At 44.6% G+C, this 142,059-nt stretch overlaps 10 protein-coding genes and 2 non-coding genes across 12 annotated transcripts; 6 read left to right on the forward strand and 6 right to left on the reverse strand.

The window, feature by feature from the left end:
- The first annotated feature begins 10,334 nt into the window (after positions 1 to 10,334).
- Positions 10,335 to 10,407, forward strand: Trnaa-agc (transfer RNA alanine (anticodon AGC)). Its single transcript has one exon. It is a non-coding gene; the product is annotated as a tRNA-Ala (tRNA).
- Positions 10,408 to 26,170: 15,763 nt separating this feature from the next.
- On the forward strand, positions 26,171 to 28,043 carry LOC128715042 (protein downstream neighbor of son homolog). The gene is made up of 2 exons (XM_053809923.1): positions 26,171 to 26,442; positions 26,513 to 28,043. Exons 1-2 carry the CDS (start codon positions 26,222 to 26,224, stop codon positions 28,041 to 28,043), a joined length of 1,752 nt encoding a protein of 583 aa, XP_053665898.1. The 5' UTR covers positions 26,171 to 26,221.
- A 112-nt stretch (positions 28,044 to 28,155) lies between these two features.
- On the reverse strand, positions 28,156 to 28,617 carry LOC128711751 (DNA-directed RNA polymerases I, II, and III subunit RPABC2). The gene is made up of 2 exons (XM_053806637.1): positions 28,589 to 28,617; positions 28,156 to 28,522 (listed from the first exon to the last, which is right to left on the reverse strand). The coding sequence occupies exons 1-2, from the start codon at positions 28,615 to 28,617 to the stop codon at positions 28,156 to 28,158; spliced, it is 396 nt and encodes a 131-aa protein (XP_053662612.1).
- A 546-nt stretch (positions 28,618 to 29,163) lies between these two features.
- LOC128714452 (uncharacterized) lies at positions 29,164 to 31,888 on the reverse strand. Its single transcript, XM_053809327.1, has 6 exons — positions 31,866 to 31,888; positions 31,015 to 31,210; positions 30,682 to 30,938; positions 30,382 to 30,601; positions 30,150 to 30,305; positions 29,164 to 30,078 (listed from the first exon to the last, which is right to left on the reverse strand). Exons 1-6 carry the CDS (start codon positions 31,886 to 31,888, stop codon positions 29,164 to 29,166), a joined length of 1,767 nt encoding a protein of 588 aa, XP_053665302.1.
- A 372-nt stretch (positions 31,889 to 32,260) lies between these two features.
- LOC128714407 (ribosome biogenesis protein BMS1 homolog) lies at positions 32,261 to 35,924 on the reverse strand. The gene is made up of 3 exons (XM_053809282.1): positions 35,867 to 35,924; positions 32,552 to 35,802; positions 32,261 to 32,479 (listed from the first exon to the last, which is right to left on the reverse strand). The coding sequence occupies exons 1-3, from the start codon at positions 35,922 to 35,924 to the stop codon at positions 32,261 to 32,263; spliced, it is 3,528 nt and encodes a 1,175-aa protein (XP_053665257.1).
- A 2,359-nt stretch (positions 35,925 to 38,283) lies between these two features.
- On the forward strand, positions 38,284 to 59,770 carry LOC128716297 (nuclear transcription factor Y subunit beta). The gene is made up of 10 exons (XM_053811217.1): positions 38,284 to 38,363; positions 39,926 to 39,991; positions 55,942 to 56,050; positions 56,113 to 56,388; positions 56,764 to 56,847; positions 57,617 to 57,727; positions 58,115 to 58,204; positions 59,089 to 59,411; positions 59,494 to 59,587; positions 59,660 to 59,770. The coding sequence occupies exons 1-10, from the start codon at positions 38,284 to 38,286 to the stop codon at positions 59,768 to 59,770; spliced, it is 1,344 nt and encodes a 447-aa protein (XP_053667192.1).
- Positions 59,771 to 64,171: 4,401 nt separating this feature from the next.
- LOC128712920 (uncharacterized) lies at positions 64,172 to 68,930 on the reverse strand. Its single transcript, XM_053807784.1, has 4 exons — positions 68,925 to 68,930; positions 67,715 to 67,995; positions 66,508 to 66,635; positions 64,172 to 64,437 (listed from the first exon to the last, which is right to left on the reverse strand). The coding sequence occupies exons 1-4, from the start codon at positions 68,928 to 68,930 to the stop codon at positions 64,172 to 64,174; spliced, it is 681 nt and encodes a 226-aa protein (XP_053663759.1).
- A 5,136-nt stretch (positions 68,931 to 74,066) lies between these two features.
- Positions 74,067 to 87,913, forward strand: LOC128716053 (glutamate decarboxylase). The gene is made up of 6 exons (XM_053810975.1): positions 74,067 to 74,130; positions 79,356 to 79,595; positions 82,769 to 83,337; positions 83,405 to 83,472; positions 86,668 to 86,746; positions 87,395 to 87,913. The coding sequence occupies exons 1-6, from the start codon at positions 74,067 to 74,069 to the stop codon at positions 87,911 to 87,913; spliced, it is 1,539 nt and encodes a 512-aa protein (XP_053666950.1).
- On the forward strand, positions 79,040 to 79,112 carry Trnaa-agc (transfer RNA alanine (anticodon AGC)). Its single transcript has one exon. It is a non-coding gene; the product is annotated as a tRNA-Ala (tRNA).
- Positions 87,914 to 90,991: 3,078 nt separating the features above from the next.
- On the reverse strand, positions 90,992 to 92,530 carry LOC128711538 (fumarylacetoacetase). The gene is made up of 4 exons (XM_053806418.1): positions 92,450 to 92,530; positions 92,296 to 92,379; positions 91,479 to 92,214; positions 90,992 to 91,338 (listed from the first exon to the last, which is right to left on the reverse strand). Exons 1-4 carry the CDS (start codon positions 92,528 to 92,530, stop codon positions 90,992 to 90,994), a joined length of 1,248 nt encoding a protein of 415 aa, XP_053662393.1.
- A 588-nt stretch (positions 92,531 to 93,118) lies between these two features.
- Positions 93,119 to 97,652, reverse strand: LOC128714379 (uncharacterized). The gene is made up of 6 exons (XM_053809252.1): positions 94,978 to 97,652; positions 94,876 to 94,917; positions 93,808 to 94,807; positions 93,594 to 93,745; positions 93,360 to 93,530; positions 93,119 to 93,278 (listed from the first exon to the last, which is right to left on the reverse strand). The coding sequence occupies exons 1-6, from the start codon at positions 97,650 to 97,652 to the stop codon at positions 93,119 to 93,121; spliced, it is 4,200 nt and encodes a 1,399-aa protein (XP_053665227.1).
- A 445-nt stretch (positions 97,653 to 98,097) lies between these two features.
- On the forward strand, positions 98,098 to 101,029 carry LOC128711985 (N-alpha-acetyltransferase 35, NatC auxiliary subunit). Its single transcript, XM_053806878.1, has 11 exons — positions 98,098 to 98,135; positions 98,200 to 98,324; positions 98,392 to 98,537; positions 98,598 to 98,821; positions 98,888 to 99,122; positions 99,189 to 99,227; positions 99,309 to 99,429; positions 99,496 to 99,677; positions 99,751 to 99,945; positions 100,026 to 100,805; positions 100,886 to 101,029. The coding sequence occupies exons 1-11, from the start codon at positions 98,098 to 98,100 to the stop codon at positions 101,027 to 101,029; spliced, it is 2,229 nt and encodes a 742-aa protein (XP_053662853.1).
- Positions 101,030 to 142,059: the final 41,030 nt, after the last annotated feature.

Raw genomic sequence — 142,059 nt, forward strand, 5'->3', positions numbered from 1 at the left:
ACCCGGAGGGGTTTTCCCGGGTGGTTCCGGTATTTTTTGTATTGTTGTATGTGTTAACTTCTCCCACTCAAACATTTTTATGAATTCGACACTAGTGCATGAGTGTAGGGAAAGCAAATAAACATTCCCAATCCGAAGGGGTCATCGGTTATGAGTGTACGAAACCCATCGACCCCTGTTTATTATGTTCATTTATCTGTTTATGCTTCCCGTCATACGAAAAGGAAGCACACACAAAAAAAAAACAACCACCGGATCCCTCTTATCCCTTATCCCGGCCTTCGAATATATCCTGCCGTCCGTTGGATGTGTATTTCTTTAAAATACATGCTTCCCGTTTGAGGTTTCCCTTCCAATTTTTCCCTCTTTTTTACCATTTGGCGTATTAAGGAACAGCGTAACAATTTAAAAACACATTCCGTTTCAGCTTCCGAGCTGAACGGCTTCTCTAGGGTATTGTTAGGGATGAAAACCATTTCACTTCGCATTTCGCTTATTACGGGGTACGGGGCAACATCAAATTAGGTGAATTGAAATATATCAATAAATATCCCTTATTAAGCATTTAATTTCATTACCTTCAGCATCCAGCACAGCACATCTTCCCTTTTTTTCGAATCTCCCGCTCCAAGTAGGCTGTGAAGTATGATGACGTTCCAGCTGTTGTCAAAGTGCTGTAAGTGTATGAAAGGAAGAAACATCTAAAATCCTACCGGAACTGTGGTTTATTTTCTCTTTTTTTACCGGCAAAACGTAACTTACACTATCTCCTGTTCCGATGGACCAAAGGCTGTCCAGCGCAGCCGGTGCCGAAATTTGCTGCTTTAACGAACAAGGTAAGTAAACTGTCAAAAACAAAGCGCTTGATGAAACTGTCAACCAAACTTGCTAACCTGATCAACCAAAAGGCATATGCTAGCCATGCACAGCCGGCGGTCTTTCGCTGTAACCGCACGTAGCCAAATGTGCCAAAAGTTCTAATTTGTTGTGGCCGATGTTGTCACCGATTCGTTTCGGTTCGGTTTCACCACACCGCACTGCCGGCGACTAAATGCTATCCACTCCACATTACGGGCTGCCGAAGTTCCGGAACTCCGCAAGGCAAAAGGGTTGTCCGTGGGCTCGTTCCATCTGTGGTGGCTGTGGTTGACTTTCCCTACGAGTGGGACTTTGAATTCCTAATGAAATTGGATTCGAATGCGAAGGGGAAAACCCAGAACACGGATCGGCTCGATGACGGGTCTAGCGAGCTGCTTTGCAGCACAGCTGTGATACGGCCGTGTACGGTTTTTTGGTTGGACAAATCGGAGTCACTTGTCATTCGATAATGGACTGCTAATTGGGCGACGACGGTGTGAGTTTATTCTCGGCCCAACGGAAGGGCCGTTCCCGTCTAGTTTGCATGATCGTTTGTGGTAAGGAATATGGGCTCTTGGTAGAAACAGGGAGTGTTAAATGGTAGTTTATTGATTTGCTTCGAGAAAATTCGCTTCTTCTATGTTATAAAGCATGTGCATGTAGATAAAATGTTTCCAAAATAGTTTATTTCTTCCAAACATTATTTTCTTCATGATACTGAATATTTTTATTTGTTTCGTTGCCTAAAATTGCTTTTGATTGAGAGACTCATTTACTATTAGTAAAGCCAGAATGTTTTCTCACGCATTTCTTAAATGGGAGCTTTTCAGACAGCAAATTTGAATAAATCAGTGTATTCTTATTAAATTATATCTTATTCTCAACACCTCAGAAATGATAATGGACATATAGAAATTTGAGAAATTCTAATATCAGCTTATCTTCAATTTAAATGCATTTCATTTAATTAAATTATCCCACGGTGACGGCATGTACAATATTATCAATTCAATAGTATTTGATGAGATTTTTCGATGCTTAATGTTACGTTATTGGAAAACTAATGACCAATAAATAGTAAAGAAATCGGATTATTAAACGTTAAACGTTTGTCATTTCGTCATGAGTTAAAATATTCAAAAATCTCGATCGTGAAGCACTATTTTGATGTTTTTCTTTCCAATCGCTCCTGTTTTTGTTTCCCACATACAACATTGCTCTGAACAAAAGAACTATCATATTGTCAATTGTTCTTCAATATTAAGTTTTTTTACCTTTAAATATTGTTCTGGAAATATTTCCAATCCTGTAAATGAAGAAAATGGATACAGGAAAATGCCTTTTATTGGACTGCTGAGTGCCTTCCTCCCGAACATTATCAATCACAGCCCTTCAATCGATAAGCGTTAAACGGCCATTCGGATATAATGTGTCGCACAAACGAGCCTCTGATCATTTAAAGACAAACCATTGCTTCCAAAAAGACCTCAAACAAACACACCTCCTGAAGTGTGCGTCTGGCGCGGAAATAAAAGAACAAAACGCCACACACCAGAAGCAACAGCATCGAAACTTTCCAACTGTCACCGCTGTTGGGTGGAGAGAGCCTTGAAGGACAAAGGGAAAACAAATCTGACGAGGAAAAAAAAACGACATCCACCCAAAATGCAACATTTGCATAATTTCTTAACGCACGACTGGCGCAATTCTGTCACCATGATCCCTACCCGATCCCAATGTGTCCACCATTTCTTCTGTCCGCTTCCCCCTCGAAACAGCCAGAAGCATCCGTCACCTGCTGTTTGAGCTTATTTTTAAATCGACGACAACAGCGTCGGACAAAAAAGCAATAAATTTGTTTCCAAACCGTCCGCGGTTTTGGCCACCCCGGATGTTTGGTCCACTCGGATCGGCCGTCGGTCAACTTCCCCCGAAATAAAAAAAAACCGACGGCGAAAAGGGCGGTTGATGGAACGGCCTGCCCGGAAAGTTGCCCTCTCGTTTGGCGTCTGGCAAGAAGACAAAATTCCCCGAGGTCCCCTGCCAGAGACTATACCCTCCCGTACCAGACACAATAAGGCACAATGTTTAAAGAGCCATGGAAAACGGTTTTTTTTCCTTTCTTCTCCGCCCCATGTTGGCTTTTCCTCCTCGGGGTTTTCCCTTTTGTTTCGGGGGTTTCTCACAAAATCAATGCATTATTAGCATATTTAATTGAAATAACGAAATCCAAGACACTTTAAGGGAAAATGAAAAATTGTGCAAACACCGAAAGTCAACCATCGGAAAGGACCTCTTGCACGCGGGCGCACGGTTCCGGGCGCGTTTCTGGTCCCACAAAGGAAAGGACGTTCGATTCTTGTTTATCCGGGATTTTCGTTTAACGAAAAAAAACGAGAGAGAAAAGGGTAACCTTCTACGGTACTGGTCCTGTTTTCTGCTGAACGAAAACCTTTCAATCAACCATAGAAATCGCTGACAAAGCGGCTTGGTCGACGAACGAGCGGATTTCTATTCAAATCCATTCGCCGGAACGCGCGTCGGAAAATCGCGCTAAAGTACGAGATGAGTTCTAGCGATCGGGACAACCCGGAACCAAACATTAATAGCAGCGTTGCGGTGGCGTGGAATGAAGACCAGTAATTTTCACTCCAATTCAAACGATGGGTCGTATTTTAATTTTCATATTTGTGTCCTTTGTCCAACGGGGGTTTTTTTTGTTAAGATTGAAGCATTTGAAGTTCGGGAAAAGTATGAATCCACCCAAAGACTTGATGTGCCATTTACACTAAAAAAAGAGAGTATACTTTACAATCTATTCGAGTAATTCTAATCCTAGTTCAACAAAGGAAATTTCTTTCATATCTTTTAAAAATTCTACTGCAAAATTTGCCCATAACTCCATGCCACAAAACGTACTGCTACTTTTCCGCTTTTCTTCTAAGCTCTATTTTGATAAATAGTTTAACCTAGGCTTATAAACCAAGCCACCGTCACCGGAGGGAGAACGAATGTCTACACAATTCCTGCCACAGATTATTATCAATTTTCCGCCAATTTAAATCACTGAATATGGTCTCGTCAGAGTCGTAGCGTACAAGGTGTCAACACGGAGAACCAACCTCGAGAAAGGACACTGGAGAACGATTTTTTCTTGTCGCTCTTCTGTCTGACAAAACCCCTTTTGCATCCATTTTCTGTACCACGCGGCACAGGGGGAGAACACTTTCCACGCTTGAGGACACGCTTTGAATGCCTTTACACGAAAATCCGACATCAAGTGTACTGTGCTGTCCAGCGACCGGGTGCTGGGATGCTTACTTCGATTGAACGACGCAATTTCCACTTCATGGCCTGCCTATGGAATGGAAATTTCTACATCCGAGTGAGTATGCTTTTGAAAAATGTGTACACTACCAACCGCCGAACTGTTAGCTCGAATATTGCTGGAATTATTTACATATTCTAATCGGCATCTTCAATGTGCTTTGATGTGGTTAAACGAATCATAAACATGTGATGATTTCCATTCTAACATATTTTTTGTGTATGGAAAGCAAAACCGCCCGACCCCCATTCCGTCACACGACGCACTCACGACTCGACACCGAAACGCATCGCAAACATTCGTGGGCGGTTCTATCGAGTGCCCATCAGCGTCCACACTCATTTGTTCCCCTTTGCTAACGGTGGCGCCCAAGGGGTGATTAATTTCACTCATTATCCAACGCGTCACCCGAATCTCGCTACGGTTCGATGCTTCAGCTAAGTGCACTTCTCGTCAACGGCCATCCACAATCCGACCCCGGCACCCGGGCTCATTATTTCGCGTCGCATTCTCGTCACTCCACCATACACGATTAGAGCAAATCGTGAACGCCAGCGGAATGCAGCAATTATTCGTTTCGTCACCAGTCCGATGGCAGCAACAAAACAACAAAAAAAAACCATTATCATCGTCAGTGTCAGGTCGGTATTTCGGCGAATAGTCGAGAAGTGCACACTTCCGCTTGAGTGTCTCATTAGATGGAGCGGTGCCTCGAGTGGTGCCCGAACCATTATGATTTCTCCATCTTGATTTTCAGCTCGTTCAGCTGGCCTTTGTGTGTAAGGGGAGAGAGCAAAAAAAAATATATCTTCACCAGCAACATAAAGCTACAAAATGGTTTCCATTTCCCTTGTTGTAAGCCAAAGCTCATAAGTTTCCTTACATTTAATTTACTTTCCCGCTTCATTTAATCGGTTTTGTTTTCTTGTGTTTCTAATTGCTACGAATGATGAAATCATCTTTCACGTGAGCATGATCGCGTTTGGATCACATTTTCCCTTCGTTTAATAGAAGTAGGCGTGGATTTAATTTTGAACTCGGGAAAAATCGTTACATCGCTATGCCGTTAATTGGATGTGTGTGTGATGGACCGTAAATTACAACTCAGGCGCTTTCATGTAATTTTTCCCGACCATTTTGCTAAATTTAATTTCATAAAAAAGTATAAAATAATAATATCTTCAAAAAATAATAGCAAAAATGTATTGAAATTAGAGTTCTGATGCTAGACATCTGGAAGAAGGCGTACTTATTCCTCGTTTGACTTTATTTTGTACCCAAACCTATCTGTTTCCACCGAAAGGTGGTACGTTTTCCCATCTCGACTACATTTCCACCCCGCATAGCAATATTATTAATGAAATAAATTCATGGGAAATATATGCTCCACAGAATCCAATCAATCTCCCTTAATAGATGGATTGCGGTTTCCATTGCTGTCCCACACCTTCACGTGCTTCGTTGCGTTCTCATCGCTCCAGATGAAAAAAAAGTCCAAACACAACACTCGTGTGAAGCTGTGATCACACGTTGTACGTGTATGTGTGTGTATAGGTATAAGTATGGTTTTTTTCTTGATTTCTACCATTAAACTGCTCTAACCAGCATAAGCAGCAGGCAAGCCAAGCCAAACCGTCTGTTATATTATCCTAGAAAATGAAAAACCGATAGATAAATTGGATTCTGGCCGTTGCCAATCCTGCCCAAAAAAACCGGCAAGACAACGGCGGACGGACGGGCGGAAGATAACGAACGATTTCGGAATTGATAGCGAAGGGGAAGGGCGCACACTGGTCCTTACTACTGGTTGTGTTTCGGTTTTTTTTTTTTTGGTGTCCCTTTTTTCTTGTTGTTGTTGCCCGATAAATAACAAGATCGAACGAGATATCGAAAACGCGCGGCCAAGATAACGATGCTACCGGGAGCCGCCTCGAGTGGTGTGGGTTTATGTTGGTTTTCAATTCGTTTTTTAAATATAAATGCAGATTAGAGACCTGGCCAAAATGTGTTCCACCATTCGGGTGGTGTGATGCTCACGTGCTCAGGTTAGAACTCACTTTTCTAAAAGCACAAATTTGACTCTTCCTTAGCGTCGTGTAAGGAACGGGGAGTTTCTCCTATACCTTTTGCCTCCCATTTTCCACCAAATTATTCCACCGATCCACCGGGGGCATACGTCACAGGAAACATGCAAAATGTCTTCCGTTTTGCGTTTTTTTTTTTTTTTGTACCACCGAACGCCACGCGGTTCCAGGCGAGACAAGCCGGAATTTGAAAGTTTATTTACTCAGCTTTCGGTGCATACGAATAACTGTGCCAAAAGCAGCATCGCCGGGACCAATTTCAATACATCATTATTCCACCCGATCGGCGGCAGCATAATGAAACTTCTGATGAGCTTCTTGCTCGCCGATGCGCTTCATGGCTCCGGTCGCATCGTTTGAAGCTTGCCGGCACGACATGTGCGACCTAGCGCCGATAGCGCTATCAGGTGCGCGTTCTTTCCGTTGATCGACACGTTTTCCCACCTTTTTTTTACTGCGCTGGGTGGTCTTTATATCTTCCTGCGCGCACACACACACACACACATCGCGTTTTTTCTTGCTCATCCTTCTTGCCTATTATTATTGCTTTAGCAAGAGCAAATTGTACACCTTCGCACACTTGGTGTCGAGGGTTGCACCGTCCGGAGTGCTAGGCAACCACGTGAGGGTGGACATTTGCAATCTAAATCATTGTTTGGTCCGCCACACACGCACCCACCCGCAGCCACACACACACATCATGCAAGCTGGTAAATATTCTTTTTCTCTTTACGATTTACATATTATTGAACTATAGCGCTAAGATGACACGTCGTTCCGCCGGAGTTCTTTCCGTTCCGGTGATGGGGAGTTGCGTGTGCCTACCATACACACACACATGCACATCTCTTCACCAGGCACACGGAAGCTGCAGGAAGAGATCAAAAGAAGGTACGCAGCGCACACTATCGCGACACTGCCGGTACTGCTGCCGGGTGCTCAAAGGCAGCAAAATAACGGCAAACATCGTTTGATCATGCAATCGTAAGAAAAACAAGGCGGCAAACTTGCCCCGGTAGTTACGGTTAAGGGAGAGAAAAAAAGCAATCTCGCAATCTTTCGCTAGCAGTGGTGCTGATTATATTGTGGTCGATAACACGGGATACAGAAAGAAATTTGTACAGCTATACATTAATATCAAAAAATCGTAGTAAACAAGCATTAGATAAAGATTCATGAAACCATCCTAGATTTTTGGCACTTAAAATTATAAAAATATATATCGATCTCGGTGTTTGACGACCTATGACGATAGGTGATTCTTTTCACCTATGGTTATAATTTCCACCTACTGGCTGATGATCGCTACTGTCACGTATTGCCTTAACGAGAGCCATCTCTATGTCACGTGGTAGAATATTCCGTATTTACTACATAACACACTTCTAGATCAGATTCGATTAACGATCCACTTCGTATCATAGCTAAGGTAACTCCACATGACAAAGGGGCTTAGCAAAAAGTGTTGAATTTCCATTAAACCATGACATCACAAACTGCCAAAATGTAAATCATTGTTATCAACCTCTTTGTGATTGATAAGGTTGTTGCACCAAAACAAAAAATCAACCCCAAATTACAGTGCTTTCGCACTTCGCTCATTGAAGTTACTTTTGTCAAGGGTGGCATGAGTGGATTCAACCCCATTCACAATACTATCCTTTTCTTTATCATCTTTTTGTTTGAAGTTTTGTTTTTGTTTTGTTTTTGTTTATACATGCGAACATGTAGTAAATACTTTCTTTTTTGATTGTTTCTTTTAAATGCTTTACTGTTTTTTAATGTCCTATTTCTATACTTGCTTTTGAAATTCAACATTTAAATTATTCCTTTTTGCATTTTCAATGCCGTATAGTTATTTTATTTTGAGCGTTTGGATTGAAATTGCTTATAATGCTAATTTTTCTACGTTCCATCAGTCATTCTAGTTATTTGAGATTGCTTGTTTAATATGTTCTTTTATCATGTTAGATTTTATCTACATTTTCAATTGTAAATTATTTTCAGTTGTTCTTATTTGGTTTGTTTTCACTCTTGTTAGTACATTTGCTTATTATTGTTACTACTCTAGTTTTATACTGTTTACACTCCTTACCATAAATCGCCGCCTAAGTTATTTGATTTACCCATCCTCCTGGACCTCGAGTTTACCTAATTTGACGTATACCCTTCACAGGATAACCTCTTAAAGACTCATCCACTTTATTATCGGCCTGCTAATGATGCGCACATTTTAGCTACATTTCATTAACATAAGCCCCGACGAAAACCACTAACTTCCTCCTGAGCTACTGATCATGCTGTTGCATAACATTTCTTTACTTGTTTCGTTGTGGCTTTCCTCTGCCTACTAGCTCAAATAGCATATGGTCACCATCGTTACCGTGAGCAGGTTTTAGCCCACACCGGGACGTAGTTATCGCGCTCAGAACCGTGCTCAGAAGCTGTTTTGTATGTTTGTACCACTGGTAAGATCGTCGGCTTGGATGAAAGCAAGGCGCACATTAATTAATTCCAGATGTACGGGTTTGTCCACCTTTGGCGCTGCCGGAAGAGTGTTGGGTTTGTCGTGATGGTAAAAAATGTGTTTTCTTTCTGCAGCACGTGTGGAGTCTTGTAGGTGGTTGCGTCTAGCGCTGGTGCGATTCGAATAGAAGGAACGCAACGGAAGAACCTCTGCAGTCTTATCTCGATTTTCTAATGGACTCGTTTAGTTCCAACGCAAGAAAAACCTCTATGTAGGTGTACCGAAAAGTGTCTGCCTTGTAGACAAACATTTCTAGCAATTTGGCACTCTTTCTTGGAAGCCAATTCGACTAATATTTCATAAATGCATTTAAACTTCTTTAAAAAAAACTCCTGTGGCTCCTGACTTTCCGCTCGATAATCCCTCACATTCCTTTTGATCCCGTCCGGATCGATCCGCTTCACTGTTTGGGAACACAACAAGGATATACCGACAGGCTGTATGCATAAAACTGACTACGAATTTATTTATTTCCTAACATACGTTTGGTGAACTCCGGAACAGGAACCGGAGTACACTTCCTGCATGACTCTATTTAAAACAGTTTCCCATTTTCCACCCCCAACGGACCGGGTTCATACAAAACCTGTGAAGTCTGCTAATGACTTTAGCATCATGTCAGCTCCCATTAGCACGGCCTCTTCTCACACACACACTCGGTCCCGGTGTTTGCATAGCCGTTTGTACCATTATCTCGATGTTTCTGGTTTCCTTTCCGCTTCTTTTTTTTCTCTCCATTTCTTTGCTTTAATTTTAATTATTCCTCGATGCTCATTTGCAAATCCCTTACGCTGCATGGAGACGACAAGACGATCCAGCGGTCCCGGCTTAGTACCTGTGCTGTCTGGCCGTGGTTTATTAGTGCACCCCCGAAAGGTCGACGGCTAGCAGACGAACGGCTGCTCTCGTGTCGTGTCCGTCGGGAATTCTGCGCTGTTTTATTTATTGCACACGGCACGTCCGTACAAGGAAGTGACCGGAAATGTTTGGAAGGCCCGAAAACAAACGGTTTCGATAGCATCGTTGCCGGTTAACGTTGTTCCGATTAGTGTAAGCAAAATTTGTTACCCATTTGTTAGCTCTTGGTCAGCTGGTTGGGACGGTATGCGGAGGTGCGTAGTTTATCTTGCACAAATTAATTCAATGATAAGGCTAGTACATCGTTTAACATACTTGATTGCCTCTCTACTTTTACAGTACACACTATGCTAACCGCTGTTCGATGCTTATTAATACAACTTCTGCGTCTCATCCCCTTCTCTTGGGGCCGTTCGTTTGGTCTAAAAATAAGTTTCAAATGTCGCGTTCGTCGCGAAAATCTCTCCCTTCCACCGCGAACTGACCACGGTTGGACCGTGGCTAAACTGGGTCTCATATAAAAATAGATATCACGTTCACGCGAAGCCGCCGGGCTTTTGCGGTGCGTGCGACATTTATCGCTCGATCGTGGTGGACTTTCACCGCGGGAGTTTGCTGCTGCTGATCGAGGTAAATTATTTCGAGACTGAAGTCAAAGCAACAGTGATACGTACCACCAGGGGATGTAGCTCAGATGGTAGAGCGCTCGCTTAGCATGTGAGAGGTACCGGGATCGATACCCGGCATCTCCAAACTTTGAAATAGACAAGAAATTCTTTTTTCCAATAAAAGAACCCTCTCTGTCTAAAGCTAGTCAGTATCAAAATGTTGTTATTGTTTGGAAACTTCCTGATTAACACTACAACAGCACAAAATAAGAAACTTGAAGACAAAAAAGGACAATATTTTCCTATCATTATCATGGCTACCATCGCCATCGGTGCAGATAAACATCAAAACCAAAATCCCCATCGGTAACATCATCTTTCTCGTTCCACCGCAACGACACCCAGCGCCGGTTTTGGTGGGAGGAAAGGGCGGTGAAAAGATCATTTTGAGCAAGAAAAATAGACAGTGACACTAACAAACTTTCGCTCCCTTCCCAACACCCTCACCATCAAAGGGCATCTTGGAGGGCGGATTTCACTCCGGCAGAAGACACCCTTACCGGCGTCTTTAGCGTGCACAGGTTCGCCCGCCCAACTTCGCCCTGTCTGTCACTGATGGGAACGATAAAAAAGAAGAGTCCTTGTTGCGGTTTTGATGCGTTCTTTTCCCACCTACCACACTCGTAGTGCCGCATTTCTGGTTTTTTTTGTATTGCTTTGCTTTTTTCTGCTCATTTTGTTTCCCTACCCGAAGGACCGAGAGGCCCCGGGAGGACACGAGAAAACCTTCGCGGGGCAACATCAATTTACGCCACAAACGATTTATCTCCCACCGGGATAGCGTGGGCTAGCAAAACAGCAAACACAAAAATGCACACACCAAAAAAGAAAATCATGACACGAGTGGCAAGATTGTTTTTTTTTGCCCCCCCCCCCCCCCCCCCCCACCAACAGACTACGGCTGTGCCGTCGGACGAATGGTCTGGGCGCTTGATCTTCGCGCGCTGGGAATGATGTTCATCGGCAAACACCATATCACACCACGTCATCTTCAGCGTAATCCGAAGGGATATTTGCACACCCCTCTCCTGGCCGCGCGCGACCCGGCGGCCAAGTATGAGAGATGAGAGCTTTGATTTATTTTCCATTGACCACCAAAGCGCCATTACTGTCATAAAAATACAATTTCCCAAGTTTGCTACGTACGGTTGCTACGGTCGATGTACGGCTTATGCGATGTGTCAATGACTTGGATTTGCTCCCCGGTAAGACCACCGGAGGATCAACCGTGGAACGGTCACGATGCGATGAGACACCACTGATGTGTAATGCGAAAAGACATGTTCCTTGGCTAGAAGAAACCGACCACCGTTCTTGCGGTGAACATAAAAATCATCCTCCCGGAGAGCATGGACAACCTTCTTACGCTTACCAACCCAGAAGGGGCCAGGGCGTTGTCAGATGTGTCATCCTTCTTTATTGACACCACATATAATCGGTCATGCTCGGTTCAGTTGGCAAAACGATTTAACAGCGGGCTGAAGAGCGAGAGAGATGCGAGCCGACAAGTGGATCAACTCGGGGATGGGAAAACCGTTCGCGTGAAGTTTGAACCTTTGCCGTGTTGGGGAAATTTTCTGCCGGGGAACATTTGTACGGTTCATTAAACTTGTGGTCATTGTAAACTGTCGCTAGCAAACGAAGTTGGACGTTTGGAGTGGAGTACGTTGTGAAGGCATGATGTCTTTAAAATGTGGTCCACAGCTTCTTAATCGATGGCTTTATGGAAGTGGGTGATTTATTTTGTTGATTCTCCTGATGAAAGCTTGAATTATGTTGTAGCCTTTTAGAGCAAATATGAATGCTTAAAAATAATACTAATCACTCGGAATGTTGATGAGATAAAGTAGAAAGATAAGAGCTGGAGCTATAGCTTAACTTGCATTCTAGCTGCTTCTACAAAAGCCGATGTCCTACCAAGTAGTTAGAACCTTTTGAAATAAAGTTCAATTAAAATTAAGTGAAAACATGTTATTCGTCGTGCTCTTACACGTCAGCGGCTCTAGTATTTTGACCTCAGAATAATTGGAGAAGATCCTCTGTTAAAGGCGTTCTAAAAATTGTACGTGTAGTCCTCAGAGTCCTCAGACGAGATTTTTTGGACCAGTCACGACCAGTTCGAGTATTTTTGGATCTTTCGATCATTTGGTCTGATCTCACGGCGTAATTATGAGATAACTATTGGCTTAATCTTTATTTTCAGTTTCGGTTAAGAGCTCTTATAAGATAGGAGATCCGCTACTTGCATTCAGACAAAAAGTGTCCTACAATGTCTAATACTCAACCGTTCGTCCTTGCCATGAAACGCGGTGCTGGATTTATGGACTCGATACTCTGACAACTTGTCGTGATAGTGTGCAATATACTTTTATGAGAAAAATGATCGTAGGAGAAATCGATTCTCCGACACTACTGTGTAGTGTTAATTTCAATGTACCTGATCGTACTCTAAGATGCTGTAGGTCTTTGTAAAAAGTGACTAAAGCAGACGTGCGTATTCTAGGTTAAATAAAAAATATAAGAACCGGTGCAAAATTCCATCTGGACCAATCCTCCGTACGCAGGACTAACTATCCAGCTACGCGTAAATAAAGACGATCTTCCTTGATCCGCTTGTGGTCATTGTATCGGCAAAATAGAATAAGATGCTCCCTTGTGGAGATTAAAATTTAAAAAATGACTGTTTTAAGTTGATGGATAACACTCTCGATTTTTGTCGGTTTACAGCAATGAACGAAGCAAATAAAGATTATTTATTAACTGGAAACGTGTATGGAATATTCTCATGAACAGTCCATATCGCTAATTTCCACTTTTTTATTACAAAACATACCATTTCTATCATTGAACACATATCTTATCCCTTTCATTTAATCGAATTCATCATTCACCGTTGAAAATCATCAAAAATTCCAATTTCCCAGAAAACGCCATAGCGTTCCTGTGTTGGGGGGGGGGGGGGCGGTGTGTAGTTCCAAAAATCCGCCAGCACAAAACATTTCACGCACAACTGACGCCCGTGTACAAACACAAACATTCGCCCGCTTATCAAAATGGCACTCGATGATACGGGGAGAAAATTCATCGACCTCGCTCTGTATTCACCCCGCTGAAAAACCCTCACGGGTTGATGGATCCGTTTTCCGCTCGCTGGATAAACGAATGCACAAAATCGGATGGTATCGCAAATTTACCGCGACTAGCTCACGGTAACACAAACCAAATCATTTACGCACCGCTTAGAACCGTAAGCTACGCAGCGTGCGAAGGTGGCGAATGTTCACATTTTACAATAACTATACGGCCGAAAACGGACACCGGGCCATCGGCCTGGGAAAATGGATGAAAATTTGCCACAAACGCACACAAACATTACACAACTCACTAGGCGCGCGCGTGGATGCGTCCGTTTGGTTTGTGTTGAAAAGCAAACGCATGGAAGCACTTTTTCCCGCCACAAACCCCGGGATGCCAAAGGCTGCGCTGAGGAGGAGGGATCCCTTTACACGGAATAAAAACATATACATTTTCCACCTCATAATTCAAATCAATCTTGCAGCGACGGTTGGTGTCGGTTGGCAAATGGGTAAACATTACCGGCCGTCCGCCCGATCCATCGCTCAAAAATCGTTCGCCCCAACTCCGCTCAGTCCGCCCGCTGAGTGTTTGGATGATGTATTTGCGTTTGATATTAGCAATTCATTCGATGCAAAATGCTAAAGCAACAACATTAGAATGCTGTGCGTATGAGTACAAACACACAGCACGCTTGACAACGCTTCCCAAAATGCGTTCGGTTCAATGTTCGGCGAAGGGGTTTGTAGCATTGTGTAATCGAAACGGATGCCTCCGGTTGTAATTATTTCGACTCGATGAAGCGTGTAACATTGGCAAACAAAAACCCGAATCATTCGCCAAAAATCAACTCCCCCCTCCAGGGGGGGGAAGCGTGGAAAAATCATGCTCTATAGCGTCTGTTATCTATCCATCCATTATGAAGGAAGAGTTTTTTGCCGCCGGCTTGCGACACGTGGTTCGTGGTGATGGGGATTTCGATTCCATGTTTGTTTGGAAGAATATGCTAGAAACAAATGTACTTCGGGCTAATCTGCTGCGATGATCCATATCTACATGCTGATTTCCTGATGATTATCATATTGGATAGAAATCCTTGAAGATCGCTAGAAGAAAGTGAAGTAATCGTTCATTGCGTGTGTTGAATAATTTTCTCACATCAAATTACATTTAAAATTGAATTTATTTATTATGTTGTGTTTACTAACAATTCCGAGAAGAGCAAAATCTTGACGTTGCAGGCCTTCTTTGATGAGTTTTAATAACGGTCTGGAACATTATGTGATTTTCTACCTAGAGTAAGTGTACTAATAGTGGTGGTAGTGGAATTAAATACCATCACTACGGTAAGCTAAATGCAATAACGATATTTCTACAAAAACGAATTGGTCTCTGGTCTTCTTCGAATCGTTTAAAATTCAAACCGCCTAACTCTTAACATGATTTAAATATTTAACGTTTTCAATCGGACTGCAACATCATGCAGAATTTCCTAAGATTTTGTAAGGAAAGTCATCGGTTTTCTTAAGGCTATAACTGACAGGACGGCCTGGTTTGGTAGCGGTGCCGGTCTCCGCACGACAAGCCTCTTCCAAATTCCCACCCGAACCAAACCTCCGTACTCAGAATTTGACTATCCGACTTAGGGGGAAATAAAGTTAAAGAAAGCCAGAAATGGCAGGCCTTAGACCTCTTGCAGTTGTTGTGCCGATAAAGAGAAAAACTGACAGGAAAATCATAAAAATCGTATGAAGTCTTCACGAATATGCTAAAACAAAAAGGTTAATTTTTGCAATTAAACGGGCTTTGAGTGTAATTTCATCAGCTTTTGGTGATTTTGGCCATAAGTACCAAAAAAAAAAACAGGAATGTTCCAATAGTGATCGTAGTAGCAATTGCATAGAAAACTCCTGTCAAACAAAATGAAATGACACTGGCAGGCTACTAGGATTGAACACAATAAACAAATCAGTGGACAGGAGAAAGTTTACGGGATGTTACAGTCTTCCGTTTCTTGCCATTTGAGGGATATAGTGACCTCCAGAGTTAGGAAACTTGTGGACGCTAGTCCTACTGAAGATGAAGAACGAATCTGGTTCATTGCCTGTATTAATGATAAAGTGATGAACCAAAAAATGGCACCACTATCGGTACATAATACCACAACAATAGAAACTACACCACCAGTATTGGCACAATAGAACATGTACAAAAAAGTGTTTTTTTTCGTTAAATTCGCTATGTTTTATGGTGGATATTGTTGTTTTTTTAGAGAAAAACGTATTAACTATCATATTTCGTTAAAAAAAAAACAACGAAGTTTGCTCCTTCCAAACAACTTAAACAAACTCCAATCGTGCGTATGCTGACTAATTGCACCACTATTGGTACAATAGCAAAACTGTAATAGCAAGAAACGATCTCCAACAATTCGATTGCCACCGATCGATGCTTACAGCTCATTAGCATAATTGATCTGGAATGAGAGCGATAAAGAACCTAGCGACACTAATTTAAAGCACCGAAATAGCAGCAATAGCTTCCATGAATCGCTCTATGACAAACGTTAATTGCTCCAATCTTGCTTTCTGCCAGATAAATTAAAGATAGCTGATAACATCAACCCCCTAAAAGCGCACCCCATTAGCATGAACCTAACACTTTATTACACACATTTCAATTATTTAGAGCAAGATTGTCTCGGAAAGATAAGATCGCTCGGAAGAGTGCAGCAACTGTAGTAGAATTTGATATCGATACAGCTAACAAGCGATGCGGCTAGAAATACTTACGCTTAAGAAAATAGTCCATCCACCCCATTCCTATTAGCACAAGTTAATACGGAAAGGACACAACAAAAAAGCAAACAATTCTGCAGAGCGATTCCTATCCACTTCAAAGCCTTCCCGGTGGCCGGTTGCAATGGAAAGATTTATCTGCCCTACAAACAACACAACGCAGCGCAGTAAATTTATGTCTATGGCGATCGTAACGAAATGGTTCCCGGTACGCACCACACGCTGCGTGGTGGACAAGAGAGAGAGACGAGATTTATTTGGCCATCCACCCTAGCGCCCTTCCCCCTGAAGATGAGCTGAAAACTAACAAAACAACACAACACAACACACGAAAGAATGATATGGCATCCTGGTTTGGATGGCCGGCGGGACAAAAAGATACAAAGTTTTGCTGGTGAGTTTATTTAACAACTCGTCCAAACGAGATTAAAACCCCACGTCCACCATTTTTTCGTGGCTTGGTTTTTTTTTTCTTCTCTGCATTTGTACAAAAACTTGGCCCCAAACCTATGCGTTTGTGTGGGGTTGTTTCTTTTTTTTTGTTTGCGTGTGATAAAACCGTTGTTTTCCAACCATTGTACTCTCATCCTTTTAGGTGGAATGTTTATTTGTTTCGCTCCCATCCCTCACCCGAGTGGGGTGTGGATTTTCTTCACCCAAAAGCACTAGATAAACTGTGTCCTTCTTAAAGCATCCTAAATCCCCAAGTGCCACCCCCGGGAAGGTGGGGGTTGCCGAAAGGGGAAGGAAAATTTATACACTCAACTACAAACATAAAGCTACTTTGCAGAAGGATGGGTAAAAAATAACCCACTACGTGGCCTTCTTCACACACACACACACACACACAATCCCATATGATCCCGAAAAGTACTAGTCCCTCATATATCCTTGGTTCGCGACAGGACACCACCGGCGCGACCACTCATAAACAAACAAAGAATTTTTCTGCTGTCTTCGGGTACTTCGGGAACTGTTTCGAATCGGTTGTTTTTTTTTTTTTTTTGGTGCAAGTCTCCCTTTTGGCCAGTAAAGAAACGGGCGAGGAAATCTTCACACAGCAGGAGCTCGGTGGTCAGTGGGATCAGTGGGAGGAGACAGCCACGGGACAAAACTTGGGACCCGTTGGTTATTTTTCCACTCATCCGAAACCGAAAAAGGCTTCAGAAACGAGAAAAAAGCACACACATTGGCTGAAAGGAAGAAACCACACCGGACACAAAAAAAAGGTAACATAAAATAAACGCAAACATTCCCAAGGCGGCAGTCATGGCTGAGCTGGGTGAGGGTGGTTACGCCTGACCAGATCCGGTTGTCCGGTTTGTCCGATTTCCGATGGCCGGTATGGAAAGGAAGCTAGGCGGGCAGGAGGATTCCTAATGGGATGGAAATAAAAACTAGGAAATAATAAAATTCCCAGGACTCCCCCGGGAGGACTCGTCTTCTGCCGGGAAACGGTTGCGCCAGTATCCTTTCGAGTCCAATCAAGCGCAACCATTGCCGTAAAGGAGTGTTGTGCGTCTGGTGGTTTGGGTTAAAGGATAGCAAACAAGTAACAACAACAAAAAAAAAACCGGCCAACGATGGAAAAAAGCTATCTCATAACCGCGAAAGAAGTAGTAACCTTGCGAGACCGGTCGTCATACTAAGGATGTTGAAGGGAGACTTCCGGAGAAAACTAAAAAAAAAAAAAAACATATACCTTTGCACTGGTCTCTTGCCATGGTTCGACTGGTCATTGGTTTTCCTGTTTGGACCACACCCACCATTCGGCTTCCTTTTTTGTGTGTGTGTGTTGCACCATCACCATGGCAAAAGGTGTAGTGGAGATCCACAGTGCCAACGTGCGGCAGAAAACGGACCGGATCTAATGCTAGCTGGTTCACTCTCGCCCACCATATAATCCAACGGCTCCTTGCGCAACATCCTTGCAGACGGGCGCGCACCGAGAAGTGGCCATCGTGACCATAAATTTTCCCATTTTCATCACGCACATTATTTCGAACTATCACCGTACCGCCGTACCGGCCATCTTTCCAGCTCAGCGACTGGCGTTCGGGAGTGGGGGGGTTTTCACGAGCGTTTCCCACGGGGGAGGGGGGGAAACTCACCACTTCTTGGGAAATGGCATCCATTTCCAGCTTTTCCTTCCTGCATGGGTAGGAATGGAATTGTCCTTTGTTTTTTTTTGGGCGAGAATAAGCAGGAGCAAGAGTGTTGGAGTGTTGAAGAGGGCTATCCGAGGATCACATGTGCGTGGAATGGTGTGGAAGTAGCCATTTCTTCACCACTGGTCACAGCCAACTTGAGAATGACAATCTTGGGTTTAATCTTCGAAAAAGGTAATCAACTACAGTGCAACTACGTTCTTCCAGCAGGGTGGCAGATAAATGGTGGCAGTAGCAATACGGGCAAAAAACCCTCCAACCAAAACCACCCGAAACGGGATGAAATAGATGAGCAAAGGAAAGAAAAACAAAGAAACAGAAACAAATTCACCCGTTTGTTTATTTGCGCCGGGTTCTTGGGGAGGTTTTTTTTTTTTGTTGGTTTCCCATTAAAAACAATGGCTGCAGGAGATAAAGGGTAGCAAATGCGCATACATCTTGCGTCACCGCTTGCTGCGGTTGGAAGGATATTAAATAGCGTTCGGTTGGTCGTTCGTTCGTTCACCACTGGCAACGCGTAACAAATGCGATCGTATACTAAGTAGCCAAGAAGTAGTTTGAGAGAGTTTTTTTTGGTTTGTTTGAAATAGTAGAACGATGTGAGAAATTTAAACTAATAGCCGACCCGGTTGACATACGGTTGCTGAGGAGGGTTTTACGAGCAAACGAGACACTAATTGCACCTTGCGCTGGAATGAAATATCCCTTGGTAACAACACAGTTCCTCCGAGAATGTTTGTAAGTTTAGTATCTGATTAACATTATGAGTAAATGCATACCAAGCAAAATGAGGTACGAACGTTGCTCCCATCATTTTTTGAAGACTCCACTGTTAAATTAGAGGCAGAATTTAGTAAATTGATAGTTTAAAATTCGAAGAGTTTCATTTCATAAGGCACCAGGCACCGACGGAATAGCGGTCGAACTGATCAAAGATGGAGGTGCAGCACTAGCGAAAGAAATTCATCTTATTATTACTGAGGTATTGCATAGTGAATCGATGCTTGTTATTGGAACCTTGCTATCATCCACCCCATATTCAAGAAGGGAGATAAGCTAGAGTGCAACAATTACAGAGGTACTGAGATGTTGAATATCGCCTGCAAGATATAGTCCCTTGTACTACAAGATCGTCTTGTCCCATCCGATCTTCACCATGCGGTAGATCTTGGGGAAGATGACTCCTCTTGGAGAAGATGGAGCTTCCATGTCTTAATCGACTTCAATCGACTCATTTGGAATCCCGGGCAACCATGGTCATGAGAATGACACCGGACGACCCAACCCGTGAAGACGTTTTTGGTCGACCACACGGACAACGTTGTAGGCAGTAGTGGATCCCACGGAGAGCAGAGTAGGCAAATGCCTAGGGCCTCACCGTGGAGGGGCTCCGAAAAAAGCCGCCGGGACCGTTGCTCGATCGTGAACGGCTTAGAGGACTAATGCAGCATACCAAGACCGGTTGCGGCGCCTTTATTGTACACTCTATTGTATTACTATTATTGAATAGTACTTTAAACAATGCGTACTTTTCTTAAATAGTTTCACTGCTTCGATTTATTTTAATTACCATTTCGGTTAATTTTCATATTAGTGAAGTAATACATTGGCGAAAAGTAATGTATGATAGCAACCTACTCGCTGTCAGGTCGTTGGGATCTTTTCTAGCGACTTTTGTAAGGTTCCGCCAACCTACTTTCCAACTTTCCTTTATAATTTTGAATTAGAAAATATTGATTTATTGAGTCTAAATCTCCAAATTTGTCTCTCAATAGAGTCTTGCTCTTCACATGTTTAAGATATATTTGATATAATGGAACAGATAACTTCCTTTGACAGAAAAAGATGTTTGAACTCTGAGTTTGCATCTATCACGATGTGGAACAAAAAAGCTTCCATGTGGACTTAATCGAAAATCAAATGAATGTTTTAAAATCATAACCTTTGTGGATATAAATAAAAGAAAAACAAAGTCTCACAAGAATCTTGGTCTCTATATTTTTTTGATTAGCATCACACTAATCATCATAAAGTTTAGGCCAACTTTATGATTAGAAACCACGGTCGGTTCGTTTCGTTGCGCCAGTCCCCGCATCGAATGTCACCGGTAATCACACGTTCATCGAACGTACTAAATCAACCTGCCACACTCACTTCCGTCTCCGGCAGGATAATTGGCTAATCCACAACCACCCGCTCCGTTCGGTTCAAAACTTGGAAAATCTTGCAACCGACAATCCTTCCAACCTGACCTGGCCTCTCTTACCCTAGACCCTGTGCGTTGGTATGGCGCATATAACGCTTTAGAGCTATTGTTTTGTATTTACGATCGAAAACTATTTATTATTCATTTATTAGTGGGTTAACTTTCACAGGACACTCACCGGACGGGTTCGTTTCCACTGCCCTCCTTCCCCGATGTGTGTGTTTATTTTTCTCACACCTCACACACAGGAAGTCCCAGCAGCAGCAGCAGCAGCAGCGCAAAACGCACTTGCTGGCGATGGTACGGATAAGGTGGTAGAAAGGTGTTTCAGGGGCAGCAAGAAACCAGGGAGAGTATAAATAAATTATGTAAATTTAATTACTCTATTTCGTTGCCCTTTTTCGGCCGGTCTCCCCATCGCGATCTCCCTCCCCTCCCACGGGGTGTAGGTGTAAATGGCTTCCTTTGGTTCGAACCGAAGGAATTGAGCTATCGATAAGGAAGGAAGGAACTTTCCGGGAGTACTGAGACAGGCACGATTGTACAGAGTGAAATTTAATACAAAATTATGATCAACCTTTTCAAACACATTCTACAAAAAGCACTTTTCTGTGTGTGTGTTCTAAAAATGTTCTAACACTTTTAGTACAAACCAAAACAAGCGCAGGCTGCCCAATATAGTACCAAGGGAAAATATTCCTATTAAAACATGGCCCATACGCTCGTGTTTGGTTAGACGAGCGCTGACGATTTCCATCGAAATCCGGTCATCGAACCACTAATTCCTTCTAATTCTAGGGGCCTTCTAATTTCCTGCCCGGTGGGTTCTAATTGTCCCGCAGCGGTCCCACAGCGCTGTCGTGCGTTTTCCTTCGCTACGACGTAACGTTTATAATCATAGACCACCACCCGCAATGGTGTAAAACAAAAACACTGCCAACCATTAATCCTAATACGCTCGGTACTCACTCACGCCGGTGTACGTACGCATGTCGCTGTGCGGTTCCTTTCTCCTAAATTTTGACCCACCTTCCGTCTGAGTCGCGTGGTTACACAGCGTTTTTTTTTGGTTTTTTGGTTGAGGTTTTGTTTAATGCCGGATAGGTAACCCATAACCCATCATTAACCTCGAAATAAAGGGTGAACAACGGCGTCGGCGAAGGAAAATGGCGGATTCCCCTTCGGCGGTGGTGTAGTGCTGGTTGGTGGGTCCGTTTGGCATTAGTAGGTGGCCATTTCCCGCAATCTCATCAGCAGTGGTGTAAAGTGTTGGGTCTCTGTATGTGTGTGTGTGTAGAAAGTTAACTCTCCACTATGGCCGTCATTTTCTCACTTCCTGAGCTAATGATAGCGAACCTCGGCAGCTACTCCATTCGCTTGCCTAAAGCATGATGGTTGGCCTTCTTCCACTAACCTCCCCAAAAGAAGAAGAAGAAAAACAGACCACTAATTTTGGACTCATCCATCTTTGGCACAGACACACAGACACCCAAAAGGCCCCCCGAAAATCAGCAAGCCCACCTCATTCCCGGGGGGGTGACCCCCGTTCTGGGGTTTCGCCTCTTAAACGTGATGATTAGATTTAATTGGATAACAGATAGTGTTTGCACCGGACTTTGGGGCCAGTGTGCACGCACGGTACACTTTCTTATAAATAATTTATCACAATTTTGAAAAGGTGTTAACCGGTGCAGTGGCCCCACCTGACGACCGTACGCCATCGCAAAGCAAAAAGGTTTGGGGTTTTTTTTCTTGTTGCGGTGAGCCAAGTTTTCCTTTCGGGCTTTTCAAGGTGCCCCGAGTTCATTATGACAGGCGAGCGGATTTTTGCGGCGTGCCAAACAAACAAATGCGTATGAAAATGTTTCGTTTTTCCCCACCACCGGTGTCTAGACACACACAAAAGATTGATAACTGAATGCCTCCAAGTTGATTTTGATGGATGGTGGACTGTGTGGACGGGCTTGGGTTTGTTGGGCCGCCACTGCACTGCCGGAACGATTGCAAAAACAGAAAACGAAACAATGTTCTTCAAGTAAAAATAATAGTGTCAAAAAAAAACCCCAACATTGTAGCTCCATTTTTCTTTTTTTGATGCTAGTTCGTTGTGTTAAATCGGAACGGCGCTGTCACCATGGGTTTGTCCGCCCTTTAGTCGCTCATGTGTCGCACCATGTCGCATTTACGGTCGATTTGCGGATTGAGTGAAACATTTCGCACTTCCCGGTTGTTAGGTGGTTGTGAGAATGGGGAGTAAAAGGATTATTTAAATCAAGCCATGGAGGAGAAAGGTGGAGCAAAATACGGTTTATTGAATGTGCTGGTTAGAAATAGTTACACACAGTGGCTTAACAACATGCTGTTGAAAATATTAAATGATTGCTCATGTTCGTAAGTGTTTTCTTTGACATTTTTTTAGTAATTCCATGTTTCTAAAATACCTTTTCTAAAAAAAAATTATCTACAATCGGTTTATTTCCTAGATATTAACAGAAGAGGAACAAAAAGGCAACTTTTCATGTCTTCTCAGTTTTTCAGTCAATATTACTTGGTAAAGCTATCATATTTTAACATTTTTTATTTAAAATGCTTGATAAATGTGTTCTCGACCCATTAGCGTATGGTTAATAATAATGAATAGTGTTTGGGAGATTTTTACCGCTCTATCTACACATGTTCGGGTCAAACACATGCTATTATCGTTCAATTATCACTTCAAACCGTTTGACCTTTGTTGCGTCGAGTTGTACAATTTTTTTATTCTGTCCCTAAACTTAACGAGAACTCTTTTTAACTCACTTAAAATCAAAAGTTTTACACTATAGATCGTGTGTCCTTCATAGCCTGCAGTGTAGCTCGTGACAAGTTATTGAATAATTGACATAGAGCTACGGTATTTTCAACCAATGCGGCCCGCGAGCTTGGAAAAGTTTGAAGACTCCTGCTGTAAGTGATTGAACCTCAATAAAACGCTCAGTGTGGAGATATCTTCAGTTTCTTTACAATTTTGTAATATTGTAGTTCAATATATTGGAGAGAAATTGTTAAGTTCTCTTAAAATTGAAATACTCAACATTGTTCTGCGGAAAATTTGCAAAAAAAAAAACGAACGAATTATATTACTGTGTGGTGCAGAAGATGAACCAGAATCGAAAAATTCAATAAAGCACGGGTTAGAATTGAATCCACTCAGTCATGTTTGAAGAAATCGCTTAGAAATATGGAATATCTGTTGAAGTACCTGAATTTCCATTAGATCTGTTGAAAATATTGACTATATAAGCTTATAAAATCATGTTTATTTTATTATAAGACAACAAAAGGCGTTAAAAACCCAACAATTAAGGAAAGGAAAGGATAATTTTCGCCATTAGGCTCAAAGGCTCTAAAATACATCAAGTTCATGGTGTCCGTAACTGTTTTTCATTTACCGTAAAACATCTTAACTATATGTTTTTTTTTTATTGATAAAAAGATGTTAACCAAAACTAACAATCACTGTAAGTTGGCTTGTATCAAAATTAAAATAGTTTGCTGATGGTAAGATTGTCTACGTCCATCTCGTAGCAAAAACAATTTCCTTCTCAAAAAACAAATTTCCTCGTACCGATGGTAGATAAATCTATCTTACCATTGTCATCTACAACCATCCGATACAAAGTGGCAACATTCGCAGTCACCCGTCTGCGTGCGACGGTTTTCGCTGCCTGCCCGAAGCCACATTATCGAGGGCGTTAAAGTGACACAGATTGAAACATATTCTGTTTGCCGCGGCTCCTCGTCCGTCCGCGTGTAACATTCGAAAAAGGGGGGAAAAAAAAACCAATCCAACCAACAAACGTGCTAAATCCGGAAGATGTTACAATGGATCGTTTCGAAACGGTTTGACATGATGGTGTAAATGCCGGCGTAAGAACGACTCCGACTCCCGGCAAATGCGTTCGCGTACAGCACTAGAAATCAGACATCGAAATCAGCAGACAAATAAATAAAATTTTAAAGCTTTTTCATTCACTGTGCACTTGCTTGTTTGTTGTACTACCCCCCATCCCCCCACACCCACGTTGTCAATTCCCCGGCAAATCTGGCGTGGGCAAAATCGTTCCGGTTTCGCGACTCTGACCCCTTACACACTGACGGTGGCGTCACAAAACAGGGACGCAAAAGCAACAAACTGTCCGGCAGCAGGGGAAGATTTCGAGGTGGAGGCAACAGAAAAAAAAGCCAGGACCAAAGGACCTGTCGCGGTCTAAGATCGTGCGCACAAGACGTCACCGCACAGGTACGGGAGCAACAACGACAGCGACAAACAGAAGAGCCAAAAGGAAAAACCCGGCCAAAGAAAAACCCGAACCCGATACGCGGAAGAGCTGGAAAAACTTCCATTCCCTAAGCGTATTCAAATTTTATGCAGATCCAATACGATTTAGAAACATACTTTAAGTATTTTCTATCTTTCCCCCGCGCCACCTCGAACGACTCCCTTCCGCTGGATGGTTGGCAAGAATGTTCTCACGATTTCCGCCCCGTCCTGCAGCAGGTGGAATCCGCACGGACGGTAAGGCTTCCTACACTTTTACAGTCGGGGCACTTGCACAGCCTCATCATCAGCATCATCCTTCCTCACCTGCGATGATGAACTTTGCGCTGGGTGTTGAAGTAAAAATCAACCACTCCAGCGCGCATCCGATAGGGAACGGCTCTGTCGTCCCTTCCACAGGAAAAAAAAATACGGGGCAAAATAAACTCCAAATGAAGACATTGATGTACGTCTGTAGTTTTTTTTTTTCGGTGCGCTACTTCGCTGTGAGCATTACTACAGCCCTGTACAGCGTGTAGCTGCTTTGCGTAAGGAATGCGCACCCTTCTATATTCCACCCCCGCACTCAGGGAAGGATAAGCGGCTAAGGAAGGTTAAAAGAGAACTGACATTTTCCTAGGCGCTCGGTAGGAATTCCCTCGGTCAAGAGATGCAAAAAAATGGAGCTTAATGCCGTAATAGCTTTATCTTTCGTGCCAAAGCAATCCTGGCTTAGTGCTGTCCCTTGTTGGCTTGGTGTGCTAACTACTCCGTACGAAGCGCGATAAAGCGGCTGGCTGACTTTTGGTATCACTATCAATTCAGACAGATGGTGCATATAATTTCTTTGTTGGCTAATTGCAACTCTATTTGCATTCGAAGTCTAATGTTTGCAGTATTTGTTTTTGTTTCCACATAATGAAGAAACATTAATGGAATAAGGATCATTCCGTCACAATTTATAAAGTTTCAGAGATTTTTATTTTCTTTTGTTTTATTTTTAATTTCTTTATTTCTTTCACGGGTTATTTAATTTCTTTTTAATTTGCTACAAGCTCAAATCGGTTTTTTTGTTTTCATTATCTGTTCGCTTGCTAAAATCCACAAACACGGATAAAACAGTTACTAACGTATAAAATCCCTGTTTCAAATTCAAACCCACCGACACTAGCGCCACCTCTTGGAAATGTGAGCAAACGTTCCTAGATTTCCCGTTTTTTTTTTTTTTGTTGCGTTTGGTTTTCCCAAGCACAACTTTGACAGCTGGCTGTTGTAAACAAAGCGTCGCAACAGCATTTCCTCGCGCTTATTTCCCGAACAAACCACTAGTCTACGTTTTCGTGCGCTCGCAATGAATCCCAACACCGAAGGCATTTTATCGAACCCATCGCAATGGAAGCGTCCGGAAGATATTTTAAAAATGCAACGGCTCAAACGGAAACAGCGAGCGTTGCAGGATCGTATAAACAATCATTCGAAAGGTGCGGCCACAGTTGCGGCAAGCAGCAGCGATGCAGATCCAATTGGGAACCGCTTCGAGACCAACCCGAAACGAAAGAATCCTTTCTCGAGGTAACAAATGTGGTGGAATGGGTTAGTCGTTCATGAGTGTAGCTAATTTTGCCATTCCGTATATGTCCAGAAATGTAGATCCTGCCCCCAAACGACAGAAGGAAGGACACCCGGGTGAGTTGGATGGAGGAGAGCAAACCATCTTCGAGCTGCTCAGCAAACCGGTGCCAAACCTTGAAGTACCTTTAACAAAACCTGCCATTGAACAACGGTTTCTGCAGGAACACTGTCCCATAGAGCAGTCGCTTCCTGGCGAACCGGAGGAAGAGGCGCCCAAAACGAGTAAGCTCGCACCGATCCATTGGAGCATCAAGAGCAAGCTGCGCATCATCTGTCGTACGCCAATACCGGGCACGAATCTTAAGACCAATCAAGAAGCAAGCGGACTCACCTCGTTCGTTCGCTGCATTGACTCGAAGGAATCGTCCACCGGGTTGGATATATCGCCCGGTGCACGGTTTTATCAGGCCACCCTCTACTGGCAACATCCGTACCTGCCGTGGTTCACACTGTTCCCGAGAAATGCGCGAAACAACCACACCCAAACGCCACTGGATGAATCCGTCCGCGGTGTGCTGGCGAAAGAGTGGACCATCAGCTTCCGCAACTTGTTTCAGCTCGTCCGTGCCCGGCAGTGTCCGTACTTTTATCTGTGCGCAAACTCGTTCAGCGTCCTGTTCCGGGCGGCCGGTATCGGTGGGCGGGTCGAAACCCACGCACTGCTAACACCAACTACGAGGGGAATGCGTGCCGCGCTGAAGCAGGAAGAGATTGAATTTACGATGCCACTCAAGAAAGGGTCCCTGGCGGCACAGCAGGATAACTTGAACCGTTCCTCCGAATCGGGTATCGGGAACAGTAGCTTCTCCAACTCGTCCGAAGAACAAACGCAAACGACGTGCAACGAAGATACGGCCGATCGGTCCCTGGAAGCCGACGAGGACGACGACGATATGGATGGTGAGCAGTGGTTAGAAAGCCTCGGTGTAGATGCAGCGGAAATACGCAAGATCAGCGATAACCACAGCAAGAAGCAGCAGCAGCGAGAATGCGGTGCAGACTACAGCGATCAGTCCCTAGTCCTCATCGAAGGTCCCGAATGTCAGGCGTTCTTCAATTTCCTGCTAAACGCGAAGAGCACCATAGCGAAGGTTGGCCGATTAGCTGGCATACCACCGACCCTGCTTGCGCCGGTGTCCTTCGCCGGAGCCACACTGCGCACTCTGCAGACGCGTTCTAGCAAAATTCAAATGGATGGACAAGAGTACCACAGTACCGAGTTGCAAGGCGTTATCCTGCCACACATCTTGCCGTACGTGACCGATCTGCTGTGTGAAAGTAAGGACAACTTCAGCCTAACGCTTGCAACCGTACCCAGTACGACGGCACTGTGCGAAGCGTCTCAGAAGCTTATAAGCGATTCAGACAAGGAAAACGATGCGTCCGCATTGGCAGGGCCCGTATTCGGCAAGGAGAATCTGTCCGACTGTGGACTCAACATGCGCATCGTCGAAAACATGTGTCGCGCGACGAAGGATTCCGTATTCGACACGGAACGTTTGCTGTACAGTCAGGAGGCAGGAGGATTTACCTGGAGCTAGCACAATTTACTACCGTCCAACAATAGTTCAATAAAGCACAATTTTACACCACCCATGCCAATCCACGTGTCGGCCGTGTATTTTCACTTTACAATACCTTTACAAACTATCCTTAATGATCAATTATGATTAACTCGTCGATGCTCCAATCTTCGTACGACGAGTCGGGCAGGTAGCGCCGTATGATGATGGGAATTTTGCGCTGTTTCAACTCTTTCATCGCTATTTGCAGCGGATCGGTTTCGCCCTCCAGCTCCACCATGATCGGAGCGCACATGGCAATCTGAAGCGCCCGTGTACCGAGCACCCGCGCCCGCTCGTACTTGGTCATGTACTTTGTCGTGATGCGCTTGTTCTTCGGTACGCCACCACCGGCCTGGCCCGGATTGATGATCTCGATGTTGTCTCCGTCCTCCTCCTGGTTCAGCTCGTCCATGTTGTCATCCTCCTCGACATCGTCGAAGTCATCCCCACCGACACTGGTGAAATGAAGTATTGCTTCATTAGGCCAACATACGCCCCCGAACGCTGAACACAATACTTACTCATCGTGGTCATAATCACCATCATCCATGATGTATAAGTGTGGAAATTTCGAATAATATTTCCGACCAATTCACGACACGCTACTGCGCGGATGCTTTGTTGATGCTTTCTGTTTGACGTTTCGTTGCACGCCGAATCAAACGTCAGCTGCCCGCTGGTATAATGCTGGTATAACACTGCCATAAAGCTCTGGGCTGCAGATATTCCAGTTCAAATCTGCAATGAACTTCGTTGCTTAGCGCTTACAACACGTTTTGCACATATGGAAATGTTATTATCTGACCAAAATACCTTTTCTTGCCGAAAATATATTCAGCAAATATTAACATTTACATTCTTTTTGATGGAAAAACTAAATATGATTTGATCACCTATTGTTCTCTACTTCGTTGTTCCTTACAACGAACAAACAATAGAAAATTAGTTTCCAACTCATATGAAACTCCATTCGATGATAAGTTTTATTATAAAATAAATCTGTTCACTGTCCCTGGCGCTGCTGCCAATAAATAGGATTCATCAAATTTCATTCATTGCCTCATCTGCATTACAACCGCGAACCTTCCTACGGAGCTCATTTTTCGAAACTATCACCATCGATTGCCTTCAGCACTTCCAGCAAGTTTTGCTTCTTTTTAGGATCTATCTGCGTACGCTTCGTGTTGTCCAGCTTCGGTCGGTTCAACTGTGGCGGTGCTCTCACCGGTTCCTTCCCATTGAACTCGTCACAAAACGTGTCCAGCAGTGCCTCCTTTTTGAGTATGCTTTGATGCATTTCCTGCTTCATTGCTTCCAGATCCTTCGCTGCCGATGAACGACACGACTGCTCCCGGCTTTCGATCGAGTCCGAATCATTCGTCTCGGAGGAGTTGACCACTCGCTTCTTCATGCTGCGCACCTTTACGCTGTCCTTAGCCGTAGAATACCCATTGGTAGTAGCCGACGAGCTTACCTCCCGGAACTGCTCCTCGATTTGACTGATGTGCGCTTTATGTTCAAATATTTCGCTCAAGTGATCTACGGTCTTTTCTGGCGATTGGTCCGTTTCGTAATCGTCCTCGTAGGACGTTTCCGTCGTTGCACTGTAACGGTTGCCAGTTTGGCTTTTTGATAGTTTCGACGTGCCGGAACCCATTTCCGTCTGCAGACGAAACAGTTCCGAAGCGATTGCCTTATCAAACTCGGCCTCCTGCTCCAACGCGTACTGGTTGAACTCGGAACACATGCCCTCATCGTACTGATGAGCATCCGTCTTTTCGTTGGTGCTGGCCTCATCCGATTGGTTGTCCGCTTTCTGCTTCTTCGAGCCGTGTTTCTTCCGGGGCTTGGACGAGTTCTGCGGAACAGGAGGTGTATCCTCGTGAGGGGAAAGAGGTTGCAGCGTTCTTGGGCTAGGAACGGGAGATTTAGTATCCCCTTCACCATCGTGCACTGGGTTGATCTTTGGACTCATGTTCAGATTCGTAACGGGCGAAGGTTCGGAAAAGTTCTGCAAAACAAACCAATCGACATCGACATTTAACGCACGATAGTCCCAAAGATCTTTATCTTGGAGCTTACCGGAAAAGGTGACTTATGGGCGGTACCGTTTACATACCGAACCATTTGGTTCTGGTGCTGCTGCTGCTGCTGTTGTCCCGAAGAAGGTTTGGGCGTCGTCTTCATCAGGAAGCTGCTATTCTTCAGCAATGTTGAGGGGGTGCGTTTCTCGTATATCTGTAATGCATCAGAAAACCAGTTATTGGGCAGCTCCAACAACATCTAGCGATACTAGACTTGTACTTGTACTTACCTCAATGACCGAGTTCAAGCGAGTGATTTCATGATGAGACCGTTCAAGCTTTTGTGCCATTTCGCGTTGCTTCAGCACTTCCTGCTGCATTTGCGCTTTGAAGTTTTTCGTCTCCAGCTGCAGTCTCCTAGCGAGTAGTTTGGCATCGTTATCTTTCTCCATGAGCCTGTTTTCCAGGTACCGTACCCTGTCGGCCAGTCTTTCGCGTTCTTCCAAATGTCTGGTGATGGACAGTGGCTTGGTTAGAGAAGCATGGTGGCCAAATACCATAAAGCCCCGCCCTCATTTCGGCACACATACTTATCTTTGTTCAGCTGCACTAGGTGCTTGTTCTGATCGGTAATCGTTAATATATGCGCATCCTTTGCCTTCAGCTTTCCGTTCAGTTCCCTGTTTTGGTTCTGCAGGTTGCGATACTTCGTCTGCCAGGTACGGATCTCTTCCGCGTGCGAATTGAGCAACTTTGGAAGCTCCGCGTTCGAGTTGACGTACTTGGAGAGTGCAGAATCCTGCCGTTTCTGTACCGATTTCAGCAAACGATTATCTTTGGTCAGTTCCTGCAAGAGAAGGGCCAAAGATTACAGTTTACTGGGTCTCTGAAATTCTGAACCTAATTTAAAATCGAATTATTACCGCAATGACCATATTGGCCGCTTCAAGCTGGTTCTGCATTTGCTTCAGACGCAACATTCGCGCCGACATTACCCGGTGCCGCACATCGCTGTTGGACGTAATCACGATGGCCGGTTGCCTAGCAGCCTTGCGTCGATGAAGCGCCGAAAACTTGGAGCTGTTTGTATAAAGGCTTTCCATACTTTGCATAGAATATCTACAATGGTTTGAATACAGGTTAGTTAATTCCTTTTTAATGCAGGCATTTCTGTAATTTAAAGAATTTTCTATGAAATGTGTCAATGAGCGTTGAAAACAATACAATAAAACGGTATGATGTCCCTTTCTCAGCTTCAGTGCAGCCCATTCCAATCACGACGGCGGTGACACTGGCGACACAACTGACCAAGGCAATGTTTACTTTGATAAATAAAAAGGTCCTTGCCAGTTGCCATCCAATCGCTAACATGTTGTGCCGTTGAATATTAAGTAGCGGTTGTTTTGCCTCATCGTAAAGGTGGGTGCACGTTTGAAAGGAAATGTTTTTCGTTACTAAGGGAAAGTGATTGGGTAAAATGGGGGTGATGCGAATGAGGTAGTACAATTCCCCGCTCCGATAGAATATTCACGTGTCACTGGTTGAATGAGAAAACAATAAGAAGCAGTTCAATGGGAAATGACGAGTTGTGAACTGTTCCTGGGCATCTATCACTCACCCAATAAGTAGGCTTTACCCAAACTGGAAAATTGCGCGAGGAATACAATGCCAACCTCGCCTATCCTTTCGCTGTTACATGATGGGTCTGGGCCCCGTTTCGTTTTATCCACCACACAAACAATTTCCTTTTGCTAACGCTAAATAGAATACTCACGAAGAACGCAATGCCGTCGACATTGTTGATGATTACACGCGGAATTTTTGGACACTTCTTCACAATTCAACCCCCTGATAGAACACGCACTTTTGCTGCTAAATGAGGGCTGAGGAAAGCGGAAAACGGGAGGGAAATACACTATAGACAGGTGCCGCCGTGTTGGAAACAGCACTCGCGCACGTCTTTCACCACGGGAACTTAGCTTGAAAGTGAGAAGCATCAGGAAAAATTCAGCTGTTTGCCAATGCCTATTTGTTTTGTGGCGCTGCCATGGTAACGCGCTACCACAGTTCGAAAAGTACCACACTGTGTTTCGAACGTGTTTTCGAACAAGGGTGCAACATTTTAAATTCATTAGTAACGTTCTTTATTTTAGCTAGCAGGCAACGTTTTCACTTTTTGCCACCTTTCATTTTCTCCTCATTTTTCGCATCCATCTTGCTGATCGCTTTAAACACCTTCTTTTTCAGGTCTTTCTGGCGCTGAAGCTGTTTAAACTTTTCATTCATCAGCTGCTTCTTGTACTTCTTTGACCGTTCCCTCACCTGCCGCAGTTGTTTGCTTTGCTTGGTTTTGAAGTTGGTTTTGATCATGTTCATCATTTTGGCCACCTAGAAGAAAGGGGAGCACATTGTTGCTAAGTATTGTTGAACAATCGCTACCACTACGACGTAACTACTTACCTTCTGCTCGTGGGGTGATTGCACCACTGCCACCCGTTCGCTTTCGAACGATTTTTTCGGATTCACCGGTCCCAGCTTCGGTTTATCCTTGTACGGTAGCGCCTTCTGAAGACTCTTCGGTATAACCAACGGTCGGAAGGCAAGCTTCTCGCGCACAATCTTCTTGTACGTACTATCCTCCTTGGGCTCGAACTGTATGTTCTTCTCGCGCTTCAACTGTCCCAACGTTTTCATGCCGCTCCATTGCGTTTTCTTTTCCGGTGCTAGCAGCAGGTTTGTGACAGGGGCGTAAAACTTCGGCACATTTACCCGGAACCACGTGCGACAGAACACGATATCGCTAAGCTGTATCCGGTCCTCGAACGTGGCACGAAACGTACCTTCCGGTGGGACCGCTTTCTTTATCTGACCTCGAATGCCGGACACGGTACGTATCTTGGCCCCCTCGAACTTGGCCACCTCGAGCGTTGAATTAAACATTCCCTTTACGTAGGCCGTTTTCTGGTAAATTTTAGCCGGTGTTCCGATCAGCTTGAGCTTCTTCATAATGTCCACGTTTTTGTCGGATTCGCTTACCGCACCTGTAGCTGCGACACGGAAGCCAAGTTTGCGTACCTCCTTCTGATCGTACACCACCGACTGGATGGCCATCATACCCGTGTTTTGCGGTGTAATCGGACCCCAGAAGCTCATGCTACAGGTGACATGGTTCGGTGTGTACTTTAGGTAGCGATGCTTAAAATCATCTTCCACCTTAGCGTAGATCGGGACCGTTTGGAACCGGCGCCAACCGAGCGAAATGATCAGTGGATCGCCCGTTTTAAGCGTTTTCTTGTACCAACGGTGTTTCTTTACCTTGCAGTTCACGTATCCCACGTTCTCTTCTACCATGTTCAAACCGCCGATCAGCACGGGATAGGCAGGATCGAAATGTTCCACAAACTCAGCGGAAACGCTCTTGAAGCTCAAACGCACATACAATCCCGCCCGGTGCCCTTCGATGTTCAATCGCACGTCTTCGTCCAGATTGGCAAACTCCTTTTTGTTGAGCTCCGACTGGCGCAGGGCATCCGCTTTAAGCTTCTCGTAGTACTGATGGTCCCCCTCGATATGCTGATCGTCCTTCTCCGGATTGTCGTACTCCGAATCGAACTTTGCTTTCAGTTTCATCTTCTTTGCCATCAGCTCTGCCCGGGACATGTTTTTCTCCTCAATTCTCGTCGCCCTACGTTTGACGCCCTTTCCGTCTCCTTCCTTTGCGTCATCACCTTTCTTATCGTCTCCTTCGCTCTCGCTATCAACACCTCCGCTCTGTTGCTTCTTAGGTACTTTGGAAGCTTCATGCTTTTCGCCCGTTTCTAAATCTTCAAAATCTCCATACACATCACTGTCGCCATCGCTCATGTCGTCCAGCTTCAGCAATTCCTCAGCATCTTCCGACGCCTTCCATTTGCCCGTGACGAAGCAATCCCGTATGAGGTCCTTATTTTCTGTCGTCGTCCAATCCCGAATGCCATCGCCGTACTCCTCAAAGAAGCAACATTCATCCACGTCCTGTACGCCTTTCTTCTTCTGCAGTTCCGTCTGTTTCTGGGTGACGCTTTTGAATATTCCTCCCAGCAAATCGTCATCCTCCGAATCGGCATGTTCTTCTTCGGCCTTCTCTTGCTGACGTTTGTGGAACTTGCTGAACACTCCGTACACGATTTTCATCAGATTTTTGTTCGTAGCCAACCGGTTTAGGTAGTCTTTCCGTGCTCTTGCAGCGAGACCTTCCTTCCAGGCCATTGTGTTGCTGCCGGATGCCGTTCGCTCATCGTCCGACGAGAGATATCCGCTGGAGCGTGATTTCTTACCCATGGCGTCCAAGTCGTTCGTCGAGTCATCGTCGTCATCATCCTCACTGGAAGCATCTTCATCGTTCGCTTCATCATCTTCATCCCCATCGCCTTCATCTGGTATCCAGCCTAAGCGGGCTCCTTTACCAGCATCTTCTTCATCGTCCGAATCTTCCAAACCCGAATCCTCTTCCTCCTCACCATCTTCTTGATCATCTGCATCAGAATCATCCTCAGTTTGCTTTGTTTCATCAACAAAGTCGCCCGACTTGATCACAGCACCGTCACTAAACAATCGAAACTCTTGGTTATCGATCGTTACATCGAACGTTTCCTTCTTCTCGATAAACGAATCAACGATCTGCTGCTGTTCACTGTTCTTCACTCCCTGCTTGTGGCTGTGCGAACCTTGCAACTCGATATAGACGGCATCCTTATCGTACACGATACCTCCGACACCGGACATAGGTGCGTAAAGCAGTCGCTCTTTTTCCATCAAATTACGCTTCTTCTCACCGGACGGAAGTGGACATGGATCGGGTAATGTGTTCAGCTCGTCAATCGGCAAGTCTCCCAACCCTGCAACGTGTACCATATTCTCCTTTTTCAACGGTACACCTCGCACGTAACCGTACAACACAACGTTACGGTCACATTTGGCGTTCAGGCGAATTTGTTCCGCGTTCGTTATGTCCTCCATACGATCGGCAATCATGTAACTGTGAGCTCCACGCCAGGTTAGTGGTCGAAACTTCATAACCGATATAAAACGACCAAGGTTCCTGATCTCGTTCTTCAGGTACTCGCCGTGAATCAACCCGGAAAGGTAGAACAGTTTTGCACCATCGTACACCTCGGTCCAGAAGCGATGTTTCAGCAGCTTCTTCTGCATTTTAAGAGCCTTCGCATTCTTGATCATGTCCAGATGATTCAAAATTCCCATAATCTTCGGCATACCATGTACCTGGCAGATGTTGAGAAACTCAAATATTTCCATCTCGAAACCGAAACTCGCATCGACCAAGAGCAGCACCAAATCAGCACACTTCGCCACGTCGATCATGCTGTTGATGTCGTTATTGCACTCGATCAGTGTGATGCGCCGTTTCTTGGAAGTGACCACCGTGATGGGACCGTTCAGCTTTGTCACGTTTGTTTTGGTGAAGTTTTTGATTAGATTCAATATCAGTGTTGTTTTGCCCACTTTCGGTGGCCCTACGACAGCGATCAGCACGGGTGGCGGTTCTTCCGGTGTTTTGTCAACGATTGGAATATGATGCTTCTTGGTAATTATATCCTCCTTGCGACGGAACCGTTTCTCCGCCGATCGAGCCTTAGTGATGGCGAAGGCTTTGGGATTTTTCGTCCGATCGGTCGGTTTGTTTTTAGCCTTCTTTTTGTCCGCCTTCACACCTGCAAGTAGAGGCAAGGATTTTGGAACTGTTGCACAACGTGTAAACCGCTGGTCAATACTTACCTGAATGGCGTTTTTTGTGCGCCTTTTTGGCCTCAGCATGCGAATTATCGTCAGCCATGATCGAGCTTTGTGATTTTTATACTTTTTGCGCTAAAGAAAACCCGGTTACACGCAAGGGACCATGCCGCATGCTTTCAAAACACATGAAATTGTTGACTTTTTGAGGATGACGTTTCAGCTGACAACCGTTTTCAAATGCAGCTCGCGGAAAGCAGGTCATGCCATATTGCGCAAATTGATGTTTCTGCATGCAGCAGTGGGTAAAAAGGTAAAATAGAGTCCCAAACAAACATTTGACATTTCGAAAGTGCTAAGGGGCTGCGCACACGCAATGTGTGTTTCTTTCAATCGCTGGTGTGTTGTTTGTTTACATTTGGCATCGTGATCGTTACTGTGCAGGGAAGTGATGATTTTGTCCTCGCTTTGGATTTTATTCTGTTAATTGTTGTACAGTGTTTTAATTAATTTATGTTTCAGCTAATTTTATGCGACCTGCCGTGTACCGTTGGCGGATTTTTGCAGAATGATGCAATGCAGGTGATCGTTTGGTGATATTTTCCGGGCCGGTGCAACTCCCGGTCGAATGATTGCTATCGGAGGATGCAGCAGTAGACGAAGTGTATGACAACAGTAGGCGCAACGGTACCAGCGCTAGCAGCTAAAATGATGCGCCAAAACTCCCGGAATATGTTTTCTACCGCTGGAAATTGCTACCGGATGTTTTCCACCAACGTTTGGATGCGGCAGCAGCGGCTACTGGCGACAGTTCGTCTGCTATCCGAGCAGACTGAGGCACATTCCCGTTGAATGTTTGGTAAAAAGGTAAAATAGAGTCCCAAACAAACATTTGACACTTGCGTGTGCGCAGCCCCTTAGCACTTTCGAAATGTCAAATGTTTGTTTGGGACTCTATTTTACCTTTTTACCCAGCAGTGCAGGTGAATTTAGGAAGCAATTTGTTGCATTGTAGAAAATTAGATATGCTTGGTGCCAAATGATTATGTTGGTATTTTTAACTTAAATTAGTTGAAAATTGTTCAAAAACACTTCGAAACACACTTTGAACATAGTAGAGCAGGCTGCATCAATAACATCTTTTAGCCGGCCATAAAAAGGTTGAGTTCGTTTTGACACTTGAGGATAGACATTATTTTCATCTTGTTTTGGATGTCTTAGTCTTTTCTGAATGAAATTTTTGGTTCGAAAAATGTAAATGTATATCTATTTCTCCTCAATAAGCATAAAGCATACGCACTTTTGTACGTTTCGGTCGTTTCCGTGACTGTCAAACGGTCATATGTCATAAAGGGACGTTTTGACAAATCGTTCACCAACCGACCCACTCTGCGGGAGCTTTGTTTACAGCGTGTTATTTTTCGTATTATTTTTATGTATTTCTAGCAGCCGAAGCGAGTGGATGTGCGTGCGGGTCCGTTCCGCGAGTGATATATTTTACAGCATCCCGTGCGCCTTGCACCAGGTTTTTCTCTCGCTGCAATTTTCGTTATCGGCGGGTGTTGTTATTTTCGTTAGCGCCAGCCTATCTACCTGCTGCAATTTTGCACAACATTCGTCGTTTTACCGTGGTTTGGAGCATACCGTTGGATTTAGTTACGCGAAGGTGGTGCTGTCGTGGTTTTACCTACTACTGAAAGGTGAACGGTGGTGCCCAGTTCCGCAAAGGTTTCCTCATAGTAGAATTTCTTTCACCTAAAATTACCCCCTGTGTTCGTTGTGCAATATAGCGCTCGGGTGTAGAATCGACGGCGAGCGAGTCTGAGGATGTGGCGCGGTGTGTTTTGTGATTTATGTGTGTAGCATTGACACATCGACGGCGCGACACCTTCTCGTCGGCTGCGTTTAGATGATTTCATCGGGGGAAAAAGCAGCAAAGCGGTCTTCCAATTGAAAACAAACGAGAAAAAGCTGCAGTTGGTTAAAAGTGAGGTGTCACAGTGTAGTGTAGGAAATATAGTGTGTCAGCATTGGGGAGCACTGACCAACTTCTTATTCAATCGTCCTTCTTTTGGTAGATTTGGTTCTTTATTTTCCATATCCCTACATTCTACGATGTAAAAGTGCGTTTTTGTAATACATCTGGAAGTGCAAGCGTCGTGTGTACGTCTGTGAAATAGTGCGAGCATAAAGGACACACCTGAATACCGTTGTGAATATCTGCTAGATGCCAAGGGTTGCTGTGATTCATGTTATTGAAAAGTATGAAGTACCAGTTCGGTAGCAGCAGTGTAGCAGGTTGTGTGTTTTAAATCGATCGAGTAGGTCTTTCCGTTCCACCGTCTGTTCGTCTGTCTGTCCGTCTGTCTATTTATCCTGCTGTGTGAAAGCGAGAAGGTGTTCGACGCACCGGAGTCAACCGCGAATCTGTTTACACGTAGTACGCACAGAACAACGACACCATGGCGCGGCTCACCGAGGAAATGGTGATTGCTCGCTCGAAGCAATCGGACCTGGCCGCAATCAAGAAGCTTAACTGTTGGTAGGTATACCTGCGCATGATGAGTTTTGTTTACATTTTAATCGATGCTTTTCGTCTTCAGCTAAATACTATGTGCTAATAACAAGTTCCTACTTTCAAAGTGACCGAACAAAACGAAATGACGACTGAACAAAACGCATCGAATGTCCGGAGTGAAATTTTGGAAACAAAACTTCAAAGACGCGCTGGAATCATGCAAGAGCCCTCGTCGGAACGCCGTACCGTTATGATGATGGTGCGCTGGGAAACGATGGGAAGAATCATAGAAGAACGAACCACACGGCTCGTTGGAACCCCAACAGCACAAACACTGATAATCTCGATGGGGAAGTTCATTAGACGCGTACGATGTATAGCGCGAGTCGTTGCCATTCGCAACAGATGTGTGCGCGTTCGTTCGCGTTTCCGTTGCCCCGGTCATCCCTTACTTCGCCCAGTGCTCTAGTCTTTTCCAAGCGCCCGTATATGAGAGATAGCGATCAAAGAATGCAACGGGGTTTATTTTTTATCTTGCTTCCCTTAGCTGTCTTAAGGGATGAAGTGGTAGCGGACCAGAAGGTCTTATAAGCTTGATTGGAGTGGAGAGTTTGAATAGCTGGGGCCATTTTTAAAACATGAAAGTTTGTTTCACGACCTGGCTTGCGGTCCGCTTTCAGAACTTCCGCTGGGTGTCGACTGCTGTTAATCGATCGTAAAATCACGATCGGTAAGTTGTTGAAGAAATTGTTTTCGATCTTGCTCTTGCCAGCAAACTTACCCTTTTTTAGGCTTGAGATCTAATTGAGAAGAATAAAAAAATGCACGAAAACTTGTCCAACCCCACCAATCGACTGCCCACATCGTAACGTTCCGTCAACCGGTTTGGTTCAGGAACTTGCATTCCGACCAGTGAAGCAAAATGTCTAAGATACATCAGTCGATTCCGCAAGCTGTAGATGGGATTCGGTTTCAATTTAGCATGAGTCATTGGTGTACATAACTTTTTGAAATGACGTGACCAGGGTATGGCGTGCTCCGATCGTTTGTGAAAAGATCACGCTTAATGCCATCAATCGAGATCAAGTTAAGCTACTTCCTTCTAGAATAGTAACCTTTTGGCAGAGATCCTCTGTGTGGAAGTTATTGCGTATATTTGCTCACGGAATAGTTAAAAAATTGGATATTTACAATAGATGTCGTTATTATGCGAGGAAACAATTCGATCCGCCGCCAACAATACCAATCACATTCGCCCCAATGTTTATTTCTTTTCTATAAGGCAAATAGGGTCTAGTTGTTAATTAATTTTATCACTAAACAGAAGCAAACAAATGTTTCAATTTATTGCTCGATAGCGAAACATGTACAAATGCCGCCTTTTATGGAGACAACTTCAGAGCACTTCACTTGAGTGTCTTCAGCCTTTATCAGCAAAGCACACCATTAACTGTTTGTATCTAATAATCCTTTGCCAGCACGTCTTTTTGTTTTGCGGTATGAAAGGCGGTTTCTTATCAAAAAGCAACAATTTTTGATAGCGTAAATCACTTCTAATCACTTCTCGCCTTTTTTTTCTCCTACAGGGGTAGCGAATTGAGCGATGTTTCCATCATTCGACGCATGCGTGGAGTAGAAGTGCTCGCCTTCAGGTAAGAACCATCCGGGAAGTTCGACAGGACACACTGTTTCGGCGAAGGAAAGGACATGGTTAGCAACCCGCCACTCATTAATGATGGCCCCTAAACGAAGACGCTTCAAATTAGGGAAAACGTTTCTCAATTGGAAATGTTGGACGTGTGACTAGCCCAAACCCACACGCCGTATCGACGTGGGACGTGAAGGGAAGCACATTTTTAAGGATAAGCAAATCCACCACCACGTCCACCCTCAATGTCAAAGGAGAAGGTTCGGCAGAGGTGCGGGTGCGACGTAAACCAACACGCCACCACGCTTGCATTCCGTGCGGGCGAGAAACTTTTGGCGATAAAAGTCTCACTCCAAACGCGAAATCAAGTCACGCAACTGAAGGTTCTTGAAGCCTACGTATGTACCAAAGCGAACTTAAAGCTGATGAGCTGTAATGGCGTCCCACTGGGGCGTGTGTGCGGTTCATGGAATTCTTTCGCTAGGCAAAGAATAGTGGACGTGAACCGCTGATTGTGCCGCATAGTTTTAAAACGCTTCGTTGGCATTGCTTTAGCGTGCGTCAAGTGGATATGAATTAAATTAAGCGTCCAAAGGGTTTCACCAAAGTCAGAGTGTTTTCAAGAGTACACGAAGCAATTCTGCACGTTAGATGACGTGCGGATACGGGGTGCGATCTTTCCTACTCGCTGGTCACGGACCCGGGGCTAAAACAATGGAGCATTTACCTTTTTGAACCCGATTGGGAGCGAAATAGTTAGAAGTGCTTTCAAACTTACATGACACTAATCAGACTAAAGTGGCACCGGTCGCAAGTAGTTGCTCTGCAATGCTCTTCAGTGCCGTAAGACATAAGCGCATTCAGCGAGCCTGGGCTGGACGGCAAACTATCCTTTGTTAATAAATTTATTAGCATTTGTGCATGGTTCGTAAGAGTAGAGCGCCTGGCCCGGGGGGCAAGACGCACAGAGGTTAAATTGCATATTCTTATTAGGTGAGAACTATACTACTTAAGCTAAGTGGTACCATTCCCTGCCTTGTCAAGGTTGTTGTAATTATTCGCCTTGCAAAAAAAAAAATGGCGAATGACATCATCTTGTGCGAGAGTGGTTAACACAACGTCAGGCACGTGTCTGTGATTTCTTCTTATTTTGTCCAAATATGTACCTCAAGCAGCCAACATTCGATACTTTATTTTAATTTAATGGACTCGCAGCGTAGATGTGCCACTGCACACTCGAAACAATCTCGAATCTCATCCAATGGTGGTTGCCTTGCCTTACAGCTTGTTTTGGATCTGGACATTACCAAACACGCGGTCCCAAACGTGCGGGGGCTTTATTGACGGACCGGGACGCCGAGCAACTCCCAAGCAGGTTGAACATTTTTGCGTGGTGGTTTGACATGGTTCGAGAGCTGTAGAGGTTCAAACATCGCATTGCGGTGGTTGCGCCTTACGTTACGGGAGTAATTAGGAAAACTTTATGGAACTACTGATGGAATGCAAAACGCGGCCACTCACTGTACCTACAGTCTACCTTTATTTATAAACACTATTCAATCGATTCGGTCGGGTGGGTTTTGGGTGTTTTTGCTGTCGCTCCTTCGTCGATGATCTCATCCGTCAGTGGCGCGTGTGAGTTTATCCCAGAAATGGAGGCGACAATTTTTCGTTTCCACTTTTGATGTTATGACCGTCGACCTACGGATGGAGATGTAGTGCATCATTCCAACCCAACCGTGGTAGTCCTTCGTCACTGTTCCGATGATGTCAGTGCGCTTTTTTTTTTCTTCCTGTCACCAACTTCCCGTACCGCGTTCCATGGTGCAATGTGTGGCATCATTTGACTTTGGTTATGTTACGTCTAAAGGTCTCTCGCTCTCACTAACTTTCGTTACGGTTTAGAGAATTGCTCGGCTCCGGTAAATTGTTTCCGGTGAAGAGACAACTTTCTATTTTATTCCGCCCGGTTTTTGCTGGTTGATTTTTTGTTGTGTTTTTTAATTAAAGCATAAACTTGTCTCCCATATAAACTGGGTGTACTGAATACGTACGTACGGGTAACATTGAATGTATCGGTGAAAAATTAGAATATTTTCACTTTCACCTATTTCAGGTTTATAACCGGGAAGGGAGTGTTTCTTGCGCGTATGAAAATGCTTTACTAACTTTTCCTATTAATACGAACTAAAGATGGGAAAAGTAATTCATTTGAAGAATTTAAATTTACATCAAAGAGTTAGAGTTGATATTAAAATCTTTGACTGAATCAAAAAGATTTCAACAATTTTAAGTAAATGAGGACGAGAAGACATATACAAATTGATATTTTTTTTGCTTTTCTCCTCTTTTTCTTTTCGGACCATTAATTTCCATGTTTCAAAAACCTTTCCATTTCTCTTTTCTAGGCTGGCAACTCATTGGCAGTGAATTAAAAATTTAAAAGTAATATATAACAGTAACAAAATAAAACAGTAATGTAACGCATTAACACCTCCGTGACCTTTATCTTATGATTCAAATCATGAGTTAACTCATGTGTGAGTTAACTCAGCATTTAACTCATCACGGCGACCTTTTGACTCATGATTGAATTCAGTATTTGACTCTTCGCGGTGATCTTTAACTCATGAGTAAGAGTAAGAGTTAACTCATCATTCAACTCTTCACGGCGACCTTTAACTAACGATTTAAATCAAAAATTAAATTTACATTATGAGTTAACTCAGGTGTGAGTTAATTCAGCATTTAACTATTCACGGTGGCCTTTTGATTTAACATGATAACATGATTTAACTCAGTATTTAACTCTTCACGGTTACCTTTAACTCATGTAAGAATTAACTCAGCATTTAACTCTTTACAATGACCTTTAACTCGTGATTGAATCTTGAGTTAACTCAAGTATGAATTAGCATAGGCTTTAACTCCTCATGTGAAGCTTTAACTCATTTATCTCATCACGGAAAGCGAAGTAATGAGTTAACCCAGCGTTAAACTATTCACGGGTAAACTCATGTGTGAGTTAACTCAGTATTTAACTCTTCACGGCGACGCTTAACTCATTTAACTCATTAACTCCTCACGGAAACTTTTAACTAACGAGTTAACTCAGCGTTAAACTCTTCACGATGACCTTTAACTCATGATTTAAATCTTAAGTTCTTTTAGCGTTTAACTCTTTATGGCAACCTTTATCTCATGATTCAAATCATGAGTTAACTCATGTGTGAATTAGCTTAGGATTTAACTCCTTTTGAAGAGCTTTAACTCTTGATTTAAATCATGAAAGATCACCGTGAAAAGGTTAATCAAAATTGTTTTGATTGTTTGAATTCTTTGTGAGTGAGTTTAAAGGCAAAAGAATTATAAAGAGTCTTCTTGGAGATTCGAATTAACTCACTCTCTAGAACGATTTAAATCATTTATTCATGCTGAATTATTGTGCACTTCACTAATGCGAATTGAATTCGCAATGATGACAGCGCTTTAGTTCTTTAATATCCTCGTACCTAACGTTCGGTTTAAACAATTCCCTTTCATGAATTGGAAATATTCCTCAAGAAAATTTGCTCCGATAAACCACCGAGAGATGAATTTCTTGTCGAAGGGAATGTGTCGCCTGCGATCGATTTTTATACCCCTAACGGCAACGGTTTATGCTTCATCGATGCTACATGGTAACTCCATTCCGATGCTTTCCGTTCACTGCCAATGTAAAGTTTGTTTGGGTATGCTCGCGGCGAAAGGGTGGCCTTTGGAACGTGCTCCAAATGGCACGCCCTGCTGGTGCCATCATTTATCATCGCGTTGACCGTACCGGGCATCAAGCGATGGTCCCGCTGGTTGTGCGGATATTGGTGTTTTTTTTCCCTTCCCCCAATCAAATTAGACATCGTGTATCGTGTGTGTTTCGACTGGTGAAAATCAAGAAAGCAATGGAAAAACCTATCGATTGACATTTGTAATAACCAAAAAACGGGGAACCAAGCCCCAAGCTGAAACGCTTCGCCTTGAAAATATGTTTTCTGGGGCAAGTAATAACAACCTACATGCAAATTGTAAACTAGCATTACAGTGCGCCACAAATCATCGACAGAACGAAATAAAAGCCAAGGCCAAACCGGTAGCTTTTCTTGCCGTTTATTTACTCTCGATTACTGGCATAATTCTGGCCCACACTGGGAGTTAAAGGGCTGTACAGCAACTGTGTGTGTTGGAAGGGGTTTTCCCATGACGTAGCTGTCCACACGTTAGGTGTAATTAAGGTTAGGTGGGTAATTGTAATGGGAGGTTCGAAAAAATCGTCCTGTTCTATAGCCCGGTTTTGGAAAACCGTGGCAAATGTTGAATGTTTCCGATGTTTTTTCGCTGCCCCCGCCTGTGGTCCTGCATTTGAATAGGGTTAGAAAGGGCTTACTCATTGCCATCAAATAAAAACCCACCTGCCAACATAACACACCGACAAAAAAAAAAAACCGAGCGAATTACATTCCATTTTCCTTTTCATCATCACCTCGCAGCGACCGTCCGCGATCGGCAGATGGATGTCTTCGTGCAGCTGAAAGGAAAGCATGTTTTCCTGAGCGAAACGCGCACATGGAAATCATCGCGGTCATGCTGTGGTTGCGTTGCGATTTCCTTCTTAGCGCTGATGCATCTCCTCCCCGCTTGGTGGTGCAAGGTGTGAAAATACGAGGGAGAAATTCTGCTCCAGCATAATGGTGGCAGAAATCAAAAGCAACCACAAGGGCGAGTGTCCACATGCCCATCACCCTGTGCATCGCCGTTCGTTTGAATCGTTTTGTACCCTTAAATGCGCCAAATGTGTTGCATTAGAGCGATGGTGGCAAAAAGAAAACTTGCATTCGCTTCCCTTTTTGTTGCCAGCGCATTATTGTTGCGTTTAAGCTTCTTCGTCCGTGGCGAGAGAGTTGAAGCAGAAGAACATTTAGCCCGCAAGGGAGGTTTTGTGGACATTATGCGCCTGGTGGTCCGAGCCGTGTTTGGGGCGGTGTGTAGTCTGAAGCGTTACGGTACGGTTCGGTTGGTGAACCGTCCGTTGCGATAAAAAAAAAACCCCATGCCCGATATCAGTGTTTCTCTCGAAGCGGCCGCAACATTGATAATGATAATTGCTGACTATGAAATGAGGAGCGATGCGCAGGCACCGTACGCACGTTGCCTCGTGATATTCTATATAGGAAACGAAGCATTTCTTTGCCGTTTCTTGTACGTTAAGGTGCAAAGCACGACCGAAGAGTCAGACGGAAAGATTAACCCCCGTATCATACGCGGCCATACAAACAACGCGTGGAGTGCAGTTAAAAAGTAGAGAATGGAATGATAATTTTTTGAGTTGTTAATTAACAGAGTTAAACATAATGGATGTGTGTTTGGGGGCGGGAGGTACGTAATGATAACGGGTGATGATATTTGATCAGTTAGTGCTAATTATAGTCGTAAGACACCAATTATGGCTACGGGGGGTAGGGGGGTGGTTTTTGGAGTGTGATCCATTGCCGATGCACATATGTTTAGCGGTGTTGAATTTCGTTCGAAAAATGTTTTAGTTTTCCCTCATTAGAAGATGTGAGTAACATTATGTGTTGGATTTAGATATTACTACCCTAATGTGTTGGTAATAATATATGTAATATGCACCGTAAACTCTTACGGTGCATTGGTTGGATGAAAAAATGTCTGTTGGTGATTGATTGTTTTCTTTTATCTTAACCTCAATTCTCATTTTTAATATAAAAAGAGCTTTTATCTGGCTTCATTTCCTTACGTCCGAAACCCACAAGTGTGTGGTACGGTCGCAATTATCTTGCCTACATATCCAACGGTGAATAAATGAATAGCAAAAATGCGCACCATTGAAATCCAAACCAAGATATTAACATCATCGCCCGTTTGCCACTTGGGCCACTGTCTCTTTTTATGTTGCGACCGCCTTTGCCGGCAAAGAATGTCGTTGATTTTTACGGCCAAAGCGATGGTGAGCGTCTTCCAAAGCTGTTTTATTATTGTTGAACCGCAAGTGAAGCAAGTGAAAGTACGGTGAATATACGCCGGCCTAGCAATATCTGCTAGCAACTGCTTCGCTCTAACCAAATGGAACTGGTACTACCGTCGCTGTTATTGCTTCCGAGCATAACGTCGCTTTTTTATTATAGTTTTGGTTTATTTTATTTGCATTTGGTGCGCCTCTGTGGGTAACTTTTGCGTACGAGGGTTTATACTGGGCTTCGATTGCATGGCGACAGGGCGACAAAGTTGGGTTAGCATTTTGCTTCCAACGTCCAAACACTCCGAGGCTATGAGTCAACTGTTAACCGACTGCATCCCGTCACCTTTTGGGGCACGATAGGTACGATCTGAAGCTGTCCTCAGCTCCATCCACCTTCGGCTGGATGTGTGGAGCGCACCCACGCATATACGCAAATATGCTTTTAGAGGGCGGCCACGGATTCCGGTTCCGTGGGGTAACCTTGATTTTGAAACGAAAGACTCAACCCGCCAGCAACTACAACATCCTTGCCTTTTTTGGTCGATACAAGAGGAGGGCCACAAGGTACGCCGCCGGGCCATAGTTTCCAGGTTTGGTTAGGATGTGTAGAACAGGTTTTTTTCCTCAGTCAGCTTTGACGTAGAGTACGTTGTGGTTGATGGGTGGGTAAGGTTTGAGATTGTTATTTACTTTATTTAAGAGTCAATTGTATGAGAGAATGTTAATAATAAGGTTAAGATTTAAGATCGAAATACTTGATGATGTTGGTACTTTGAGCGAAAGTTGGTCAAATATGGTGATATAAGACATCTTCTTCTTTATCGGCACAACATCCTCAAGAGGTCTTGGCCTGCCATTTCTGGCTTTCTGTGACTTTATTTACCCGTAACTGGATAGTCAGTCCTGCATACGGGGGATTGGTCCGGATGAGATTTTGGTACGGTCCGTTTGTGTGAAGATCGGCTCCGCTACCATCATTGCACTCATCTCAATGAATCTTTATCCCGAATAGATGACTCTGAATCCACAATGTGAAGAAGCGCGAATCGTCAAATATTTAAGTTTTTTGTGTGAAGCATTACTTTTCAAAGATTTCATTGAAATAAATTGATTATAAAATAAATATGCTTAAATATTGGATCTTCAGAGTTTCATGAGTTATTAGAGATTCGGAAACGATCTCGTCTTCAATTGAATCCTGAGAATTGAAGCAAAGTTGTTAACGAGTCGACTGAACCATGAATCGAGGACTCTTCACTGACTATTTATATGAATGACTCTTCTCCAATTCTCAGTGTGCAACACTATAAAAACACGAATAAATGGTTAAACGATGGCTAATGTTTTTTTTTTTTCATGTGCTTGTAATGACTGACAATGGGACCGTTAAAAATGAGCTGTGTTAATAAGCTCTCACAGTTTGGCAAAAAGAAAAAAAACAGTGGCAAAAACATTAAGCAATTCAATTACGAAACGACGAGACACAAGCATAAAATTGCGGAACATTTACCACCCGAGTGGGATATGAAGTAACATAGACGTACCCCCCCATCCCACAGGCCCCCACCCTTTCGGCCGCGGGTGTCGATTGCATTAGATCCATTATGCATGGTCGGAATTAGTTCAGTTTCACCCGGCTGAAAGCAGCACTTCCCGTCGGCACACAGATCGAACGTAATTTAATTTGTTTCGCCAAACATTTGACACCAGTCTTCTGCTGCGTCTGGACGAATGACGTGCGTGAGACGCTAATTTGCGACACTTTTTATGGGAACGAGACTCGAAACAGACAAAAGCAGCCGCAGCTGAATGGGGACGACATGGCATAGCGACCATCGTGAGACAGTTAGCAGGCAATTTACAGTTCATCATGGAAACGGAAATAGACCCATCGATCGAATAGACCCGCGCTCCTCGGCGGAAGGTAAACGGTCGTCGGGTACGTTTTGTGAATGAAACGCACCAGACTGACCAGCCCCCCTGCTTCCAGACGGCTCCTTATCCTCGCATCGATCAATCAACCATTAAACACATTCCGTCGATCATCATCATAGGCAATCATCGTGGAATTTGTTTCCGTTTTTCCGCGAACGCGAAAAATATGCTGCGAGGTGGGAGATGTTGTTGATCGCGAGAGTTTTGTCTGCCGATCGATGGTTTGTTTTTGCATGCCAATGTTTCTGTTTCTTCCTCCCCCTTATTGGTGCACGCTGAATGATCGCAAATTTTTATTGCGCCGCAACACGCTGACCACCACCGGCTTGTTAAGGGGAGCAATCGGAGGAGTTGGCGGCGATTGATGGTAGTGGTGCCACGATTAGTGATCCAAGACATCGATCCACGTCGTTTAGTTGTTTCTTTATTTTTTTTTTGTTGTGCACGGCACGGCAGTGGCCTTGGATGCAAATAACTCCCTGTTCCGTGACGCCACGGTATGAGGTGCTACATGTAAAATGAATTTAGTGCACGTAGGACGTATGTTCATTAACGCACGTGAGAAGCGTTTGCTGGACGCCATCGGAAGCGGATGCATTGTGAATGTGGATGGCTTAAGTGTTTCTTTTTTTTTGCATTTGCGATTGCAGCGCTGGTGCACATTACTATTGCAGGGTATATAAACCAATGTAAGATTCGATTTTTTTGCGCCTTTGGCTGGACAATACACAAAAAAAAAGATTGGAGCTGCTATAAGGTGAGCAGCAGTTGATCATTAATAATTGTGCGCAGGGAGTTTCCAAGACATACGATATATACGCGGAAAATCAGATCTTTGAGATCTCAGATCTTCGAGATCAGATCTCTGAGATCTCAGAATTTGACATTTTACAACTCAGATTATTGTTTGAAATTCAAGTTTAAAATTGAAGAGAATTGTAAAAAGGGTTGTTAATGTCTACTAACTAATTCTTTTCCTTACTTTTTTGTGCTCATTCAAAATATCGCCCAATCCTCGAGGACTCCCAATATTTCGAAAAAAATCTCTCGTTCCTAAATCTCTCACGAAAGTGGTAAAGGTATTAATTAACCGTTTTTAAGTAACATTTATCAGCATTGAAGAGGAAAATATTACCTTCTTCTAGTGACATTGGTTCCATAGACATTAGTAGTAGGACCGCCTGGTACTCAAAACCCTAGCAAAGCTCTTCTGAATAGGTCTGATTCTTAACGATCCCATCGAAGAAACATTGATAAATAGGCACGGATTGAATTAATGAGCACATGACAATCAAGAGCAATTTTCATATCCATCAAACAGCGCGTGCCGCCATGACGCTTGTCAGTATGTTCCCAGGACATTCATCAATCAGTGTACCAAACCGGCAAACGGACACCCGTTAAGTCTGAAAGACCTCTCCCTGGTCTCTCGCTAACGATCGAAACACTACCGAAAGATTCCAGTGCAATTGTTCCGACGTATTCTGACATCGACACGTTTGTCCCGCGATGGAGTTCGATCGTGAAGAAAACCAACGCCAGCGGAACACCCAAATCGAACGAACTCCACGCACCCGGGAATGACGGGAAAATATTGATTCAACTAATGAATTATGAATAGCACATTAAGGCTACTTACGGTTCGTTATCGATTTTGGACACTGGAAGCCAACGCGAAGCTATCGGTGAGGGCGATGTTATTCTTGAATGAAACGAGGAAGCAAACATTGAACACGCACACCGCGACATAATTGTCTGATAAAAAGCTTTTCCCTTGACATACACACACACACACACTTTCAAAAGCGCACAAGTGGAACAGAACTATGTCAGAACTGTGTCATTCCAGGGGAAAGAGTTCGGCAATTAGTGTGCTATTTACAACATGCCTTGGTTGACGAGGCGCGAGAGCCAAGAGAACCACGAAGCGGGATCGCTCATACGCGGAAAATTCCTTACGGCTTTGGCGAAGAACTATTGCGTGCTATGTCAGTGACCTTTGTAGTAGCTCTGTGTGCAGGGTGAAAATAAAGAGCTGCGGTCGGTCCATTTTTCACTACCAGTGGAAAAGCCACACTCGGCACGGGCCGACTTTTTATTATTTGGTTAACCCTGAGCTGAAACTAGTCCGGTGGTTCGGTGGCACTGTGATTTCGTGGGTGTTTACGTTCCAAATAATGCAAAATATACAATTACACACACCCCCTTTTGGAAGTGAAGTTGGTGACGTCGAAGGTCACCTGAATTGTGTGCTTGGGGATGGACAAACCGTGTACTACCCTGGAAATGTAACGTGATCGGGTTGCTAAATGTGGACCGGAATTGGAAGCTTGAGAAATAAGTAAGACAGGAAGCTTTTTCTTGTTTTGGTGGCGTTTTCATGTTGGTCAGCATCGTCTCTTTAGCTACGGAAGGTGCCTCCTCTCAACCGCAGGGTCGTTTCCAGTGCGGAAATGTGGGCTAATCGGATGCAGAACAGCTTGTTACCAGCTGATATGTTAATTCTGTAACCCTTTTTCGGTACGTACTAGCCACTTTTGCTGTGTCGGGTGCCGCCACAGTCCACCCGGGTGGGTGTGAAAGTTTCATCCCCAAATGGGTGGGGGAGGGATTTGTTTTGTGGATAAATGAAGCTTCCGCTCCGATGCATAACCATTCGAGCTTCGATTGCGGCGACCTTTTTTTCGATGTTGATGAGATTATTCTGTTGCTTTTTTATGGCATTTGTTTTGGGCAGATTAGTTATTTTCATAAGGTTTGCTGGACGGTTTTAATGCCGCACACAGTCCCATTTCGTGATGTAACTTATGTATCGGTCTTTTCGGACAGAAATCCATTGGAAATACGGCAATACGTGTATGTCTTTTGGCCAATAACTAACAGGTTGGCTGATAAGTCCCCGGTCTAACAAAGAAAAACACATTTTTTGTCAAAATTCGTTTTTATTATTCAACATGGGAACTATGAAGCGATCAAGAGCGATACAACGATTATAACGACCTTCCAATTTTTTGATACCATTTTGGTAGTACTCCTTCGGTTTTGCCTCAAAATAGGCCTCAGTTTCGGCGACCACCTCTTCATTGCAGTCAAATTTTTTCCCTGCGAGCATCCTTTTGAGGTCTGAGAACAAGAAAAAGTCGCTGGGGGCCAGATCTGGAGAATACGGTGGGTGGGGAAGCAATTCGAAGCCCAATTCATGAATTTTTGCCATCGTTCTCAATGACTTGTGGCACGGTGCGTTGTCTTGGTGGAACAACACTTGCACAAAAGTTGCTTGACAAAAGACGCTCTGTCTCACAAACTAATTGACATACAGACGTCAAATTTTGACACGAATCATTTGAAGGTTGGTACTATATGAAAATAATATGCATTTAATACTAGCGGCGCCATCTATGTGTCAGACCGGGGACTTATCAGCCAACCTGTTAAGTATGCTTTCTTTACCCTCCGTTAAAAAAGAGTTAAAAACTTCTTTTCGAACCTCTTCTGCTCGTCGCTGAACCCGGACGGAGATAGTTTACGCGAACTAACCTACGTACCGTAGTAAATATTGAGAGCAACAGTTTCATCCCTTAAAAATGCCACCACACCCTCTGACGTCCTCGTTCAACTGCTTTATTGTTTTGAAATGTATGCCATGCATAATTTACTCCCCAGCCGAAGTGGAGACCAATAAAAACGTACCACCAAACGGTTTGCCTGTGGAAGCGACCGGCTAAACACACGATCGTCATCTCCCACACACGAGGTCGGTGCGGTGTTGTGTCTTGCATGAAAGAGCACAAGAACCAGGCAGCTACTGCTGCATCCCGGGCCGGGCAGACGATACCGGAACGATGCGGTTTTGCGGAAAATTGCTCTCTCCGGAAATCAACTGTATTGATGTGCAGCATGTAATGCGGTGCAGTATTGCAACCGTGTACTGCACAATTGAAGTTGAAGCGCTTGGTAGAATAAAGAAGACACTTCGCGACACTGGCGAGTAATTGTAGAGCCCAACCCGAGTGCATACCCGCGAAGAATGTTGTGATAAATATTTAATATGCCACAGATAACGATACAAAGCCATTATCTTCGTCTATTTCTGTATTCTATGGTGGGAGACCACTCCCGAAGCAACGCCGCTCGCATCATCAGGCTAATGTGTCGGTGAAAGGGAAGCATGAAATATGTTTCGCCGTTTTCGGGAACATTGCCAACCGTTTGTCATCGCTCTTGTTGTGGCTTCCTGATGCTTTCCATTTTAGGAATCCTCTTTTTTTTCGTTTTAGCTTTGGGTGGCACGGGCGACATAATCTATGTTTGATGAAGCAGCATTCGAAAGGGCACGGAGCGAAATAATGGCTATTTGTTGCAATCGTACCAACTCATTACTCAACAGATTGGAATGCTCTGCCCTGAAGAGGAAGGAAGGTTTATATTTGCGTTCAGTGTCGCGTAATGGACTGCAATTTGCAGTCTTAAAGAGTCTTCGAGGGGGAGGTGGTGTAGCGAATACGTTCACCCAAAACCTCCCCAACTCTCGCATCAGATTGATAGCTCCGATCGACGATTACACAACCAATTCGTAATATCTTTTCAGCAATTGAATTGGTACTTTCTCCCCCCCCCCACCCCTCCCCCCCGTCCGGCGGTATATTGAACGCAGTTTATATAGATTCCGTTATGAAATGCATCGATCAATCAATTGTGCACCGTAAAGCGATGATCCGAACGCTGCATTTTCAGTTAGTAGGACCGTCATTTGAAACTGGATTGGTTGGGATGTGCCTTCCCCGTGGTGTGCAAACGTGTTCGAGCAGGGAAAGAGCCCGAGTGGGAGAAGTTGTTGCTGTGTGGTTTTTTTTTTTTTTCTTATATTGAACGGTGGGCGGAAATAATTCACGACCATGAACGATTGCAGATCACTTTCTAAATCGAAACACGTGTGGAATTACATGCTGTAATTGGGTAGTGAAGGTGCTTGTTCGATAGCTCCGCTAAGGAGGTTAGACGTACGATTTACCAAAACGGAAGATGTGCGGTGAATGGCTAAATAGGAGTCTATAAAATCTGTACCTTTTTTCCATCCAAATCCCTTCATAAGAAGATTTGAAATGTCCGCTAGTGTAAGGCATTGCATAATCCGCTTTGGAATGGTTACAGTCCAACACTTCCCCTTCCACGTTTAGTCTATCCGATTACCTATTAATCCAATAGAGGTACAACATTGAAAAGTAGTCACACGGCAAGAAACTTACCCGAGACATATGGCTCTGTTTCGGTCCGGAAACGTCAACGCCCCAGCGCTGGTTAATTAATTCAATCCTTCGAACGCGAATAGAGGCAAAGCAAGTCTCAGCGTTGCACCGCAACATTTCCCAACATTTCCGGATGTCGGTAAATTGGCATATTGTCGTCGTCACCTCCGCGCGGGCTTGTCGTCGTGGGCTTTTGCGGGACCGAACTTCAGCCAATTATGCTTCACCAGGAGGAGGGAGACCGCAAACATCGCGGTGCGCGACCAAAGGCTCAAGGTTCGCAGGGAAGTCACCGCCAAACGCTGTGTTGTGCAACAGTCTATGTGGTCCGTTGACCCCTGGCAGTGGGTACGAGTGCATCATACTCGAGTTCGAAAGTTTCTGAGGGGCATTCAAGAATGAAGACTAACTTTCCAAACCAAACTGCCATTTAGTGGTTCGTTCGCTGTAAAAGTGGGTGAACCCCTTTTGGTTCAAAAGGTTGATGAGGGTGCGGTGGGCTTTGGTTTTGGAAATTATAGACCTCCAAGCGAGGTATTCGATTGCATCTAATCGATTAGGGCGAGCTTGCTTGCTTCCGACTTCGTGTTGTATCACATCTCGCCCAAAAGATCAGCCCAGAAGCTGATACAAAAGTACTCGGACGCTCGTCAAGTTTCAAAGTAGGGCTTCCACCGAAGTTTGAAGTAGTGCAAAGTGAACTCAAAGCTTTCGCCTAATAAATCATGCTTCATCTTCCGCTGTGTTTCTTTCGTGTCTTCCTGTGGCTATTTTACTATGGCGCCTTACGACGGTGTTAAAAGGAACTCTTGGTTGGACGGTGGTTTCGCAGACTTAAATGCGATCGTAATCACTGAAAAGATCGCACAAACAGAAAGGTTTATACTCGGCAATATTGCTATTGCTTGTATGTTTCCGGCATTAAAACTCCTTGATGCAAAGAAGACAGCATTAGTGATCGATTTTTCCTGGAGACTTTAGCTGCACCTGGTCAGGAAAGGCTTGTTAAAAGCCTTAAATTGAGCTATTTTGTCTGAGTTTTAAATAAAGCTAACTTTACCTTTCCAAGACATGATAAATGCAGTGTGGACGGTTTCACTTTCTCCTCGTTTATCGTCTGGCTGGGTCTCCTCCCAAAAGGCTAATGATGATCAATCACCCCGAAGGGGAAACTACTCTATCGATCGCATTGATCCCAAACGAAACACCGCCGGTCGCCGGTGTGTTGCCGTTTACGCGAAGGGTTTACCTGTCTAAAGATGGAGTTCCTACTTCCTTTCAGCACCACCATTAAGGGGGGGAGGAGGTCTGACGCGCTTCGTCGCAAGAGTTCGCATGGCAAACGAACATTACTATTAAAGGGGCCCTTTTCCCTTGAACGAAGAGGGTTGTGGTGCGCAAGAAGTCGCTTCCATTTCCCCCCGGGGGGATGAACCAGCTTGATCTCATTTTCTATCCACAAAGATGGTTAATGATTTTCCAAAGCCACATCTCTCCCAATTTGGCGTGTGTGGTTTCAATGAAGACCGAACGCAATGGGTGAAGGTGGCTCGCAAAGCTCGCAGCACAAAGGGCGAGATGATTCGGCTAGAAAACGAATAATGGTGCACTGAATTGTTTGCCGCTCGGAATGGTGGTAAGGGTTGGAAGAATGTTTTCGTGATCTGTTGCGTATTTTTCCCATTTTTTTTCTCTGGGTGGCTTCCCTATTCGCTAATCACTGGCAAAGCGTTGATTTCCACCAATTTGCCAGATAGCAGAACTCATTAACGGTGGTTCGAAGCTTGCGGCGGTAGTTCCCACACACATCCACACCAATCAGTGGCGGTTTGTACCTTTTGTGTTTGTGGAAGAAGAGAAAATACTTAAGTGACAACGCATATCTGCGAAATTACCTTCCGGGAATGAGCTGTGGAAAGCCTGTTTAACAGTGATTTAAAGTAATTTGTACTGTACGCGATAGTGAGGTGATACAAAACACAAGCTGTGATTATCTTTTCTATTAATCATTTAATTTTACAACATTGCAAATGAAGTTTTTGTCCCACGCTTTTTTTATACATCTCAAACAATGACGTAATTAAAAGATCCACCTCTTCGTAACCTTGATTTACAAAATATTGACCTTAAAAGAAAATGTTCCTAGCGAGAACAAAAACAGGATGAAACTGTTGTTTTTTTTCCCGAATCACCGTTGAACTTGGGCAAATTTGTTGAATTGTTACCGGGTTTTTCTAACCCCCCCCCCCCCCCCCCCCCCCCCCCCCACCCCTCAGGGCGCAAGGGATGATGGCCGTTTGGCAAACCTCGTCGCATCATCATTATCATCTTCATGCACGCTTTGTCTGTTCCGTGCCGATGGTTGTTGCGGTAGCTTGTTGCGCTGATCATGAATTATGCAGAAAAACAGACCCGGCCGGCCTCTTGGCTTTACCCGGTAGCGTTCGGGTGCTGCTATGTCTGTGCGGTGCGTTTTTCACAGACAAAGATCTGCCCGGACGTTGCGATGCGTCGGCCTCTTCTGCACAACACAAAGGAAGCAAGGCCCCGTTGTTGTTGGGCGATCGTCCGTTTTCTATTCGCCGCGCACTCCTTCGTACGGTCTGTTTTGGGGGAGTAAAGTGCGTTTCGCCGTTGTGTGGCCATTTCCGGCCTTCCCATGCATCTTCACATGTAGTTTAATCTGCAAGGTTTCGTGAACGTTTGCTTAACATAATCTGATAGTAAGGTAATTCGTTTCTTCTTTTCATTTAATTCCAGTGTCAATCGAATCAGTACACTAGCGGATTTCGAAAACTGTATAAATCTACAGGAGTTGTACCTCAGGAAGAACAATCTGACCGACATCGATGAGCTGGTTTATCTACAGGTAAGCTACACACGATTTCGGCTACGAACTACCTTCCACTGACTATCCTCTTTCGTCCGTAGAATCTTCCCAAGCTGAAATACCTTTGGCTGGAGGAGAACCCGCTGGTCGATAATGCCGGACCAAGCTATCGGCAGATAGTGTTACGTGCGTTGCCAAACCTCAAGAAGCTGGACAATGTCGATGTGACGCCGGAGGAAGTTACCGAAGCGATGCGGGCGCCGGTCGCCCAACCGCAACGGCACGAAGTGTACGAAAATCCTTCGCCGCCACCGCCACAACAACAGCAACCGCCGGCGTCCCAGCAGCAATATCGCCAGCAGAGTCCTGTTATAGAGGTTGGTAGGAACAGGCGTCACCAAGCGTGAGACCAATCGTTGGCTAACAATACCCACACCGGTATCAAACTAAACCAAAACCATGTTCTAATGCTGACAAAACCCGATCGTAGCACGTATCGCATGAATTTCCTTCCATTGGGATTCCCCTATAACGTAACTAAAATGTGTCTCTTTCTCTTGTGTATCCGTTTCTGTTGTTTTTCTTTCATGCCACTAACCACCGAACTCGATCATGCTGTCGCCGTAATTTGTCCATGCATTCGCTGTGTATGTCTGTGCGTGTGTGTTCTCGTCGCCGTATCATCCATCTCTTGTTCGTACACTAACCAAATTGTGCTAATAACAACATGCAAACCATCAACACCACACCAGCAGCAGATGAGCCCGGAAAATACGGAATCCGAGTGCATCAGTGATCCGGCGGATCGTGCCTCGATCCCATCATCACCGTTGCAGGTAATAAAATGCACCACACAGAATGTTGACCACCGTGTGTTATGGGTGCTCTGGAAGTGGACAAGGGCAAAGGGTCGTGTGAAAACAAACCCTCACCCCTCTGTACGAAGGGCGGATCCTTGCCAATCATGAATGCGCATCCTGTTTGCTGTTCCAATGTCCGGCAGTATGACTTTTCACTCTGTTCCTTTTGGCTGTCCCTAAAGCGCACACAACCCCGTATCGTAGAAGTTCGTTTCCGTTTCTTTTTTCGCTCTCAGTTGCCACTGCACCCAACTGCTAACGGGGGGATGGGGCATAGCCGGAGTTCGTTTATGGGGCTGTAAATTGTGCAAGTTTATGTTGTGTCCGGTTGGACGGCTGCAGTGTGTTTTTATGCTTTCCTTCTTTAGTTTTTAAGAGTTCCGTACCGCTGAAGCTACATCCTTTAGCACCGACAACTTCATCTATTCGATTATTTCGTGTTGGTAGAAAAAGGCGAGTTTGTTAGTATTAATGCTTCCGGGCACGGCCTGTTGCATATGGATGTTCCATCATTCGGTTTATGTTTTTTTCCATGCTATGGTTTATGTTAACGCCAATATTCTTTTGCACGTTGTACTTTTCATTGCTATCATCTCTGTTTTTGCCCTGGGACATATAACTTTTGAGTAGTTTTGCGTTTTATGCTCTTTTTTAATACATACATCATCGAACTGGGCCCGTAGTTTATTTTTTTTTGGTTCTCGTGTTTGTTTTATGTTCGAAATCCGCTCCGTTCTTTTTGCAGCGAAGCCCCCCGAACAGGGACTGCTATTCACCACCGACACAGGCACAGAACTCGCATGCCTCTTCGCACTACAGCACGAACAATCACCGCGGTTCCTACCAGCAGTATGATGTAAGGAATATGCTCGTATTTAATGTTTGCTTTCGATTGGAACAGGGCAGTGAATCCGTATAAGTTAGATCTCGCTAGAACGTATTTTTTTGTTCAGAGCCGTCCTTGTGTTGCTCCATTCTTTACATTCCAATCGAATTGATTTCATATAACGTTTGATGCATTGCAATGTACTAATGTGTAATCCGTTGTTTCCATTGTACAACTGTGCCGGTACACTTTCTGCTCGTCCACTGCACCATCACGCTCAACAACAACAACATCAACGCCCGACACGACATCCATCCCGACACCCATCAACAAAATAACCAACCCTCACAATATGATCGCGTTGCGATCACCGCATCATCTTGCACACCATCCACTACCACCTCACCACAATAACAGAGATCACCGGGCTCGGACCAGGACAGCCCGGTGTCGGGTTACCGAGAACGGGTACCAATAGCACCTAGTATGTCAACGCACTCGATGAAGGTGAGCATTTTGGTGGAAGGAGGAGAGAGCTACTGTAGATTGGAGCGTTGGAAATGGATCGGGAAATCCACGTTTATTGCCCCGGGGGAAAATGGTTTCACTCCGGACTCCAGTGATGGAAATAATCGGAAACGGAAGTGAACGGTCGAGTACGCATGTACACATGTTGCACATGTAATTAGGTTTCATTAAACGATTGAGGAAAGCCCCATTTCGATCTCCCTTTATGTTTTTCGGGGTGGGGTGGGTGGGTTAATATATCGGGGAACAAAGACCGGAGAAGGGCAAGAACAACGGTGCCCTTTAATTATCCGGAAAGGAAACTTGGAACTACTCGCTGTTTCACACACCGTGGGACGGGCGGAAGACGAGAAGGAGAGAAGGAGAGTCAGGGAGTGATAAATGAAAACATTATGTTAACGTTTTGTTTCTAAACATCGCCCGTGTACCACCGTGTGGAGTTTTTTTTGTTTTCCGGATCGCAAACCGCATCGATTGGAAAAAAAAACTTCTTCATTTTCGTTTCTTCGTTTCACTACATGAGAAGACGGCGTAAAGCTAAAGAGCACTATCGTACCCGCTTGTTAACGATTTGATAGTAAATTAATTGGTAGTGGCAAACGTTTTAATGTCGGTGCACGGGACAAAGCCGATCGTTTGAAGGTGATGTTCGGTACTGTGACGTAATGAAAACGCGCGGGTGGTCTGCGTCTGGTTAAGGAGAAAATTATGAAACTATTAAATTAATGACAGTTTTTTTAAAGCGTAATTAATGGAACTAGGTCTTTGGATAGGCTGCATCGAAGAGTTACTACTTGACCTGTTGCTGTGTTGAAATGATTGCTTTAAGCATGGTAAATAATACATTTTTTTTATTACCACAGGAATACTACCAGTCGGATTATCAGCGCCAGAATCCTCCTGCCCATTACCGCCACAGCCAGATGGATCTAACCGAGTGGGACGAATCGTCACCGGCCGGACATCATCAGAACAATAACAATAACGGTGGCCAACACTCGTCCAACAGTCACCATCAACAGCAGCAGCAGAACCACGGTCAGTCAAACTATCAGCAGAACCGACGCAGCATCGCGGGCAGTACGGTGAACGAGCGGGAACTGTACCAGTATCGGAACGGTAATGGCAAAGGTCCCGAATCGCGCGACGAGTGGGAAGATGTCGATCGACGAAGGAATGAAAACAGGTGAGGGGTAAAGATGCAAGGTAACGAAGAAATATTTCCCGGAACCGGTAGTAACGTACGATGTGTATGCCTCTCTTTACAGGAGATCCGACTCGCGGTTCAACGATAGTGCAAGCGTAATCTCCAATGCACTGCTGAACCACTTTGCCGGTGTTCATCGGAGGCCTGTCAGCAGGGTAGGTGTGCGTGTGGAGATCTGTTGAGCTTCCGGCAAGCAGTAATCGTTTGTTTATGTTTTAATTTTTCAGAACTCTAATCTACTGTCGGCCACCCTCTGTCTGGTGAAGGAACTCGACTACCCGAGCCTTGAGGTAGTGGAGCATGCGGTACGGTGTCGCATCGACGAGCTGGCTGAGTAGATCGGATCCCCAGTCCTGTGTGCTTCATTTCATTAGCTTCTACGTCTGATGTCTCCGAGTGAGAAAAGAACTTTTTCCTGTGGTAGATTGTTGTGGTCGCTAACCAGTTTTTAACGTACCTTCGTTCTCCTAACCACTATCGTTGGTATTGTCTGTATCCACTTTATGCTTTACTCCTTAAGCGAAGAATGTGAAGAGAATGAATCGTTTAGAGATGGGTGCAATCGACTGTAAGCTTGCTCTAAACGTATCGATTCACAAGATGGTTGCAGTTTTATGTGTGCTTCTATCGGTGAGCAGGTTACCGTTCGCATAATCAGTCATTCCATTTATTCCACGGCCGGTATATGTTTATGTGTAAAGTCTTCCCCCCAAAAGGACTAGGATGTTACACAGGACTGACGAGAGGATGGTATACATCTAGTAAATAAACCATAGGAACATGCTTGCATCATACTGCGATTTTAGTCCGATTCGCAGCAAGTGTTTAATCGTACCACTGTTGTACTCTGGCATATGTAATCGTTTTCTTCGCCTTTTTCTCCCGTTTCTCGTCAACAATGTTCTCAAAGCAATAACTCGTTAAGGTGAATCAGAAGTGAAGGTGGTAGCAGGTGGGAAACGACGGAACCGCAAGCGGTCCGTGTGGTTTTGTTTGTTCAACCCTATAACCAATCGAGTGAAGCATACGACAAGATAGGACGCAAAATGCAAATACAATAACTTAAACTAATGTGTGTGATGGTGATGATGGTGGTAGGAAATAAACACAGGAACTGTTTTTCTTTTTTGTTGAGGACGACCCATATGGGTGTGCGTGTTCTTTTGTACGAGTATACCCAGAGTAGGACAAAAAGACTTAATAATATAACATTATGAAACAATATAACCTTAGAGCAGGTGAACAGCATACATGCATACAATCGTAGGCGGGCAGTGGAGAAGGGATGAATGCCGTAACTGTGAGCGGAAGCGACAGGAATGCGTGGAAAGCACAATTTGCCAACAAGTAAAATGGGTAGACCGTAGTTAAACCAGTAGTTGCAAACACTTTCAAACGGTAGAAACAGTATGAAAATTCAATAATAATGTAACATAACCTCACTAGCAAAGAGAAACAGGGTGAAAATCGCTCGAAACGTATGAGACGGTCGGGATCGAGGGGACATGATTTTAGGTGTCGGACTGCGTGAACTACCTTCCGAACCTCTAATTTTGTTGGTTATATTTACTTAAGCTAGCTTATCATCAATCACCAGAGCGCGTAAATGGAATGCTTTAGCTTGTTGCCTTCTTAAGTTAATGGATCGGGTAAGACAAGATGTACGGGGGGTGGGGTGTGTTAATACTAGGGAAGCAGGTTTTTATAGCTAGGAAATGGAAAGGTTGAGAGCAAGGTGTGATTTGCATTTTATTGGATCGGTATCCATCGAGAAAGTGCTCCCAATTAGGATTTGAAGGAGGTCCAGTATACTCCTTCAACATGTGTCCGCTGCGGCGGGTTTCGCGTTAGAATGTATCACTAGCAAAGTCAAATCCAGTCGAAGGCAGTACAAATTTCGTTAGAAGAGCACACAGGATCAGTCCTACTGTCCCTGCACGTCATAGCCTTAACGTAATTGAAGGCAGTTTTGTTTGTTTTGCGTTTTGCTACCAGATAGTTTATAATAGTGAGATAGCGTCGTACTCTAAAGGAAACGAACACACAGTACAGGAAATGGTCGAAGGGCTTAACCGGCCTGGCCGGAAATGACAAATGGTGTGATGATAACTTGGTTTTCCTCACACCCAATCGTCCGTCCTGTGACCACAGTGTACGAATGCGCGTGTGTATGTGTGCAATCCGTCGGCAAACATCCATTGAATGGAAATGTTGTTTTCTTTTCTAACTTGTTTCTAATATGCATAAGAAATACTGCCGAGCCAATTGTGCATGTGCGAATGAGTTGCGCTTTCTTATGGCTAAGTTGTTCTATCTAAGAAAGACAAACGTTTGGAGAGCTTTTTACGTGTGTTAGGAGGAGCATTTTTGGTCAACAGCGGTAGGGCTATTATTTTAAGGTATCGTCCAGCAACGGAGGTTAAACGAGCGCGTGTGTGCGCATGAAGAGGCAAGAAAAAACTTTTCTTAACAAAAAAGAGAAAAAAAATCAATTTCAATAATGAAAACTGAAACTCTTGTAACATACACTATTAATAAAGGTACTAATAGAATAACAAGCTCATTAGGGTTACATTTACCAATTCCGACAGTGACGAAAGAAAAACGTTACCACCGTGGAACTAATGTTGAGAGTTCTTCTAATTGATTAGCAATCATTCCAGATATCAGTTGATCACCATAATATTTGAATGCCAATGTAGAAGATTGTACAAACTTGTAAAACACATTTCATATTCGTGAAAAATTATTTGTTTCGAAAGTGTCGACAGTCATTGCCCCGCTAAACGCACTCCGATGAAGCAATGCGCGAGCGCCCTCTACGTGAGAGATGTGAAACTAGTTCAAATTTCCAATAATTCCGTTAGATGAAGTTTCCCGTTGATGATCTGAAAAGTGAGAGTTTTTGCACAGAAAGTGTTTTATTGTGGAGAATCAACCAAATTAAAGTTGAACCGCCATAAAATTGTCTTTGAAACACTAGTAAATTCCTTTTTCTCATTGAAATCGAAAAACATACTCTATTTGATAGTTTATTGGTGTAAACATTTATTTTAAACATGTTCCAATTGTTGCTGTTACATGAAGCATTGTCATCCCCATTTTCCAAACGAGCATTGTGTATTGCCCTCACTGGCTTACCCGGGCTATTGTTTGACACATAGGGCTTGTAACTTGCGTACATCAAATGATCCTATCGCTAGTGTACACTCAAAACTTGCAGTTGAGCGAAATCGGCACCCGGCTTTAATGTTTGCTTTTCCAGTCCACACTGTCTGATGAGAACGAGTTCGAGATTTATGGGTGCGCTAGCTTTTTGTTTTCTTTATGCGACCTCTGCCGACCAAACAAAGCGCACACAGTTTCACTATACTGTGGGTGATTGTGCGTGTAGAACCTCTACTGACGGGGGCACCACCCTGCTGACAGGTGGCACCTATATCCACGGCACGGAATAAGGGAAACATTTACAACATTTAGATATCGTGTTAAAGCGTAGTGTTGTGTGTGTGTTTTTTTTTCTTCTTTTGTTGCGTTGGCTTGATTTAATTTAGTCATATTTGTAAATGGGTTTCTTTAGTGTATTCATGTACGATGTTTTTTTTTTCTTCAATCTCCCACCACACGCTCATTCCAAATAGTTTATTTGGTAATTATTATTGTCTTTCACAGCATTTTTCTTTTGCAATTCTGTTGCGTTGCGTGCTTTTAGTAAAATTTTGGAAAGAAATGTCAAACTTTGTTATGATCTCGCCACCGTCGCCCAATGATTTTGCCATGAGATATGAGATGGGACTACCGCTACCGATGATGGTATGATACGCTGATCGCTCTTGCCTTGCTGTTGTACGGTTCATGGATAAAACGGGATGCTTGGTGGAAAGGGAACAGTAAGGGTTGGGTTGGATTGTTCCCGCACGAGGAAACGGCAAGCTTGCAGACAGCTTGGAACAGATGACTAACGTTCTTAATCGTAATTAAAATGCACTGTGTCCCGACGTGTACGGCACAGTGCTCGAAAGCAGGTTTCGTAAGAGAATTAATCCTAAACAAATTGACACATGGAAGGGAAGTCAACGTCAGGTCCAGCGGCTTCGAAAGCCCTCTGGACATGAGTTTTCGCTCGTTGCTACTTCCGGTACGACAGCTTCAGCCGGCCGGAAAGGGGACTAAAATTCTCAAAACACAAAAAGTTCCTAACTAGATCAAGACATGTACGCTAGGTTTGACTCTCACGACTGCCTGACATCACTACATCGTGCACTACTTTCTCTAGACATTGCTGGACGCACCCCTCCACCGGATGGTTAGTGTGCGGGTTATGTCCGTGTTTTTTTTTTTTTTTGTTTATATACTTTTCACCTTCACCTGGAAGCCCTTTTGAGTGATATTTGTCATTGTGTTTGAATTTTCCGAAGTTATCCCTCCACAAACGGTACCCTTAGCCTAGTCGTTAAAATCAAACAAAAACAGCACGCAAAGGAACCCATACAAGCAGGAACTGTGCGAGTTCACCATCACCATGGTGATGAACACCCGATCGCAACCTCACGATATGTAATGATAATGTTGCATCGCCTCATCGATGCGTCGTCGACCGCTTTATCGTCGCTCCGTTAGTGATTGGTTGGTACGAAGGAAGAAAACTAAAAAGGTCTCTTTTTGTACTTGCAAAGGGGATGTTGTGTTTATGTGTGTGGTTTGGTAACAAATCATCGAAGGAGTTGCCTCGCCGGGATCTAGAAGAACGGCGGCAAATCACAGTTGCACAGTGTTCCGCCGTCTCCCATCTTGCAAAACATTGAACAGAGCTCGTCCCAGTTCGGTGTTGTCGTTTCGTAGGCTTGCTGGAACGCTCCCAAGGTGCCTTGGTTGGGGTCAATGCCTTCGCAGCTGCTGCAGCCGGCCAGCTGCTTGCTGGCCACGGTACAGAACGCCCCGCAGACGAGGTTTTGATTGAACTGCACCTTCGGCTGGTAACTTTTGCAGTCACATTTGGAAACACCTGCGGGAGAGTTGCCAATGAGAGAGGAGGAACAAAAGGAAGTTAGTACATGTCATAACTACATTTGGGATTGGGAAGTACATGTATTTGCTCAGTAAGACAAGAAAAAATAGTAAGATAAATAGTTAGAATGTATAGACTTCCAATTCTAGTTCTCAATTCCTTGAGATCGTGCCAAGACCTTGGCAAACCTTGAGATCCATCTTGCAAGACCTTTACGAAAGTAAACGGAGGTACTCGTCTTAGCCCTCACCAGATCTTTTTCAGTTTCTTAGCTGACAGGATCAAGAATTACCAGTAGATTCTTTGAGGACCAGTTTCTATAACTCAATCCAGATGATGGTATCCAGTTTATCGCTGCGCTACAACAAGGGTGGACACACCTTTGAAGTCTTTCAGAACCATCAGCATCGGCAACAGTATAGTTGTATTACGTTTGTATTTTTTTCTCAATAAAGTAAAAATCTAAAGTCTGAGCTGATGGACTCTTCTGAATGCTCTTCGATACTCCCTTGGAAGGTGCCATACGAAGCGCGGGGCTAGGCAAAAATATCCGTGACACGATCTCCTCTCATCATTGGCAAAACCCACAATGACCGGGTGTGAGGCGTACACAGGACACAAACGAGAAGCAGCAAGAATTGGGTTGAGAATCAATTCGACAAATACCATATACCTACATGCCGGAAGCTCAACCCGGTGGTACTCCATGAACTCGATTCTAGGACCGAGCGGAAGAAGCAAACGCTCTGAGCGTTTGAGCGACGCATTCTCCGGGCCATCTTTGGCAGTGTTTTGCAGCATGGAGTGCGGAGGAGAAACATAAACTCCGATCTTGATGAGAACCCCCGGCCTGTAGGATACGATGGCTAAGTCATGTTATGAAGATGCCCACCAAGAATATATTCTCCAGCGACCCCCAGTTCGGCATAAGGTGCAGAAGTGCACAGGGAGTTCGTTGGCTAGATCAGAGGAAGCAAATCCTATCGGAAATTGGGAGCCTACATGGATGAGAAGCTGCAGCCAGGGAAGCCGAGCATCGTGGAGAATAATTGTCGACCGGACCATGTCACGACGATGTCCTCCATCGTGAGCAGACCAACGAGAGCGTGAGAGAATGTCAAAAATGTGGTCTATCATGGAGCTTTGCAGGTCTCCTATGTACAAGAGGTCGAAGCATCCTACGATAACATCTAGTCTCTCCTTTTCTCTCTCTTTTCTTGGCGTAACGACCTACTAAGATCGTAATGCCTGCCATTTATGGCTTACTAGATTTATTTTGTCACGTACCCGGATAGTCAAACCTTGCTACGGGGGATTGGTCCGGAAGGAATTTTGGACTGGTCCCTGTCGTTTGAAAACCGAGGTCACTACCATTACACCACCAGGCCGCTCCCGGTTAACCTCACCGAGTGCTTTAATGTCGGAAGAATAGACTTGTTGATAAGTATAACACAGTTGTACGTCTCTTAGTCATCCAAAACCATTCTAGACATCAATTCCAAACCAAGGCTCCCATAATTCCGACGGATCTCTCTATTAGCTATTGACGCCGTCGAAGCTTATGACATCCACTAAAACTTAAGTAGCAACGAATCAGAATCGGGGAAGGTGTTGAAGAATTCCCATGAAAATAATCACCTTATTAGCGTGATAGCAGGACTTATGCTTTCTATAAACGATAAAAGGCCTTAATTGTAATCTTCTAGAATATTATCCATCGAGCTTATCATTTGTGACAGCTAACCTTTGAACGATACCAATGGACGAGCCCCCGTTTGCTCACAATCTGATGGTATCGTTTTGCGTAGGCTCTATCGTACGGCCGTACGCCGTATTGTGAAACAAACAATCCAGGATTGACAGGCAAGTGGCGATCAATTATCGAGCGGGGATTTAGATATTGTAAATCCCCTCCCTTCGCCAAATCTTGGATTCCACCACGATCCACGCCACGGTGATTGATTTACAGCGGAGGGACCGACGTCAGTGGAACGATCTTTTGACCCGTGGGCTCATATGCGGACTGACGCATACTCACTTCAATAAGCGTGTGAGGTCGCTACTTACCTAAGCCATTAGCACACAGCGCTGGACAGACCCCATCCAGGGTTTTCTTATCCAAGGATAGTGTGTCCGGGTCGGTAGTGGTGGTGCGTAGCCATATTGACCCGCAGCTGGGACCGCCCAGCCCTGCACTGTGGAGTAGAGAGGAAGAGAAAAATTGGTATAGTGTGAGAAAAGGAAAACCGTGTCAAGTCGTGGCGCGTCGGGGGTGAACTATTTGCTGGTCACTGTGCCAAAAATAAACCCCTTAGCGTCATTTCGGCTATTTTATCTGGTCCTCGAGGGCGACTCCTCCGTTTATCGCCCAAAGGAATGCTTCTTTATGTGCGTCTCTGTATCTCCGCACCGCTAGTTCCAGGTGTTTTCTACACAATTCCATTTCGGAGACGTCCATCTTTATGGTCGCTACCGGTTGATGGCAATTGCGCCTAATTGCGGCACTTGGCCAAGCGGGATGATAACGGGCGCGCAAAATTATAAAACGATACCGACAGAAACAGCCAATCAATGGCGTTCGAAAGACGTGCACGGCGCAGGGGGAAAAAGCTTCACTTCACTGCACCCGAATGGTTCCGAAAGGTGGCGTACTTTAGGTGTGTAAAATGCATCAATTCACTTGAAGTGATTCACCCACAGGCCGCTGTAATCCCGTCGGCCTTTTTGAGCGAGCCAGAACACAGTGGTGTGTTGGGGGTTCCGTCTCACTAGGATTGGCTTCCGCGACACGGTGTTCAATCTGTTAAAAACTTTCATCCGAAATCCATCAAGCTCGTGCGAAATTTGTAACGATCAATCATCCTCAGACGACACGGCCACAGTATGGGTAGTTCGTTCAACACTTTGCCCATCTTGGCTGTCGGATAAAGGATGAATGACGCTCGAAGCGCTTATCTAATGTGAATTATTTGATTTCTTTTGGGCACACACACGTACACACGCACACAACCACATATGGGAAGAGTTTTCTCGGATGACCCGAGTGTGCGGACAATGTTTCGCACAACTTTTCCCATCAACACCAGACCCGAGCGAGTGCTTTTCGGTTATCTTTCTGCAAACATCAAACACTCTCCGGTTTGGTCCTTTTTCATCACTATTTTCCATTGCTCCTGGCCCATCAAAGGGATGTTGCCCGTGGAGCATAACCCACAACTGGTCACAACTTGCACACCGCACCCCATCAACCGATGGCACTACTACTACTACTCACCTGCAGAGCTGTTTGCAGGCCAGCTTCCAGTTCACAACTACGCTGTTTCCAGCGTGGACGTCCGTTTTAGCGTCGTCCGCCGGAGGATGCTGCTGCTGCGAATCATCCTTATGTCCCGCCGGTTCGGTGGCGTCCAGGGTGGGTGCGGCATGTGGCGGGAGAACCGAATCCTGCGCACTAGCCACATCCGGCAGGGATTGTTGCGTGTGGGCATGCGTTACAACCAGCAGCAGCAGCAGCAGGAACTCCAATCCCAGCACACCGGCAAAGGTTACGGCAGGCTACGAATAAAAAGGGGAAAAAACGCGGTTCCACCAGTACCGCCCCGGGGTAAATGATTGGGCGTGGATAATTTAATTCAATTATCTGGGACAGCAAAGCGAAAAACGGTGCGAGCTGGTTATGTACAAACGGTCAGCAAAACGGTTCAACGGAACAATGAAACACACTCGCTTGGAGGACTGGAGGCTTTTTTTGCCTCCGCGCTAAGCAAGATCAACTTTCTCACCATGGGAACTAAGTGGTTGTGTGCGCTGGGGGCCGTTGTACTTTTGCCAGGAAAATAGTACAAGAATCGATTTGTGCGCGTTAGTTTTTTACGCTCCGAAGGCAAAGAGGAGATCAAAATTAAACTTCATCGCTGGACAACAAATAGTTCTTAAGCAGTGAGTTGGCGAGTTTATGCGAGTTCCTCCCGGATTACGGTCCGATGAGTTCGAAACGAAATGACTATTGTTAGTTTTGTTTGGGATGAGTGGTTTTGTTCCTCACTTGCGTCATGGAACTGGTAAAACATGCTCCAATAAATAGGAAAACAGATTTGCTACTCCAGATCAATGACGAATGGTGCAATCAGTAGAAATTTGAAAAGTTTTGGGACAACATTTTAGACGAGAGACTAGTAAGACGTAAAAAGGACACTCTTGAACTTAAGCCTTTGTAACAAAGTCGTCTAATTCACTTCTTTACACCGATCACCAGGCCGTGATTTGTGAGCTTTTAGCATTATAACACTCAATCATCGATCCGTTTGAAGTATCGCCTACTACGCTTGTTCAATCGCACTCGTAGACTATGGATCGGATCCACCGTAAGTTGAGTAAACGCTTTGTTCGAAGTCTTTTGAATTTTATCCCTTTAATTTAATGAAAAAAACAAATGTCTTTCATGGGAAGCACAAGCACATAACAGTTCCGAAACGTTTACTCACTTTCATGTTATTTAATGTGATTAGTCGATTAGCACAATTCTCGGTGGCTTTACGCTACTTCCAACAGCTAGATTGCAATGTTCTGCGTGCTTCCGTTCGGTCACATTGATTATCACTGCACGAGCCGTTTGCGAATGAGCCGACTTTTTGTACCGAACCATTAGACGGTACGGTTGGATTACGGCTCCTTCAAACAGCTTATCAGGCAGACCCGATAGCGATAATGTGCCGTCCCGCCACCGGTTCCGTATCGATCTATCGGGCGGGATCAATTATCAAACGGGATTGTCACTGGAAGGTGTCGTTAGCGATTATCTCTTGGAAATGGTGTGCGGAACTTGCGTCGCGCCGGCGATCAAACTCCGTACGAACATATGGCCTATGGCCGCAGGAACAGTAAAACAACAACACAACAACACAACCCGGTACAAATCCCATACCGTTGTTTGTTCCGTGGTGGATCTAGTCGAAAGCTTGCTTATCGGCGATTGTGGGTGGATGGAAAAGCTTTTAAGGTGTACTTACCTAGCACAATATTTGTGCCGTATCAATAAATCTGAACCGGCAATGAACGGGGTGCTGCAAAGTGTTTTGCTGTTAATCGTAAGTGGTTTAATTGAATTATCTTTGTGCAATTAGTATGATGTAAGCGCGTGAAAGACGGTGGATTGATTGAGGTATCATTATTATTGGCTGGAAGAACCAAAACCAAAGCTTAAACATTGTACGTGAGGTATGTAAGTTTTGCTTCTGTTTTGGAGTTTTAAGACTAAATTGTTTCTGTTATACTACGAGTTGTCAATTTAAGTTAACTTTCCATGAGAAATCCATGAGGATATAAACTAAATGAGATGCTATTTGTGTCCTTCACTATATTAGGGCTCATTCAATTATTACGTAACGCTGATAGGGGAGTACCAGCGTTACGATGTGTTACATAGGGAGGCAGGTGGTTTAACTTGTTGTTACATAACATTCTTAATAGTCAGTATAATTATCAGAAATACAAATTTCATGTTATCTTTCTACTTGTTGATGCTTTAAGGTCAAGATTCACGATATCTTCTGATATCCACCCGTTTAAACCTGCTGAAGTCCACTCAGATCGTGGTTATGGATTCGGATGCGTAGTGGTCGATCCTGTTTACATCCATTGTCACATAACAATCATCGTCGACTCATAAAGCAAGCACTGAGCTTGAAGAGCTCTTAATAGTCTAAGGATCCTCTTGTGTTTAAGCAAATGCAGCATCAATTTTAAAATCTATTGGCTTATATCCAAATCAACATCATTTAGTGCTCAACGTTTAAGCACTAGGTAATATGTTTGTTTCTTTTTCTAGTTGCCGAAATACGATGGAATTAAATAGATTACTTACTTACCCTAAATTTATTTTAAGTAGGGGTATGGGGAGGCTGACGAAGAGTTACATAATTAAAAGAGAGAGGTTGCGTCAAGTGTTATTTTTTTGTAATCATAGAGGGGAAGGGGGTCGAAAATTGATAATTTCCGCGTTACGTAATAAGTGGATGAGCCCTTAGACCAAATTGCAGAGCATAAGACCCTTGGATCAAACAATAATTAAGGGTTAATTTTAGTTATTTGGAACTAAATTCACTTTATTGATTTGACGAAAATATCCATTGAAGAAAATAAGAAGAGTTGGAGTTTTTTAAAAACAACATTCAATTTGGACTCGTTCCAAAACTGACGGAAACCTCTTCGCGGCGTTCGAGAGAAAGAACTTTTGGTCCTGTTTGTGTGAACGGACAGCGGAGGAATCGCTGCAATTAGGCACTTTACGAGTTGAACGATGAACTCATTATCGTACGTTAAATTAGACTCGCCAGCCCAGCCAGCAGCCTTTTTTAGACCATTCACATAGAGTGATGGAGGAGTGATGAAAATTGAGCTTGAGTAATGGTGTTAATGCATCTACCAGAATGGCGGGGATAGTCCAAAATTACTAAGCGATTTTAGTGCTTGTTAAAATGTAGAATAAAAAGACAATTATTTAAAAAAGTTAATTTAATTATTAAAACCTTTATAGGGTAAGAATAACGCATATCTAGATTTAATATTTAATATTTTATTTATAAATTATTATAGAATTTATATGTTATCATTAAGAGATTTATCCATGCTTATGACACACTGCAAGTTAAATATGTATCATTCTTTATTTAAATTTGTTTTTCATCTTTATAATATCTATTTGGCACATCTACCACTAGTTTCATTTATCGATTTTCTTTCCATCTGTCAACCCACCAGCTATCTGCCATGAGTGCACTGTTATGAAACAAGTGCATCCCATTTGCGTCACTGATAGCATTTAGTTGCACTCGTTACATTATTCGTTGTTTTTGTTTTTCGTCGTTTTAAATTAAACAGTCGTTTCATCGATTTTTCAATCCTCGTTTCACACTGAAACGTGCAATGGGTATCATACACGTGTAGAGGAAAATGTGTCCACCACACTGCGGCATCGACTTCGTATCGGTCCCGTCTGTGGCAGATAGCGATTGAATGGGAGGATAGTTTTTTGAAAGCAATCCACCCGTCATCTGGCGCTGTAACGGCCGGGTGACGGGTCTTTATGATACTCGTGTCGGGTCCCAAACATGCAAAATGGAAAATGGGTTAATTTGTCGCTGGATTAACTGGATGCTCGTGGCACTAATGAACAACCATCGACGACGTGGCGTCGTAAAATTGCTAATCCCATTTACATGCGGTCAACGATTTTGTGTCTCGGGTCATTGGAGTAGAATGTGGGATAGTACTCAGAGTTCCATGTTGTTTAATTTTGTTGTGAGTGAAGCGCTTATATATATTTAAGCCATTTAAGCGTTGTTTAGGGATATTGATGGGGGCGCCTGGTGGCTTTGGAAAGGACATCGCCAGTTTTCAGAGGATTAATATACAAATAGGACTTACTATTCTTAGGTGAATGAAGTAAAGAAAAACAAGATATCTTCCTGCCGAGAAATTCCTACAAAAAACTAGCTGTCACCGAGCGAACAGACCAACGAACAAAATGACGTGCACTTGCACACATATCTAGATTTTCGCTTGGCTTCCTGCGATTCACGCCCATCTTACAACGAGGACCAAACTTTTCATTTGTGGAACTAATTCTAACAATTAGGTCATAAAATTAGAATACAATGACCAGTCATTTTAACTCCAATGCTCCAATATAATCACATTAATTTGTGAGGTTATACAATTCTTCCGCAAAGCAATACGGCCTGGCCGTCCATATTGAATAAAAAAAAAAATCTTCCGCAGTCGATGCATGACTTTTACATATATAATCTGTAGAACGAACTCAATATGATATTAAATATTTTCAGATAATATATCCAGTTCAATGAAAATATTTTGATGTGAAAAAAAAGATCAATGAAAAACGCTTCAAACGCTTATCAGGTCTAGTGTTAAACATTCGACTCAATTATATTCGACCACGACAGTTTGTCCACTTCGAAGCCTCGAAACCTTTTTACGGTAAGCATCATTGACATTAGTGAATTTTAATTAATTCAAGTGCCTCTTAAGCTCACAATGAACCCTCAAAAAAGGTATAAAAACTTATTTAAATCCTCTTTTAATTCACTAAGAGATGAAAGACGTAAAGCTACATAAAAACTTCCTCAAATTGACACCGTACGAAGTTAGCTATTATCAGCTAACGAAAAACCATGCAACATTCGCTTGACGTCATCAGACAGGAGCTCTTTCCGCACCTTAAAACCATAGCAGCAACCATAATTGGATGCGACACCGGAAAGGATTTCCATTCCGGTCGAAAAAGCTAACCTCAAAAATGGTTCATTTGCGTTTTGCGGACCAGCCTGTTGTCTCCTTTATGTTTTGTTGGCCATGTTTGTGCTAGTGAAAGGGCTTTTCCGTGGGCACTAGATTGCATAAATTGTCCCGGATCAACAGCGGTGCCAAAAACACCTGCCCGCCTTGGGGAAAACAAAAAAAACAGAATGTCCAACAAGGTACGCCAGTTTTGTAGCTGCTCATCGACTGTTGAGTGGAGCTATTTATTATTTATTCGTTGCAACTCTCGGTGTAACATTTTGCGTCCCACGCGTCCCCACGGTCTGACACGTTGGTTGCGTTCCGGAATTCCGCTGGATTTCGCTGTTTGGCTCGGTATCGTTACAAATAGTACGGCGGCCACAGTACAAGTCATTCTACAATCCCACGCAAATTCTCCCACAATCCGGGACCGTGGGTGGCAGCACAAAGTACATAAAATATTCATTTTCCCCTCCGGTTTCCCTGGAGGGAGGAAGGTGGGTGGGGAGGGGGGGTTTCCCGCGTAGGGGAATGGAAGGAAAATTCTTCGCCCTTGCTGGGGATGGTTTGGTGTGCGCACAACAGCAGCCCAACTGACGGTAGCTCCGCCTCAACCATGATGGCGGCCACAGCATTCCAGCTGCTCTGAGGGAGAATGCTCTCCGGCATGATGCTGAACGATGACGTAATGAACCCGAAGGGCAGGATTCTATGTGGGAGGCTGCCTGCCCGAAAGCTCGAAGAATCGTTCTGCTCGCTGGTGGAATCCTTCGCCAGCCATCACAGCTCGCGAGAACGTCGGACAGTACGGTTTTGTTTCGGAGATCTGTTCTGTGGTCCGTCCGGATACAGTGTACGGTGTGTGATAACCCGTGGTCACCATTATCCGCTGCGAAGGGTATTTGTGCGTGTCCGCGTACGGTACGAATTGAACCTCCCAGCAAAATCCGTCTGTACCCGTGCAAAACCCTGCGTAACGGCGCTAGGGGTCAGCTAGGGGTTATTTGCGTTTGCTCCAGCACAACATCGCAACAACGCAAACTTTTACCACATCGACTTGTCAGCCTGGTTGTGATAGCGTATCGCTCTGCGTGTTACATAATCGTTACAGATCGCTGGACTCGAAGGTTGGTGTTAAAAAGCAGTGTGTAGTGAAACATTTGTCAAACAACTAACAAATTAAGCGCATATTACTGCCCTGCTAACACCTTTTTCGCCAGAAAACCGCTATCGAAAAGGTAGGATCGTGTAACTTTCTTTGCTAAAGAAGCACACAATGTAACCGTTTTTTTTTTTTGCTATATCCACAGCAAACAGACAGCAAAATGACGTCGATAAACGTGGAAAAGTACAAACTGTCCGACAAAACGGCAAAGCTCACAGCCAAAGGTAGGTGTTTGATGCGTTACATAAGAGGGGATAGGTGTTGCGTAACATCAAATTGAACCATTGTAACAAACTGATGTTGCTTAGAAGGATGTCCTTCATTAATCAAGAATTTGCTGTTAAAATTAAAAAAAAAATTTGCTTAGAAGGATGTCCTTTATTAATCAAGAATTTGCTGTTAAAAAAAATTGCTGATTAATTTTTATTTTATGTACGAAAAACTAATTATTAGTGAGAGATGAAATCATTTATTAAAGCACAAAAAATACATCTTTGTACGTTTGTTCGGTCCAAGTAAGCAGCTCTGGCTTGCTTTGATCATATTGGGGCACCTTATTTTAAAATCAATCCTGCCGTAGCACAGTAGGCTTACTACAACCATGCCTGCAAAGCCACGAGCAGAAGAAAGAACAGCCTCTACCATGATGGGTTTTGAGCACCCGTTGGCTAATAACGATCGTTCATTAATTTACCCATTCTCAGCCTCATTTCGTTTGATGACCTTCATGTTGGACGCAAACGGTTACAAAGTGGGTGCCATTTGTAATGCTGTAAGAACGCCCCCGGGGTAGAAACCATCGCAAGTGTGGTCCTTGGAGCTTTTCCACACCGTTAAAATAATGCGCAGGATCTTACCAGGAGGTTCATGCGCCATAAACTGGATATCTTTGTGCGTGTGTGTGTGTGTGTGTGGTAATCAGGCCTGGAATTGGGAACGGAAATGAGCTCCCGTTTTATTGATCTAAATTTACGATATCGATGCACAACAGTACAACACCAATGTCCTAGAATTGGGCTGTAAGGCAGTGTTAAAAATAAAACTCCAAATCTAGAACAGGGACCATCTATGTGTGACATAGTAACTCAAGTTGCCCAAAATTACTATGCCATTGACGTCATCGGATGTTGTTGGTTTGGAGCAGAACGATTTTTTCGACCGGATGTTCCGGATGTTGCATAACCCAGAACGAATTCTTGCTGCAGATGCGCATGTGTGGGGCTGTGGGTCAGCAAAGTTTGAGGTTTTGTAAACACAAAATTTGCCCACAGGAAGAATTTTTACCAATGGTTATAATATCCATAATCATGGGCCTTTACTTCAGAAAAATCACTACCTTTACAGAATTTTTGTTTCGCAGAGATGTTTAAACAAAGGTTTAATCTTCTTGTTACGAAACATTATAATAATGACGCTGCCATTTTGTTTTCACATTTCAAACAAGGTACCAAAGTCCACAATCTGTCAACCACTCACAGGCGGAGTGAGTTCTGACGCACTTCGCCACAAGTGTTACTTCCGTCCCGTCAGTCATCAACAGATTGCGGCCGCGGTAAAATATGTTTGCGATATTAAAATGTTTGCCCATGGGCTTCGGGGTGTTATGAAAGGGTCTGTCTGGCACGACAGATAAAAGTCGAGGGAAAACACGTCACAAAATTGACACACGGGGCAAAAAGCAGGAATATGCTGAACGGAATGGGATGGAATTTTGAAAAGTGTCCCTTCAGGATGCGTTTTTAATAAAACCAAACATCAGCAGCAAGATGTTTCTGATGAGGATCATTGTTGGAATGTTTTGAATGCTTCTTTTCATAACTTTGTGCTAAAAAAGGTAAATCGCTTCTAATAAATGTTGGACCAATCATGGCTGGGAATGAAAGGTTTTCTTTTATTTATTTGTGTGTTCTATTTATCAACTGGCACACCGAGAGAGAAAAATATTGCCTCAGAAGGGGAAAAGTTGCGCTGAGGAATTTGAAGAATGTGGCCGTTTATTAAATTCTGTCGTCATCCCCGTTGGCATTATGCACAAGGTAAACGGACATGCAAGCGCAAACACATTCCAGCGGGAATGATGGAGATGAAAAATAGTTTTCCCCTTTTTGGTACTTACATTCCCGTTCCGTGTTGAACATACGCTCAGTAAAACAGGCAAAATCGCCCTTTCTTTGGCGCGCGCGTTCCAAATGCGACAATTTCCCGTGCGTAAGGGTGAGCCGGTCGGTTGTCGGTGTCACTTCCGCCACACTGGTCCACCGTCCGGGAATGGCGGGGACGCAAATATTTGGCTACCGATATAAAACCGATTATCTACACTTTAACGGATCGTTAGTTGCAGACATAATTGAAATCACTCGTGCGCAACAGCAGCACAAGAGGCACGGCGGTCAGACATTGTGCACGCACGGTACACAGCAGAAGCCAAACGGTTCGGGGTGTTTTCCCGCTTCGGCAAATGCGCTTTGACCTGTCAGGAAAATGCAGGACACGCATTATGCCACCGTGTGGATGTGGGGGTTTTTTTTTTTGTTTCTTTCACCTCCCACCACACGCTCTTATCATTTCTTCCGCTGCTTTGGGAAGGAGCAAAGTTTGGCTGAAGAAATGCCAACATCTCGAACCTCGATCTCTCCGGTTGCATCCGGTTGTGACAGGTTGCCTGGGAAAAGGCTGGCCACTGTTTGTTGCCACCGGTTTTACAAGTGACCACTCATGCGAAGGATGTGTTATCAAGAATCATGTCGTTTTGTAAGCGCACAAAGAACGAGCTGTAGTTTTCAGATGGTTGTGGCCTCTTGTCTGATAAAGGGAATTAAGAACGACCGGGATGGAAATGTTTTGTATTTTTGATGCTTTGTGCAGTGAAGTTTTATAGTAAATATAGTAAAACATCATAAAATAATAATTTCTAAAATAAAAGCGCTACAAGTTGTTTATTTCAAGCATAAATGACATAAGAAATAGATTAAATCGATAATAGAAATAAAACCAATGATTTATAAGAACTGAAAAGAAAAGTAAACAAACAAATAAAACGAAAAAAACCCTTACTTTCAACAGAGGAAAAGAACAAATTTAGAAGATACAATAAACATCTCAAAATACATTAAAAAGGAATGAAAAAAAAAAACAAACCCCATATAAATTTCTATATAAAAGCTAACACCTCTCGCCAAACAATAAACAAACCTTTCAAAGGTACAATACGCAGCAGTGGATCAAAGCAGGCGTCCCTTCTTTGTTATGCTGTGATCAAATTTTGAACACCATTGCAAACTCCTACGGTGTGAGGAAAATCAATAGAAAGGTGCAAAATAGATTTATCATTACAGACATAATCTTATAAGTTATGATAACCGCCAGAAGAATGTGATCCTTTTGTTCAATGACTGGCTTCAAACGTTGTTCACCGCCACCATCCAACTGGAACAAAGGTTTGGCCAGAGCCAAGAGAGTGCACAGCAACGGTACAGGGTCATCTTTCTTCATGGGTCACAGGAGAGAAAAGGTTATCTCAGGTCGCCTGCATCGAACCGTAGACACACACACACACACACTCTATCTCTGTTTCTTCGAGGTGGATACAAACAGATGCCAATCGTGAAACAACGTGCCTGCCTTGCTTGATGCCGAGAGGGAAAAGAAAATCAATTTCCTATTCATTCGCCACCAGGATTAGGCCCATGATGGATAGATAGATTGGTCTGCACCAAGCCATCCGGATCTCCCTTGTGAAGTCTATAAAAATCGTTTTTCACCATTTTCCCGAGCCCGTCCCAAAAGAGCCCACCACCACCACCACCACCTGTCAATACTGTTCATTTTTTATCTAATCCTCTACCGAACCTGGTGATGGCTCCCCAGAGAGGGACCATTGGTGGTTGTGGTCGAGTGCTCGATGGGATGATGGGTCGTTTGGATTTATGCTTGATGCCTGCGAAACCCGTTTGGCAGACACATTGACACAGCAGCCCGGTGCAAAAATCCGCTTCCGATCCGCTTAACCCAAGGGTAGCGTATGGTCTGCCTGAGAAATCCTTAATTAAAACGATATCAACACTAATTGCTCAAATAAAACACATTCTTTCGCTGTCCCTGCAGCACCGAGTCGGGGCAAAGTTCGGTTGCCGCTATTCCCAGCGCGTTCTTTAACATTGATAGACGAAAATAGGGAAATAAATAGCTTGCGCCATGTCAGAAGCAACAGCAACCAAGCATGACGGGGGAAATTGTAATGTTTGCAAGGGGAAGATACAGTACGGGACAGGAATGGACCACCGGTGAGGATGGGACGTAGCGAGTAGGAACTTTAATATTAAAATCCCTTCGAGTGCGGCGTTGTTGCACTGTCTCTTTACCGTCGCAGCGTGATGTGAAGGGTCCCGGGAAAAGAACAATCCAAGTCACCATTGGATGGTGGAAATGCCGAAGCTATGCCACGGTACCGTTTGTGCCTTCCACCCCAGGGGTTTGCAATATTGCGCTGTGCAGCAGCAAGCAAGCAGCTACCCTTAGATTGAAAAATCTTTTTCGCTCTATCCATTGGATACGTTTTATTACACAAATAATTGCTAATTGAGGATTTCTGGAAGTAGTTTTTAAAGCCACCTCAGATATTTGGTTTCCTTCGTTTATGTTTATTGTGCTGGATTTAAAAAAAAAATAGGTTTATGGTAAAAGATCACATGAAGGAAATGAAGTTTTTTTCTGTGGGCCGAACTAGAAGTTTGAACAGTTGTTCTTAGTTGTACAGTAAGAACGAAATGTTTGCGCAAGAAGTTTTAAACACAAAACATTGTGTGTCCCCACCACATTGAACTCCGAGCTATTTTTAAACACTACACACCACAGCCCCAGGTGTCCGGGCAATGCGGGCCTTTCACTCGCGACAACGGTGTGGACCGAAACGGCTGATTACGCGATTACAGCGTGCCCACGCGCCGCATAGTATATGCTGACGCACATGTTTGTCCCCGCCACACAAGGAAGGTGGGGTGCGCGATACGCAGTTAATTCGGATCGCGTATGTTTTAAAACCAGTTCAAGCCGTGGCGCGAGACCGCTATTGATTGGGAAATGTATGCTGGGCGTAGCAATTTGTAGCCAAAACAATTGCATGCCTTTCGACCAGGGGATGTAGCTCAGATGGTAGAGCGCTCGCTTAGCATGTGAGAGGTACCGGGATCGATACCCGGCATCTCCAATAGGAAAATTCTTTTTTTAATAGGTAAGGAAAATTGGGCTCTCGATGGAATGTTCATGTTGGTGTGTGGACATTTGTAAAAAAAAAACGAGGCGGAGTTGTGTCTCCATTACTGATATCTCACAGTCAAATATTAATGTATTAATCTCTACAAATAAATTCAACATTTCGCATAAAACTTTAAAGAGAGAAAATATAATTTGATTTTTCACTCTTCTCGTCCGTTTTCGCATGATATTAAAGACATCATCCCGGTCGTACAATCGGCCGATTCGGCGGAAACGCGTGAGTTCCTGAACAAAATCGCCGAGCTGCTGGTCGACTATGTCAACATACAGAACGACCGGAAGGAGAAGATTCTCGACTTCCACCATCCGGAGGACATGAAGAAGCTGCTCACGCTGGACATCCCGGAGGAGGCCGTCACACTGCAGCAGCTGGTGAAGGATTGTGCCATGACGCTCAAGTACCAGGTGAAGACAGGTAAGTGGAAGTTGGAGGGCCGTTGGAGAACGCTGCCATTAAATCACGACCCGAATTAGGGCGAAATTGTTGAGACAAAAGTGAACATAGCGCCACATGATGCGGGTTTCGGGACTCCGTAAATGGGAAAATAAGTGAAAACAGACGTAAATCCGGATCAACATCAAACCGAACCCATGGCCTGCTGCGAGTTGAGCAACAAATTGGGCCGGTTTTGCGATTTATTCGGACGGTGCTCGGTTGAAACGGTTACGGATTTTGCTTAATGCATTTTGTAGAGGGAGCGATCGTCGGGATGAGAGAATGTCCGGAACAGCTTGAACACTAACAATGTGTCGTAATACGCACACGGTGGTTGAATACGCAACGAATGTTGGGTTTACTCCCCGACGAACATCCGAATGTTTAAGATGTCCGTTTGAATGACACGCAGCGGGGATAAAATCATTTATCAAACGAATGCCCACCGAAATGGACTTGGTAACTTCGGCCACCTTGAACGACACCTAATGGTCGTGCGTTGTGTAAGAAACTTACTCATTAGTTTGGCCATTTAGAAGCAATTAACTTCACTCCAAAAAGCTATTGCTCAGGACGTGCTAGCTTCTTATCTTGCGTTGCTTGATGTGATTTTTTTTGGCTCAATTCCTCGTGGAGACACTCTCAACACGAAGGATCATATTTCCCGGATATTGCCTACCTTATCTGGCTGATGTTCATCACTTTCGCTTTCCTGCCGTTCCGTCGGGAACTTCCTGCCACAAGCATCCGCCATTCGTGGAGATAGGATCCCCTCTAGAAGCTAAAATATTTGCAGATGAAATTCGACACCCCTTCAACAGGGGCCCATAAATCTGGCCACAAGAGTCATAATCTGGTTGATTTCTTTTCACCTTTTCAAGCCCCGGAAGGGAGATGGCGTACGTGTATGATGAAGATATGACACGTGAAAACAGCCACAATCACCCGTTTGGTGATTTAAACTGTCCACAAGAAGCAAACAATTGGGTGCTCAAAGTGCGGAAGAGTCACGTTATGCATATGCAGGCACATAGAGGACGCAAAGGGGGTTAAAGGAATTTTGTAATATATTTTCCTAAATTTAGAAGTTTTTTTTTCCTATAAATTCTTGCATGATCTTACAAAATTTCGATCAGCAAAAAAAAAATATTATTTTAAACAATAATGTTCCCACCCTCAAACCATCCCCGGCATCTTTTATGCTGCCGTCAAAAAGGCACTTTCCATCCACATGGACGACACGTGGCCAAGATTAGATCAATAAACAGCAATAAATAGCCGGGGCTAGCAACGGTGCGGCCGACATTTCCTGTACCGACCGCTTGCGTGGGGAAGCGTGTTAGAACAACGACAAAGGAATTTGGTGTGTGTGCGCGTGTCGCAGCATCCAGACCGGCAGGTTTTGCAAGCGATGCGTATGACGAGGATGTCAGCCACAGTAAAACCCTGGGCCAAGTGAAATATGTTAATGTACGATGAATGAGGATTAAATTTTCGGGGAGGTTGTTTTTTCCCTCGATTCTCGACAGTGGTGGAAAGAATATCACCCCCATTCACCCATTCAAAGTCGGGAATGTTGATGGTGTTTGGAGAAAAGAGTGAGCGCTGGGAGTTCTTGGTAGCAGATTGAATGTATTTTATTACCACCTAATTCCATTATCCTTAGGGCTAAACTCTCGCCGCATGAGACCCGTGAAGAAGGTGGGAGTCCTTCACTCCAAGGACAATGGAGTGACGATGGTGTTATGGAAATCAATTGGAGTGTTTATTGTGGCGGTGTGATTGATTGCGGTGTTTTGTTATCATCTCCAAAGCACTCCAGCGCTTTAATTACTGTTGGAATATGGCTGATTGCTGGAAGCAGCACCACGTGAGCGTGTGAGAAACGGGTTGCTTAGTGAGAAACTTTTGAGAAATGGCGTGTGCGAAACGGGGTTGCTTAGTGAGGTTCTTTTTAAACATAAATATTATAAACAGTCCATTTCATTGCACACTTGATTTGTAATCAATTTATTTCTGCAACCAAAAGCCACAGAATGGCTCAATTTGTGATCAGACTGTGCGTGCTATTCACCAGTCGCCACAATTGAATTACACTTCGACCGGCAGCGCCCTATCGGTCCTTTCCGGCCACCGGAAGTGTCGGTGCGCTGTAATACGGCCACAGGGCCCTCGCTCATGACAGAAGATGACGATGATGCTTTGATTTTCTCATCGCATATTTCGGATACGGCTCGATGAAATAGTAATCAGGAATTTCGGGGCCGCGTTCCAACGTTGGGTGGTATCGATGTAATTGAATCGAACGTTGCGCCCGTGGTCGAGATTATGGTCGAAGGGTTGCCTAACATCATTGTAATCCACCTATTTCTCCCCTCATGTCTTTATCGTATATCCAGTGGATAAAAGGGCAAAATAGGCAGAAGGGGTGTCCTTCCCGAGAGAACTTCCCGCTGATTGTTGACATTCTTCCCGTGGTCCGGCACGGCACTCCACTCGGATGCAAGCAGGGCAATAGATTAGCCATTTGTGCCCTGCGTTCCGTCGTTGATGTCGGTGCGAGATTTTAATCCTTTTCACAAACAAATAAACACACACAAGCACACACTTCCCACTTTTCCGGAAGGTTGGGCAAATTTTCAGCATCTGTTTTCGGCCCGATAGTGGTTGAGTGAGATTTGCATAAGCCCTTGTCTATCTCTTGGAGAAGTAGAATTAAGAGTGCGGTTTTTTTTTTTTGGGACATAAACTGCAAGCAAAGCAGAGTTTTCCCATTGCCTAGATGCGAATGAGATGTGCGTACCGAACGAAATCGATGCAGCTGATGGGGATGTTTCGATGGCTCATCAAGCCCGCCCGGAACGCTGGCAGGTTGGATTATTACGCCACATTTAGCACCGGAAAAGTGATTGTTTTCGAGGCTCCCCTACAGCAGGGTTCACTGCTTTAACCGCGCCATGTGTCTTTAAACCCATAGCCCGCAGCATCCAAAAAAGGGGCTTTAGCGTGCCATAATTAATGAACCGAGCTTAAAGCCTTAAAGCCGTCGGATCTTCGCTCGGTGGCACTTGATGGATTGCGGAATGCCACTGGACTGGGTCTATTAAAGGTAGCGTTGTCTGTTATTTTTCCACCCCGTTATTTTCTTCCAGGCCATCCCCATTTCTTCAATCAGCTGTCGTGCGGTCTGGACGTGGTGTCGATGGCCGGCGAGTGGCTTACGGCGACCGCCAACACCAACATGTTCACGTACGAGATCGCCCCCGTGTTCATCCTGATGGAGAACGTGGTGCTGTCGAAGATGCGCAAGATTATCGGTTGGGATGGGGGCGATTCGATTCTCGCACCGGGCGGTTCCATCTCGAACCTGTACGCCTTCCTGGCCGCCCGGCACAAGATGTTCCCGAACTACAAGGAGCACGGCGCCCGTGCCTTGCCGGGCGAGCTGGTAATGTTCACGTCGGACCAGTGCCATTACTCGGTGAAGTCGTGCGCTGCGGTCTGTGGGCTCGGCACGGACAACTGCGTGATGGTGCCGTCGGACGAGCACGGTCGGCTGATTCCGTCCGAGCTGGAACGATTGATCCTGGAGCGGAAGGCCCGTGGACAGATTCCGTTCTTTGTGAATGCGACCGCCGGCACTACCGTGCTCGGTGCGTTCGATCCGATCACTGCGGTGGCCGATATTTGTGAGAAGTACAACTGCTGGTTCCACGTGGATGTAAGTAAAGCTTTCATTGTGTCTGTTACACACGGAGTCTAATCTTAAAAATGTGTTCCACTTTCAGGCCGCATGGGGTGGTGGTTTGCTGCTGTCGAAAAAATACCGTCATCCGCGCTTCACCGGCATCGAAAGGTATGTTCTGTTCGAAAGGAAACAATCTTTCCTTGCTCCCCGCCAATCCTCGAGTTGATCGACGCCCAACAAACACCCCCGTAACCAGTCAAGAGCTGCAATTAGCAAAACAACGCACTTTAATCTTCAGCCTTTTCGCACAAAGGAACGCACGACTGGCGGCAAACAATTGACACATTGAAGGCAACATGAGGGAAGCGCAAAAAAAAAGTAATTCCCGGATCACGGTCACAGCTGTTTGGAGGTTATTATGTCGGTGAGGAGACTTTAATCACTCACTCGACTGTCAAAAAAAACGGGGACTGTCGGTCCGGGGCCGAGGGAGAGATTGATTCCGATTCCGAGAGGCCTTCCGGTCTGGATGTACACCGTGTGCCGGTCACAGTTGTTAGTCATGTCACGCTGTGAGCTGGTACGGGTTGAACGGTTTAGTTTTAACTGTGAGCTGCACAGTGTGATGTGCACTTGGTTTGCATCCCATTTCTGTACTCCGTGTATGATGCTGGCCCCCCGCTTTAAGGAACTCCATCTCGAAACCGTTATCATCAACCGTAGTATTCTCGTTTTGAATGGTACAATTTTTAACAACAAAAAAAAAACGGCATTTCTTTGTTATGTTTTCCATTCTTAGCTGAAGGATACGAGGGGGAACTCCGAAATGGAGGAAAATTAAAATACCTAAACCGTAAAAAGTCAGGAAGTTGCTTCCACTGTTCTGCAAGAAGCCAACGTGATGGTCACAACTGGCAACATCCGGTTCCACAGCAGCATTACGACCCTTTACATTTTCCCTGCTGCTGTATTTTTCTTTCGCCCTTCCCCGCCCGGAATGCTTATTGATTTTCGTTCGTCCGCATCCGTTGGTGCACGAGGTTTTACGGCGGAAACGGAACGGAATCTGCTGTAACTAATTGTTACGAAATTAAATTCCTCCAGCACGCCAACACGGGAAGGGATGGTGTAACAGCTTGCAGGACATGTGCAAACTACTATTGGAGTGATGGGTGGGAAAAGGAGATGCATTTGTTAGGGCTTGAACTTTAAGGCTTAACGTCACATGTTTGGTAGGGATTTCCGATATTCCGTGCCAAATATGCACCGTTTTGTTCAAGATGCTGGTGCAATTTTAATGCCACTCTTGTAGAAGTTGTACGTGCGCAAACGGTTCGTTTCGTGCAGAAGTCCTACTTTTTATTGGTCATCTCTTGACGTCGACTTCAAGATGTTTTACAATGCGAGAAGAAAGGGCCGAAATACTCGCCAAGCAAGATTTTAGAGTTTTTGGGAGTCACGGCACATGAGAGCGACCTAGCATTGTCCTGATGGAACATTATTCCTTTATGTTGGTCAATCAAGTCAAACTTCAAAAAGGAAACTTAAAGAAAGTAATGAAGCTATGAATTTAAAGTTCGGTCGTGTGGAAGCGGCTCATAATAAAGATTTCTGTCCAGTCCCACCAAATGCAGAGTGCAAGCTTTCGGGCCATTAGCCCTGGTATGCCACCTGTTTCAGGTGGTTCACTTGAATTGAGCTATGACTACAATCGTGAGATTCTCGTCTTTCTCGGCAACAACAACCTCAAGGCCTGTCTAGGTCTAGGGAATATTTCCTTTAAAATTATCATCCGCTGATGAGATCGGCCAGTTTCCGGAACAGACATGACCACCATTAAATTCAACTGACTTGTCTTTATTTTTATCCGAAGCTTGACAATTATTGACCTCTTTTTTACCAAACCTTGTTAGATTCTACTGAATCAAGCCTACTGCGATGTGTTTGGTTTGTGAAATGTGTGCATGAAGTGTATTTGAGTTGTTCCAGTGACACATAAAATAAACACCTCTAACATTAATGTCATTCTCCGTATATCTATTAGCAGTAACAGTGCGCCATGGCAATTGGTTCCATTAATACATAATTAATCAAAATTCTCACACAAAAGAAAACACGGTTTCCACAAAGTTAATTCAACACTTTTAGCCCGAAATCTGTCCAATCATTAACACCACCACGAGATCCGCCACATTGTCAAACTTCATCGCAACTGATGCGTTGCGTGCGGGCCCGGCATGATTCCATCATTAGACTAAAAGCTTTTCCAGATTGACGGTTTAAACCCTCACAAAACCTCAAACGGTGAACATGCCTGACCGGGTGTGTGAAAGTGGATGGTGAAAATGAATTGTAATTTTATGATAATCCGGTTCTGCGGTAGACCACGGGATGGGAGATTTTTTTTAAAGTAAATCTTGCCTAAAATTAAAAAAAAACCAATTGGGAAACAATTAGTAGTGTGAAAGTGTGTGTTAGGTTCTTTTGTAAACTGCCATTGTTTTAATTAACAATTGATTTAATGCTTATGTTTAGGAATATTATAAACGCCATTTATTTATTGCTTAATCTTGGCATTAAATTAAAACATTTTGGGCACATTTTATCTGCCAAAATGGAATGAAGGAAGTTATTGTAATTAAAATTGCTTTTAAACAGCCTTAAAATCTCTTCCACGCCAATTCGCCATTCGGTGCCGTTACATGAACACGTCTGGTAGGATTATATGAAATGTGTGTTTGGAACATTTTTGGAAGATGGCCTCCGATCGAGCTAGTGGAATTAAGTCTGACTTGTTTAATCCCTGTCGGAATAATGGCTACACCTTGTGAGTTCCAATCAGGGCTACGCCGTAATGGGATGCACTCAGGTGTGAACGGTTGAAATGAGGATTAGGACGACATTGCAGCCTTAACAGGAAGGTTAAATATTATTTCAAAATTTAATAAAAAGGAAGAAGGATAAAATATAAACAAACTGCTTAAATTACTCAAATTAGGTTTCATATCAGTAAAACGACTAACTGCAAGCAAAGCTATCCTCCTGTGTAAACACCGATAAGCGTCCGACTTCATGCAAATTCCCTCCATTCGGTTCCACAATCCCGGGCCAGCATCCCGACTGTCAGCTCATAAAAAAAGTGGCTCGCTCGCTCGGTTGTGTACATAAAATTAATTCTTAAACACTCCTCTGGGGCTGTTCCGTGTGTGGTTGTGTGGATTTTCGGTGAAAAATATGGTGTCACCGGGTGCATGGTCTGGCACCCGGGCCGGTACACAGGAACAGGAACCCCTTTTCATTTTCCCAAACCTATGTATGTAGGGGTGAACTAACCTCGGTCCCCTTTTGCTTCTCACCTTCCAGATGCGACTCGATCACATGGAACCCTCACAAGCTGATGGGTGCACTGCTGCAGTGTTCGACGATTCACTTCAAGGAGGATGTAAGTAGCGTCGGGTGGACCTTTTTACATGTACAGTGATTGCAATAGTTGTACGATCACCCGCACAGGGGTGGGCGGGATGGGAAGCAGAAGGTGCTCGTAAATCAGGCGGTATTTAATTTGCGCAATACGTTACCGTTCGTTATGACAGGCGAGCGCAATGTGGGAAAAATGGGCTTCCTTTTTTTTCAGCGGTGGATGAGCATAAACGACAAAAAAAAAACCAGTACCAAAATCGATTGGTTTACTTTTATTCTGGGGAGTTTTGTGCTTTGTTTTGAACAAACTTTTACCCCAATCAGCACTGAAACTGGGCGGTTAAAAGTTTAGTCGCGTAATCCGCAAATCCCGGCACGGCCCCAGGAGTAGGGTAATGATGAACACAACCATCGGAGAGTGTTCGTAAATTGATGAACCATGTTCTGGGCGAGTTTGAAGTTATGCGCCGTACGATTGATGGCCGTCGAGCGGAACCGTCGGGCCGTCGAGTTGGTGCCCGTATTTACCATTCCGTACCGTACCAGATGTGTCGGTTTCCATGCGTTAACGATGGAAGTTCGTTCCAACGTTTTGCCAACAACGAGCGAAGATGTTCGGAGGAGAGTTCTTATTGCTATGCCGCTCTTACCTTACCTTCTTCCCATCCAGGGTCTGTTGATTAGCTGCAACCAGATGTCTGCCGAGTACCTGTTCATGACGGACAAGCTGTACGACATCAGCTACGACACCGGCGACAAGGTGATCCAGTGCGGACGGCACAACGACATCTTCAAGCTGTGGCTCCAGTGGCGCTCCAAGGGTACGGACGGTTTCGGCAAACACATGGACCACCTGATGGAGCTGGCCGAGTACGAGGTGAAGCGCATCAAGCAGCAGTCGGACAAGTTCCATCTGATCATGGAACCGGAGTGCGTGAACGTATCGTTCTGGTACATCCCGAAGCGTTTGCGCGGCGTACCGCACGATGCCAAGAAGGAGCAGGAGCTCGGCAAGATCTGTCCAATCATCAAGTCGCGCATGATGCAGTCCGGTACGCTGATGGTCGGCTACCAACCGGACGATCGCCGTCCGAACTTTTTCCGCTCGATCATCTCCTCGGTTGCGGTGGCGGAGGCGGACGTCGATTTCATGCTGAACGAGATCGACCGCCTGGGGCAGGATCTGTAAGCTGGGGGGCGTCGACGTTAGACGTAAACATTAAATTGTAGCAACACCGTACTACATACGGCATCGGGCACGGGCATCATGCTTCCGTTGAACCCGTCGCCGAATCCATCAAAACTCCAGCGGTATGCTCCGGGCGGGTAGAGCGTACCGTTTTTAAAAATCGAATCAACCAATGAGTATCAGTTGTGAAGACATATCAATATCTTCAACAAAGTTGTTGCGTTTGGACGAACGGACAAACAAAACGCAATCTGCTTTAATTTATCCAACCAGATCTGTGAGGTTGTTTTGTTTTAAAGGGAACTTTTAATCCAGTTGTTTAGTGATGCTAGGAAGTTAGTTTAGTTCTAGACGATGGAAAAACCAGTTACTTATTTCTAGTAGTATATTATGTCAAAGACATATCACTTTATTTAGCACTCCCTCCCCAATTCCCAAAACAAAAAACAAAAAAAACGGATGCATTTAAATCTTACCGGTGGTTTGTACACCTAGTTGAAAGAGATTTTAGTTAGACTTACGGCCGCTGTGCCCCCGTTATGGTGTGTAGGACTTTGTTTTGAACGAACCCAGACATGCATTGAAATCCAACTATTTACCGCAAAATCTTGACTGTTTGGAAATCCCGTTTCTGTCCACGAACGGAAAATGAAAGGGAACGAATTATATATATATACAAACTAAAATGAAACTAAAAAAAAAGGAAAGCTACAAACGCTAGAGAGAATATATATATATACATATGTACACAAAGTCCCAATATATATACACGGATCACTACTGTGGCTGCCCTGCCCCGAAACCACCCGGACCACACTATCCCCGTGTTGGCCTTTTTTGGTGGGAGTGTGACTGGATGTGACGAGATGATACATCGATACATTCCACACGTTTGCCTGTTAGACTTTTCCTTAGTTCACCCGTTAACGCGCCACCTTTTTCATCTCGATGTACTTGGGCCCGAATTCGATGTGGTCCACCATAAGCACCGTTTTAAGTCCATGTGTGTAGTGTTGCAATAACCATAGCCTAACCTAAGCTGGATGCATGTATGCAGACAGCGACAGTTTCGGATGAACCCGACAGTTCCAATGTCCCGATCAGTGTACTGAGCAAGTTTTAAGGTTCTGTTGTTTTTTTTTTAATTGCATTTTTCATGCCCAATTCCAATACTTCCACACTTTCACACGCAGGACGCTCGGTTGTAGATTGTAACGATATGTGTACATATTAGGCTTTTAGGTCTGTTAATGCTTCATGTCTCCTACCGTGAGCGAGAGAGAATAACGAAAAGGAAGCTAATGCGATGCGATTCCACTGCAAGTCCAAGCCAAAGCCAACAGGCAAGTGGTAGTGGGCAAGATGAGACAAGAAAGAGAAACCCCCCGCCCAATACCCGAAAGCTTACCCTGACTGAGAATGTTATCGCCACGCGAATGTTGTTGAGAGTTGAGTGCAAGCTGTATGTAGTGTTCCGGGGGTGGTGGTGGTGGTGGTGGTGGCCCCGATAAGATAGGCTGTACTGTTTTGGGCGGTTTGAAGATGAATCCCGCCGGTGTAATCTCGAGATGGCTTTAGAACGAATTATTAATGTGTACCAGAGTCTAGTCGCGGTAAGGGACTAAAGCATCGATTATGTTGCTGCGTTCCGTATCTGTGTTGCACCGTGTATTATACGCATAGTTTTTAAGGCTAGTATCTTTGTTTGTTGTTCCAGCGTTACCGCTTGTTTGCTGCGTTGCTTTATTTTATCCTACGGCTACACGGCAGTTCCAACTAATGTTAACGCGAACTGAATACCCACATTGTGTGCGTTGTGTACTCGGTAGAAAAGGAAAGCTCCACATCAGAACAACTTGTAAGCGGCCACATTGCGTATGATTTTAGTAGAATTTCTATTTTTAAGTGCTTCCGCTCTTAGATGCACCGGAGCAAAAAAAAACAAGAAAAAGGTGGTAACAGTGTGGGGCGGAAAGCGTCAAATCGCCACAACAAAACGCGACAAAATCACAAAGTCTTCCTTCAAATGAAATGTTAATTAATCGACGATTCGCGCTCACTCTCAGATACGCTCGTTTGCTGTGACGGTGGGATATGCGGGGTGGGTGGTCCGACACTAGGGCGAGTGGGAGTGCAAGGTGCAGCTGGATGGGCATAAAATGGACAGTGCACCTGCCAGCTGCAATCCGCATCTACCTGCGCCCGGGCCATCACCCCATCCCCATCGTCCTGTCTGTATATTTCATCTCGAAAGTGATGTGAATCGTTTATGTAATGTAATGTGACAGTGAATTAACAAAACAAAAAAAAACTGCATACGCAACATTAGAAAAACAATAAACTGTAACTTGTATCGAGAAACGAACGCCAACGTTAGGAACAAGGATTCGGTATGTAATCGGGGCGAAAAAAAAGGGTGCACGGCGTACCATAAAGACACAGGCAAACACGCATAATTAGTTCGCTTCCGTTGCTCGAAACGTGTCTCGGCAAGTGTATTACGTATCGCACCTAGTGCAACATAAGCTGCATCTATTATTCAGCCACATTCAATTGCGTTCGGCGGGATGAATTAGTGCACGCTGCTTGTAAGAGCAGCGTGTCGACGACCTATGAGCACCTTACGCGCATCGGTCAGCTGCATTAGCCAACGAAACGAAAGCTGTGCAACGCAATCGTAAACGTTTAAGTAAAAACCAGATAGTCAACATAGAGCAAACAGCGAACAATGATCCAATACACCCGCATGGCATATGAAACAATATAAAGGACACACGCAAACAAAGCATTAAACGAATCCCCTTTACCTAGATGTTATGTGTTGTTGAAAAGAAGCTACATTAAACGGAAACGAAAATGCGGAAGGAGAATTATCGGCCAGGCGGACACGAGCAGCAGGCGGCAAACTGATCGCACGGATTCTGCATTAATAAAGGCGTATATTATCTATTGGAAAACTGTAGCTGGAAATTGATGGGTGCGCAACGAGTTTCGATCTTTTTTTTTTTCCATCATTGCTCACATCCGAAAGCAACCGAATATATTCGCACCGTGTTTTGTAAACATTCCAACCGATCGTTACTCGAACGGTGTTGCCGGAAGCACGACACCCTCACAGGACCCGAAGCCAATTCTCAGCCCGTCCGTACTGCAGTACCCGCGGATGACGACCGCGTCGTTGTCCTGTAGAAACTTGCGCGATTCACCACCGCTCAGCGGAACCGGTTTCGTACCCTTCCAGCTTAGCTCCAGCATCGAGCCGAACGAATCGGACGCATCGCCACTGATCGTACCGGATGCCATCAGGTCACCGGGCTTCAGATTACACCCGGTGACAGTGTGATGTGCGATCTGCTGCAGTGCCGTCCAGTACAGGTTTCGGTAGTTCGAACGGCAGACCGTCGTTGCTACGCCGGTTGCTTTCGCTGCACAGAAGAGGCAAAGAAAACGGAATGTTAGATACACGTATTCAAATGTGCGATCGAGCATGGTGACGACGTTAGATCGAAAAACAGGTTTCACTTTCGATCGCACCAGAACCGGATCGCGGGCGAGAATGACTTACGCTTAATGTCGACCTCCAGCTTGATATCGAAGTTAAAGTTCTGCTCGTGCTGCAGGTAAGGGAAGGGTTTCGGGTCTTGTGGGAAGTTGTCCACCAGGAACGGTTCCAGTGCAGCCACCGGGACGATCCACGGCGAGATGCTGGTGCCAAGGTTTTTGGCCGTAAAAGGTCCCAACGGTACGTACTCCCATTTCTGAATATCCCGTGCGCTCCAATCGTTCATCAGCACGAATCCAAACACCCGCTTGGATGCGTCACGGACCGCAACCCGTTCACCCAGTTCGGTAGGTGGTCCTCCGACGAAGAATGCCATTTCCAGCTCGAAATCAAACAATCGGCACGGTCCGAAAGCCGGATCGGCACCATCAACCGGAAGTGTTTGACCGTAAGGGCGTCGAATCGGAGTGCCGGAGACGACCACCGAGCTGGCCCGTCCATGATAGCCCACCGGCAGATGCTTCCAGTTGGGCATGAGAGCGTTCTCCTTGCCGCGGAACATGACGCCAACGTTGGTGGCATGATGGATCGACGAGTAAAAGTCGGTATAGTCTCCGATGTTTGCCGGTAGGTGCATTTTCGCATCGGACTGTGCCACCAGCGCACGTGCCTGGAGTGCCGCATCCGTGTGCAGTGGAGAACCATCGAGCAAGAGCTCCTTAGTGATGCGTCGCACCTCCGCCCACGCATCACAGCCCAAAGACATCAAATCATTCAGCACGGTCGCTTGCAATGCGTTCTAGAACACGGGGACGGGATGGAAATAGATTGAACCAGGTGTTTTGCATTTATTTTTGTTTATGAAACACGTTTCACTTACTCGCACATTCTCCGGATAAAAGCTCACAACTGACGATAGATCAAGGATCTTCTCACCGATTGCTACACCAACACGAGCAGTAGGCTGTGGAAAGGAAGTTCCCTTTGGTGTTAAAATGATTCGTCTGAAATGGATTGATTATGCGTTAACTTACGTTAGCAGCGGTACTAAACACACCGTACGGAAGATTTTCGATCGGGAAATCGCTTCCCTGTGGCACAGCAACAAACGACATGGTGCCGAGCTGGGTCGAAGAAAGCTCTGGTACGGAGAAGTACGGAATGCAGACACAAACCACAGTGACTAGCGCCGGTACGGACCACAAACGGGCAGCTATGTTTCGTGCTTCCTCACGATAGCGGTCACGGTAGATAACTAACCGTCCAAATCCGCTGGATACGACTGTAGACCTAACGCGCAATGATGACGACTTAGAACGACGGTCAGCGCATAACTTGTTTACGCGTCCAGCGCGACCACCGGTAGATGTTTTTGTCGGAACGCTAAGCGTGGGACCGGTTATTGTGGTGTTTGTGAGATCTCGTGAGCTTCGCTATCGGATGGAATGTGTTTTTTCAACTGATTGTTTGTCGCATGGGAACAGAGCAGGGGCGCAACCAACCGGAGATAAGCTCATTTGCATTCTCGCTTTCGGAGGCTTGTCTGTATATCGGTTCGATAGATGAAGAAGTTACATTGTATATAGAAGATCGTACTCTATACATTTTATTACAACCAACAATTTTTCACAACAATAACAAAATAACAAAGAGAAAAAAATCCTTCCATCTACTACTAGTAACCAATGCAATGGCCTGTAAATTTACAGTTCTGAAACCACGTGATGCTGTTTAGCGTATTCCCACATGAAGATGGCCCCGGTAACATGTACGTTCAGTGAACGAACGACACCGAACTGAGGTATTTCTCCAATTAAATCCAAATGCCTGATAATATCTGCCGGTAGTCCGTTCTTTTCGTGTCTGGAAGTAGTCAACAAAACACAAAACCCGTTTAAAAAATATCAAAATCACTCATCGTTTCACATCGAGCGCCATACGTACCCCAACACGAGGATGCATTTTTTGGGAAATTGTAACCGCTGAATCGGTTTGCTTCCGGTAGTTTGTTCCGCACCGACTATCGCATACCCTTTGGCCTTCATTTCCTCCAAATACTCGACTATCTTGTGCGCCTTTAGCTCACCCACATTTAGCCACTTCTCAGCAGTCATGCTAACAAACCGAACGAGCGATTGTTACGAAAGCGTTACGGAATGGAGATGTTGTTGCACTTACCTGAGTGCTTTAAATTCTTTATTATCGATGTCTTGTAGCGAATTTATAACGAGCTGTTTGATGGCAAATATTTCACACGTTCTCGCTAATCCACCGAGGTTTGGAGCACGATTAACCAAGCTGGCGACCACTATCATCCCTTCGGTGCAGTCCTGAGAAAAGGGGAATAGATATCAAATCGATCTAGGCACCGTGTGCTACAATTCCAGCTCACCATCTTTTTAGCGCATAAATGTTGCGGCAACCCCAGCAGCAAATCTTGATTCGGTTCCAAACTTTTCAGTGGAATTATCTTTCGCTGCACGAATTCTGCACCGCCCACGGATTGGGCGAGGAAAAGAGTTTCATGCTTTTCGGCCTGCAGTTCGTCAAACTCGAGCGCATGGCCAATATTGTCCGGAACCAGTAAAAGCGATAAGAAGCTTACCTGCAGCATGACTGTTCCGACAACATCTTCCGCTGGAGCACCCGAGACTTTCGGTATGTTGTGGAATATGTTTTCCACCGTGAGCAGATTGTTGTAGTCGAACACACTGTTGAAGCGAAAATCTTTCATACACTTCTCGATGTTACGCTCGACATTGCCCTGCCGCAGGTAGCTGTTGACCGCGGCGTAAAGCTCCTTGAAGGGCCCGTGGTCGATCGGAGCGGGCGAAAACTTCTCGATCAGCTTCTTGATCGTTATTTGTGCGTAAAGCCGGGTGGAAAAGTTTTGTGCCATAGTCCACGGGAGCAGCAGGTAGACGTACTGCTCATCGAGCACATTGGTTTGACAGCAGCGCAACCAAAGCACTACGAACACCGACTGTATGCCGGACACTTTCACCCTCTCGTTTCGGAGTGAGTTGGCGATGGTGAGCGTGTCGATCGAACTGTCCGCCACGATCAGCTCGATCAGATAGTTGATGTTGGGCTGGTTCGTTTCGTACAGCATGATCTCCAGCAGTTGGTACGGTTTGGTACCGGTCAGTTTGAGTACCACGCACAGCGCTTGTACGATTCGCAGCTTCTGCCGGTGTGTGATGGAATTGGCATAATAACGTTCCTTTGCTGTTGTGATTTGGTTGAATCGTTCAATCAACATTCGTTCTATTTTAAACAGAAAGAGCATCGCATCCGGATGGTTAGTCTTGACGATTCGGTACAGAAACACGACGCACAACACACGAACGCGAGCATCCGCCTGAGCTTGGCATCGGAAGTGCAGTTTGAACCTGTGAATGTTAAAATTATATTGCAGTGTTTTTACACCGTAGGTCATCGTCGGTTGATTTATACTCACGGTACGACCATTCCGCTTTGTTCGACCACCTCACATTCCAGTCTGAAAAAATAATAATATCCTGTCATTGTTTCTCATCAACGAAACGGAACCGGAACCTACTTTTGATCACGCTTCGGTACATCCCCGAAAGTCATGCCCTGCAGCAGCAGCTTACCGAAAGCTCCCCAATTGAGAAGAGTTTCGGGGAGGATTTTAAACATGACTACAAACACCACATTTGCCAACCCATTGATGGTGTTGGCCTGTTCGAGTAACATGCCAAGGTACTCGGTAACTCGTGGGTGGATTTCCACCGCGTTCCTGTGAACGACATGGCTGTTTGCAGGAATGTAAGGTTTCAATAGCATTACAATGAAATTTTCCATAAGCTTCATGAAATGATCAGATTTGCGGTAAATTAAAATTTCCTTATAACAACGATCCACTGTAGCTAATCGACCGCCATCATCATAACAGTTTGCGTCCGATCCCGATCCAAGTATCGCTTGTACCTGCGCCAAAACATGCACATTGCCAACGTCGAGCAAATCGATCAGTTTGGACCAAACTTCTTCGGATGCAAACGTTCCTCCCGGTCCATTCTGGGCCTTGAAGTGGCAATGATAGATTTCGCCAATCATTTCGTACAGGTCATCAATCGTTGGCGGTTCCGTGGTTTGATGGCGTCGAAAGCTGTCCTTCAGCTTTTTTAGTGATACGGTGTTGAAAAACTGCTCTGCTACCGTGCAGTCATTCCTGTATACCGCAAAAAGCCGCGATAGCTGAATCGTTTCTATGGCAACTGCTTGATCATAATCGAAAAACTCCAACCGCATGCTCACTATCATAAGCATGTGCGCTACCAGCGAGGTCAAATCGTCTAGGGCTTGGCTTTCCATCAACGCTCGCTTTAGACAGAGCACTTGCTCGAGAGTTCTGAACATGATGGAAGGGATCCTTTGGTTCGTTTCTACCGCTTTCATGACATTGTGCATCGTGTACCGTATGGTAGCAGCAATACTTAACGAGCGAGATATTTGTAATGCCGGGAGGTGGTAGAGCACATTCAAATAAACGGGCTTATTTGTAAGGAACAATGCGTCTAGCAGTTGTTTCTGTTCCGGAGCGGGTTGGTTTGGAATGCGCTTGCCTAGCAGCTGTTCGATGAAAAATTTATCTAAAACGTCGACATTTTCCAAACAACGTATTACCGCGTCGGTTGTAATGTAATCGGCGAACGTGGAACCTGTTGCATCCTGGAATTTTTCCAGCGACATTGTAAATACTAACGAGAGCTTTTCAATTTCCTTTACTACAGTTAGCAAAACGGCGGAGCTGTCGTCAGTTTTCAATTGTTTCACAAACTGAGGAATACTTTTGAGCAGCAGCGCCAACGTAATATACCGCAACGACAGGTTCTTAACGCTGTGGCATATTTTGACGCAATTCGTTAGTGATTGAATCGATAAAAGGCTTCCCGTTGAATCCATTTCAATTTCGTTCATTCGATTGTTAATTACGGTTGCGACGCAGTAGTACGGTATAGCGTTCCATCCGATGGTGGGAATAGTGTGCAACAAATAGGCGAACGCTTCCAGCGTGCTGTAGTACACCTTGAGGTGAGTGATCATTTCTGAAACATTTTCAAAAACTGCTATTCGATTAAATGTCTCCAACAATTGGTTTTCCAGTTCCGCTTCCGTGGGATCGAACGATCTGTTCTTTAGGCAGTAGCACAATCCATGGTTCACAACACGTACATTCTCGTGCTTCAGTAACAATCGAAGTAGAACGTTTTTCCATGCGATATGCAAAGTGTCCACTTTTTCGATCAGTTCCAGTGCTGGTAAAATGAGATGCGTCTGGGTCTCTTGCAGTGCTTCCACAATGGTCACGAACGCCAGCCATGCGCTAGTGAGTCGTTCTGATTCCGCTTTCTCGGCCGACCAACGGAAATAGAGTCCATCTAGCTTCTGGCCCGACTGTTGCGCATAACGGATGGCGTACTGCAGAAAGGCTGAAGTTTCCTTTCGACACACGGGATCCTTGGTAGTGAAACCATCGATACATATCAACCAGACGTGGTCGGTCTGCAACGTTTGCAATATGTTATCGTCCCTATCGCTTAAGCGCAGCAGTGTTTCCATCAGCTGGTTTAGTATGAACACTTTGCTTTCGATCATGAGCTTTGAGTCTTGCAGCAGGGACAGCCACTGATCGTACAGCGTGGTGTTGGCCTCCATCATCGTTTGCAGGCAGGCCAATGCTTTCATCCGGATTACGCTTGATTCCGATGCCAGTCTACGAACCATTCGCTCACCATCCAACCCACGACAAATGGAAATTAGCTCCGGTTTTTCTTTGCCTAAAATGAGTAAAGTTCGCACCACATCATAGTACAGTGGTAGCTCGTGCAAATCACGATCGAATGCATCCACGATTGTTTCCAGCTGGGAGCGAACGGATTTGACATCCGGCTCGATTAAAACCATCAGAGTTAGAGCACTCAATATCCATCGGAAGGTTTCACTATCCTGTTGAAGCCGCAAATGGTTCTGATCGATAAGTGCTACAACGCTCTGAAGGTTGAATTTTTCACTGCGTAGCATCGCGTTGGAACATTTTCCACGCTGTTTTACGAGCAACATGTACACCAGTGCTTCGAGCGATGATTTCCGCAAATTTTGTACATTGTATAAAAATGTATTCTCATCCAACGCGAACTGGAGCACTTCTTCGTAAATTTCCGTGTTGGTTGTGCATAAGTCTTGCACGTATTTCGTTTTATATTCCATATTCTAGCTTAGAAGATGTACGCTCGATGTGTGTTTACGTATGACGACAGCGTGCGGTATTTCGTGAGGTAGTGTGAGTGAGATATGACTGAAACGAAACTCCCTGATAGTGTGCGTAGATTCGTCTGACAGCAGAAAGGTAAACATTTGCCCAATCAACATTTGCACAGTGGGCGAGTCGAAAAATATCACAGTGCTTATTATTCGCGTTTTTGAAGAAAACTTGTAAATAGCGAGCTTCTAATAAATATTGCAATACATGTGAATAAAATGTGTATTTTTAATTCAATTTTGCAATGAAAAATAGTTTCTTTGCTTTTGTGTGGCAGTATGCGATGGATTGTTTTGCAGCAGAACAACTTTGACAGCGTGTCAGATCCGAGCCTGTTTCTTTATTTTACATTTCGTAAATTTTGCAATAAAATATTCGTAGTTTGCTGGCAGAATGTATGAAAATCCAGTGCAGGAAGTGCAATCGGAGGGGTGACTATCAATTGGTGTTAACAAATTTACCAAAAGGACTACACGTGTCATTTCTTGTTTGCAGGCTCTCGAGTGAAGAACGGGAAAACTCCCTACCACCAAGTGGTGCAGATGAAAATCCCCCAAAACAATTTGAACCGTACGATGGCTGGAATGATATTACTAAGGAATTCTTCAACTGTGTTAAAGGTGAGAGCACGGCAGCTGAAGCACAGGCAGACTGTGTCAATTGTAATGTTGTGAAACGTTCTTGTAGCGCTTACGCTGGGGGAACTGGTGCATGACTCCACGTTCGGATTGCTGGATGCAATGTCGGCTATTGAAATGATGGATCCGAAAATGGATGCTGGCATGAGTTGCAATAGGGAAGCAACGCCGCTAACTTTCGATACAGCTGTGGAGGTAAGAATACCCTCAATCGTTGATCGCAAAGGTTATGAAGCTATTATTCTTTCGTTGCAGACGGGGCAAATAAAGCTGAACAATCTGCTGCTGAAGGAATCGATCGGTATCATCGATGCAGTGTACTCGTGTACGGTATCGTGGCTTGAAGGACACTCGATGGCTCAAACCGTTCTGACCTGTCTGTACTTACACAAACCGAACAAAATCGAGTGCAAAACAATCCGATCATTCTCGATTGCAATACAGAAGATCATCAATCTGATGCGGAATATTACGGGCAGGTAGTGTCCTGTGCTCCACTGCAATCTGAAGCAATTGTTAATGCATGTATTTCCTTTACTTTGTAGAGCGAATGTGTACGAGGAAGAAGATTTCCAGCATAGTTCGTTCGATTACAATCTGAGCGCGGATATTACGGAGGCGAAAGCGATGAATATGTTGAAGATAGCGGAAGAGGAACTTATCAAAAAGACCAAAGACTCTGAAGATGAACGGGAGAAGGAAGAAATACAAGCACTGCTGTCAAGAGTTCGTTTCACCAGACTGTTTTTGCACAGTTTAGTGGGATTGTATCCACTGAAGGTAATGAATGTAGCTGAAGCATCCGCTGTAGCGATAGTTGAATGTTATGTGATTGTATGTTTTCAGCAAGGTACAACGTGGCAGCATGGCCAAGAAGTCCCAGCGGTACGTCTGAATTGCAATCCTGCTGAGCTGTTGATGACTAATGACTCTTGACTGGTTTTTATTATTTAACGCCCATTACAGCAATCTACCGTTTCGCTGAAGACTGAAATGATTGACATCGTGAAATCACTAAATGGAGCCTTGGAGCTAGCCCAGGTGATAGAGAAAACGATTGAATTAGGAACACAACCGGAGGAAGGATGTAAGTATTCGTCGTATAACAGTTAGACTAGAAAAGACGCGATAATGGTTGTATGTCCTACTCCAGCGGATGCACCTAACCCGATGGGGTTTTCTATGATGGTCAATCAACGTTTGCTTCCTCCGACGTTTCCTCGTAGTACGAAAATAAAGGACCGCCATCTAAGCATACAATACCTCATAGAGCTAATTCAGCGCATTAAACATGCGTGCAAAATAATCAACTGCACCAGCTACCACGCAGCACTGGTGGGTTCGTTCTCGTTTGTCACTGCTTCAATTGATAACTTACAAAGCTTGGTTTTCTTTGGACAAATGTTAGAACTTTCTGATGGACTTCAATAAAAAGTTTACACCGTGTCTGCTTTCCCGGAGCATACCGCAAACACTGTACTTTCCGATCCCACGAATGGTATTCGGCGTGAAACCGTTCACGGAGGTCCTGAAGGAATCGGTAAAGGCTTTCATCGCACCACCGGCACTGCGCCCGGACAATGCTCTCTACAACAATCCTTTTGTAAGTCATCTTTTTGCTCATCTCGTTCAAACTAGTACTCCGTTAATTAGGTATTGTATCTTCCTGTTCAACATTTACAGGCAGTCAACTGCATCAACTCATTCTTCGAATATAACGAGCCACCGTTCAATTCGTTGTTTGCCATCTGTGGCTACAATCGAGCCAGGCAGCGTGATCATCTCGGGTACTTACTGCTAAATTATCCACACGTACAGGACGGCGCGGAACGGGTAGACGTGTACCTGCACTCGCTCACAGCAAGGAGTGAAAATTCGCGACACTTAGCGTGCTTTGGCACCTGGGCGTTATATCACTGTCTTCGAGCAATGTCCTTCTATCTGCTGGCCGGATTGGAGCTCGAGCTGTACAGCGTGCACGAGTATCTGTACATTTTCTGGTATCTGTATCAGTATCTGTTCAGCTGGATCGTATCCGCGCTGACGCGGGCGGATACGTTTCTGGCCGAGCAAGAGTATGCGGCCGATCCGAAAGCGGCCAAATCGAACCAGAAGAAACCGAAGCCGAAAAAACGCAAGGCCAAAACGGACGTGAAGGAGATACTCTTTAACGAAGCGATGGAAACACTGTGCGGTGGTTACTATAAAGCGTTGGCCGGATTTATCAAAGAGGATCGCATCCCCGAACCGTTGCCCATGTTTGACAACGAACAGGTACGGTTCGAGCATCGTTTTGCACCGTTTGCGAACCTCACCACACCGCCACCGATGCCGTACAGTGAGTTTAAGCAGATGAAGATGATAATGTTGCAGTCGTCCGCAACGGATCTGTATGCTGCTGCGGCGAAACACTTCCACGAGGCACGCACTCTGCTCGAAACATTTCCAAATCCCGACGAGGAGGTATAGAGTTGGATGAGAGTAAGATCTGAGTTAAAAGCGTAATGGTAATAATTGTGTTCTGTTCTTGCTCTTGTTCTTAGTGGAACGATATAGTGAAGGTGGCCAAGATGAACTTTGTCATGATGAACCTTCTGGCCAGTGGACACAGCCGACAGTCGAAGCTGCCGCCCGAGTTTGACTTTTCCTGCCACCGATACTTCCCGATCATCAAGCAAAAGAAGTGAACATAAGCGAGTGGTGTGCCGGAGGACTTCTTCGTTCTGAATGCTAGTGGAGAACTCATGCTATAATTTATTTCAATAGAAAGCTTTACCCGAAAGCGTTTGATGGTAGATGATAGAAGATTTTCTCTTTCCAGAAGTATATCCCGAAGAATTGAGAAAGAAGCAACTTGATTGAACGGTAATAACAAATTATTCGGGGCTCTTTAATGACTTTAAACCCAATACTAGGTAAAAATTAGTATAAAATATTTATTTCGAGAATATTTTACATAACAATCGCTTATTAAGCGGACAAATAATTTCTAATTAATTTAGAGAAAAATGTTAATGCCATTACACGATCGCACGATCAGTTGGACGAAAGGAATAACTTCGGGACCCCATTTGTGGAACGATAGAAATAGGTCAAATCCACCCGGCAACAAACATTTTAATGGCTAAACTGACGAAGAACACTCGCATAATTCAATCACCGAAATGATCCCCGTATCGCGTTTATGGGAGAAAGTTTTCATCCCGTCTCGCCGGCTTTCAACACGCTCGCGACATTGCAATGTAGCATTTTATTAGTCTCCAGATGAGCCTGATTTTGCTACCATGTCCAGGATAAGAGTAACGGTGATGGACATGGGAATATAACGTATCGTAGCGTGTCGTAAAGTTTACTCGTGACCCGGTCGTTATGGGGCACTCACTCTCGTCTAAGATGTGTAATCGGGCTATCCCGATGTATCGTAGAATTCCACCCGGACCGGTTCACACACGCCGTAGACATGATGGGTACAGGACCGTACACACATACTATTCGGTTACGTTTTATGGCCATTAGCGCTTGTTGGAAACCGAATGTCTAGTCAACGGGTGGTTAACTTTTGCATGTATGCTAATGAACGGCGGCTTCCGAACGGGCACACACCATTGGCTAGTGGATACTGTGCCGCATGTCGAACTATTTAATGCCAATAAGTGTCTTGTTGGTGAGTTTGAAATGTTGTTAAACAATTTCAACTTTAACTAATACAACATTACCATTCAATTGAACATAATTGGATCTAGATGGAAGGGACATTCGTTCGTGTGTGTGTGTGTGTGTGTGTGTGTATCCTTCTCTAAACTCGTCCTTTATATCTGTCATCTTAGTGTTATCACCGCAAGTCGGCAGAAAATGGCCCCCAGACTCTGCGATGGAAGTCTAAAGTGCACTCCCCCGTATACACCATATGGTTCCCGATGCTTTGCAGCCTACCGATCGGTGTGTAATGTGTGCTCGAACACAGGCTAATATCACTTTACTGTTTTGCTAACGGTCCAAAGTTGCGATGGAGAGCAAACTGGGGAGAGAAAAAAAGTTGCACTTTGCGAATAAACGATAATTGCCTTGGTGGAGTTTGTGAAACTTCATCCATATCAGCGTATCGGCGACTTGGGGTTGGGATGCGTTATCGTGTGTACCACTTATGGGTGCGTGCGTGAATGAAAATTATGCTTCATACCACCACCACCAAACATACGGACACACGCTGGGCAAATCGGTTTCGCACGCACTATGGATAATCGGGGTTTGTACGGGGGAGAATTTCCTGGCGATAAGACTTTGCCCAGGTACGCCGGTTTCAGTAGATTGCAATGGGCTAATATTTTATGCAAAAATGGGTAATTTTCATTTGAAGCACTGACGGCATTACAAGATGTGTTTGAAGCAGTAAGTAATTTGAAGAAAATTTGTAAACTAAATTTTCTTGGTAAAATAGTGGATAAATAGTCTTCAAAGAGCTATCACACTTGTTTACAAGCCACTGTTTTGTTGCATTACAAAGGAATAAATTTAGTACTGTGATTTACATAAACCAGTTCCAAAGTTTCAAATAATTAAAGAAAGTTCGATTTTAATGACTGCTTCTTGCTCTGGGTGGAACGACCTACGAAGGCCATAATGCTTGTCATTTCTGGCTTACCAAACTTATATTACCACGTAGCCGGATAGTCAGTCAGTCCTTGCTAGGAGGTATTGGTCCGGATGGGATTTTGGATCGGTCCTGTCGTGTCGAAGACCTGCTACCAAAACACCACCGGACCGTGAAAGTATCACTTAATTTGTTCTGCAATCAAGTGAGATCCGAAGCCTCCTGAAGGATCCACAGGTTCTCCTACTCAATTCTTACTTCGAGTGGTAACATGTGTAACCACATATCCAACCTTAGGTATGCGGGCTAGTGTCAAACCCCCTGGTGGAGCATGGCAACACAGGAGGAAGGGTTGGTAGTCCAGGTTTTTTGGCTACCTTATCGTTGAGTGGGGACAACCAGACGGTCAACTAAGCTATCACGAAGCCCTCCAGAGGTACTTGAGGTTTTGAGCGCAGGGTTAGACACTCTGCCTCAAGTATATGACTTGGACTACGGATAGTCTAAAGTATAATCGAAACGGACTCAACGGTAGGTAACTTTTCTACTCAAAACACCTGTTGTGACGAACGAACCTTAGTCTATATAGTTCAACACTGACGAAACCTTGTTAACCTCGCTCGAAAGGAAGATCCTCAGAAGGATTTTTGGTCCCGTATGCCTGGAAGGACAATGGAGGAGCCACTGCAATGACGAACTCTATGAGCTGTACAGCGGATTAGACTCGCCAGGCTCCGGTGGGCTGGTCACGTCATGAAAATAACACCGAACGACCCAGCCCGTAAAGTCCTTTAAGGTCGTCTACATAGCCAGAAGAGGCGTGGTTTATCCGAATTGATATGTGGCAGGCAACAGCACTCGACCGTGAGCGGTTTAGAGGAGTTCCTTCAGCAGGCCAAGACCACGAAGCGCTTGTAGCTCCTGCTAAGTAATTAAGTATCACTAAATCACTTGCAAAACCAAACCAATTTAAAACATTTTATTCACCTTTGCCTATTCGCTCCTGACAGATTTGACACCATTTGATGATCCAATCGGATTGGCAAATTCGACCACGGACCGTTGAAGCATGTAACGAAACTCATTAAATGTAATTAGAAGCTGAATTGTGCGGAATCGCAAGGGTGGTATTTGGTGACGTGTGGGAAGTAAATTAGATTTCAATATCATTCCCAATATTCTCCTTTTTCGGTGGTGAAATGTGCGGCGTTCCTGTCCAGCATTGCGCTTCAAATCTGCATATCGATGGCGGGATCCTGTTTGCAAAGGACAAAAAAAACAAACAGCGGCATAGATTGAAAGGTTATGCATTGTGTTTGTCATGGGCCCACGGTGACCTGTACGGCAATAAAAGCCACACCTCGGCTGTAAGGGAGTTCCGGCGACTTTATGACCGGTTCTGCCTAGCTCCGTAGCGCCACCCGACGGCAGGTGAATGGATTTATGATGATAAATTAATTAGACCCGTTTCGGGACACCGGGAAATGTGGTTCCGGCCGTGGTGTAGTCCGTCGTCGATTTATAATGATACGATTTTGGACGTTGTGCAGGGGAAAAACCCCGAACCCAACGCGACAATAGCGATGGAACCATCCGGACCTGTCAACTGTACGAAGATATCGCTAGACTTCACAAATGGTAATTTTCGTACCTCGTTTAGAATTCGGTTGCAGCAAGGATGCGGATGATCGTGAAGTTTGTGTAGGTAATCGATGCCGGCACTTCCGGAATTCGACAATCGATAAATCTTCCCCCTTTTAAACCGTACTACACCGTAACGCCGTGAACGAATCGACCGTGTGCGGGTGTTTCGCCCTGGTTTTTCGCACATTTCGCTGGAGGCAATTAATTTTGTACATGGCGTGGCCACCGATACGTAGCGCCGGTTCGTGTAATTACGGCTAAACGGGATATCCTATGGCTCATTAACGGGCGGCCAAATTGTTCCGGTCCGGTTCCATGGGTGCTTCCGAAACGCCACATGCCAGAACCACCGGCCAGCAAATTACCGCCACGGCACGGCCACGCGATTCAGCGAGACAAATCCCGATCCGGTGGTCAGGTCGGGGGGGTTTTGTTTTTTGTTTTCTCATTTACCCATTTCAATTTACGACCCTATCAAACCGTCTCGCACCGCTGTAACGGGGTTACGCATTCAATTTCGAATCCAATTGAATAATTTTGCCTGCAGTTGAAGCGTCGCATTTGCACATTGTCCGATGCGTGTGGTGTGAACTGACCGTGTCATCAGTGTTGTAGGGTAGAAAAGTGATTGATCGATTAAAATTTGCATTGAAACTGACAGGTTGTGCTAGTGTTTGGAGGAATTCGTTCATTGCCAGTACATTTGGTTTGCTGTTACTGTGTATCGGTGGACTAATCTCACCTTCAAGAGACATTGGGCGGTATTATTGGACCACCCCTTACCCAATGTGATATGAATGAGCTGAAGGACATCGTTATTGTATTGTTCCATCTCCACATTCCACCGGGAAGAATGTGGGCGATACAAAGTTAAAACGCGTTACAGCAACAACTGCGAGGAATTCTCACCGAGAGACGTCAACTACAGGTGGCCTCGAGCATATGAGGGCAGCTTCCAAACACTTGCACTCGTGCAGGGGTCCACTTTTGCTGCAACCGCTAACAGCACAACCACTGTAAAGGCCCTTCGTGTGATTCCCCCCCCCCCCCCCCCCCCCAGCATGGACGAAGCCACTTCGATATGGAGGAAAATGAAAGTGTAAGGCGAAATGGCAAATGTCATTTCCCATATGCCGTGCGCGTCCGGGACGCGGTGCAAGGCAGCACTGAATTAGTTGATATCTAATTGTGATGCAAATGATGCCGAATGTGCCGGAGGGTTCGCGTGCAAGCAGTGCGCCAGGTCGGTACTTCCGGTACCGGCCACGGTCGTCCGAAGCCGAAGACAACAAAGTGGCGTTCGAAGCGCGGTGGTCCCGGGCTGTGGGAGCACGGCATAAAGACCATAACGGGTGAAGGAAAATGGCGAAATCGTTGTGCAAACATTCACTTCGCTTTTACTGCGCACCAGTGTGTTGCTTCTCAGATCTCTCGGTGCACCGTGGGCCACCACGCTACCGTCACGAGACCAACCATGTGTGGATTTGCCCTGGCAGCCAGGCTATTTTATGCAAATATTTGTCCGCTTCCGGTCGCCATCGAACTGTGGGTGGGGGAGGTGCGGAAGCCAACAGACTGGTCCGACTTTACCAACAAGCCAAAGAACGGCTGTTCAATTGCTGTTATTACGCATAGCTGTGGACTGGTTTAGTGGTTGATCTTCCAGTGCGAAGGTCCGAGGGACCAGCAGTACCCTGCCCGAAAACGTTACGTAAATCGAATTATTATCATTATCTGATAAAGCGTTTAGCTATTGACACATACGTACGGACCACGGCGCCACGGCCACAAAGCAAACATTCGTACAGGCCAGCACAAAGGGCAGGCTGTAGAATGGGCGGTAAAGATAAATGCATAATTTGAGCCAGTACTGGCACGCGAACTGCAGCATTCCGGTTTCACTGGTGGATAATTCACTGCGTGAGTGCGTATATAACTATATTTTTCCGACAATTGATGGACACAATCGCAAAACCGCAACCCCCATTGCTCGTTACCCCCATTCCGCGTGGTGCTTCTTTTGGGCAGCATGTGCGTGGTAAAGGCTGTTGGGTTCATGCGAATTGAGTTAAGCTCGCAGCAGAAACATACGCATCGAAACATAACATCGTGCACGGCGTTATTCGGGACTGTTCCGCTATGGGGAGGAGGGAAAAACAGTCCGGAAGCAACCCACAGGTGCGTTACAGGATGGAACTTCAAACGGAATTTTCAACTATTATTTAACCTATTGTTGTACTTTATTGTTGACAGTTAATCTTAGGAAAAGCCGAAAAAAACAACTTAAATAATTATTTCTTTCCGAGAATAAGGACCCAAAAATGGGGCTGCCCGGTGACATGATGGTAGCGGCGACGGTCTTCACACGAACGGACCGGACCAAAATCCAAAAACCGGACCAAAAATGCGGGCCAATCCCCCGTAGCAAGGACTGACTATCCGGCTACGTTCTAACGAACAAAAAAAATAAATAAATAAAAATAAGGACCCAAAGTTAAAAGTTGGAATTGAAATATTCTTACATTAGGTTCCAATTTCACACATTTAAAGTCGGTCAAAATTGCATCTATCTTCAGTCAAAGGTCCGCACCGGAAAGAACATTTTTGTTGAGATCTGCGCTTGAGTGCTGGCTGCCAGCACTGGCCTTTCTACGGGGTTGAGGAAATTTCTCTACCAAAAACATTGTGCTGCGACCTGTCGGAACTGGCACTATATAAAACGGATATGGTTCCAGTACTCAAGTGACGTGACGAAATGAAATAGTTTTTCGGATGTAATAGAAGCTTGAGGCGACACGGACGACTTTCCTATCGGGAAGAGCAGAAGCACGTGTGTATATTTTAGGTTAGGAGTTTGACATTTTTGTCTACAGTGTTTGCAAAGAAAACAGCTACACCATGTAGCTAACTGTCAGGTTGCATCCTGACACCCCTGCTCAACCGCTACAGTTAGCCAAACCAATGCTTGAGCAATGTCTACGAAAAACCGCTACTGGAAGACTCTTAGTCATCATATCCGCTTGTTGATCTGCAGATGGTATATACTTCAGACAGATTTTTCCTTCCCGTATCAAGTCTCGAAGATAATGGAATTTTACATCAACGTGTTTTAAGCGTCCAAAATCCTTCGACTCTTCAGCAATTCTTATGGACGACTGGTTGTCTTCGTAGAAACATATCGGCTCCTTAGGATCGTATCCTAAATCTCGCAACAGTCGTACCAACCACTGCTCATGACATGCAGCTACGCACAATGCTGCTAGTTCTGCCTCCGTCGATGAAAGAGAGACAACCTGTTGTTTTCGGGTAATCCAAGCAACAGTGCACCCAAAAACTTTGAACACTGCACCACTGATAGATCGCCTATCTACAGGATCATTTGCCCAGTCGGCGTCCGAAAACACTTCCATCGTCGCTGCCTCAGGGTTTCCACGAAACACTAAGCCAACATCCAAAGTTCCCTTGACGAAGCGCAAAATTCGCTTCAAGTAAGTCCAGTGTAAATCCGTTGGGCAACTTTGATATTGACTGCAAATATTAACAGCAGCTGCCAAATCTGGTCGTGTAGTCAACGTAGCGTATGTCAAGCAGCCAACCAACTCTCGATAGGGTTGATTCGTTCGATCCTTCTCTTCACCGCGAGGAAGCTTCAAGTGGGTTTCCATTGGAGTTGATGCCACCTTACAATTTTCCATTTTAAATCGCTGCAATAAGCTTTCCAAATATTGCTTCTGGCTGATCTTCATCACACAGTTTTTCAAGTCATGATCGATGTGCATACCAAGGAAGTATTTTACTTCCCCTGCATCAGTCATCTCGAACTCATGTGCCAAACAGTTCTTCACCGTCTCCACCAGCCGCAATGACGTACCAGCGATGATAATATCGTCCACATATATCAGCATGATCACCAATCCTCTATCAGTTTTCCAGATGTACATACATTGGTCGATCATACTCCTTTCAAATCTCAATCTAGATTTAACGAATGAATGAAAACGCTCATTCCATGCCCTTGATGCTTGCTTCAATCCGTACAAACACCTTTTTAAACGACATACCAAATCTGTTCCTGTTTCATAACCTTCTGGCTGACGCATATAAATCTCTTCCTGCAGTTCTCCATTTAAGAAGGCCGTTTTCACATCCATTTGATGTATAAGCATCTTCTCATGATTTGCCATTGCGAGCACAGTACGTATAGTGTCAAGTTTCGCAACAGGAGAATATGTCTCACTATAGTCAAAACCACGTCGTTGACTAAAACCACGGGCCACTAGACGTGCCTTGTACCGATCAGGTTGTCCGTTTATTCCTCTCTTGATTCGGAATACCCATTTGCTGGTGATGGCTGTACGACCCAAAGGTAATTTCGTCAAAACCCAGGTATTATTCCTTTCCAGCGAAAACATCTCATCCTGTACCGCAGCTTCCCATTTGGGCCAATCATTTCGATTTCTGGCTTCTGCCAAGGAGTTTGGTACGTTTTCCACATATGCCGTTGCACTTAATGCATATGCCGCAAACTCGACATCATAATCCTTATGCCATTCAGGAGGTTTGCGGTTTCTTTGCGGTCGTTGCTTCGCACTTGACTCCTCACTACTTTCTGGCTCAGCTTCAGATTGATCACGGTAACCTCCCGATGCTGTTCCGCTTCCTTCAGAGAAACTCTCGAATTCGTCATCCGATTCTTCTTCAATTAATGTTTGAGGTTCATCATCATTTATCATTAACGACTCACAATTTTTATCATTTGGATCATTCTCAGCTGCAGGATACATAAAAGGTGCTTTTCGTTCAAAAACCGGTTCGTATCGCTTAGATTCATCAAATATGACGTCACGTACAACCACAATTCGCTGGGATCTTTCGTTCCATACACGGTATGCGTTATGGGAATATCCAACAAAAATTCCCTTCCATGACTTCGCGTCCATTTTCTTTCGGTGCTCCTTCGGAATGTGTACAAATACGCTACAACCAAATGTTCGTAAGTTAGTAATATCAGGTCTCTTACCTTCCCACATTTCGTATGGTGTAACACCAGATGGAATCGCACATGATGGGCTCCGATTCGTAAGATATGCTGCAGTTTGTATTGCCTGACCCCAAAATTTCTTGTCGATACCACTATCCTCCAGCATAGAACGTGCCTTTTCCACTAGAGTTCGATTCATACGTTCACTAACCCCGTTTTGTTCTGGAGTGTAGGGAACCGTCCACTCTACGTAGATGCCTCGTTGTTTGCAAAACCTCTCGAACATTTTGCTTCGATATTCTCCACCGTTGTCACAGCGAAGTCGACTTATTTTCTGCCCAAATTTTGCGGTTACTTGAGCTTCATATTCCTTGAACATATTGAATACTTCATCTTTTGATTCGATGAGAAACACCATTGTGAAATGCGACCAATCATCAATGAAAGTAACAAAATACTTCATACCACATATTCCAATTGGAGTTATTGGTCCACATACATCAGAATGGATCAGTTCCAGTACCCGTGACGATCTTTTTCCTTCGCGTATTGAAAACGGATTTCTAGTTTGCTTACCAAGCAAACACGGTTTACACATGAAATAATTCATGTCTTTGAAATCTTTCGAATCGCATGGCATTTTTACTCCTAATACCATTTGCTTACGAAAAAGATGTTCAAGGCTTTTACCGTTCAAGTGTCCATAGCGACGATGCCATAAATCCATATTTTCCGGTATACGACCATGTGTCAACATCACTTTGTTTCTGTCGAAATTCGATCTCCAGAACTTGAGCTCGTACAATTGTCCTTGTAGAGAACCACACGCTATGATGTCAGATCCACAATGAATTTTTACTTCTCCGTTCGAATACTCTACACGCATACCTGCCTTGTCCACACGCAATACCGAAAATAGGTTGCATCTCAGCTCAGGAACAAATAGTACATCGTGAATGATATATGTAGCATATTTACCATTCTTAAGCGTTATTACTTTCACTGTACCGGTGTATTCTGCAACGATTGTTTCACCGTCCTTCGCAATTGCTATTTCGACTGGATTCTGCAACGGATGCAACTTTTCGAATAGCGTCTTGTCGTTTACCAGATGATCCGAGCATCCTGAATCGATATACCATCGTATACGATTCGACTCAATGGGAACTGTATTTCCCCTGCTCACACCCACGAAACTTACGCTTTTATTTGATCCACCACCATGGTTTTCTGCATCAGCGAAATTTGCTCTCGGTTTCGCATGTGCAAACATTCTTTTCTTATCTTGCCGATCTTTTAATATGGGACATTCAGTGCGTTTGTGCCCAAACTTTTTACAATAGAAACACTTCAGTTTATGTTTCTGGGCTTTTCCAGCAAACGCCATGGAATCGTTCTTCTCGCTCATTTCTCCATTATTTTCTCGCTTCAAACTCTCGCTGAGAAGACGAGCCTTTACAAAGTCCAGCGTCATTTGTTCCGGAGGCAGTGTTTCTATGACAGTCACTAGCTGTCCATATGAACTCGGCATGGTTTGCAACAGGTAAAACACAACCAAACTTTCTTGTAGTTTGATTCCGGTTGCTTCCAAATCATGCACCATCCGCTCGAACCCGAGTAGGTGCGCTTGGAGAGAACCTGACTCCACAAACTTCATCGCTGAAAGCTTTTTCATAATATAGAACTGGCCACATGTTCCTTGACGTGCGAAAAGGTTTTCCAAAGTGGTCCAAATCTCTCGCGGGGTCTGTTTACCTTTTATATACTCCAACTGTGAGTCGGCAATATTCCGCACCAAAAACGATTTGCATTTAGCATCCTTCTTTTTCCTCTTCTTCAGCTGGTCCTCCTTGGTTTTCTTTACCTCAGCCGAATCAGTAGCCAATACTTTGCATTCCAAAGCCTTTTCCGCTTCAACACGAATGCAATCAATCAGATCCAGCTCCTCCAGCAACACTTCCGTCCGGAAGCTCCAGTTGCTGAAATTCGTACCATCGAAAAGATACACTTTCTTTTCTTCTTCCATTGGATCAACAGTATTCAGGGAGACTACGATGAGAAAAAAAATAAACAGATGAACTAGGTTTGGGTTATACTGGGCCCATAACCTGAAATAGTTTTTCGGATGTAATAGAAGCTTGAGGCGACACGGACGACTTTCCTATCGGGAAGAGCAGAAGCACGTGTGTATATTTTAGGTTAAGAGTTTGACATTTTTGTCTACAGTGTTTGCAAAGAAAACAGCTACACCATGTAGCTAACTGTCAGGTTGCATCCTGACACGAAACTCTCTTGCCCGTGTTCGTGAGGAAGATGATCAGAAGGGTAGCACACCTGCTAAACAGCTTAAATTTTAATACAGAAAAAAGCTTTTGACCATTTAATATTAAACGCCACATCATAGTACATATTTATCCCAAAATACCAGTTACTCGGAAACAGTGACAGATAGACAAACTGCTGAAATACAATAACAAAGAGCAATTTGTTGTCGTTGTCCTTCGTAGCGACCAATGCAAACATAAACAATATGAGGCGCTGAAAAAGCTACAGGTCATACAGGTTGAGCTAAGTAAGCATTGCTGCATATACGCGTAAACTCAAGGCCACCAGTGCTGAACGACAACAGCCCACAAAACCACAATGTAACATTGAGTATAAATAAAGATGCCTCAGCTCAGAACCGCAGCTTAGAACGCAACCAAACCTTACCTTTTCTCCTGAGAAGAGCTTTGAGTGTCCTCCTACCCAAGGTAAGGCTTCAATATCTCCTACGTACAGTGAATTAGACTCGCGAAACACCGGTGGGCTGGTCATGTTATAAGAATAACACCGGACGACCCAACCAGTATAGACCTTGTAGGTTGTCCACATGGACAGAGATACCAGATAGCAGGGTGAGATATTAGATGGCGCTCGATCGTGAGCAGTTTAGAGGACTTCTGCAGCTATGTCTGTTCTGTCGGATAGCAACAACAACCTCTTCTTTATTGGCACAACAACTTCAAAAGATCTAGGTCTGCCATTTTGGGCTTTGACTTTATTATTGACTTTATTTGACTAGCTGGATACTAAGTCAGCCTCTATGGTCCATTGCGAAGTCTTATGAATTTTTACAGAGTCGGAAGGACTTTATTCTGTAGTTTTTAGCAACAGTATCATTCCCATCGTACATGCTGGACAACATGAAAGCTTTAGTGTGTAATTGTGTAATTAGCAAAGTCCCTTCATTTGTCTTTCAAAAAATCGCTTAGAGATAAAGCAGCCTTATAGCTCAGGGTGTTTGGGGTCTATTCGCTTTCTTTACCGGCAACATCAAGAGGTCTAGAAAGCCTACTATTTCTGGCCTTTCTTTGACTTTATTTTCCTCCGTCGCTGGTAAGTCATTTCTGCCGTAGGAAACAATCTTCCGGTTCCGGTTGGGATTTTGAACCGTTCCTGGCGTGTGAGGACTGGTGCCGCTACCAATACACCACCGGGCCTCAATGGGGGTCTATAGGTTAAGGTACTAAATTGAAGGAGAAATAGACGAAAAAACACACACTAAATTATTAATTAATCAGTAACGAATATGTATGTTAAATAATCATTCTTAAAATTCTGAAAACAAACGACTTTGACGAATTGCATAGGCCGTTCTCTAGGATTTGTCGTATACGACCAACGACAAATACAAACGTATGGCGCTCTATGGAGGTGCTCTGTGAAATCCGATCAAACTTGGTAAAACATCGGTCGTCATACAAATGAATTTGTTTTTTCTATAAACCTCGTAAAACTTGTCGTTCGCACAGCTAGCAGCTGTGGATCTTGAGTGTTTGAAACATCTGACAAGCGTTTCTAGGGGCAAAATCAAAACAAATCCGTTCAACCGTCAACAAAAATTTAAACATCGCGCTTTGACAGCTTGTCGTATACGACAACTCCTAGAGCACCCGTAAAACATGTCGTTGTCGTTGGTCGTATACGACAAATCCCAGAGCACGGCCATATTGAAAAACTTCAGGCAAAACTCTGCATATAAACGCACATGTTTTCAACGGAATTCTCATAAAATGCGCGCTTTTAATAGTATTATTGATTATTGCTAAATCTTGACAACGAAAACGCTCGGCGCTTGCTGGGATTGTACGAGACTGGGTAAACAATTGTAGAGAAACTTCTTGCATACAGTACACGTCTATTTCTATGCTTTAATGTTGGACATTGAAATACATCTCTCCTGTACCGACACACCCAACGACATCGATCAGTTTCCATTGCTCAAATTTCATAATTATGAAAAGCACCAACTCACGTAAGCTCCGAAATTGAGCAGCACCGCGGCAAACGTGTGTGGCCCTGCAAGCCAAGATGCGCACGTAGTAATTAGTCCACGTTGTCACTGGTTACCTTGCCCGAATGCACCGGGGCACTGGCATCTGGTCAGGCGGGGTTCGTTTGATGCGTTTGACTTGCTGATGCTACACCGACCGACCGAACAAGACACGTCACAGCCGGCGTAATGGAAGCCAAGTAACCAGCGCTACATACCGGGGGAAGGATCCGGCCCCTTGATATCAAATCATTATCAAGCGACCCGACGTTCTGGGCGTGTGGGAAAGGATTCCCTTTTCTTGAGGTAACACAATAGCACCCGTGCCGGAGCGAATGAAGCGTGCGCGAGGGTTGGGGCCAAAGGAGGGCCAGGGAAGTTGTCCTCCATTTTACATGTGCTAGCATAAGGGCGAAGCCGAACGGACAGGGATATAAATTGCAATTAGTGTAGATGTCTGATTGCGCGTACCACTAATGCGATTAGGTGCACGACAGTAACGATCGACATGCATATCAGGTATCATCTAGCGAAACCGTTTCATCAGCCAAGTTCCATCCATTAGCATGTGGGTGAATGGTGGTAGGAGTGGTGTGGCGTATGGGACGAGCGTTTTGTCAACTTTAAGATGACACTGGCAGCGTTTAAAGCTTCCGGTGCAAAGCAAACGGCGCGGGCTAAAGGTGGTTAATGTTGCTTAATGTTTCTGATAGCATGGGGTTTGGTTTCGAAGCAACTTATCTTAACCTGACCGGTACGGTACGTTCGTGGGGGCTTAGCCATATACACACACAGACACACACACATACCGATGGATGAAGTTTGCTCTGAGTCAGAGTGCCGGGAAGCACAAAACCTAAACCCGCTAGCGTGGCGAAAGGTGAAGAAAATAAACATCGACCAGGACAGGTCACACATGCCGACAATCGGCCGCATGTTGTAACTGGCGGAAAAATACACACACACACACACACACACACACACACGGAGACCGGAAAGGCATCCAGCCCGGTACACATGCACGTAATCTGCGTGTACATGCGAATGTTAAATAAATATTGTACGGAAATAAATTACAAGTACACAAGCGGTGTAGTGTGGCGTAGAGTTTTGTGTTGTCCCTGCAGTCACATAAAATCAAGCAGCTCCCCGTGACCGTTGCTTTCCCTCCCTCCTCCGTGTAAGGTTGCCCGGACGGCTGCCATCATCACTCCGCTCCCACGTTTGGAGCAGAAAGAAACGCACAGGACGGCGGACAAAGCCATCCGAAAACCGGTAGCGGTGTCTTTAGCACACACACACACGGCACAAAGCATCCAGTGTCGGGCCCGGTTCAAGACTGGCGGATGCGTTACATTGTAGGGTGTGATGGGTGAGATGCGAACGGGTGGACGGGTTAGGTGGGTGGGGGTTTTGGGTAGATTTCATTTCTTACAGCTTCGAATGGATCGCCGGACCACTGTTCTGCACTTCTTTCTTCCATTTTTAATGCCAGCATAAGTGTTTGTTGAGTTATTTCTGCCCTTCTGCAGCCCGGCAGCCGCACCGGGATGAAGCACGGATGCTGCAGGCATCCGGTTGCTTCGATTTTCTTCTGGCATTTGACTCTGCTACTGTTACTATCCCACTCTCTCTCTCTCTCTTTCTCTCTCACTCTCTGTTTTGTTGCAATTTTAAACTGTTTTGTTTCTTTACCCCGGTAACAGGAAGCATTTTGAAGAGGTGTGTGTTTGGCCGTACCTTAAACGGCAAAAAGTTGCGCTGACGGTGTGGAGCAGGAGTGGAGTGTTTCGTTTTGCTTATGCTTTTGTTTCTCGTTTATTGAAGGAAAAAAATACCATAATCACCTATTGTGTGATTTACATGTCCGTTAGTGCCTTACGGTGCGTGTTATGAGTGTCATGCAATGATATTAAATTAAAGCGTGACATAAAGTAGACAAAACGGTGCAAATTTCATTATTTGTGTGCCTTTTGTTCCTCTGGGGGTGGTCGGTGCGGTTTGGCAGTGATAGTGAGAGAGTGGGAGTGTGTTGTTTTTATTTCAAATCGGATTATCTGCGTATCAGCCACATAAATACAAGTGTGCAATATGGTATGCATTGCTACAAAATGGACTGATTTTAGTGATTTATCATCCTAGTTCCCAACTGCCTAATGATGAACTCAGCTCTGTTGCGTGATTTGTAGCCATCCTATTATGCATGGCCAACTCTTTACTATGTTATCAGTAAATTTTTTATCATTAACCAGGCAACCCCCTTGGACGATTTGTTCAAACTGTATGCGTCACACTGCAGCGAAGAAGATTAACATGGTGAAGACTGGCCACTCGATATGATCGATTTGACAAAGAACCAATGCAGGTTACCCAACAACAGGCGTTTCTGCAAAGTGGAGCAGATTCTTAAGATGAAGATCGCAGGCAAAGTGATCTCTGGGTTTCGCTGGACGTTGAAACAATCTGTCATACAGTGGGCCAAGATGAACTTTATTATGGGAAAGTGTCAGTGAAAACAAACCCCATCTGACTAGCAGACAATAGCCCTGGAGAAGCGACTGAATAATACTTTTCCAATGGTTGAGTATAATATATTATGGAAGATCAGTAACCCCCAAAACACCAATCAAATCTAACATCTCTGTGATAACGACAGAGTTGCAATCTTTTTTGTTTAGTGCGGCACTCGTAAAGGTTTTAGCCAGTTGGCTAAAAATTTGTCCATTTTTTTATGGTTGGTTGGTTGGTTGTTTATGGAAGCTTTGAGCCTTTGATTTTAATGTACATTCGTCTCTTTTTATGATTTTTATTTTATTCATTCAAAGAAGGCAAAAATAAAATTGTTTATAAATACTTGTAAATCTTGTTTAAATTAATAAGTGATAGGAATTTAATAAAATTCATTTGTGTACGAGGGCTGTTTGACAGTGTTGAGCCAATCTTGTCGTTGAGATTGTAGTTGACTCGTTGTTTCGCGAATCCAGCCCACTAAAACGTAATTTATGATGAGGAAAACTCTACAGTCCGTTATTACCTACAGTAATACATATGGGACAAATCATAAAATTATGGAGAAATTTGTAAAAGATTAAGGAAAGCCAGAAATTGCAGGGTAAGTCTTCGTGATAGAGGAGCCTCAAAGAAGCAAGAAGTAGAGAAGAGCATCATCTCAATTGTAACTGAAAGATTATATTAAAAGAAAACCAATTTATGGAAACAGTTAAGGAAACTCGTTAGAGGAACAGGGTTTGCTATGGCGGTACATATTTTCTAGAAATCATTTACCAGGTCTTTTTCTTTAAAAAGAAGATGAAAGATTCTTTTTATTTATAAGAGAGTATTTTTCAGTTATATGTTATTAACATAAGAATTCCGAAAAAATATTTTCCATCCGTACTTTTGTTCCTTCACAACTGATGGAGACGCCCGGTGGATTATGCTTAAATGGTTTAAAAGCTGTCAGAATACATATCATACGATCAAAGAAAGAAAGAAAATAAATTAAACAGTTAAATTGTAGCGCACTATCAAAGGCTTCCGGGTTCCATTGTACGGTAGGATATGTCATACAGCTGAAATCGTTGTCCATGATAAGGGATTTGTATTTCAAGCTTAGAAACGACCGAGCGGCTTAAACCATCGTGGCTCGTTGCATAGCCTTTGGCTTCGTCAATTCTTGGACAGTTTCCCTTTTTTTTTGCTTTTCGCATCTGTACTAACCTGGCGCTACCGTTTTGCGGTTATTTCAAGTCTCTTCCTATGCATTTCGTCCGGAAACGGTACAGGTAGCGCCTTCTTACATGCACCATCATTCTAGCTGCCGGTGTCGGCACGTACGTGTTTGAAGGTTTCTGCTATCGGACACCGAAAGAAAGGCGGAAAAAATACCCTGCAATGAGTCCTCCGGCAATCTGTACGATCTGTTGCTGTGCAGCCAGTACAGATAGATCCTGGAATTACGTCCCATCACCGCATCGCAACACCTTGGCCGCCGGTTTATAAGCAAAGCGGACGGACCACCGTGCCGATGAGCTCCCGGCAGATTGTCATTGCTGCATGCTTCCCACACCAAATAGGCCACCCAACAGTATGGTGTGTTTCAAAATTTCAAATCCTGTCTTTCCGGCAGACACATCCGTTTGAATCATTGAACAACGGGGCGCCACCGGTGTCGGCACCGGGGCCACGGCACTGGGATCAGGATACGCGACATCTTCCGTTTGTTTAGGGTTAAGCGCTTCACGTACGGGGATTCGTTTTTGTTGTTGTTGTCGCTGCCACTTCGCCAGTGATATGTAACGTTTCGCATATTCATCTGATGTCGTCTGATCCGGTCCGACTGTCAGTGCAGAAGGAACTCGAACACGTACGCACACATACATAGACGTATCGGATGTGTGATGTGCGTGGATGTGTGACTGTATGGGAGGAGAGTCTCCATTGTGGGTGATTGTCCAACACAACCAGCAGGGGAATTTTTCTCACAATTTGCTCGTGAAAAATGGTCGAGAATTTTGGAGAGCATCGAGCAAGAGATTGACAATGTATGGGACGACTAGGGGAAATTGTTATTGTATAGCAAGATGCGAAACACTCCAACTGGTTGTGATGCGCATGAGCTTCAGATATACGAGCATTTAATCGCTTCTGCCGCGGATATAGTTGTGAAGTATTGATAGAATTTCTGGTTTTAAATCACTTTTGACAAATATTTCAAGGAAATTCTACTTAAAATAGAGCAGAAACTTATCGAATATTTGTTAGTAAGTTAATAAACATAGGCTTAATTTATGTTTCTTGAAGATTATCTAACCACGCTCTCCATTCCGATATCACTGTGGTAAACATAAAAGTTACCGTTTACGACCGTCAAAAACGGCTTTCGTTTCTTTGTCGTTCTTAACCAAAAAAAAAAAACATCGCAAAAACATCGAACACCGTCGAACCTGTGTCGCGATGACGGCGGCGAAAGTATTCTCTCCATCGTAGTGGGCCATGGAGCAAATCCGCCATGGAGATGTAATTCGGGAGCGTGCGTCCACCCTTGCGAGTGTGTTGGTTTGGTTCGGTCGCCGGGAAAGCTTGCCAGTGTGCTGAGCGGTCGTGCAGCTAGTCCTGGTTTGTCTCTCCGCCATCGCGGAGGCTGCGTGTGGTAAAACTTTCCCTTCCAGCCGTTAGCTCTTTATTCCTGTGCGAACCAAACTGTGCACGCATTCACGGGACTCGGGTAATTGAAAACGGTTCGAAGAAAAACCAGTGCTTCTCAAAAGTGAAATAAAAAGAATTAGTGAAATTTCCTTTACGAAGCTCTTCTAGTGCATTTGCTTCTTGTGTATGTGTGTGTGTGTGAGTATGTGATGGTAATGGTGGTGGTATTGGTGTAAAAGCGTAAAATATGTACATCCACCGATTCCGAAGCAAGTTTCGGAGGCAAGTGTCCGGCAGTGGAAATACGGACCGCACAGTCAAGACAGAGCATAAGTTGATGGACGTTCCGTTTTTTTTTTGCTCGTGTTGCGAGGCTTGTGCAGTGTGCGCGTGCGAGAAGAAAACACATCTGAAGTAAGCTACAGCGAGAAATGTATCATTACTGCTCCGGGAAACGTGGATTTCGTGTGCGGGGTTGAAGGAAGGGCGACGGGGGAGGATGGAACGGGGGAGAGAAGATGGTGGTATCGTCCGAGCTGAAGCAATTCCGTTCAAATGCCGGGTGGACGCCTGTGTTTCCTGCCTGCCTAGATCCTTTCGCATCATTACACTGCCCGCGTACGCCTGAAGGGTAGGCTATTTCAGTGTCAAACTAGTCTTCTTTATTTTGGCTTCGTTGGTAAATCTTTATATCCGTGCCAGCCGCCCGACACAGTGTGTGCGAATGAAACGGATCGCTACAAACTGTCTCTCTCTCTCTCGGTCTTCTCTTCCTTTCAAAGCTTCCTTTGCTGTTCCGCTTTCGGTGGTAAAGTTGAAGCATGCCTTCTCTTTTACCCCCCCCCCCCTCCCCCCTTCCCCCCCTAACCGTGCCTGGTGTTTGGTTACCATCGGATCGTATCGCACGACGGGAACGAGAAACGGTGTTGACGGTTGGAAAATCTTTGTTGTGTCCTTCACCGGAGCAGCTGGAAGCTGTGTATGTGTGCCACAAATTTGGTGGTCCTGCGGGTGTCGGTGTGTGCGCCCACGATGTTTATGTGTTTGCTTTTTGCCACCCATCATAGAGCATGGCCGAAACGATAAGAGAAATGGTACACATTTTCAAACACGTTTAAAGATTGTTCGTTTCGCACCGCTACTGTTCACTGCTTGCGGCGGCTCCATTGCGGCAAAAAAGGGGGGGGGGGGGGAGGGGGGGGGCCACTCGCTTGATCGCTTCCAAACTTCTTGCCGTTGTTTCGTTCAAGCAGGAAAATAAAAGGATAACTTCTTAAAGCTAAAAAGGATACGCTGGTGTAAAGAGGGAAGGGAAAACACCACCAGCAACAACGACACCGAAAACTGAAGCGTAAACTTAAGTCTTTTTCCCGCAAACAAACACTCAACCGCACACATTCACGATGCGCTAGCTACACGAGCCGTAAAATGCAATGCTTTCGACACGTTCTCCGTTGTTCGATTACGTTCGGCCTCTGGTCACTCTCGGTCGGTCGCACTACCGAAGCGCTAAACTTATGGTCCACCTTGGTGCGGTTCATTGTTTGCCCATTGGTTTGCGCTTGTGGTGTCCTCGGTGTGTCCTGTTATTTTATTTTTTTCCAAACCGTCACGCTAACACGGTACGGCAAAAGGTGAGGTTAGTGTGTGGGAAGATATAATGCAAAGAATCAAGCGGAATGGAAGAAAACCACCAGGCTGACAACAGTAGAACGATTTTTCTCGATCACTTCACCGCGACCTCGGGAGGGGGGAGGGTTGGCCCGGATGATTCGCTCCACGTTCGATTCTGGTACCGGGCCCGCTAGACACAGCACAGCACAGAGACCATTATTTTGATAGGAAAGGATAATAAGAATAATGAAGTATCATCATCGCATCATTAATGTCAAACAACCTGACCGTTTGAAGTGCGCCTCCATGTAGCGTGGTGTGTGTGTGTGCTGAATTTGTGCCAACAACATCGCCGAGTGTTTGCACCATCTTAAGAACAATGGCTGCCAAGTGTGTATTTTAGGGGAGTCGTTTTTTTTTTTTGGGTCGTTGCATGTATGTGTTTGTGTCTGCTATGTGAGCCAGCGAACGCCAGAAGCCAAGAGTACACTCTTAATTGATTTTATCTCGATATCATTGACCTCAGTGGCAGGGTGGGCCCTGCACAGGGTGTCGGGGAAGAAAGCAACACAAAAGGACAACGGTTGAAGCTGTCTGTTATCCGTCGTCTAAGGGGCGAAAGGAACGCGATCATGGTGTAATCGATTTAATTACACACCAACTCATTAACGCCATGCTACCGAACGTACCATTTTGGTGAGTCCCATAGCCGTTGGTAAGGATGGTTTCATAACCACCCAGTTTTAATCACAACTGTAGAAGCATTTAATTGTTTCATAATATATTATTTGTTCTAAAGATTATTGTTTTCTCTACAATCTCAAATTTTCTATTCGTTGCCAAGGGGCTTAACGCCGGCACGATGTTCGAATAGCAATTAGAAAAATACCCATCAAACAGACCACTATGACAGAGGTGGGTATTCTGCAGTTGAGTTCTTACAAGGAGGAGTAGTTCCCTGCAGTAAACAAGCTTTAACGATGGACAAGTGGACGGTTTGAATCCACGGTGTAGTGTTTATTGCATTCTGTTGTGGCACGAGAGAAAAAAAAACAACACATCCCGTAACACATCCCAACGGGGAGATGTGTGGGGACTAAGACGAAAAGCCACGAAGCTATGGCCTGTGCAAGCAAGGGAGCAAAGAATTAGAAAAGCATTCGCTTTCCTTCTGCTTGGTAATGTTTTATTCAAAAGCTTTACTCCGCACGGTACGCGGGAGAGAAACCACACCGCTGGTGTGCTTGTGTACGCGTGACGGTTCCAGTTTCTTTCTGCCAGTGCAAGATATCTGGCGGCCGGCAGTGACTTTAACGTCGAGGACAACCGCAGCGAAAGCAAACTGCTGTCGTACAATCCGAGGTTCAAGGATGAAGACACGCGAGCGCGTGTGTGTGTGTGTGTGTTCGTTTTCACTGCGTACAAACACACGGACACACACCGTTGTCGGTTGGAAAGTTCAGCTCGCTAAAACACCCCGGTAAAGCTGCATGGAGACGCGACACACTCGTACGGCAGCGCGTCCAGAGCGACGGCAAGTCGTACGGATCAAATCCCACCAGCAGCAAAGCCGGGCAGAGGGCAGAGATAAAAGCGAACATTCAATAATCCAAGGGCAATGGAAAAGTCGTCAGTACTTCACCATCAACCTTCGCGGTTTCGAACGGTTTTCCGAACGGTCGCGAAGACTCGAGCGGGAGGCTAAGCGTTTTGAGCTAAAGTGATGGTCGTTTTTTTTTTTTTGCTTTCACCGACCATCCGTGCGATGCTTACTCGCATCGCATTCGGTGGAGATAGTTCCGCATGGAATAGCTCTGGAAAATTGAAATACCTAAAAAAAAAGTGCTCACCACAATGAGAAATATGCAACAAAAACAAAGAAAACCTCCACAGAGCGCTGGTGTGCCATTTCGAATGTGACGTGGCGGAAAAGTTCTTCCACTACACACAGCATTTATGTTTACTTTAGCCCGTATTATTCCGTTCTAAATATCGCTTAAACTTTTCCCCCCGGTACAAAACCACACACACACACACACACCCACTCGCACGCTTAATTCACTTCTGAGCTCATGCATCGCGCATCGGGGAAAAAAAACCCGTGGGCAGAAGAAAAATCAAGGAGGCACCTTTCGTCCGGAACTGGTGCCGTGTGTAAGTATTTTTAAACTCTACCGAAACAACTTCAACCCACCAGTGTTCGCCATGAGCCATATGGGGGTTTTCTCACGCGCACGCACCCTCGCCCCCCCCCCTTCCCCCTCCCCCCTCCCCCTGTACCCCGTCAATTGGTTTTATGGTGATGAGTTACTTCCTTACCTCATGTACCTACCGGTGGTACCTGACCCCCCCCCCCCCCCCAGGAAGGGGAGATGGGGTGGCAGATGAAGAAAAGGGCACGGATAAAAATAAAATGTTCAATTTCGCGCAACTACGCAGGCCAGAGAGGTGGAAAATTTTAATTGAAAAAGTTGCCGCACATTGCCACAGGATGCCGATTGTGTTGCGGAACGCTACGGCGATCAGATCCTGCCCGGAAGAAATGTTAGGAATGTTGGGTATTTGTTATCGCCTTTTTTGTTGTTGTTGTTGTTGCTGTTGCTTACCTTCAGAATAAGTGCACCATTTGAAGATACATTCATATCTAGGCAAGCGCTCCTGCTGTGTTTATTAACCGGATCAATTACTTGGTTGGGTCGTGAATGTTGGAATGTTGGATCGAATCGCCCCGGTGTGTCTCGCAATGAGGCGCATTATGTTAAATAATAATATTTTCAAGTGCCCACATAATAACCCTTGACATTGCTTTCGAACGATGCTTAGGTTGGAGTGGGTGTTGTTTGACTCGATGCCACCGGCCGAGAAGTTGGAAGCTGGTGGTGGTGGATGAGTGTTTTTTCCGAGGGAAGGTTTTTCGCTCGCACCAACCAACATTATTACACTCGTCAATTCAGTTAAGTGTAGTTGTGTAAGCTGTTTGAAACACAGTTACAGTCGGTTGGGATGGAACCGGCGTAATGGTGTGCTGGTTTTTTGGGGGTGCGATAACAATTTGTCGAATACGATTGCATGTGCTTACCGTAGACGTTCATCGCATCGCAACGAGCACATCATGAAACTAATCAATTTGAGATGCTTTTGCCGCACACAGATGTGATGGGAGCTATTTAAAGAGATAGCACCAGGAAAAAAAAGGGTGGAACCATGTGATTCAATTAGGTTGAGATCACCAAATGCTTCTTAACGGCCAGGCCTGCTTTCCCATCAGCTGCACATGTGCAGCGCTAATGGGGACGAACGGATTGTGCTGGTTGGTTTTTGGTGAACATCATTCATCAATTTCATGGCCTTTTTTTCAAAAAGAACACGACAACGGCGAAGAACACTGATAAGGGAGCGTACGAAATGGAACTGTCACAATGCGAGGGTGGGTCACCCCATTAGCATGGGATTGCGAATGCGAGTGCTTTGTTCTGTCGGTTTCGCAAGAAAGAATAGCTCGCCACGGAACAGAGTCCGCAACAGGGTGTTCGAACTGCGCCCAAAGCCAGCACCATCAGCTTGGGAAAAAGGGGCAGAGAAGTGTGAGAGATGAGAAAGGGAGGGAAGGTGATGGAAAGCAGCCATAACTACGACCATTCCGCTGTTACGCAGTGTCGCCGAGAAACTGTGCAGCACTTGTCTGGCAGCTCGGTCGGTGAGCACCCGACCCATTCGCGCTTTGCTGCTGCCCTCGGGGCGCACTATCTGTTTTGTGGTGTACTTTAAATGATGATTTCCGGGATCTCGCACCCAGCTCATTATATACTTTGCGAGTAGTTGCTGGAGGTTTTTATTTGTGCTTTTTCCCCTTTATCGTTTATCGTGGTGGTCAGCTGGTAACGGAAAACCAAAGTTGGTGAGGATGTGTACAAAAAAAAAGCATCACATTCGTGCATCAATCATTCGGTCGCGAGTTCTGGACATTCTTCGTGGGTATGCTCGGAAGGAAGACGTGCACTTTTCGTCTGGCACAGTGAGGGCCTTCGGATGATGGCAAGTTCACCCCCACTGTCACGGGAAACTATTGTCGTGCAGGGTGTAAATTGTTGCGGTAATTAATCACACATAGCACAGTGACCAACGCTATGCCAATGCAGCCCCGGCGGTTGGCCGTGATGGTACGTAATAGTTTTGGAACGCTGGTTATCACTCCCTGGACAACCCTGCAGCGGGAGGGATTGTAAACTTTGACGACACAATCTATGGTGATATGGGACCACGGGGTACGACCTGCAACTTTAATGAGTCTTTAATGATCAAGCACACCGGTGGCAGGGAGCATGTCTACGAAAACTTTAAGAAGTGTAATGAAATATGCAACACACGATAAAATACGGCTGCTGCATACAGGTGTGGGAAAATTGAATAACAAAGTTTGCCGATTATGGTGTGCATGATTGATGGGGAATGATTTGCGGTTTAAATATGATGCAAATTAATACATATGGCCCTTAAATAGTGAGCAACTACAATTAGAAAATCAGTTCCCTTTGTTAAGTGGAACCATGCTTAAAGGTTTTCGTTTGACACGACATCATGTCCTTAGGTAATCTTTCAGTCTGGGGTGTCATCAAAATTTGTTGTGCCCATGCGTCGATAAAATGCTAAGCAACATCATGAAGATAGTATTGGACATGCTAACAGGGCACTGGGATCAATATTCCAAATAACAAAGGTCTTTTATGATGTTCTTTGAATGAAATTCATAAAGAAATAGTCAGAAGTAGTAGTAACTTTTGATTCCAAAATGGCTTGCCAATATTCGGAATTATGGAACATGTTCTTTCTTTTCTTTAACAGGTGATTCGCGCGGCTTCGCGTTCTTAACCTGATGCATTAGTACTCTATACCGCTGTTTTAGGCCTAATCGCCAATGTAATATCATTTTAAACATTCTGGCAAAGACAAAATGATCATCACTTTATCTCAATTTGGACCAACCACCCCTTCTCTGTCTATGTGGACGACCAAAAAGGTCATTACGAGTTGGGTCGTCTGGTGTCATTCTGATCACGTGATCAACCCATCTGAGCTTGGCGAGTTTTATTGGATTAGAATCACGAGTAACAAGGCGAACAAATTGTTGAACCACTCACCATGTTATGTACAACATTTGGCTGCAGCTTTTTTTTGTTTGTTCTTAAACTCAATTTTTCATCTTGTGTGCTTAAGATTTGACCTATTTTGGGATATTTTCCGTAGTGCCTGCTCAGAAAAACCTAGTTTTATTTTCGATAGGTCTTAGTTCCGGTGCGTTTGAGGAGTTCATGTACATGGGTAAGATAGTGAGCAAGTTGATTTTGTAAAAAAATTAAAAGTGGCACGAAACTAGATCAGACCACAAAACATAGGCCAACAGACCACAAAATCATAGGTCCCTCGTGTTGTTTTAATACAAGAACCTGTCGCTGCAGAATGGAGGAACTGCTTTGGCAAATGCGTCTAGAATATCCGGAAGGTCCTATTCCTCCAGATACATGCTAGGAAGTATGTACAGCACACACAGTTCAAATAGTCGAACTGCATGTGACGGCAGTAATACCGTTGTTAGGTTCCCAAGTAATGGTACCACGCAGTTATAACAACCGACCTGGCCGGTGTATGTATTTGACTTGAACTGTCGCTTCTACGGGTTTTGTCCATTGTTGAAGCAATTCAAACGAAGGTACCTCCACCTAGGTGGGGTGTGTTGCTTGGCGTGGCGTGGAGGTAAGATATAACGCTTAACCTCAGCGTGTGGAGAGTGAATCACCGGCTTCTACAGACAATTCCTTGAGATAGATTTCCAGGTGTACAGTCTCGGTAGTAACGAAATAACGAATGAACTAATGCACATGAGTAGATCGCTTATCAAATCATGTATTTCTTGGGAAACATTCAGGATAGTGTTACGTTACGTTACGTTTTTCGTGACGCTGTTTTTAAGGTAACGGCATTTTTACCAATTTTGGAGAAAATGGAAACGGTCAAAACAAATTGTTAACAGTATTCTTCAAACAACTACTTAAAATTTCCAAAGAAAATTCCAATTAGGTTAGTTTCCAGAGCGTTTCAACTGTAGCAATTTAGGTAAATGTGAAACGTCCATTATCAGGAGTTTCCAGAGCGTTTAAACTGTAGCAATTTAGGTAAATGTGAAACGTCCATTATCAGGACATCGAAAGTTAAAGTCCCTGTCACTAATCATTCCTGCATGTCTGGAATTTTGAAGCACATTGGATCAATAGACCCTATCTCATCTATATCTAAGATATTTAACATGTTTTACACTTATATTTTTTTATATAAAATATTGCGCCTTATAAAGAACCACAAAGTTTTCTACTGTGGAGACTTTGCCGAAATGTATTAATACAATTAGAGGGCTTAAATCTGGTTAAGTCACTCAACTTGAACTTATCAATAAATAATCAATATTAAATCTTCTGACCCCCCATTCACATCGTACCTTTCAAACAACCTTTGAACGCCATTCTTCGTGCCACGCTTTAAGAACGGAATGTAATACAGCGTAATGTAAGTCACTGGCAAATCATGCGCTCTGTTGCATCCTGGCATGTAAGCGTGGAAAAAGTAATAATAAATTTATTTGTCTCACGTCAATGTTAATAAAAAAAAACCTCCCCCAAAGCCTGAACTCGCCTTCCACGAAACGAGAACGTATACCGTGCGGCTACACCAGCGGGCACGATGGCGATGATGATGATGCTGATGCTGGCAGTAGTGGTGACTGTTGATGGAAGGTTGGTGTGGTGGACGGAGGGTGGTGATATTCATTGCCTTCCGCACTGGCGAAACGTGCCGGTTGGCATAACTAGCAAAAGGCCTCGAAAAATCATCCCTCACCGAAAGCGTGTTGATGAGGAAAAACCCGTAACGATTGTTACGTGAACCTATTTCAATTTTCCCGCCTTAGGATCGGCACCCAGCGTGGCACGCGATCCGGTACACGTGCATTGCGTTTCTGCTCGTTCACCACGCTGCAGGCAACGCGGCAACCAGAGTGGACAGATAAATTAAAGAACTAAAAGTCCCGTGATTTATGTGTCCGTCCGGTACGCGCTCGTCACCGTCGACGACGTCAGCATCGAGTGTGTGTGTGTGTGTGTGCCACGTGGGTTGGGAACACTGTGAAGAAAGCTCGCAAGTCCACCAAAAAGTCGGACGCTGACGAGTCCGGAGCGTTTTCGTTTCCCATTCCGCAGGATCTCTCGTCTCGCCTCTGCCACATGGGCGTTTTTGATGCGTGATTGCTTTGCGATGCTGGTATTTCGCTTTCGTGTTCCGTTTTTGTTTTGTTGTTCGATTATCTTGCCGTCCTTTTGTTATTACGCTTGCCGGAGCAAGATTTTTAATATCGTTTTTATTGTTTTTTTCCTTGCGTGCCTTTTTTTTTTCTCCTGGCAACCTCGCTACACGATGCACATGGAATGTGGCGATGTGGGTTTTTTGTCGTTGTTGTAGTTGTATGCTTCAAAAACTGTCTTTCCAGTTTTCTCGCACACTATCTCCAGTGCTTTGAGCGAAGAGGTAGTGCTTTACTCGGAGATAGAAAAGGCGTAGGGTGGAATTTATGGTACAATATTTTGCAAACACGACTGTAAGCGATGGGTAGAGCGTCAAGGATTGAACACACTAGTGCCGCTGTGTAGGTCCATGTTTCAGGTCGCTTTCGGATATTGAGGGTTGGCCCACGTTGGCCCACGTTGCCTCCTGCAGGTCTGAAACCATGGTACGTACCCCCCCCCCCCCCCCCCCTCCCCTTCCCCTTACCGCTTTTATATGGTACGGTTTTGGTATTGTACCGAGTGCACGTATAACATTATTATATGGCTCATCTTTTATAACTACCAGACCGAACGAGGCTGTGTAAGTGAGTTTTCTTCTTCTTCTTCTTCTTCTTTTTCTTCTTTCACTGACTCCGTTGTGGCTGTAACGATGGTTTATTTTTAACAAGCATCCTGCAGCATCGTGCCCAACCATGCGCCTCCATCGATCACACCGTGCTGAAGGCAGATGCGAAAAGGGGGGCATTTTTGTTTGTGCAAAGCGATGGCCTGGTGCCCTAAAAGTGTGAAAGTATCAGTGTGATTGTGTGCCAGCAAACCAAACGAACCTTAAAAAAAAAAAATATCCAACCATCCCGATTCAGATACAAAGCCTCCGGCCGTATGGCTGAAGAGCGATTGAGCGAACCCTTTGACCGCTTGACTCGCTTTGGATGGACGAAATGGAGACGCTTGCGTGTAAATGCATGTGTGTGTGTATGTGTGCGCTATAGGATAAGACAGTTTATTGCTTGGTTTCACACGAAAGTGAGTGTTTGTTCCCGGAACGGTGCACACGTACAGTTGCTCACGGAATGAACGAAGCGTGGTGCTGTACGTACTCCTCACCCAATTAAGAAAACCACATTGTAAAAGTTTTATTGCATTGCGTCGCTTTGGCTCGTGCGTTTTTTTCTTTTCATGTCGTTGCTACTCCTCTGCTTCAGCAGGCTATACGGTACTATCTCCGTATGATTGTGGTGTGCGCATTATTTCTTCCACTTGAACCTTCAATGATGGCATCTGCAATAGGGTGGGGGGGCCCTTTTTTTTACTCGAATGGAAATGGTGTATATCCTCACGCCTGTACGCCGGTGGACCCCATTTTGGGACGCAATGCGAGACAAGAAACTTTTCGACAAGACGATTTACCCACACCACGGTTGGTTGGGTAAGGGCTTTTTTTCTGTTCCTCTCGGGGAGGACGAAATGGCATTCACAATGGTAGGAACGGCTCGCCATCACCCGCATCCGTTGCTATTTTCATTTCGTACGCCAAGGCGTTCGAGGCGTGAAATGGTCGGTACAATCGGGCGTGGAAGAAAATGCCGCGCGCGTGGTTATCGTAAAGATGTCCGCAAGCTGCCAACCTTTTCGTCTTGATGACGCACGGTGAGGCGAAGAGACCGGGAAGGCTGGAGTTAGAATTTATTTCGTGCGGAGGCAGGGCGAAGCGCTTACGCATGATGATGTATGGCGCGTAAGTTATGGAAACGAGTTGAATAAATCTTCACAATCGCGACAGGATAGGCGTTGCGGATGGCGAAGAGGATGAAAATTATGGTCTCGTTGGGTTGGAGACCACCCACCCGCCTGGGAGGAGCGAGCACGAGCGAGCGGTGTGGGGGATTGATCGGAGCAAACGGATGGCACTGCCACCGAAACCCATGAGAGTGATAAAGAACGACGTAACGTTCCGAGTGGGGGGAGGGGACGACATCCTTTTTGAGAAGATAACTCGTTGTCTTTGATTAAATTAGCATGGTTCCCGGGTGGAAAATCATGCCTCACTCCATTTCCACGACCGACACGAAGGACACTCGACACGCTTACGAAGGATTCCGCCATTCTTCCTCTTCATCAATGATGAGGAAAATAATGCAAAAAGCGAGAAAAAAGCTGCTAGCTGCTCTAGCGATGGCAACATAAATATCGTACGCTTAGTACAATTAAACCAAACCATCAGCTGAAAAGGAGAAAGAAAGGGTGCAAAAAAAAAACTCGCGGCGAGCACATTGGCTTCAGGATCGTTTGTCACTTCCGGCACGTTAAGGCAGCGGCATTGAGCGGGAAAAAAAAGATACATTCTCGCGCTGCTGAAAAGGAAGTGATTTGGAAATTTATACAACCAAATTAGCCGATGTTACAACACGGAATGGATGGGTGCAGCGGTGCCAGCGCAATGGAAAATGGGAGCTCTTGGTACGAAATTATCTAATTTTGAAATGTGTGTGTATGGGTCGTTACACGCATAACACTAATTGCAATCGATGATGGACGCGGTTTCGATCGGCTCCGGGTGATATGCTGATTAACGACCATTAGCATTACCTTCGGTAACATAATGCCATAAAGGGATACATTACGAGTTGGGCAGAATATGGATGGATGAGTGTTACATTTCGAATAAATGGTAAATCACACATTCCGATGCTGCTGCACCACCGTTTGCGCTGTTTGCTTTCGCGATGGTGCATTGATGTTTGTAGAGCTAGATGCTGGGCTGGTACAGAGCGGTGGTGTCGGCAGATATCACGGAATTCTAATTAACTTATACCAAGCTTCTATTATGCACAGAGATTGTGAAACTAATTCAATATTTGAATTTAAAATCGTGTTGCATACATTTGCTATTAAAATTATTTTATTCCAAGAATGGTATTACCATACCGAATGGTGTGAGCAAGTTTTACATCGCGAGATACTTTGTATCCGCCGGATATAACCAATATGGAATTTGTAATATCTTCTTCACGTTGGAAGTAGACCAGACAATCAAACTGTGGGTCGAACAATGACGATCGAGACAGAGTGTCTTTATGGTTCCTTCGGGATGTTTCAATCGATGAAGAAATAGTTGCACATGATGAATACTTGTATGCTACAGTGTTGGGCTATGCGATTTCTCAGAATAGCATTTGAAGATACTAGTGAAGGTTAGTGAAAAATTTCTTTCCGATAAAGCGCGACGTCAGAGATTTGATGGATGACGAGATCTACTTGATGTTGAGTAGCAACGATATGCATGGAGTCTGAATGCACTTTACAGGGAGTTACTTGTATGGTTAACGAACAGTGAAAAGGGCAACTGTTTCTGCAGTGATTTGATATACTGCAACAAAGTGTCTTTCGAAAGTTGTTGCTTTCATCAATAACTATTACGAGAGTAAATGAACTTTTGGATCGACTTGGTCTAATATGTCAAGATTCCCTTGCAGGAGATGGGCGGATTGAAAATGAACGTTTAGATGAAGACCTACAACTACAGGGATTTTATGGCCAATCGTCAAACGAAAAAAGCTCTTCAATAGTGTTTAGGCTAAATCGGAGTGTCAGTCGATTGCGTAGACTACGAAAATACTAAAACCCTGCTAAGATTCTGACCAGCTGACGTGAAGCTATCCGGAAGAGCATCAATGATTTTTTGTTGTTGTTTCCCATTGCCTTGTTTTGCTTGCTTTACAATGTTTTCACGACTGCATTAGTGTGTGCAGTCGAAGTTTAGTGTATCTGTTATAATAAATTATGCTCCCAGCGCTAATGTGGTTCCACAGCGCTACAATACAATAGAGCTGCATACATTGTCTGTTGCCGTTGTTGGCATATTTGCCCAAAAGAAAATCTCAACTATATCAACCGACGGGAGCTGGTGCATAAACAAACCTATCGCCGAACCCCCCCCCCCCCCCTCCCCATTATTCAGCGGTGGTGCAATAAATTATTTAGCCAACAAAAAGCTCGGCTGCAAAAAGTTTTGCCCTTTTGGCGTAAAGTCCGATCCCAAAACCATCCCTGCGAACCGTTGAGAGAAGCGGCGCTATGCGACAAAAGCTGCCACCTTTTTCCATCTCTTCCACCTTCCGATTAGAACGGCAAAAGACAACACCCCCGTAACTTCGTAAAACATACACGCACACAAGCAGGCCAACCACGAACAGTGCGTCCGAGAGAGCATTGGAGGAACTACACGCAGGACGATCACAGTCCCCGTGTGTCGGGGTGCGTTTTTCTGTTGTGCTTTGTGCTTTGATGTTTTTGTTTAGCGTTCGCATCCCTTGTGGAGATAATAATTCTATTAACTGCGCCATTGAATGCGCGATGCTGGCAGCAGCGCTCAGCGTTTTTCCGGTGGGTAGGTAGATGGAAACTGAGCAACTTTTCCGACCATCACACGCGCGGTCCGTAGTTGGGCTCGGTGATTCCGCAAGCGAGGTCATACGCAAAGGGAATCATAAGCCCTCTAATCGTTAACTTTCATTTGGCAAGTTTTAAGTAATTTTTGTGACAAGCAACGACATTAGCGTTTCCTTCCCAAGTGCCGGCACGCATCGGAACCTGTGGCCCAGGAGGCTACGGCAGACGAGATACGGTCAACTTTTGATAATTTTTTCCAGCAACTTGCCGCCCAAGACGAGCAGTGGAATAAATTACCGAAGTATCACACGGGGGCGCTAGAGCGAATGTTACCAACGGCAAACGGGCGTTTACGGTTCAGTCGCGTCCGACGCGTACGATTAAACGATAACACTGTGGTTGGCGTCTTCTATCCGTGGCACTAGAGTAAATTAAATCGTCCCCATTGCGACATGTGTGGGTCGGGCAGGGTTTGTTCAAAGGGCATGCGACCGATGGGTGACAATGTTCCAAAACAAAGCCAACGGGTAAGTGACATTCCTGTCGCTCACACGAATTGCTTAGAGCGTCTCACGACCACGGTCAGTGGTGAACGTTTGAGTTTCACACATGTGGATTCAAGTGTATTTATTTACTGAAAGTTGGATAATTAATTAAGAAGCAAGCAAAAATAACTGTTTATGTTCCAGGTTTAACTTAGAGGGTATAAAGGACTGATTTACAGCAATATGACCTTCAATAGCAATATGTCCTGGCAGTTCTTCTTCAAGGAAACAGAACTGATGTACAAATTTTGATAAATTGAAAAAGAAGTTTCAAAGCTTTTTGATCTACTTTTAAGAATAAAAATTTTAAGAATAAAAAATAAATTTAAGAACAAAAATGTTCCGTAAAGTCCAACAAATATAATACGTGATGTGTTAGGAGATTTCAAAGTTTTGCTCTGTATTTTCTAGTCTTTGGCCTGCTATGAGCAACTGAACATAATAAGCAATGTAACTGCGCTGATAATTCTTTTTTATGCTATTTGGGTGGTAAATGACATGTGAGTTGTCCCCATAGTTTTGGTCAATTGAAGGTGTGTTACTGTTATGTTTGGATGTTTTGGGCATTTTTCTTAATTCTGAATAATTAATTGAAAGATCTGAAATGATAACTATACTATAGGTTTGCTTAAGTTGCGTATAAAGAAAGTAAGAATTTGCTGTATTATTCTACCAACATGAATATTCTGCTCATTAAATATAGAACAAATATAGAGCTCTACAAATGTAAAAAATTATATAGCCTAAAGTGGCCAACTATGGCGGCCAACTATAGCTCTTTTTTGATTATGGTTCTAAAATAATAGACTGCCCTTTAAATTTTTTAAAAATATTTTAAATATCGTAGAGATAAATTTGTTTCCATTGTTTCCATTTCCATGCCATTGTCGAGGTAAGAGATGGGACTCATCAGCATCTAAATATTCAATATCCTTTTGAATCCTTTTTTTGGGATTGACTTACATGATTTAACATAATTTATCTCAATATGTAGTTAACTATGGATTTAAAATTCCTTCGGCACCTTTGGCACCATTTTTACGTCCAATATTAGCATGGCAATAGAGAATGTCATTAATTTTTTTTTCATTGCTCGACACCTGCCAAACTTAAGTCTGTATTTGCCTAATAAAATATCATGGCATGTTTGGATTGTCCACCCATGGACCTCAACTATACCAGCGTAAGTCACCAGCAAAAAGCTCCTTCAGCGCGAAGGATCCACATTCACTTTTAAGTCGCGTAAAAGAGAACCGAATCGGACAGGCTGAAGGCTGAAGTTTTGTTGTGGTATATTTTCAATTTTTGTTTTTACTTCTCGCCAAACACAGCAGACGTTTTTTCCGTTTTGTTTCTGCAGCAGTTCTGGGTCCTTACTCCACTCCCCCTCACCACCCGGTGAAAGTTTCGGTGTAGAAAAAGGTGTGAAATATGTTACTGTTCATGAGCGGAAACCGCAGCCTCAAATTATGTGCTTTCCCTCTGGTGGAGCATCGTCCAGTCCCGGTGGTGTTTGTCGCATCTTTCTTTCCCAGTCGCTTCTTTTGTCTTTTTTTTACCTTCGTTTTTGTTCTGTACTTGAAAAGAATTTTACGCATGGAGCAACTTCCAAGGACCATGGATAAAAATGGGAGCTTGTAAGGTAGTGATGTGCAACAAATAACAAGAAAAAATATAAATAGTCAAAGTAAGTTTAGTTTCGTCCAGAGCTACCAGCAAAATTCCTTTTTCCACCACCCAAAACCCACCCACTCACGGTCCGGGTGGATATGGTTTATGGCCGGTCAGTTGTATCCATGTTTTTTTTTTTGTTGGGTTTTATTTTCGTTCAAGGTTTCCCCATTTTTTATGCCCTCGTACGAATCGTTGTGACCGACAGCGATGAGACCTCTTTTCCCCTTTCTGGAAAAGGTTTTGTATTCGGTAATAGTTTATTGTGATATACTGTTGATTCAGCGCTCCCCCACTTTCCCCCATCTTCCAGCCCCTTGCATCCGAGCCGCACCGAGTGGCACTTAGTTTCGTGCTGTTCCGGTGCGCATGGATGAGTTGCGAACAATGTTGTCATAGTTTACCCGAATGGTTTAATCCGGGCGACACATCACACAGGCGAACCCTTTTTTTTGTGCCATCCTCTGCCCATGAAACGGAGCGTGTATTTTTTTGGGACTTGTGCTCCAACTAGCCAAATGCGGAGCAGTGGGTAAGGGAAGGCGAATTTTTCCGAACATTATTCTATACAAAGCGAAACAATTGCTGGAAAGTTATGTTTTATCCTCCCTTTTTTTGTCGAAGATCTCACCGGACAAGCGTGCGGAAGAGTTTTTGATGCATTTGGATTTTTTTCACACCATATTTTAATGACACTTGTTCCAACTCCAACGTATCAACTCATGTGCAGAGTTATGAGTAGATACAAGTGAAGTGTGTTGTTTTTTTTTGTTGGAGTTTAAAATAATAGAGTCAACCTGTCTTTTTTCCCAGCACGATTCATTGGATTGGGTTTTCAGAGCGAGTCTATGGCTGCGTCACGTACCATTAGCTCTAATTTGTTCCATTTAAATCGTTTCTGACAGGCGTACCGAATTTTTTATCCAATCTTCCCGACTCTAATCGAGCTGCAGGGTGTGCAGTGCAGCATAAAAATGCAGTCGAAGCGTAATTGAATTGGATTGAAGCAACTTCCTTACGTTCGGTTTCCTTTTTTGTCAGTGGGCTGCATCGCTTCGTTGCGTTTTTTTTTTAATCTGAATGTTATGCTAAAAAACTTTATCCGGATTTACAAGACTAAAACCCCTGAAATACTACACAAAACGCTCAACATAGTGTGCGTATAGTAAACGGGAAAAAAGCACCACTGCATAGCATAGAACTGATTAACCGTGTAAGGAACGTGTTCCTGTTCCGGTCCGTCGATGAAAGATCCATTTTTCTTCTGCTGCGGCTCCAAATCCTTTCCGTGCCGCAAAATGTGCCTTTCCGGAAGCGGTTGGTTGCGTGCGGATAGCACCAATTATCAATCAACTGGAAGTGAAGACAAGAGTGAACAATATAAATGGATGATTTGGGGACGAGTAGAAGAGTCTGACAAAACAAAACAAAACAAAAAACCCTGACACGCACAAGGAAAGCTTATGAAACGTGCAGTTTGTGAATCCATTTCGCCTCGTTTGCCACTTCCTTTGCCGACGGTGGCAGTGTTTGTTTGGTGGTGCACGCGTTGGTAGCGTGTTGGGAATTGAAATTCCGCGTCCCTCGTTTCTCGGGCGTTTTGTTGCGCCGGGATAGATGGAACCCATTTCTCGAGCTTTCTTAACGGGAGGCAAACACGATATTCACACCTTGTTAAAGCTGGAATTTACACCCTTACACCGTATCCGTTTAGCGGGTTTGGATCGTTTAGTGTCGACGTCTCTTTTTAACCTTCCCGATAATGAGAGCTTGTTTTGCCTGGGTGTAAGTTTCGCGTGTTTTTTTTTTTTTTATTTTCTCCCCACCCCGTGGCCCATTGGTCCACCCGAACGTCCCTCCCGCTCGGTTGATCGTTATGGTGTCGTATGTTATGCAGCAGTCATGTGCAGCACCGATTGTCCTACATACATATATTATGGCCGGTACATGGTTTGACGTCATCGAACTCGTCGTGCCCGGTGACCGATACACTAATCCGTTTCGCAGCCGAAACGAGAACCAGTGTTCGAACGTTTGTGCATCTTTGTGGGTTACTTTCATCCCAGTTTTTCGTCCAGCTCTATTCGCTTCGACGGCCGTGCGACGCCCGTTGCATACAAAAAAGCATTGCCTTAGGGAATCCTCTGGAAGGAACTTTTAGCCTAACGAGCTTCTAGTGCCGCTGCGTGCCGTTGCTGCTGCTGCTACTGCCTTTAAAGCATTCCACCGGGAATGCTTTCCACTCCCCATGTCCATGGGTGGTGTGGAAGCAATTGCGAGAAAAGAAACAATTTGCCCAACCTCGTTTCGTACCCCACCAACCCGCCCAGTTCGGCCTTTCGCACGACTGGTTGGTCTCCTCCTGTGTCGCACTTCGGAGAGTTCGGAACGCCAGCGGAAAAAAAGGGATAAAAGCGAAAAGAAACACGAAACAAGCGGATGATGCCTTCTTACGGACGGACATCTGCATGGTCTGCGGCAAATGTCTGCAAAACGGTTAGGTAATGGCTATTGCGGAGTTGCAAAAAAAACGGAAGACCAACAAAAAGAAAAGCACATACACCCCACGAGGGATGGTGCAGGATTCGCACGAGCAGCACGGGCGAATGGAGATGTAAAGGCTGGCAGAGGCGGGCAGCAAATCTCCACCGAGTTAAGCTCCGCTTGAAGTCAGCACTTTAGCGCTTGGGGACGGGGCCGTGCATCCGTACGAATGCTTCCGCCGGTTTTCCCAACCATGAACGATAAATGTTTCCGAACCAACGCAAATCAGGTGATTTCAATTCGGGAAAATTTCCACTATCATCGATAAGCAGCGAACCAGGGGGGTTTTTGTTTTGTTTTATTTTGTTTTTTGCTGCTAGTATTTCAGATTTTTCTTCTCTGCGCCACCTTCATTCGAGAAAGAAAGGCCGAGAAAGGAAACTTTGCTGCTTGATAATTTCCCCCATTTTCATCATTGTTTTCTTCGCCACTAGCCATCAACAGTCAGATGAATAGTTAAATGAGCAATAATAATGAAAATAATTGTTGGAAAATGCGAAACAGCTTGAGCTTGAAGCTTGCAAGGCAGCGTTAGGTGGTTCGAAGTTTCGGACATTCTTATAACTTTTCGAGAGCAAAATTTTCCAACAGTCGCCGCACTTAAAAATGATTTTGTTAATTTTCTACATTTTTAATACTGCCCATCACTGGGATTCAGCTCACCTTTTGCTATTTTTTCGGCTTTTTTTTTACAATGGTGTAGCTCCGTATGCTTCAATGACCTTTTCTTAACTAATTAATGATTCATGTTTCTAAGCTGCAAATGAGTAATACACAGAAAAAATTGAGGATTACGTTAGCGTAATTACTAATTTATTTGTCCGTTTTAGTAAGAATTATGGCTCGCTGCCTAGCCCGGTCCTCGTTGCTTATGGTATTGGTCAGAAAAATGTTAAATTAAATTATTCACTTGACCTAGTTGATAAGTTTTCGTGAAAGATTGGCTAAGAAATATACAATGACACACTGTTGTGGATGTTTTCAAAGGGAAGTATAATCTGTATCGTTGGGAAATGGATCTTTATTTGAAAGAGGGACCAGGTTTTTCCTTTTTTTCCTTCATGCGCTATGCATCAAAAGTGAAAATTTGACAAGGAATTTAGCATCAAAAGTCGCGATTGTTAACCGTACCCACCTGGTCGTATGCTGGCAGTAAAGCAAAAATCAGACAAACGACGCTTTTCTAAAGGAAAACGTGGCAGGGTTTTTGGCCGTTTGCTTAAACACCGGATTGGATGAAGAAAATGCGTAATTTTTGCAGATTTTCCTTCTTACGTCTGCTGCATTGGGTGTACACTACAGCAACCATTCTTTTAAGCCATTTCCCTGGTTTTTACATTATTTTTGCAAGCATTTTCACAAAACTCTCTTCGAAACCAGATCCTCCATTTTGCGAGTTTCTTTTTCGTCTGTGGTGCTATATTTAATTTTTGCTTATTTTATTATTCCGGTCCCGCGCATCAACCGGTATTATCATTTTCGAGGTTAGGTACGGTGCGCTTTGGTACGTTTGCCGCAGTTTCTTCGCAAACCCACTTTTTCATTGTGTTTCCAAGTTTCGAGTGGAAGGGGAAAAAACCATCCCGCGGTTTGGAGCTCTGAATGGCAAGTGAATGGCCCCGCCGAAATGGTGAACGTAGTTGGAGTGGAAAATTAAAACCGCATCACAAACGCGCGGTACCGCTGCAGGCACGGTGTCTGGTTAGTTCCTGATGGATCATACCATAATGTACCCGCAGTTGACGATTTCAGTATTTCGTGTTGTTGTTTGCTTGTGGAAACGGATGCCGGTGCGTACCGCCGTTCAGACAGCTTCTTGGCGAAAACTCGACGACAGTCTGGTGAACAAGCAGTGCAATACTTACCTCCGGCGTAGATCAAAACGGCTGGGTGGCGGACGGGAAAGTTCTCCAGCAAGATTCGGTCTTGCCTGCAGGCGGTCCGCTTTCGGGAAAGTGTCTGATTTTGTGTATGGATAACTGAAAACTTTCAAGGTCACCGCAATGTGCTTCGAGCAGATACCATCCGATTGTCTTACGAAGGTCTGCAAAGCCTGTTGTTGCTTGCTTGCTTTGAGGTTCCCGGCAAAGTGGGCGCCTAAACCCCCAATCAATCAATGAGTTCCATTGCAGTACAATTAATGCCGCTACCAATAGCTGCTTGTTAAGTTGTGCTACAATATTGTAGTTACCGTAAAAGCATCATTCGTCATAGCCGCTTCATTCGAGTTGACTTGTAACCTGCTGCTGGCACGACTTACCAAACGGTTTCGCTCACCAATACTGTCAACCAAACGTGTCCTTGTTTTACTCCGCGTCCACCAGTGAGCGAGTGTGCGAACGCATCACTCGTTTTACGCTCAGAGTCCTTGCGTTTGCACGCGAGACAGAAGTTTCATTGCACGTACACTCTCGTCTACTTTATTCTCCACATACGTCCAAATTGCTCTCGCCGAAGCAGCCCGTATCTCTCCGGTTCGCATGCGAAGAGAACCGATTGTCTACGACCGCTGGCAGTGAGCGTATTGTGCTGGATGCTGGGAAAATTCGCGAGTTTTCCACGCGCCAATCCACGCCACTTGCTGCTGGTGTCCGGTGCGTTGGTGTGCGTCTGCACGGCTGGCCCCATGCCTGGTGTTCAAAGTCGGCTAGTGTGTCGCCGGAACGCTCGGTTGACATTTGCAGTCCGTGTCAGGTCCGTGCAGGAGACGAATGTGGCGACTGCTGTGGTAGTGTGGCGTTGCGTTCCACTTTGGTCGTCAAATTGGTACCACGGGCTGGTAGTTTAATTCGTTACTGCGGAGAAGCAACATCAAGGGATGCAGCGAGTGCGTTACTGTAGAACGTAGGTGTTTACAGCTATCAGCAAAGAAATTCTTAAGCAATTAATGAAAATGCACCATCAAAGGGAAAGCCTGCTGCTAGTGATGTTAACCTGTGTTAGTATAAACCGGTGCTCTGTTTGGTGTGAGTGAGCGACTCATTAACGGTGGGTAGGAAAGCTCATGACAAATTTCGCAACAACTTATTGAATTATTGGAAGATAGAAAAAATTGTCAGTGGCAATCTGTCTAAATCGGTTGCGAACCCCTTTAGTTCGGCTGCTGTCGGTTCCATTCTTTCCCGTCTTTATTCTGCTAGAAAGACACAAAACAGATAAATATAAACCGATGGCACGGATTACGGAGCTTTGCCAAATTGGAGGCACCGAATCCCCGCTTTATCGCAGGCAGCTACCAGTGTGCAGTTGGCTGCACGCTGAGTAACCACAGTGAAAAGAGCATCGTTATAAATCCCTTAATCCGTGCTCCAATGTCATTTCCAGGGCAACCGGCGCCAAGGACGCGTACGGCTGCACAACAACAACAAAAAGTATACACCTAAACTTGACTTACTGGAGCACTAGTGAAGATGCAACTGAAATGGAGCAAAAAGGAACAGTGTGTGAGTGGGAGGTACCGGGAGGCGGAAGATAAATATAGAACACGGCTATAAATAGGGCGAAGTTGTGGAGCAAAAGCGGGATTCTGAGTTAGACAGTTCAACGTGCGGAAACGGTGCACTCCGGTGCTAGTCGCATAGCCGGAAGCCAAAAAGTTTGTATAGCCAGTTCTATAGCCACGTTTGCACAATGCAGCGCAAGTAACGTCATTTTAAGTTGCAGCGGGACTTGGATGGTTTAAGCTTTTCTTTTAACTTCTCTCGGTTTAATGTGAAGAATGAGTTTGTAAATATTGGAGAATATGACTTTCTACATTCACTTCGTGTCTAAATAATACAGAATAACTGTCTATGATACAAATAAACAGTTGCATTAGCCAATTAGTGATGTTCTTGATAATACAACCAATGCAATAATGCTGCAATTGCTGTTACTCACTGCCCAATCGGTACATTTTAATTACAGAACTCGATCCTACAGTGAAAGGTAAAAGACATCTCATCGGCGGCGGCCCACTATTCCGCGTGTTTTCGAAGCGTTCATCCAAGTGTGTGTGCGTGTGCATGTGTGTACATAAAAAAAAAGTATACTTACGTAACTTACTCTCTGGTGCGCAAAAGTTTGGTCCGTATCATCGCAGTCAGCTTCTGCTGCTGGGCCACCCACAGTGCAGTGGTTTCGAAAGAAAAGCAATGAAATAGAGTAAATATGGCCGAGAAACGATGGGCACGCGTTGTGTAATTGCAGTGCAGTGAAGCATTCACCCCGTAAGATATGGGGCTGTTACCGAAAAATAAGGGGTGGTTTTTTCCCTTTTTGGTTAGTTTGTTGTGTTGAGTGAAATAATGTCTGTGTGTGTGTGTGCGCATCGTGAGATAAAAGCTTTTACAAGCGAAAAGCAAAACGAAACGTACTAAATCCTTTTCGCAAAAGCCGACCAAATGATCCTCCGCGTAAGTGTTCCTCCGTGCTATGCTAGTGGTGCTGTGCGATGCTGTGCTTGGGCTGTGTGCGTACCGTCGTGATAACAAGAGGCGAAAGTTTCCCAAGCTTCCGCTAGCGCATTAGCCACGGCGAGCATTCTAAAGTCGGCTTTCGTGGGCCAGCAGCCCTTAGAAACCCCCTTCGGTTCACCCACACCTGGGGTGCATCAGAGCCAGATCGAGCGTGTGCGTGTGTAGCTAGGTCTTCGTTGCGTGTGCAGCACCAAACACCCCGTAAGCAAGTCCGACATCTAAGAGAATTAAATGCTTGATCCGAGTGCGGAACAAGTTTACTCGGAAATAATTGAAGCCCGGCGTGAAGGTAGCAGTGTGAAGTGTGAAAGTGAAGCATCAACCGTGTGAGGTTCTGTTCGGGCAGGGGTTGAGATAATTCGTTCGGAAAACTCTTTATCCCGAACCACGTCTCCTTTGTGTCTGTCTGTGGTTTTTTTTTCATCTCCGCCGCGGGAGTTTCGGTGGTGCTGCGTGTTCATCGATGAAGTTCCCATCGGTTATG

The sequence above is a fragment of the Anopheles marshallii genome, chromosome 3 (assembly GCF_943734725.1).
Source record: "Anopheles marshallii chromosome 3, idAnoMarsDA_429_01, whole genome shotgun sequence".
In the NCBI taxonomy this organism is placed as follows: Eukaryota; Metazoa; Arthropoda; class Insecta; order Diptera; family Culicidae; genus Anopheles; species Anopheles marshallii.

Excerpts from the sequence above, each read along its gene's own strand:
- LOC128715042 (XM_053809923.1), top strand. The coding sequence starts at position 26,222 with ATGAATCCCAACACCGAAGGCATTTTATCGAACCCATCGCAATGGAAG. Across the intron at positions 26,443-26,512 it reads CGAAAGAATCCTTTCTCGAG|AAATGTAGATCCTGCCCCCA; the intron begins GTAACAAATGTG and ends GTATATGTCCAG.
- LOC128714452 (XM_053809327.1), bottom strand. The coding sequence starts at position 31,888 with ATGTCGACGGCATTGCGTTCTTC. Across the intron at positions 31,211-31,865 it reads TCGACGGCATTGCGTTCTTC|ATATTCTATGCAAAGTATGG; the intron begins GTGAGTATTCTA and ends AAACCATTGTAG. Across the intron at positions 30,939-31,014 it reads CGGCCAATATGGTCATTGCG|GAACTGACCAAAGATAATCG; the intron begins GTAATAATTCGA and ends CTTCTCTTGCAG.
- LOC128711985 (XM_053806878.1), top strand. The coding sequence starts at position 98,098 with ATGTATGAAAATCCAGTGCAGGAAGTGCAATCGGAGGG. Across the intron at positions 99,123-99,188 it reads TGGGATTGTATCCACTGAAG|CAAGGTACAACGTGGCAGCA; the intron begins GTAATGAATGTA and ends GTATGTTTTCAG. Across the intron at positions 100,806-100,885 it reads TTCCAAATCCCGACGAGGAG|TGGAACGATATAGTGAAGGT; the intron begins GTATAGAGTTGG and ends TCTTGTTCTTAG.
- LOC128711538 (XM_053806418.1), bottom strand. The coding sequence starts at position 92,530 with ATGTCGTTTGTTGCTGTGCCACAGGGAAGCGATTTCCCGATCGAAAAT. Across the intron at positions 92,215-92,295 it reads TTTATCCGGAGAATGTGCGA|AACGCATTGCAAGCGACCGT; the intron begins GTAAGTGAAACG and ends CCCGTGTTCTAG. Across the intron at positions 91,339-91,478 it reads GCTGGAGGTCGACATTAAGC|CGAAAGCAACCGGCGTAGCA; the intron begins GTAAGTCATTCT and ends TCTTCTGTGCAG.
- LOC128714407 (XM_053809282.1), bottom strand. The coding sequence starts at position 35,924 with ATGGCTGACGATAATTCGCATGCTGAGGCCAAAAAGGCGCACAAAAAA. Across the intron at positions 35,803-35,866 it reads GCACAAAAAACGCCATTCAG|GTGTGAAGGCGGACAAAAAG; the intron begins GTAAGTATTGAC and ends CTCTACTTGCAG. Across the intron at positions 32,480-32,551 it reads AATCACCCCACGAGCAGAAG|GTGGCCAAAATGATGAACAT; the intron begins GTAAGTAGTTAC and ends CCTTTCTTCTAG.
- LOC128716297 (XM_053811217.1), top strand. The coding sequence starts at position 38,284 with ATGGCGCGGCTCACCGAGGAAATGGTGATTGCTCGCTCGAAGCAATCG. Across the intron at positions 56,389-56,763 it reads AGCAGAGTCCTGTTATAGAG|CAGCAGATGAGCCCGGAAAA; the intron begins GTTGGTAGGAAC and ends ACACCACACCAG. Across the intron at positions 56,848-57,616 it reads TCCCATCATCACCGTTGCAG|CGAAGCCCCCCGAACAGGGA; the intron begins GTAATAAAATGC and ends TTCTTTTTGCAG.
- LOC128711751 (XM_053806637.1), bottom strand. The coding sequence starts at position 28,617 with ATGGATGATGGTGATTATGACCACGATGA. Across the intron at positions 28,523-28,588 it reads GGTGATTATGACCACGATGA|TGTCGGTGGGGATGACTTCG; the intron begins GTAAGTATTGTG and ends TCATTTCACCAG.
- LOC128714379 (XM_053809252.1), bottom strand. The coding sequence starts at position 97,652 with ATGGAATATAAAACGAAATACGTGCAAGACTTATGCACAACCAACACG. Across the intron at positions 94,918-94,977 it reads GTACCGAAGCGTGATCAAAA|ACTGGAATGTGAGGTGGTCG; the intron begins GTAGGTTCCGGT and ends TTATTTTTTCAG. Across the intron at positions 93,279-93,359 it reads AAATGCATCCTCGTGTTGGG|ACACGAAAAGAACGGACTAC; the intron begins GTACGTATGGCG and ends GACTACTTCCAG.
- LOC128716053 (XM_053810975.1), top strand. The coding sequence starts at position 74,067 with ATGACGTCGATAAACGTGGAAAAGTACAAACTGTCCGACAAAACGGCA. Across the intron at positions 79,596-82,768 it reads CAAGTACCAGGTGAAGACAG|GCCATCCCCATTTCTTCAAT; the intron begins GTAAGTGGAAGT and ends ATTTTCTTCCAG. Across the intron at positions 83,473-86,667 it reads CGCTTCACCGGCATCGAAAG|ATGCGACTCGATCACATGGA; the intron begins GTATGTTCTGTT and ends CTCACCTTCCAG.
- LOC128712920 (XM_053807784.1), bottom strand. Across the intron at positions 66,636-67,714 it reads GCCTGCAAACAGCTCTGCAG|TGCAGGGCTGGGCGGTCCCA; the intron begins GTGAGTAGTAGT and ends TCTACTCCACAG. Across the intron at positions 64,438-66,507 it reads GCTGTGTGCTAATGGCTTAG|GTGTTTCCAAATGTGACTGC; the intron begins GTAAGTAGCGAC and ends ACTCTCCCGCAG.